We start from the raw sequence: 121,896 nt of genomic DNA on the forward strand, positions 1-121,896 counted from the left end.
GCCGTTAGAGCAACTGTTAATAATAATCCTATTTCCATTAATGTGTCCAAAATAAAAAGAAGCCTGTTGTTTTTTTGTTTTAAATAATCCAAACTACATTATCCATCGAAAATTCATTTTGACAATTTGCCAGATTTCAAACATTTGATGTATTAATACACAATATCGATCGTACGGATTCTTAGATTTTTATATTTTTAATTGTTTATTCAAATGCTGTTACATCCTGTTGTTTTTGTGGTGTCTTGCATACCAGTTTTATATTTAACTTTTATAGACTGGATTAATAAAAAGAACTTTCTTTAATGAGATTCTTGTTTAAGATTTTAAAATATTAATATTTTTATATCAGACAGTTTTGAGAACTTAGTTTTTCTGGTTTTTACGGCTACTGTCTTTGCTACTACATTTTTCGTAAATAGTTTGGTGTTGCTGGTGTTATAATGGACTATTTTCTTTTATAAAGAAATGTACAATATGGGTAGTGCCTAAACCAGTGGTCACTGACGAGGAGTCAGACTAACTCAGTCCAGGTAGCAAATTCCTACCTTCACTACGGTATTTTCCGGTTTGGTGCGTTCCCCTTTCGTATATCGAAAATTTTACCTGAGGTATTCCCATTTGAGGTGATCAGAAAATATTTTCTTTTCTTGAATACCATTTCGCACGTTATTATGTTTAATTTTTACAGTATTTATTATTTATTTTGATGGTGCTTAGGTAGGTACCGTTGTTAGTAATATTAAGGTCATAAGTTTTTAACAACCTGCGATAATCTGAATAAATTCATAATCACAAGGAAATAGAAAATTAGAAATACATTACATATATTATTTCTTCTAATGTATCATATCGAGTTTCCAGAACATTTCTTCCTCTGCTATAATGTCTTATAGCTTTTTGCTAACGTGGTATTGTCAAGCAAGCAAGCAATTTAATTAAACCCAGCTAATGAGACATGTTCCCCCCTAAGAATTACGTTCGGGTGTAACAATTCATTGGAGCGAGGTGTATTAACTCGAATAAAAACACGAGTCACTCCACCCCGCTCCAATGATCCAGTCCTTCCCTTTCCCCCCTATAGCACTCTGATGCGCGATAGGAGCACAACTATCAGCCAAATGCTCTTCATGTGGGGGTCCTGGGTAATAGAACCCCAACATGGTTTCCTAACCGAATTCAAAACTCAGGACAGCGCATTGTCGCTATATTCCTGGTATCTTAATGTGGCTTATCCGCGAACTAAAATTGCTTACTTGAGCCTCAAGTCTTCGCTCTGAGCTAGGTTCAGTTCGGAGACTTGGTGCTCAAGGGGTTGGGCCCTACGTGCCCGGGTTTTTGGGGTTTTTGCTAGTTTTTTTTGTTGGCTTGCGCCGGTTTTTGTTAATATTTTTTGATTTTTTTGGTGGTCGAGACCTTTAGGTGTGTTTTTTAATTTTTTTTTGTAGGTAGCCCTGAAGGTAGTAGAAGAATAGTACAATATCTATATTATAAAATTGAAAAATATATACAAATATGAGACAATATAACAATATAGAGTTTGTCCTCTTAAGGCAACTGGGTCCACGTTGTATTTAGCGATTGTCCACGAGTGTTATGAGCTACGAACTATCTTCATTGTGCGTTGTTGTTGTTTTTTGAAGTGTTTTCTCTCTGGTGTGATTGTTGATTTTTTTCTAGTATTATGATTTTATTCTACTATTCGTTTTTTAGCCTTTTGTGCTTCCATCTGTGGAAAGCGTCGTACCTCATTATCTCTAGCAATATGTGACTGGGATGGTTCTCTATATCAGCGAATTTTGCTCTAGCTTTTTCTTTCATTATATCAGTTACTCTGATTTGTTGTAGTTCTCTAAAGAGGAATTTTTCTGCAACCTATCTCGGTACGTTGACTGTCTTTAATTAGCTCGTTTAGCTCCTCCGGTGATGTAGGAGGGATGATTTGGGATTTCGGGTCTTTCTCTTTGTCTTTCGACTTCTTCTATGAAGTCGATGTTCTCGTCTGGGTGGTAATTTAATGTACACTCTCCCTCGAGAGTACTCCTCATTACCTCTGCTTTTTCCACTGTGGTGTAGACTATTCCGTTTTCTCCATGTAATGAAGGGATTGGCTTTTTGTCATTTCTCAGTATTCTCTGAAGCCTCCAAACATTTTGCATTTTTGGGCCTTGCTCCTCCATGTCTCTTATGTGGTTTTTCCAGCTTTCTCTACGGTGTTGTTGTAGTACTGTTTTGATCTCTCTCGTGATATTGTTTCTCGCGACAAATACCTTTATGGATTTTCTATGGATCCCTATAAGCGGGTTTGCCATATTTCGCCCATTCTGTGAATTATCATAAATAAATTCTGCTTTTGTAATCCACAGCAGTTAAGAGCGATAATCCTCTTCAAGTACCTGCCTAATACTTTCATTTCCTTCTTTTTCTTAGCAGTCATCAAACAATTAATAATTTTTTGACGTTACTGAATAATTATTTTTTCTTTCAATTCACTGGTGAACGGTCAACAAAAAAATATGTTAATAAAAAACTTTTATAATGTTAAAATTTCAGACTATTTTATGTTAGGCCATTTTGAAAACAATAATTCAAGAAGTAAAAATCTTAACTACACAAAAAAACATTTTTATTAAACCCCTTACGAGGTTGAATTGTTGTTTTGACAATTGACTAATAATAAAATAGCCCAAATCGTCAACTCTATAAATGTTTTTTATTCATAAGTAGTTAATATAAAAATTTGTATGGAAGATATTTGTTGCATTTGTTATTTATAATATAATGGGTAAGTAGGAACTGTTTTTGATACCTAATTAAAATTAAAGGGTAAATACAATATTTTTTAATTATAAATTAAACATATTACCTTACGTTACTGTAAATCAGCTTGCAGTTTTGCTGTGTGCAGCAATATATCTTTTCACTTCGCTCTATACCAACTCTATGGGGAAGCGTACAGTGATAGGGCGTAAGGCGGAGAATTTTCAAATTGTGTTGTGCAATACCGTCAATTATATATCGATTGCAATTGGCCCTATAACTGTTGACAACTTCCAACAGTTATGTTTTTAAATAATTTTCTTCAAAAATATATCTTTCAATCGAAGCCATGTTTTTATTTCTTCTTTATTAAAAGCGGTGTTGGAAGCAGGAACTTTTTCCAATTTCCTTCTATGATAAGGAGCATTATCCATCACCTCAACTGTTTTTATGGCCAATTAGGAATTAGGTTATGTTTGAACCAATTTTCAAAGAGTGGATGAATGGCTAGTAGATGAATCTTGATAGCAGAAGCTTTACCAAGTTGCTGCTGTCAGTAAATGCCAAGAAATGCTCTAGTCAAAATACGTTAACCCCAACAGAACTGTCATTGTTCCTCCAAGGTGAGCGTAGGGCTATCACTCTTACACACTCTCAGATAGAGAAAAGGGGATGGAATACCTTTTGCAAAAAATGTTTGTATTGCCATTAAAAAGACATAGAGGCTCAAGAAGTTTCCTCGAGTAGCAAAATCATACATGATATAAAAGAAAACTCACAAATCTGGTAAGAAACGATCAAGTTGGGAAAACAGCACGCCCTATTGACATTAAAAAGATCTCTAGTAAGAAATTACTTTCACACAAGCTGATTCTTCAGTAAAGGTAACTGTAGCAAGTTTTCGTTTCCCCAGAGACCAAATGAAGGCAGTGTAAGGGTCTGGAGAAACTGGCAAAAAAGACCAAGAAGGCCCACAATTGACGTGCGTCGACAGCATGAGCATACGATAACATCCCATTCTCCAGGCTAAGTTTAAGAGCGAAATTCGTATTGTCATTGAAAATGGGGCGAATTTAGAGGAGGATCAGATAGAGAGAGTTATAATATCACGTTTATTATTAGGATAATAGTGGAACTGCTCAGTGGACAAGGCTCAAAAAGCATTTGAGTCATATATGGGCTTGACTAAAGTGCTTTTGCCGGTTCTGTCCGGATGAGGCGACCGCGTAGCAAGGGCTTGCAATTTGGTGGTATTTAGACCTCGCAGAGAAAAACTAGAGGCAATCAAACTATCAGGCAATATTCAGAGACCACTTTCAAGGCTGTTAAACCTCATTAACGAGATAAGGAGCGTTAATGACAAGAAGAAGCACAAAAAATCTGAAAAGGTTGCAGTGGGTTAGATCTTATCGTCTTATTTTTCTGAATCTATCTATATATCTGGCCGTACACATAAATCAATTTGGAATCATATTATAGAAAATATTTCAAATAAATCAGTTCTTATTCCTTGAAGTATCTTGTATAGAAACTGTTTCATTTCAAACTTGAGTACAAAATATAAATAAAATTTTATTTTGTTTTCATTTAATATATTATTTCTTATAGTGCGAAAACACTATGTAATGTATAGTAATGAAACGCACAAAAAGTGTCTGTTGTTATTATCGGATAGTGTATTTTCAATGAATAACATTAGAATTTCAACTATTTACGACAGTGTTCAGAGTATTTTTTGTCTAATTTGCCTGCATTAATAATATGAATCGAAATTAGTCATTCAAAACGTTATCGACTGATTTAGTCAATGGTTTTAGCGTTAAATAACTTTCGTGTGTTTTAATGAGAAGTTAACTGGAACTTGTGGTATCTTATAGTATATTTGAAGAATAAGCTGGAGTAAATTCTCAGAAAAAAAACTAAATTGTTAAGCATATTTTAGTACGTGTGCTTTTCGTACAACGTCAATATTTTAGCTTATTTTACGTTGGGTTTGACTACTTAAATAGAAATTTTTCCATGTCACATGGACTATCGTAAAATTTAAATACCTGCTATTGTTAGAACTGTGTCGGCTAGGGATGATTCAGCTGGTCATAGACGTACTTTAAGGGTATTACATTATTCGTTTCGGTTTGTTAGATATTTAAACCATTTTCAAAGTATATTATATTTATATAAATCTGTTTATTTTAGTAACGTTATTTATGGTTATTTTTGTCGTTATGATAATGACCCATTAAATAACAAGAAAAGAAAGAAACTCTTAAAATACATAGGTATTTAGTTAATGGTGTTTTGATAGTTTAAATAGAAAAAGTCGATTAGCGAAAGATGGTTTCTGATAAATGTGAACGCTATCTTAAATAGTATAAATTTCGATTTTGTTTGGAAAACCAATGATTAATAAAATGGTTAATGGTCTTTAAATAGTCATTCATTAATATCAGAAAATTTTTGTTCAGTCGATTATAAGCGAGTGAAGAGATCTAACACAGTTGTTTTTTGCAAGAGTGAATACTGAGTTTATATACGTGTGATTATACACCAGTTAAAAAAGTTGAATTATTTATCACTTAACGAAAAGAGTGTTATCCTTAATGTCTACAATTATTTTAAGTAACACAATCCTTCCAATACTGTTGATAGTATAGTTGAAATTTCGTCTAAAGTAATAGGATAATTCAAAATCAACTGTATATAACATTTTAAAAGAGGAAAAATCAGCTCTTATACCGCCACCCAAACCGAGACCTGGAAGACCAAAATTGTCGAAAGTGAATGTGGATGAATTTTTCAAAAATGCAATTCGTAGAATGGTCCATTCTTTTTTTTTTAACAAATACCAACTTTATATAAAGTTTTACAAGCCATTAGCGACGATCCCGATTTACCCACAATAAGTAGAGACAAACTTTGGAAAGTTTTGCATTTGTAGGGAGAGTTTGGAAAGACAAAACTATAAAAAAATGTCGACAAGCATTTCTGGAAGGATATTCAATTGGTTTCAAGGAACCAACAGGTAAAGGTCGACGATTAATTGTTACCCATATAGGTAGTATGAATGGATTTCTTAAGGAGGGTTTACTTTTGTTTGAATAAAAAAAGACCTATGATTATCACAAAGAGATGAACGGAGACGTGTTTGAAGAATATTTCGAAGAGATGATTGAATTCATACCTAAAAATTCAGTTATTGTGATGGACAATGCAAGTTACCACTCTATATTAGTTGAACGTTTACCAACTACTCAATGGAGGAAAGATGAAATTGCAATGTGGTTAACTTCTAAGAATTTAATCTTTGACGATACAATGACAAAAGAAGAATTATTAGAGATTGCTAAAATTGAGGAGATAGCCAAAAAACGAGGAATTGAAATACTTCGCCTACCACCGTATCATTGCGAGCTAAATCCGATTGAATTAGTATGGGCCGAAGTTAAAGGTAATGTTGCTCGAAATAATAAAACTTTTAAATTGTCAGATGTTACTATTCTTTTTCATAAATCAATATCCGAAATAACGACTGAACATTGGCAAAAATGTATTAATCACGTTATAAATATTGAGAAAAATATGTGGGAGCTTGATCATGTAATAGATAGCAGTATAGGACCTATAATAATTCATTCCGGATCGGATAACACTTCGTCTGAAACAGAATATGAGGAAGCTTAACTTTAAACTGTAGCTCAGAAGTTTATTTTACATTTGAACTAATTACCGTCAACTTCATTGTTTATTTTTTATTTATTTTTTATCGCTAATATAATTTTCATTCTTATTTCCAATATTATTAGTACTAAGAATATTATTATTTATTAATAGGAATATAAAAAAAACTTACAGTTTTTGTGTATGTATTTTACGTTTCAGTATAATTTATTGTATTTTATTATTTTATATTAACTGTATGTTTCACAGATAATAGAATTTTTATTCTTTGTATGTGTTTTTTTTTTATTTTAAACCAGTATTGGATTGGATTAATTTCTTTGTTCTAAATATCTAAATAAATTTAACGCAAACTTTTCTTTTAAGATTACGTTTTAGTTAGAAGATGTGCACGCCTATGTATTTTGAGGTTCGAAGATGAGTATTCTGAGAATTTACTCCAGCTTATTCTTCAAATAGACTATAGTCGCTTATTTTATTATTTCTGTTTTGAAATGTTCCTAAGAAATATAATACGGGGACTGAATAAGGCGCCAGATTGGTGGTTGTTGCCGTTTCCGGAGAATTCGGTTTAAATTAAATTTCAGAATGTAATTTTCGAAGATTTCAGACCCGACGACTTGTTTTATTGACACCAGATGAACTTGTTTTATTTCTTCATGAATATTCGTCTAGTGAAAGTGCTTGGTAATTCTTAACATACACAAATTGCTGATTTTATTATTGGACGTGTATGAACTTACCACTTTACAGCCCCACATAAAATTATTAGACCCTCCGATATGTAGCAAACTGATCACCGGCATCCTTTGGACATCGGTAAACTCATCACCGCAGACAGGTAAACTCATCACCGCAGGTAGGTAAACTCATCACCCCAGATAGGTAAACTCATCACCAGCATTTTGCTCCAAGCCACTGGTTTCTAATGCGGAATATTGCCTATTACCTGTTATATTTCTTGGCTTACTTGGCAGTCTATTAAATTCAGAAATTATTTTGAGCGAATTGCTTTAAAATCTAACTGATATATTTATATCGGGTGTCTCCGGTGAGTGGCCAAATAGACTTATCTGAAAATCTGAAAATTCAGCTGCATAGGTTCTTAATAGTGAACATTCGACTTTTGTTTGCCAGTTGATCTGCTTTTGATTTCCATAGATACCTGTATGTGAAGGTAACCAAATAAAAGCCGCTACCTTTCCTAATGATCGGAATGTTTCTAGTTCGTTTTTATAGTCTGTAAAATAGGGTTGTTGGTATATATTTGTTTCAATCCCAGTAATGCATTTAATAAGTCTATTCAATTAATAGAGTACCTGCATCATTTATTTAACTTTGTATCGAGACCTGAAGATGCTTTGCATATTGTAGAAAGCGAAACCGGTCGTCTGGATAGTTAAATTAAATTGATTGTGAGTAAGTCTAATTTATTATTTCTTTTACCTTTTGAAATGGACTCACACAAGCAACACATTCATGATTTGACTAATTAATATTTTATAGTCGGCACCCCAAATTTTACTGGATAACATTTTTAATATATTTAATCTTTTGGGAGGAAAGCTGTAGTTTATTTACATGCAAATTCCAATTTAAAGTTCTCTCAAAAGTTAGACCTAGAAAGTTTATTTCTTTTGACTGCTGTAACGGTAAATTATTTAATGTTAGATTAGTTGTGAGGTGGGTTTAATTTTTATGAAAAATAATGTAGTGTTTTTTTAATAGAAAAAACAAATCCCTTTTTAACGTCCAATTTTGAAGCCGGTTTAGGAAACTTTGTATAATTTTTATTGCTGTCATTACGTTATTTGTCATTTGTCAATTAGTAAACACAACAACGTCATCTGCGTAATTACTAGCTTTAATGGGTGCTTTAATTACATCCATATTACTATTAAAAGCGATTAACAATATACTTAGACTAAGAATCAAACCTTGTGGGATTCCATTGTCTAATATCTTGGATGAGCTTGTAACACCATTTACTCTAACTTGAATTGAGCGATTTTTTAAGAAGTTTTTTTATAAATGCGAGTATGTGACTTTGAATTCTATTGTCTCTTAATGTTTGGAGAATATAGTGCTTCCATGGTCTATCGTAGGTTTGGGTTATATCGAAAATATTGCTATTAGTTTTTGGTTATTTGCAAAAGCTTCTTTAATTAAAGTCTGTAATGCAACTGTGGATCTATCTCTTCGAAAAACACTTTAAAGGGGAGTAAGGAAATGATTATTTTCTAATATACGGTGGAGGTATAAAATTTTTTCTAGGATCTTGCACATGCAACATGTAAGAGAGATAGGTCGGTAAGAGGTGAACCTTATGATATAGTCACGAACTTCTCTAGAAGTTCCTTCAATACTGGAAAGTACTTTAGCTTGTTCTTTTGTTGGATCTTTGAATGTGTTGACGACACTGGAATATGTGACGTGAGATAAAGTGTGAGTATTTTTCATAGTGTTATTTTCGAAGTCATGATTGATTGATGTCAGTGACTCTGCAAGGCTGCAAGGTTCGAAAACCGGTGTGGATCCTGGCCTAAACTAGTTTTGTTTCTATTTCCTCGGTACTTTATAGGTTATATTATTATTAAATAATTAAATACCAAAAGTATTATTCTAGAATCATCTGGAGTAGTCCATCTCTAGACTTCCCGTTGGAAGCGCCTCGAAGACAGACGCTATTGAAAATGCCATCGATTGTATATTCGAGATTCATCCTTCTAAGAATTATGACACGGCAAAATTACGGCAGAAAATAGCGACAGTAGCAAAAGGGAAAAATATTCAAATCAAAAAATGGAATGTCGAAGGATTCAAAAGCGCAATAAAGAGACAAGATTACAGAAATGTTCTCCAAATAAAACTCAACCGAACTAGAGAGGAAGATACTGCAGAGGAGGAATGGAGACAATTAAAAACAATTATAACGGAGTCAGCAGAGGAAACTGTCGGAAAAGCCAAAAGGCAAAGAAATGCGGAATGGTATGATGATGAATGCAGAACTGCAGTAGAGGAAAAAAGGCAAGCTAGGCTTAACCAACTTCAAAGAAACACAAGAAATAGCAGTGAGATTTATAACGAAAAAAGAATACAAGCGACTAGAATATGCAGAAGAAGAAAAGAGAGGCTATGAAAAAATAAGTACAAGAAATCGTAAAGCATAACAACAGACGCGAAAGCAGAAAATTCTATAAATGCATAAAAGAAAGCACACAGTCATTTAGACCAAAACTAACGATATGCGAAGACAAGGACGGAGAACTACTAACAGAGAAGCAAAAAATTATAATGAGATGAAAACAATATTTCAAAGAAAATATAAATGCAGACAACGAAAATGAGCAGAATGAGACAATATATTATACGGCGGAGCTGCACATCGAAAATCCGAGTTATGAAGAAGTAGTTCAGATAATAAATAAAGTAAAAAACAATAAAGCACCAGGAAAGGACGGAATTTCGGCAGAATTATTAAAGCATGGAGGATCCGAACTCTGGGAAAGAATCCATTACCTAATAACATTAATATGGACGAAGGAGCAAATGCCAGAGGAATGGACAGTTGGCCTCATACAGCCAATATATAAAAAAGGAGATAAGAGGGAATGCCAGAATTATAGGCCAATTACATTGCTAAATGTAATATACAAAATTCTTTCTGGTATAATCTACAATAGATTATTAGAATACTCCGAAAATATAATTGGGGATTATCAAAATGGATTCACAAATAGAGCCACTACAGATAACATATTCATACTAAGAACGATACAAGAAAAAGCTTATGAATACGACATAGACCTATATAATATGTATATAGACTTTAAACAAGCTTTTGATAGTGTTTAAAGAGACAGAATGCAGAAAGACCTTTGTAATCTAGGTATACCTAAGAAATACATTAGCCTCATAAAAATGACGTTGCAGGGTTCAAAAGCCGCAGTCAGAGTAGATGGAGAACTGACTCCCCTGTTTAACATCAACATGGGAGTAAGACAGGGAGATGCCCTATCAACCATGCTATTCCACCTAGTTCTTGAGGCAGTCATCAGAAAAACCAATATAACCGGCCATATAAACACCAAATCAGTACAAATTACTGCATATGCAGACGATGTAACCATCATTAGTAGGAATAAGCCACGACTAATGGAAGTGTTCAAACAAATTGATCCTGAAGCAAGAAAAAGAGGTCTCAAAATAAACGAAGCAAAAACGAAGTATATGACAGTCAAAAGAATAACTGACAATGAAAATAATATCACAATAGACAACTATGCTATCGAACGAGTGGATGCCTCTACATATCTCGGCACAGAAATTAATCAGAAAAACTCCGTAAGTAGCGAAATTAATGCACGTATTTCCAGCGGGAATCGTACATACTATGCTAATAAAAGATTGATGACATCGAAATTATTAGACAAAAGAACCAAAATGACTATCTACAGAACACTGATTAGACCCGTAGTAACCTATGGATGTGAAACTTGGGTAATGACGAAAAAAGATAAAGCCCAACTCAGGACATTCGAGAGAAAAATACTGAAGAAAGTATATGGCCCGGTACAAGAGGAAGATGGCACATGGAGAATCAAGAGAAACGACGAGGTTAATGAGTTAAATGAAGGTTATGACATTGTAAGATTTGTGAAAAGTCAAAGACTGTCATGGCTGGGACATGTGCAGAGACAAAACGATGCAAAAACAACAAAGAAAATGTTACAATGGAAGCCCATAGGAAGGCGAAAAAAAGGAAGGCCCAGAACGAGATGGTTGGATGACGTGGAAGACGACCTGAAAACAATGAACATAAGACAATGGAGAAGAAGGGCACAAGAGAGATCTGAATGAAAATACATAGCCAGACAGGCAAAGACCCATCCAGGGTTGTAATGCCAAAAGAAGAAGAAGAAGAAGAATTATGACACGTACCCCGCATCGGAGATGGGCTATTTCGTTATACAGCATATTTGTCATTTTGTCATTTGTCAGTGTTTGGACTGGAGTCACTTGCGTTTGATCTTTCGCTGATTCTTCTTTTTCCAGTTCCTCCCATGTTTCAGATCTTACACTGCATATTAAGTATTTGTTCTCACGCTGCATATTAAGTCTTATTCTTATGAAAAAGACAGAAAATATTTTATTTCACGTTCAAAGCGTCTATGTACCTATTGATACGTATTTCGCTTTAATAAAGCTCATCAGAATAGTTATTCATAGCCGTTCTTAACGTGAAAAATAAAATTCTCTGTCTTATTAGAAGTAACAATAACATGACTTCGTTATGGACGCAATAGCGACATCTGATAGAAAAATCGGTAAGATAGTTTCGAAACAAATTCAGATTTCTGCTTTAATCTGGAGCCTTCTAAAAATTTTTCACGTTAAGAACGGCTATGAATAACTATTCTGATGAGCTTTATTAAAGCGAAATACGTATCAATAGGTACATAGACGCTTTGAACGTGAAATAAAATATTTTCTGTCTTTTTCATTTTCTTCGGATCTACTCTGTATGAGTACGAGAAACAAATTCGTTAGGATTTCTGCTTAGATGAATAGACATGTCGTGGAATGCAAATTTTAGATTCCCCATGTCTCTATTAACATCTTTATCATCGTTTGGCCATGCCTTGCAATTTTTAGAAGGCTCCAGATTAAAGCAGAAATCTGAATTTGTTTCGAAACTATCTTACCGATTTTTCTATCAGATGTCGCTATTGCGTCCATAACGAAGTCATGTTATTGTTACTTCTAATAAGACAGAGAATTTTATTTTTCACGTTAAGAACGGCTATGAATAACTATTCTGATGAGCTTTATTAAAGCGAAATACGTATCAATAGGTACATAGACGCTTTGAACGTGAAATAAAATATTTTCTGTCTTTTTCATTTTCTTCGGATCTACTCTGTATGAGTACGAGAAACAAATTCGTTAGGATTTCTGCTTAGATGAATAGACATGTCGTGGAATGCAAATTTTAGATTCCCCATGTCTCTATTAACATCTTTATCATCGTTTGGCCATGCCTTGCAATTTTTAGAAGGCTCCAGATTAAAGCAGAAATCTGAATTTGTTTCGAAACTATCTTACCGATCTTATTCTTATATTTATAGTTTTCTTGGATTATAAAAGGTTTGTGTAATATATAACTTAGTCACAGAATAATATGTTGTCTTCTTTGGTTTATCACTAGTGAAAACAACTAAATTTTACCAGAAGTAACATTAAAGGGGAGCTGCTATTTCATCTCTTGTGAAATGATGAAAGTACTCGGTTTCTCTCGATTCATGGATTAATTAAAGGAATTATTAGAACTTATTTCAAACCTTAGAAAAGACTTCTTCTTCTTTATGTGCCGTCTTCTACCGAAGGTTGACGACCATCAAACAATAGGTTTCTCTGTTTTGTGCCGCATGTATTATGTTCGCAGCTTCTGGTATTTGAAACCATTCTCTCAAGTTTCTCAGCCAGGATTTCTTCTTTCTGCCCAAACGTCTTCTACCTTCAATCTTGCCTTCCACGATAAGCTGTAGCAGACTGTACTTATCATTACGGAACACATGGCCCAGGTATGACGCTTTCCTCCTTTTAACAGTTGTTAACAATTCCACCTCTTTACCCATTCGTCTTAATACCTCTGTGTTGGTCACTCTGTCTGTCCAAGGTATTCTCAGTATGCGTCGATACAGCCACATTTCTAGAGCCGCTAACTGCTTTACAGTTGCTGCTGTTAACGTCCACCCTTCAACTCCGTAAAATAGCGTAGAGAGTACGTAGCATTTCGTGGCGCGCCATCGGAGGTTAACGCTTAGGTGGCGGTTGCTTAAGAGCTTTCTCATTTTGATGATTTTGGATCTTGCTATTTCAATTCGGATCTTAATCTGTACGTCTGGGTCCCACTTATCATTTACTGTATATCCCAGATATTTAAATCGATGTACTCTTTCAATACGTTCGGCTTCAATATTCAGGTCGATGTGTTGAATGTTCTTTTTACTGATCACCATAAATTTAGTTTTGAAGAGTATCATGAAGAAATTATGATGTTTTCGAAGATTATTTTGGTCAAATGATATATTTATGGATCAATTATGTCGTAGCTATGGATAATGCTAGTTACCAATCAAGATTAACCTCAAGACTAATATATTCCCTTGAACTTAATTTTTTGTATAAGAAGATAATAAATTTAAATATATTCCTATAATATACATGTAGAGTAATGTTCGTGGTTTGATTCTGCTTATTATTGTATACGTTTGAGTTTTAGAGGAGTCGTCGCGATTGTATATCTATATAGAAAAGTATATTTCAGGAATTTGTGGCTATTTTTGAGTAGGGATAAAACATTTTAAACTGTCTTTAATGTTGAGCAAAAAAGGTAAAAATGCTAGCCGAACAAAACGTGCAGTGAACATGAATTATATAAAAAGGATTTACTGAAAATAACTTCTTATTAATAATGTTTAAACATATATGTTGGCCGAGAGAACGTAACGATGTTCTGAGCCCATTACAAACCAGTGTAGATTACATTGTGAACGGATATTTTGATTTTCTAAAAGTACAATTAAAATATCATGTTACATTTAGGAGTCGCTCTATCCAAATTCTTATCAGAGTCTAGTGTGTAAGAATTTCAATATGATAATGTCTCGAAATGACTATCATCCACTAAAACAAAAATAAGTAATTGACGATCATTAGAACAAGTGAGTCATCTCAGTGTATATGTGAAACAATTCACATAACGTTGAAGAACAAGATAAGGAACGAGACAATGCCAATGATAAAACTTCATGAGACGATAGAAATTTAATCTGTGATTTGAATACTTGCCTCTACATCCTTACGCCTCAGACCAAATAATTTTCCTTCATGAATTTCTACAATTTGCAATTAAATCCGTTTTTAATTAAAATATTGCAAATATTTATTTCCACAGGCCTGCATAAACATGTATGACGATTCGTTCTGTTAAAATATTCATTCGTATGAAAAGGACGACTTTATGCATTCGTTTCATAAATTATTATAAACTCATAAATATTTCAATAGGGCAAATTTTGATAGGATTTTTAATGTTAAGTTTTATTCATACTTAACTGTTTTGGGTCGAATTTTTGGCCGCCAGTGTATTTTCGAGTTAGCCTCGTATGTATTGTGTTTATCAACTGTAAATAAAATCAAATGCATTTCAAATTAGCTAATCATTCAATGTTGAAATGATTTTCGTTTTATGTTTAGGTTTTGTAAATATCCTTGTATTTGTAAATGTTTAATTCACGTTTATGTATTAATTCGCTGTATGGATTTTGCTAATTTATGTTCGAGTGTAAACGTAATAAAATATAATGTATATAGTAAACAAGTAAACAAAGAGCGAAGTTTTATACAGAAGTAAAGAGCAGGTGTTTATGCAAATGAATGCCTAAAAATGACCTTACCATTAGTTGCTTTCAGGTATTTTTGGGAAAAAAGCACGGATTTTAAAATAAAATACTGGTATTTTACAAATTTTAAATACAGGGACTCCATAACAACCTTTCATAAAACTCAATTAAACATCATTTTTCTACAATTCTACAACCGTTAATCTTTAGAGAATTTCAACCGGTCCGGTATCTCATATAATTATACATATATATTTATATAATATATATACATATATATATGTATATATATATATATATATATATATATATATACACATATCAGATTGAACGAATTTAAAACGGAACATACAATTTAATATATGTCTGTTTGAACTGCATTTGAAATAGTTGACCAATATAAAACTTGGACAAAAATAAATCCATACCCGGTGATAGACATTGTATAAAATATCGTTCAGTCTCCTTTAAAGGAAAGAGGAGCTTGCCTAATAGTCGGAGAGATAGAGCCGAAATTTTGAACTGATCAGTAATATGATATTTCTCTATTGGAATATATTCATTGTAACTGGGTTAAGACTTTGCCTTACAGGCGGACGCCCCTCGTGGTACAGGGGGTGGCTATACAGGGATGAAGTTGTAATTTTTTTCGGAAAAATTAACGATCGATAATATGGCTGAAAATTTGCCCAGAGTAAGATCTTGGTATAACTAGACGAAATCCCAAAGGGCGGACGCGAGAGTGGATACATAAGGGGTGGCGGACAGGGGTGAAGTTGCAATTTTTTGGGGAAAAATTAACGATAAGTAATATGTCCGTCATTTTAATGGCTCATTATTTAGCCCCTAAAAACTCTAAATCCAAAAGAGCGGACAGCTGGGTTGGTATAGAGAGCCATAAAACTGGGTCAAATGTACCACTTGTCAGCGCATTTTAGGTCTCGGTAACAATTTTCAAACTGATTTTATTATGATATTTTTATACCGATTGATTTGAAAATTTGTATGCTCACTTCTGTTACTATTCTGAGGAGCGTCAAGTAGAGTTTTCCTCAAAATTTTCCAAAAAAATTTCCGTAAATGAAAATTTTCGTAATTTTTGGAGGTAAAATCTAATTTGTAGAATCCTTTCGATTTTCTGTCAGTTATACCATGATTTTTTTCCAAAAATTTTCAAACGATTTTTCCGATAAGAAAAAAAAATTTAGAAAAACTTTAAAAATTTCGTCATTTTTCTCACTCTCATTGATGTCACCACATTCATCATCCTCGTCACTTTCACTTTCAATAATATCACATTCATTATCTGCTTCATTTTCAATCACTACTTCTCGAACTGATTCTGGCATCTGAGGTCCACTAAACCATTTGCATTTATATGTTTCATCTTCAAACTCCCAACCATGTTCTTCAACAATCAATTCTGTTGGTACTTTTTTCTGAGCATTTGTCCAAATATTTGAAATATAAGGAGCTCGCAGTAGATGTTGGTGTAATTCATCTTGACATGGTGGTAAGCTTGAAACATCGAAATTTTTTAGTTTTTTTTTTAAAGGCTCGTTCACATCATGCAACTTATACTGCCGGTTAAATAGTGAAAATCTGACATCGTTTACTTTTCTTTTTGGAATTTTTCTCGTCAGTCCTGTTCCATATAAGTGACATATGAAAGTTTCTAAGGTTACAAAACCTTCATTACAACCGAAGTCAGTTTCACCAAGTTGGATAAAAGCATCTTGATACTTATTACATTTAGCGCATGCGTCTAGAATTACTGATCTAAATGGAACGCGCATCATTATTATTTTAATATTTTAAAATAATAATGATGCAAAATTAATGTCCAAACAGAATTTGTAAAATTATAATTAACTAATGAAAAAAAATTCAATCAATTTGAAAGTTAAAAAAAATATTGAAAATATTTACAAAGTAAATTTCAAAACTTAAAAAATTGATAATTCCACTATTAAATTGATTTTTATTAATAATTATTTGTAAAATGTTAAATGAGTTCTACAAATTTAATTTTACCTATTGATAAATAAAAATAATATATTTTGTATTTGATTATTAATGTAATAAGAAATCAAATTTTTCTTATATCTGAACAACCATTATTTATGCAATATAAATTTAAATACCTTTTTATTGTAATAAAAAATAAGTAAAATTACTATTTGTTATACCAAAAATATTTAATAGTTAACATTATAAAATTACTTTAATTTAATAAAATATCAAATATCAAACATTTATTCAATTAAAAATTAATTCGTAAAATATTTATATTTAAGAAAAAAATGTGATTTGTAAAGTAAATATGACTTTAGTTTGAAAAAAAAAACATTATCATAATATCATTTTAAAACTACAAAATATTCTATAAAAGATTTAGACGATGACGTAGAGTTTTATCAAATGTTTTAGAAAAGTTTTTCTAAATTTTTTTTCTTATAGGAAAAATCATTTGAAAATTTTTGGAAAAAAATCATGGTATAACTTACAGAAAATCGAAAGGATTCTACAAATTAGATTTTACCTTAAAAAATTACGAAAATTTTCATTTACGGAAATTTTTTTGGAAAATTTTGAAGAAAACTCTACTTGACGCTTCTCAGAATAGTAACAGAAGTGAGCATACAAATTTTCAAATCAATCGGTATAAAAATATCATAATAAAATCAGTTTGAAAATTGTTACCGAGACCTAAAATGCGCAGGCAAGTGGTACATTTGACCCCGTTTTATGGCTCTCTGTACCAACCCAGCTGTCCGCCCTTTTGAATTTAGAGTTTTTAGGGGCTAAATAATGAGCCATGAAAATGGCGGACATATTACTTATCGTTAATTTTTCCCCAAAATATTGCCATTTCACCCCTGTACGCCACCCCTTATGTATCCACTCTCGCGTCCGCCCTTTGGGATTTCGTCTAGTTATACAAAGATCTTACTCTGGGCAAATTTTCAGCCATATTATCGATAGTTAATTTTTCCGAAAAAAAATGACAACTTCATCCCTGTATAGCCACCCCCTGTACCACGAGGGGCGTCCGCCTGTAAGGCAAAGTCTTAACCCAGTTACAATGAATATATTCCAATAGAGAAATGTCATATTACTGATCAGTTCAAAATTTCGGCTCTATCTCTTGGACTATAACTAAGCGATAGGTGGTTTGACAGCATAATAACTGCTTGTGTAGTCTAGTTTTCACAGTGATTCTAGGCAACCTATTTGGGTGAAGTTTTGACTTGTTCTTGAATGAGTTCAGAATCCAGCAGCCCGCTGAAGTATTGGATTTTTATAATATAATTATTTGACAACCTTTTGTTGGCCAACCACCTATAGCGGAGTTGAGCCGAAATACATTGATTTCGTATGTTCCGTTTTAAATTCGTTCAATCTGTGTATATATATATATATATATATATATATATATATATATATATATATATATAATATATATATATATATATATATATATATATATATATATATATGTATATATATATATATTGTTATGGTAAGGAAAATTTTATTTTAAAATACAATATCTAAATTGTCGAAGTTACCCATAACTTTGTTTATCTCAGAACTTACTTCCGTGGCTCAGTATCAATTATGTTGTACTTGCAAGTATGAGGACAAAAAGGAATAAAAATATACACAAACAATACCATATGTACCTTTTATCAAGATTATATTATGGAAATTCAAATATACCAGCTGTATAAAAAATAGATTTACAAAAAAAAAACAAGATCATATCATTTAATTATCAGTATAATAACAACAGATCATATGATCCTTATGTTCTCTATATATAAATTCGGTCCTATAAATTTGTATAAAAAAAGCGTAAAAAAGTAATAAAAAAAATTTGAAAAGCGAATTTTAGACAATCGTGGGCAGATATGAAGAATGAATATTATGTAAGGGAGGCTACACCATAATTGGTAGAATATTCTGAGAATGATGATGATATGAGCTCCATGTATGTTTTCTTGTTTTTATCTTCTTATTTCGGAAATACCTGTAACATATCCGATTCTTTTCAATTACTGCATTTTTGTCTGCTGTGTCTTTTCTGCTTGTTAATTTATTGTTCTTGCTTAGGGTATCTAATTTTCTTTTACTAAAATAAAACATTAATAAACTATTTTCATCAGTTTTAACACATTGTAAATATGATAAAATAACTGCAATCTACAATAATTTATCTTGCTATTTATTACAATTAATCAAATAAAAATTTGGTTGCAACTATTTTAAAGATATAATGATGGGTGATTTCATTTTACGCACACGAGATACTAACAACAAACACTGTACTGATTAAAGTACTTATACGTAATCAATGATTTAAAATTTATTATAGAAAATTAAAAACCACGTCCACTATAAGCGACCGATCTAGGAAATATCTCAACAATTTCAAGGCGATTGTCGCAAACGAATTCTATTTCCAATCAATGAAGTCAACTATAAATTACACTCACGGACGAAATGTTGCGTATTCAGTGTAAGGAAATACAATTACACGGTCCGAAAAGTCTTAGTGCGGATTAGTATCTCCGAAGCAAATACATTTTTAATAACTGCCATAGTATTTACGGTGTGTCTCTAACTAACGGACTAACAGTTTTATCATTTTTTGCACACGTAAATAGTTGCTTTAGATTTTAGTTCTTTATCAATAATTTCTCTTCTGAGGAAGCTATTGTAATAACATTAATGTGCAAAACATGGCATTAATGAGATTCGGTAAAAATTAAAAAACAGTTTTGTGTTTGGATTTTTGTTTTATTATTGAACATGAATGTCCATCAAGAAACGGGGTATGGCCCATCTACCTTGAAGCATGGCTGTCAATTTCCGAGGAATTACACGAATATTATGCTTCGATTATACTTATTAACAATGTGTTCTGGGAAAGGCCAGAGGGAAGAAGGTCTGTAGGGCGGCCTAGAAAAAGGTAGAAAGACGCAATTAAAGAAGATCTAGAGAAAATGGGAGTGCGACAATGGGAATTACTGGCACAGGACCGACAAACATGGAAGGCAATAGTAAACGCGGCAAAGACTCACGAAGAGTTGTACCGCCATTGATGATGATTATACTTCTGAAGCATGGTATTCCACGAGGTTCAAAATTTCTTGTGAGATTTTATTCCAAATTCTACGAACGATTACCATAAAGAAATGACTGTTGATGTTTTTGAGGAATATTTCAGTCAAATGATAGATTTATTACCGACCAATTCTGTAATAGTCATGGACAATGCCAGTTACCATTCAAGATTAAAGGAACCGTTACCTAACACTAAATGGAGAAAGCAAGAACTCTTGGATTTTCTAATAAGCAAAGAAATAGTGCCAGAAGAAGGTTTACTCAAAAAATAGTTATTACAGCTATGCAAACAATATTCACCAAAATTTAAAAAATATAGTGTAGATGAGATTGCAAAAGAACATGGAGTTATAAGTTAGATATTCTGCAATACACCATATAGTAAACCAATCAAAGATAAACAAGGGGACAAAATTAAATTAGACAAATTATTAACATCTTCTTCTTCTTCAAGTGCCATCTTCGTTCCGAAGGTTAGCGATCATCAGGGGTATACGTATTTTCGAAACTGCTGACCGAAACAATTCGTTGCTGCTACAGCTATACCATTCCCGTAGATTCTTTAGCCAGGAGTTTCGTCTTCTTCCTATGGACCTTTTTCCTGCTATTTTCCCTTGCATAATTATTCGAAGCAGTTCATATCTTTCGCCTCTTGTAATGTGTCCCAAGTATTGCAGTTTTCGTTTTTTGATCGTAAATATGACTTCCTTTTCTTTATTCATTCTTCTCAAGACCTCGACATTTGTGACTCTCTCGGTCCATGATATTCTCAGGATTCTGCGATACATCCACAGTTCAAATGCCTCTAATTTTTTGGTATCAATCTTTTTCAACGTCCATGACTCCATTCCGTAGAACAGCACAGAAAGTACGTAACATCTCATCAGGCGAAGTTTCATTTCAAGGCTCAAATCTCTTCCGCAGAACACTCTCTTCATTTTAGTGAATATGGATCTGGCTTTTTCTATTCTTATTTTGATTTCTGCTGAGCTATCGTTGTCTTCATTTATAAAAGTGCCTAAATATTTGTTTTTGCTAACTCGATCGATAATTTCATTGTGTAAATATAAATTTTGGACATTTTGTGTTGTTTACGATATTACCATAAATTTAGTTTTCTTTATGTTCAAAGTTAGTCCATATTCTTCGCTGCAGTCTGCTATCTTATTCACCAATGTCTGTAGCTCTTCAAGTGTTTCTGCGATCAGAACCGTGTCGTCGGCAAATCTCAGATTGTTTAATCTAACACCATTTATTTTAATACCCTACGGATTGCTCAGAGAGTGTTCTATTCATTACGTCTTCGGAATAGAGATTAAACAGGGTTGGTGACAGTATACACCCTTGTCTCACACCTCGCTTTATTTCAATTTCTTCAGTGGTATTATTCTCTACTCTCACTACTGCTTCCTGATTGTAGTACATATTTGCTATTAGTCGGATGTCTCGTTTATCTAAATTCTTTTCTGTCGGGAGTCTGATTAGGTGATCATGCCGCACTTTATCAAAGGCCTTGTTGTAATCTATGAAACACATGAATACATCTTGATTTATGTCAAGACATTTTTGAGACATAACATTCAGTGCAAACGTATCCAAACATAACGAATCCAAACTGGGTATTATTGATGTCCATTTCCAGTTTTCTGTGTAATCTAGAGTGTATAATTTTCAGGAACATTTTCAGTACATGGCTCATCAGACTGATTGTACGGTAATCACTACATTGTTTGGCATTTATCTTTTTTGGTATAATAACAAAGGTGGATAAAAGCCATTCTTGTGGTATTTTTCCTGATGTATAAATGCTATTGAAAAGTTCAACTAAAATGTGAATCGAGTATTTTTCTATTAGTTTAAGGATTTCAATTATTTATTATATTATTAACATCAAATGAAGACAAAGAGAATGAAATACAATAATTAAACGTAAGTAAAGATGGAATTACAAAAGCCGATATCCAACATACACTAAAACAACTAAAAATTGCAAGGTCGCTGTAAAAATACAAAAATATAAAAAAAGAGACGTTTTAAGAAAATGTTTGGGGGGCTTTGTTATTTTTTAGTTTTAAAATAACTTTTTTAATTTGTTCTTCGTTAGACAGTGGCTGCAGATCATTTTAATTGATTTGAATCATGAGAGCCTTTATCTCATCTTCATGACTGTCACTAAGCAGTTCTTCAAAATTGTATCGCATTGTTGTCACTAATTAAAGAACCATCCCTATCTTCACAGCTGTTTATCTATTAGTAGAATCTTCGTGAGTCTTTTCTGTTATACTGGTAAACAATTTTGTTCAGAACGTTTTCGTATGGCTCTTTCTTTTTCCCTATAAACGTTATTTTCTCTTCTCGTAAAATGTTTTCATAATATTCTAACGTATGGTCCTAAAGTTTTGGGAAAAATTTCAAAAGCATATAACTCTGACCACAATAATCTTATATTTTTATTAAATTATTCAACAATTTAACTAAACTATCCTTATTATAAATCAAAATTCAAATGACATACAAGGGACCATTATTTTCGATTTGCCTAATAATTCCCCTGACACGTTGCATCATCCTTTGGACGACCTCGGCGTCAATTTCTCTAATTTTTGTATATATGCGGCGTCTTAACTGTTCCTGATTTTGTGCTTCCCATCCGTTATTATAGACTTTCCGACTTAATATTGCCCAGAACTCTTCAATTGGACGAGCCTGAGGTAGGTTGGGGGGATTGTCTGCTTTCGGTACAAAGGTAATGTTGTTAGTTTCGTACCAGTCCCTTGTGATCCTCGCGTAATGACATGAAGCAAGATCTGGCCAAAAGACTATTTGATCATTTGCATGATGTGTGTTCACAAACTGAAGCAATTTAGAGAGACATCTTTGAATATAAATATTTGCGTTTAAGGCTTCGCCTCGAACAACACCAATGTAGGGCTGTGAGATAAAGCCAGCCTCAGAAATTGCACACCATACCAAAATTTTGTCCTCAAATTTTTTCTTACTTTTGAATTTTATTTTATCAGGTACATTTTTGTAATCGTTCGTGTAAAACCCATCGTTACCCTTCATCTCAGAGTTGGACAAAGTAAAATATTTTTCATCGTCCATCACGATCAACTTGTTGACGAAATGCACTCGCCTTAACGCGCGGCAACATCTCGGAATTCTCTCTAATTGATCCTCTGTGTATTTTGGAGCTTTCCTTCTTTTCGGGTAGATAATATTGTTACTCGATAGGGTACTGTATACTGTAGTATTTCCAACATGAAATCTTCTGGCCAGTTTTCGCTGTAAGACCCCAATTTTGTTCTTAGCTGCTTCAATCAGTCTTGCCTCTCTTATATGGTTCAAAATCCGCGGTCGGCCACTTTTACGCAAGTTAACACATGGTATCCCTTCTTCACATTCTCTGATTGTACGATAAATTGTCGATTTGCTTATGTTTTGATCTCGATAAATATTAACAATATCTCGATCCGACATTCGTCCAACCATATTATAAACACCTCGACGAATATCAATTTTATAAGACATTTTGCAGAGCACAACAAAAAATATTCTGCTTTTTTTATTAAATGTCAATAACTGATGATATTTCAATTCCATGGCCTTCTTTGTTAAATGCATTTTGCTTCTCAATCAGACCAGGTGAAATTTTTCTCAAAACTTTAGGACCATACGTTAGAATTGATCCCGTTATGCGCTGCTCAAGTCACTTTCATTTTTTTGTTGTTTAATAGATCTAGATTCTTCGTCGAACCAATCTTTGTTTCTTCTGGCCGTATTATATTTTAAAACGCCTTCAGCCGTTGTGTGCATAATTTCCTTACATTTAGTCCAGTGTTCTTCTATACTTTGATTTTCTTTGATTTTTAATAACGCTTCGTTTAAAATTTGCAAGGAAATATCCCTAATGGTTTCAACTCTGTAATTACAAACAGTTTTCGGTTTTCGGGAATGGGCTACCATTATAAGATCTTGTGGGACACTCTTCAATAATGTGGCCGATGATTTGGATTTCCTCAGAGTCACATTGAAGAAACGGCCGCTTTTCCGATCTATGTAACATATGACTTAACACTGAGAGCCATTGGGTGGGGGTTTATTTAATTGTCCTGGCTGTTTTATTTCTATAAAACCTATTCCCTATATAAAGCCTATAAAGTGGATTATCCAAATCATCATGTTACTTACTCAACAGAGTGTGACCAGTAGAAGGTGAATGAACGAGATAAAAGGGAGAAAATTAGAATACTTGGGACATAATAATAAGAGGTAGCAGATACTCGATGTTGCATTTAATATCCAACGGAAAGAGAAAAGAGAGAAAATTGTTAGGAAAAATGTACTCGTGGTTCCAAAACCTTCATTAATGGACTGGCCGATCATCAGATCAATATACATGCAACATATCGGAATATTGTCACAACAATAAACGCATGCTATCACGATACCAACGCCTAAATCTGCACACGGTAATGAAAGAAGATATATCAGTCTTTGTTCTCAAATAAAAGATTTAATTATTTTTAATACCTTTTAATTTCCACATGTTTTATCTCCAAACAATAAGACAAACACAAATTTCTATAAAAATGTTTGTTGTACGTTTGATGAAATATATAATGTGCTTAACTATTGTTTCAATGCGTATATGTTGCGGAAACGTGTTGAGTAAAATATATAATAAAACGAATTCCTATTTATAGAGCACACTATAATATGTTTTTAACCCATTTGTTTTAATTTGCCATGCGATGAAATACTCACTTTCGCCAAGGACAATTTCACCTTGCCTGCTAAAAAAGGAAACCTTTTTAGCGTGTTCGTGTATTTTTTGGCAATCGTAGAAATTACCTACGTTTAAAACTCTTTGTTAGAGGGAAATAAAATCGTTGAAGGACTACGGTAAATAATAGATGCTGAAAATTCCGTCAGCAATACATATGGCTTGAATATATTAAGTACAATTTAAACCACAATTATTGATTGTAATAAAAATTACACTTTACGTTTGCTTTTGACATTTCGACTTCCACTCTGGAAATCGTTTTCAAAAAAGAGTATTTTAAAAATAAGGAGTTATTTTAACTTGTGGATGTTTATTAATTAGACGTTTAGCCATTTAATCACCAGCATTTAATCCACTTAGCACTTAGTACTTGTACTCATGAGTACTGTGCTATGAAACCGAGCAACCTAGCTGTAGATGCCGTAACCAACCCAGGTGGAAAGTTGGGCCGGAACTGATGAGAGTGGGTGAAATGGTCCTTCAAACGGGGGTTTGGCGTTGGGCTAACTATTAAACAATGTACAAATTTGTTCCCATTTGTTCAAATAAAGTAGATATGATCAATGCTTTTCTTGCGGATCAAAATTTATATGACGTCATATGTTTTTCAGAGCACTGGCAAAATGAAGAAAATTTAGAATTAATTAGCATCTCGTGCTTTTCATTAGCTAATTTCTTTTGTAGGGTAAAAAAGAAACAAGGCGGAGTTGCAATTTATGTAAAAGAAAATCTTATGTATTCTTCTCTTAATCTAAATGAATATAATGTACAGAAAAGTTCAGAGTTTTGTGCAATTTATGTACCTTCAATAAAAACCAATATTTTAACTGAATACAGATCGGGTAAGGGTGACTTTGACTTGTTTTGGTGAATTTTGAGAATGTCATAACGTCCTTGCTTAGTAAAGCAGACAAACTGATCATACTTGGTGGTGATTTTAATATAAGTTTTAAAATTGAATCTGACTCTTTTGATATTCAAAATCATTAACATCTTTTGGTCTAAAAGTAAATATAAACGATTATACTAGAATCTCATCCCAGTCCAGTAGTTGCATCGACAATATTATGACAAATTCTTCTGATTATATTTACAGAGTGGGCGTATTTGAACCTTGTACAGAAGCTTAAACGTGCACTAGCTAGTACAAAGATGGACTTTTTCTATGATATTAATAATGATCCTGATTGTTTGACAGTCTTTCTTACCGAAATTCTAATTGTAAGGACGCTCACGAAATTAATAGCAAAATTTTGAAAGAAACTTACCAAATAGCTTTAACGCCTTTTACTCATCTTATTAATTTAATTCTATGAACTGGAGTATTTCCAGAAGTACTAAAATACTCAAAAGTACTACCTATCTACAAAAAAGGTGATTCGCCAAAAACTGACAATTACAGAACCATAAGCATTGTTTCTACTTTTGGGAAAGTAATTGAAAAGGTTATCAAACAACAATTTTATTCCTATTTTGAGTCAATGCCCTTTCTTATCTATGTGGCAGATACTAACTGGTAGAGTCTAAAGGTCATCTCTCCGATTTTCTATCCGTAAAACATGGAGTCCCACAAGGTTCCATCTTAGGACCTCTTTTATTTATTATTTATGTCAACGATTTGCCTAAATTCATATCTCCGTACAAATCACATATATAATCGACTAAACTGGTCGGCTCATATCTCACAACTTAAGAAAAAGCTATCAAGTTCATTATTGTTGTCAACTTTGAAACATTAAAAATGACATATTTTTCTTTATTCCACTCTTACCTAAACTATGGTGTAATCATATGGGGCAATTCAACAAATGCACTTCAAATTTTTAGAATGCAGAAGAAAGCTGTCAGGATTTTATCAGGGGTTAGTTATTTAGAACACTGCCAACCTTTCTTTATCAAATTCAAAATTATGCTACCTACTCTGTTGACATTTCAAGTTCTAACTGAAATTCGCAGAAAACGTGCCCATTTAATAAAGCAGTCTAATGTCCACGTCCACAAAACATGAAACTGTCACTACCTACGAATAAATCGCTGTAGATTAAGTCTCTCAAATAAAAATTACCTCAATTATAACTATTCAATATTATAAGGATCAAAAGATGGAGCGAAGTTGCTAGGAATCGACGGATGTGGCGACTTCTCTGCGACCATTTCAAGATGCATAAAGGTTTGTAGAACCAATTATGATGATGATGCTGACCTTTATTAATTGGCGCTTTGTTTTACTAATTTGACAGGTGACTTTCTTTGGCCTCGATCTTGTGGGCAAATAGCCATATTTTGAGTTGAACATTCCACAATTTTTCTTTTGTTATATTTGGGAAAGTTCTGTCCCTATTATTGTGTGTCTAAAGTTTTTCTATGGTTTTCTATATTTGTTTGTCTATATACGTCTTTTATAAAAGTTTCCCGTAACAACATAAATTGCAAAAGAACAAATAAAATCCACATGAAAGAAACGTTTCATTAAAAACATGAACTTTATATTTTGTGGTGAGATTGCATTAAACTCTTCTCGTATCTCTAGAACTTACAGCAGTTCTTCAAATAAACACGAATTGTATATAATCGCATGGGTTCTGTTTGTCGTAATAAAAGTTATATTTAACATAGACAAAGGATTTTCAACCTCAAGCGCTACGCATCCTTTGTCCATTCACACAAAAAGTGGGAAAGTTAAAGGACAGTGAATGCATAATATAAAACGCGGCCCGAAGGATGTATTCAAATGAAATTGATCAAACTGTGTGTAAAAAATATGGAATTTTGCGAGTAATTAGTTTTTTTTTTCTAATTAATCAAATTATTCGTACACAAGTCGTAATAAAAAGTAAAAACCATTACTTCAAAATAATCTATATTTTATAAATAGTATTTTTGCAATATTGCATCATTATTGAAGCCTTCTAATCTATGGGATTTGTGGCTACTGCCAGATCGTTTTGAAATTAAAAATCCAGTTCTGGGTGTGGTGGATTATTGCTGAAGTTGGAGTGTGTTTTGACTCTTTTCAATTTCTTCTGGTCCTTGCATTGAATTGTCCAATCTTATATCTTCTTCTAGTCACTCAGCCATCTACTTCTAGGCCTTCCTCTGCACCTGAACCATAGTATGTCTAGTTTATTATCCGTCCTAGCATATCTGGGTGTGGTCATCACAGTATGTATTCAATCCATTCTAATAGGAGAGACTTTAATGTTCCTGGCTATGTTTTTCCCTTTAATTCTTCTTTAATTTCAACATCTGTTTTCATTTTTCTTTTTGCGTACCTTGTTAAATTAGCATTCTCTTACATAGCTTTTGCTAGTCAAATAGTGAATTTGATGTATTACCGTGTTTATTTCTTTTTGTAATTGGATTCCTCCATATTTTATTAATTCCCCTAATATGTTGTCTTTTCGTTTCGGATGTTTGTATTTTTTTTTTGTACTTCTTCTATTCTTCTTTTATTGATCTTCTTCTTCACAGTGTGTTTCCTACCTGCCACAGTGTGTATAACATTTGTTCATAATATTCTTTCCCTATTCTGTTAATCTGTTTACACTCAAATTCGGTTTCTCCTTTTTGGTTATTTAGTCCACTCCTTTTGATGCTAATATTGATTTCTTCCTATAACTTTACTCATACACAAAAAATTAGATATCTTTGAATGCTCTAACCACAGAGGGATTACGTTCCTAAATGCAGCGTATAAAATATTCTTCACTATAGTATGCCACCGTATGCAGAACAAATAACAGAAAAATACCAGGCTGATTTCAGAGGTGGAAAATCGACGATTCATCAGATTGCAACCCTGAGACAAAATTTAGAAAAAACACTGGAATATGACATAGATACTCACCACATGTTTATAGACTACAAGGCAGCCTACGACTCTGTAAATAGAAATGATATGCTCAAAGCAATAAAAGAGCTAGGAGTACCAAATCAGTTGTTAAATTTAACGAAACTAACTTTTGAAAAAGTTGAATGTAGAGTACGAATCCAGAGAGAACAGTCTGAAACCCTTAAAACAAATAACGAGCCGCGTCAGGGAGCTCCTGTCTCTCGAATACTGTTTAATCTGGCTCTGTAAAAAATAATACGTATGTCACAAATCACAACCACCACCGGTTCAATAAATAACAATTCGGTGCAAATTCTTGCCTATGCTGATGATATCAATATTGTTGGTAGAACGGAAAAAAGTTTATGCCTCTAGCACTAAAAGAAACGGCTAAAACAATGAGTTTCATAATTAACACAAACAAATTGAAGTACATGAAAATAATCACACAACCACAAATCTTACGACCTCTTGTTATAGAAAACGATGTCATCGAAGCAGTTAATAAGTTTGTAAACTTGGGAGAGCTCGTCATCACTGAAAATAATATTACCGCAGAAATAACCCAGTGATGAATCAAATAATTCACGAAGTGAGAAAACGACACGGAAACCACGGGTAGCGCCCGTTTATGGGAGCGCATAAAATCACGATACTATGCTATGCCGATGATGCAGTACTAATTGCTGATAACGAAGATGGCCTACAAAGGCAGCTCCACACCTTCAATATCACAGCAAACAAACTTAATATGAGAAAATCAGTAGAAAAATCTAAATGTATAATGATCAGTAAAGAGCCGCGTAGATGCAAACTAGAAATAGACAGCAAAATTGTAGAACAAGTAATGCAATTCAATTACCTAGTAGTAGAGATCACTAGTGACAGGGATATAAGAACAGAGACCACAAGGCAAGCATCAAAAGCGGCAAGAGTAAGTGGTGGCCTCCGAGAAACCATATGGAGAAACAAATATTTGACCACGGAAAGCAAAATAAAAGTATACAAGACAGCAGTAAGACCAATCCTAACATATGCAGCGGAGACAAGGACCGATACAAGAAAGACGAAACAACAAATCAACAATATCGAAATGAAAGTATTAAGATCAATAGCGGGCATATCATTAAAAAACAGACAAACCAACAGAAGTATACGCAAACAATGCAAAATTCAAAATATTAACAGGTGGATAAAAACAAGAAACAAAAACTGGAACGAACATGTAAACCGAATGGGACCAGATAGATTAGCGAACATATGTAAAAACAACAAGCCGTATAGCAGAAGACCCGTTGGAAGGGCGCCAAAAAGGTGGAAAGATAATGTACAGTCAACAACGACTGAAACAGAATAAGAGGCAGACAAACAGGAGTAATCCTAGTGGCACGAAGAAGAAGAAATAAACTGTAGAATTTGCACGACAAACAGATGCTACTTTGGGATCAATCTCCTTCTTAAATCCTCAATTACATCGAGAAATATAAAGGTAAAACTCTACAAAACAATAATCTGCTCAGTCATAACATATGGTTCAGAGACCTGGACTCTAATAAAAAGTAATGAAAAGATGTTAGGACGTCTAAGATAGGAAGTTGGTAGAACATGTATTGCGGATGGAACAAACTAGCGCAGCTGGCAAAATGCTCCGTGATAGACCTATTGGTCAGACAAGAAGAGAAAGACCCAGAACGAGGCTCCTTGAAAATTTCGAAGACAACATGAGAAATTTGGGAATACATACGTGCTGGAGCTGGACGGAGGAAGACGATGGATAGGGAAGACTGGAGAGACGAAGATAGGACCCACACAGGGTAATAAAGCCAGAATGATGATTACAATAGATTTGTTTCTCATTCTTTCTTATTTACTCTGTTTTGTTCTGAAGGGTTGTTGACCCATGTCACCCTAGCAGAATTTTTTAAAGTTCTCTCTGCTTCCTTGTAGTATCAGCCTTTATTTCTTATTATTTTTACTTGATATCTTTTTTTATATCTGAGCTCATTCTTTTTTAGTATGACCAAGAATTCGTCTGTATCCGCGTTTGCTCCCCTGTAAATTATCGGTCTTCAGATCTTTGTTTTCTTGTTTTTTGCTTACTCCATTACGTTTATTTGTCTCTAATACGGTAGTTGCCTTTTAGCAGTATGTTAGTCACACTAGTTTCTGTTTTTCTTATTATTATTAAATTCTCAACGTATGCATTTATATGTATCGGATTTACAAATATATTCTTCTTGTTCATTTTCGTTTTTCTTAGTATTTGCGCCAGTACCAGGTTGAGTAGTTTTGGGGAGCAAGCGTCGTCCTGCTCTGGTATGTGTTAAACTTCTCTGTTATTTCTCCTTGAAATTTTCTTGACCGCATCGAAGGCGCTTTTAAAGTTAATAAATATTACATAGTTCGTGTTAAATTCCCAAGAATTGTCTAGAATTGGTTCCAAATTATTTATCTTCGACCTTCTTAAAACCATTTTGGTTATTTTGTAATATGTACAAAGAATTTTTCATGTACCACCGTTTTTTCTTATTCCCATATTTTTATATAAAGAAGCCTAAAAATTGATATCATATTGATTTATATTTGTTCAATGTCCTTAGAACCTTCTCCCAGTTATTAGTTAATCATGGCATGGTTTCAACATATCTTAACATTCAAATAAAAATTAAAAAATGAAGGTACCATTGTAGGTTAAATCGGAAAAACCGTTTGAATCGTCTCAAGGCTATGAACCTGGCATATTAAAAAATCCGTTTGATTTCTGCCCAGTTTACCTAATACTGTATTTCTAACAAAACTTCTTGATACAACGTAGAATGGTTTAGGATCGCTGTAAGACGGGCTGGTTCCAGCTTGACCAAACAATACATAGATCACACAGAAGCATGCAAGAACAAACGCTATTGAAAACTAAATAGTATTAAATATAAACATTTAAATATTTAACTAAGTGTATGAAATACCTAGATGATACTGAAAGCAATAACAGAGATGGTTAATATAATTAGTTATGTACCGGTACGAATGATAAGAATATTTGCACAAAAAAATGTAGATAAAATTTTTCTAGTTCATATTACATTGATGACATCATACTGTATGGTACGTGACCGTAAATAAATACTAGTGTAAGTAGAAAATGGGCATTCCAGTTATTAATTTGTAGAACAATACGAAAATGTTTCGTAAAACCTCGCTATGATTCGACATTTTGAAGCTCTAGAAATAACTACTTCTCGGGTACACACTGTATAACCAATAACGCACATGAGTAATTGCTAATTTCTAAGCAAAACATTTAATATTTATTACACAAATAAAGTGTTGGTTTTCATTCTAATAAATTGGCTATCACGTGCTACTGAATGCCAACTTTAGACTTATCTTTGCCATGTGACCAATAAATGATCATTGTTGATCTTAAAGATAGTTCTATTTCCTTAAATGACTTACATATTTTTTAATACTCTTTGAGTTTGTTTTTTAGGGCATTTAAATTTTTTCAGATTAATAAGTTTTTGCGTTAATATATAAAAATAATGAATAAATTCACGTAGGCCCAACCAACAAGAAATTTGAAGTCGATAATCGATTACTGATTTGCAAGGACAACTCCAATTCGACATAATGTTCGTCTATTTGTATATGCTGTTGGCGAAAACTTCCACCTTATGCATGATAATGCTCGTCCACATGTTCGTATGGCCAGCGCAATCCCCAGACCTCAATCCTATGGATTCGACCGTTACTTGATGAAAATTAATTTTATATAATAAAACACTAAAAACTTTGGTTTCAAAACTTCCACAAAATTTATTATAATATTTTATCACTACAGCTGTTTCGGCAGAGTGCGTTTCTCAAGTGCAAACTCAACTTGAGAAAGGCACTCTGTCGAAACAGCTGTAGTGATAAAATATTATAATAAATTTTGTGGAAGTTTTGAAAACAAAGTTTTCAGTGTTTTATTATATAAGAATAAGGTTTTTAAGTAAAAAAAAATTATCGTTGGCCTGTGTTATGAAAAGAACGTGAAAAGAATTGCTTTCAAAGTAATTCGGTTAGTGACTGAACACTACTTGCATTTCCGTGAAAATTTAAAAGCCCAGATTGATAACTTAATAAAAATGATATATTATCAGACATCAAACATGTCGACGTTCATGCTGGATTGTATTTATTAAATAAATAACTCCCGCTATCTGGCAATCAATATTGTTGTTTGTTTCTATAATCATATCAAGCGGATTTTCTTAAAACATTACAGTTTGTTTTGTGCTCTATAAACAAAGGCAAAAGTTCATTTAAAATTTGTTGATCTTGTTGAGAAAACTTGAAGGTAGTTTGAGCTTTTACTACAATTAAAATAAATTTTTAAAATTAAATTAAAAAGTAGGTACAATGTTATCAAATTATAAGAGCACGACAAACAAAAAGAAAGAAATTATACAAAGCCTTGGGATATTTGGGAACATGCAGAAAAATTTTTGGTTTTCGTCCAAAATCGCCCAAAAACCCAAAGATTCTGAACAAAAAAGGTCCGTAGTAACTTTTCTTACATTGATTGTTGTCGAGTTTTAATAAGCGCTTGAAATTACAAAAAAAAAACGCCAAATTGAGAAGAAAGAAGAGAAAGTTTTAATTTATGCAAAACGGTTTTGTTGATTGTTGACGGGAAAAACCAAAACATATAATTGGGATATCTCAGACAAAGGAAACAAATGGAATTTTGGGTTGTTTGAAAATGCTAGACCGTGATTGAACATACTTTTAATGTTCGAAAGTCCTTAATTTAAAAGAAAAGTGGAAGCAGTTTTGGTTCATTGTACGCTGACTGAGAAGAGGGTAGTAAGTTTGATAGCAACAGTATCTGGAAGTACAACCATTTAATACTTACGTAAAGGAGTTTTTTTCGGTACGAGAGATCTATGTTAGGTTTTGGGGGTAGATCTAAGGTTAGCGAACGAGGTCTACACGAGAATCCAGGGCGCGATTTTGAACAATCTCACACAGAGAAATTTTGAAAGGTTAATAAAAGGTTATAAAGTTTGTTTAATTGTTTATAAGCTCAAAAAGTTAGTATAGGTAATTAATTCAGGGGGATTAAATTTGGACTGCTCAGTTTATTTTTTTCAAATTTGTCGGATATCCATATGTGGTATTATTTTTTTATATGTAATGAAATTTTTGCTAGGTATTTGGTCAATATATTTGAATAATTTTTATTTAAAATTTCTTTTATTTTCCTTTTACTCCTGTTGCATATTTTAACACTATTACAAGGTAAAGGTATTTCAGAATTCAGAGAGAACCTTGAGATAACACTGAAACAAGTGAATTAAGATTTGACGTCTGTAATTAAATATATATATATATATATATATATATATATATATATATATATATATATATATATATATATATATATATATTAAATTATTTTAAATTCTAACGAACCTGAGGTTAGATAGATCTTAGTTGTAAATTTGTCATCTAAGGGACCGTTTGCGTTGTATCTTGTTTACATTATTTACTCCTATCTTATTATCTTATCTTTAATGGCTCATAAACAATGAAATTGTGCATTTTTCACGTCTAAATTTTAAGAAAAGAATTCATTCTAACCATAAAAGTAACTATAATTACTTTGTATTGCAATCATAGGTGATAATGTGTCTGAAATTGGGAAGATATAGATGTATTTGTATAATGTAATCAGTACAAACAAAATAAATTGCTGTAATGCGATTTATAGAGAGCAATGCATTACGCAGTAAAATTCTGTACTTGGTTCACACGATACCCACACGATGGGGTCTGTCAAATCCCATTGTAGCATGATTTCGTCTACTTCGTTTCTTTAGGATCTTTAGTTCGACTTCTTTTCCTTTTGTGTAGGTATATATATTTCTTATTTTTTAGGGTACTAAACTCAAATATGATTATGATACTTACTAAAGTGTATCACCTATTATTTATTTACATTTACACTTAATTTTATTAAATTTTGTATTTTTTTAAGACTATAACAGCTTTTATATGGTTCAAATAGAATTATAGAATATCTTGTACTGGATTTTGAAGAGTAGGCAACACGGCTGAAACACATTTAAACACAGACATGTCTACTATCTATTCACAGCTGATATTTTCTTTACTGTCAACCTAACCTCACTTTCTGGTTTGCAGTACAGGTGCTCAGTAAAACGTCTAATCGTGGTTGTAAGAACTCTGCTGACAGATTTTGTTATATTTTTGATGAGTTAGTTATTAAAAAACACTAAAGAAACATTACAGACTTCGTGAAAAAGATTTATTTCTGAAATTTTGGAACTAAACTTGGTGGTCGGAATAAATCTGGACCCGCATAAGGTATGTTTGTATTGAAGATCTTAGAAAATAGTCAAAAAAGAAGAAACAAGCCTTTAGGCTTCGAGACCGTGACTGGAAAAACAAGAAGAAAATAGGCTACCCTCACCTAATGCCGCCATCCGACCAGTAGGGCACGATGTAGATTTGCCGATCCCAAAATCTCAAAATGATTTGATTCTGTTCAAACTAAAGTGTTTTCTGATATACAGTCAGAGCTAGATGAACAGCTAGAACAAAAGAAAAAGCTAAATTGCTTGGTTCTAGACTAAAAGAAAAGAACTTGTTGGCAGTTGGAACCAGCATATGAGTATACGAAGAGATAGCAGCAGTTTTCAACATTTTTTGAACAAGAAGAAGAAGGTGATGTAGTGTACTGCTCAGACATTTCAGGTACGATGAACGAGTTTGGTATTAAATACAAAAAAAAGTGGAGACTGTTGATTGATTAATTCAAAGCTAGCTATATACAAAGCTAGATTACATAATGGTAACACTTATGCATCTATAACCGTTGGCCATTCTGTACATATGAAAGAGAGCTATGAAAACCTAGAAATAGTGTTGAATAAAATTGTCTATTCTGCTCATGGTTGGATGATATATGGCTATTTAAAATTAAAATGTATATTTCTTGGTCCTTAAGGTGGTTTTACCAAATTTCCATTCCTCTTGTGTGAATGGGACAGTAGAGCTAGAGATCGACATTTATGCAGAAAGAACTGGAACATTCCCCGCAAAAAATCTTTGTAGATCCTAAAAACACTCTCCTAAAACGTCTACATATAAAGTTAGGCTTTATGAAACAGTTTGTAAAGGCATTGCCTAAAGATGGACCTTATTTCAAGTATCTCTGCCAAAAGTTCCCAAACTTTTCAGAAGCTAAACTTAAAGAAGGCGTTTTTGTAGGACCCGAAATTAAAAAATGATGTTCGATGGTAACTTTGAAACCTCAATGACCATAAATGAGAAAGAAGGGATCTTTCAAGCAAGTTGTTACACAATTCTTAAAAAATACAAAAGGCCCAGAATACCTATTGTAGCTCACATATTAAAGACCGTTAGAAAATTAGGAATGATTTTTTTTTCCAGATAGACTGGTGTATACATTTATATGTTAAGGAAAGTTAAGTTAAATCGTATTATTCTTGGCTCGAGACTATAATATGTGATTTAATTTATGATCAACCTTTTTGTATACATATCCTATATTCACTAATATCATAAAGATGCTCCTAAAACAATCATCTTCCTCAAAAACTGTCGCAGCAGGTGTAGATAATTCAAAAAATATGAATGACAAAATCGTTATAACGTATTTTGATCATTCCAACGTTATACATTTATCAGTTAGTAAACAAAGATGTGTGGGACGCAAATGAGTCATGAAAATAGAAATTTTAGTAATAAGTAATAGGCCAATCCTTGATCTGACGAAACTGTCGATGTTTTATTATTGATGTGTAAACAAATATTTCCAGGTGGTTTGTACCAAATGTAACGTCGATAAAACATTATTATAGAGATAAACAATATGAAAGCGGACATAGTTTATACACTTTTGGAATTAATTTCAGACAAATTAGTTACTTTTAATGCAATTTTAATTTAATTGAATGTGATTATAACCATTTAGATAATTAATAGTGTAAATAAATAATCAACAGTGTATTTAAATACGATAATTTCAATATATATGATAACTTCAGACAGTAGAACTCATCAGTGCATCATTTCTCCAATATATATTATAATTTAATAAATACACTCCACTAAAAAAGTATCGCATCACCTATGAAACTGCAAATTTTTTATTAAAGTATTAAAAGAAAAATGCAGAATGTACGAAAAGCAAAGGTTTTATTTAATTTATTTCATAAATTAGAAGTAAGCGCACAAACAGCATTGAATAAAAAAAAAAAATAAAAATCAAAAGTAATGATAATTTAGTAAGACGTATTGCCTCCTCTAGCTCTTATAACATCTAGACAACGTTGTGGCTTACTTCCAATTAATCTTCTTAGATAATCTTGATCGATATTATCCCATTCTACGGTTAACAACCGTTGCAGGTCCTGAAGATTAGCTGGCGTCACATTACCAGATCTCACCCTTCTGTAAAGATGGTCCCAAACATGTTCTATTGGATTTAAGTCCGGGCTGTGCGCTGGCCAATTCAAAACCTGTAAATTTTCCTCTTGAAGGTACTCGGTAACGATTCTTGCGACGTGTAGGCGTGCATTGTCATGCATTAAAACAAAGTCATTATCAATAAATGGGGCGTAAGGAACAACATGCATTTCTAAAATTTCTCTAATGTACCTATCAGCAGTTAAGGATCCTCCATCTAGCTGTACCAATTCGGTTTGACCCCTAAGAGATATTCCGCTCCATAGCATAAAAGATCCTCCTCTAAAGTCGCCTGTCTTAGGTTGCATTGAAAATAACGCTCGCAATCTCGTCTATAAACTGGTATTCTTCGATCCGAAGTGTATAAACAAAATCTTGACTCATCCGTAAAGAGTATGTTACCCCAGTCGTCGATATTCCAGTTTACGTGCTCTCTTGCAAATGTTAGACGTGCTATACGGTGTTCCCTTGTAAGTCTCGGGGCAGTGGCAGCTACTCTGGCCCTAATTCCAGACTGTCTTAAGATGTGCCTAACAGTTTCTGAAGACACACGTACATTTCGAGTCTCAGCTAAGTCATGTTGAAGTTGACTTGCAGTCACATGTCTTCGACGCAAAGTCCACATGCGTAGTTGCTCTTGCGTACAGCTCGTCTTTCATAAAGACCAGTCTCTCGGTACCTTACTACCACTCGTGATACTGTCGACTGATTTACACCCACTAAATTTGCCACATATCACTGACTCCTTCCGTCTTCAATGTGGGAAATTATTCTAACCACTTGATCTCTCGTTAAATTAAAATTTATATTGTCACGACCTTCCATAGTCAATATTTAATACGAAATTTTAAATTAAACGCAAACTGTATACTTTTTACCAAAGTAAAATAAAGACTGATAATATAAAAACCAGACAAAATAGCAATTAACATTTTTTTTTCTTAAACAGTAAGCTGTATTTACAAATTTCTTTTTAATATTTATTCTAGCCTTAATATTCTTAAGGACCAGAAAGAAATAAATTAACCAAATGCTGTCAGAAATATTTGTAATGTTATAAGTGATGCGATACTTTTTTGGCGGAGTATATTTAGCAAATGTACTACGATACTGGTCTACGAAACATCTGGATTAAATTGCATATAAATCATCAGTATTTTTGTTTTAAGGAATATTTTTACTTTCCTTCAGAACCATTTTAGTTCTAATTGTATAAGCTACAGTGTAAATTATAAACTATTAAAAATACTGTTAATTAAAAGCGGCAAATTGAAATGTTTTAAGAATAATAAAGTGTTTTATTAATGGTCATTTTAGACCAATAATGGCGAAGTGTCACCTTGCTTCCTTTCTCCATTTTATCGTCGGTAGCAACAGGCCAATAGTTTCTTGCCAAGAATATTCAACATCCCGGTTATAAAAACCTACGATAATCTATACTTTGTCATCGGTTTGGAATATAAAATGTTTGTTATGTAAATTCAAATAAAAAAGATTTTGGTGAATTTCCAAATATTTTATATTCCAATGATAAGTACACCTACAAAGTTATTCATATCTATGTTTATAATCGCTGCTGGTCGTCTAACGAATTTTGTATATTCTTGGAAAATAGTGATGAGGTTTTGGTCTTTTTTACTTTTTTAATCGTACAATACTTTAGTGTGGAATGTTTTTTTCCACGGATATACAAGGTGTTTCCAGTGTAAAATATAATTTTTTCAAAAATTGCTAACAACACGTGTGACACGTTTTGTCGTTTATTATATACAGGGACTAAACTCTGCCTGTATTAGGTGTGGGTGAACTGAGTAGCTTTACACCTGATACAGCCGGTCCCAAGCCCGGATAAAAGAGGAGGGGAGAGGAGTAACACCTCTATAAAAAACCAGGGTTCAGCTGGACCGGCTGATAGCACCCTGTAAGGGCACTTTGTCTAGGGTTACAGATAAACCGAATGCTTGCCGGTATAAGCAATCTCCCACTTACTGGCCAACGGCTTCGGGCGGATGAGTTGGTGAGTGGTAGGGCACTCTGTTGTCCTGAGACCGAGAAATCGGCCTCAAAGGCGGAGAAACCAAAAAATGGTCAACGGCATCAGGATGTAGGAGGCCAGAGAAATCACTACAGTAAAGATCCTTGTGGATATCTCGAGAGAAAAGAAAGACGAGAAAATTTTACCAAAAACTGAACAAAAGCAAAAAGGAATTCAAATAGATTTAAAATTTTCATAGATTTCCAGCAAGCATATGATTCCATAAAAAGAAGCAAATTGTGGATAGCAATGTTAGAAATGGGAATACCAAGAAAATTAGTTGAATTTACGTAAATGTGCGTGACAGACTCATATGCGCAAGTAAAGATAGGAAGTAGAACATCGATGCCATTTGGTATAAATTCAGGACTTGGGCGGGACCCCTTGTCACCGTTGCCGTTCAATTTTGCTTTAGAATATGCAATAAGTAAAATATCGTCTGAGCTGACAGGAGGATTTGCTGATCAAGGATCAAAACTGTTGCTGGCCTTTGCTGATGATATAGATGGAGTCATGCATTCTACAAGAGACGTGAGAGAGGTGTTTTCACAGCTCGAGGAGGAAACAGGTAGTCTGGGTCTCCGAATAAATGAAGAAAAGACGAAATACATGGTAGTAAGCAAAAATCGAAGACCAAGATTTAGGCAGAACATCAGTATTAATGATCACAAGTAGTAAAGGAGTTTAAATACCTAGGGGCGATAATCACAGCGGACAAACACATAGAAAAATAGGTCTCAGCAAGGATAGCTGCGGGAAATAGAGCATTATACACTCTTTCAACATTATTAAGATCAAAGCTGCTAAAAAGAAAATCTAAATTAACATTGTACAAGTCGATTATTCGCCCAATTATTACATATGGCAGTGAAACATGGACTCTCAACCAGCGGGAAATCAATAAGCTTCTAGTATTTGAAAGAAAGGTTCTCCAAATAACATTTGGCCCTCAAAGAGATGAATTCATAGGGGATTGGAGAAGACGCTGCAATGCTGAATTGGTGACTCTGTATGGAACTGAAAACATAGTTAGACATATTAAGACAAACCGAATAAGATGGGCAGGTCACGTGGTACGATCAGAGGATGACAGAGTGTTAAAGACAGTGTTTTTTGAAAGACCAGATGGTAGAAGATTGGTAGGCCGACCGAGAAAAAGATGGAAGGATGATTTTGAAGCCCATTTATCTAGAATTGGGGTACAACAATGGGAATAGAAGCGCAAGATCGTAGAGGATGGAGGGCGATAGTGGATACGGTGAAGACTCATCCCGAGTTGTAAAACCAGTGAAGAATAAGAAGAAGAAGATGTTTTCTATAAAAAATATTGCTTTTAATTATGTGTTTTTAATATCATCATCATCACTAGCTCGACAACTCTTTCTGGGTCCTGGCTTGTTCTATGATTTTCCGCCATTCTGTTCTGTTCCTTGCTTTGTTTTTCCAGTTGGTAATCTTAAGTGTTTTCAGATCTTGTGCCACTTGTTCCATATATCTAATTTTCCCTTTGACCTTCTCCCTACTGGTGTTTGCCTCATTATATGTTTTGGTGTTTCAGTCTCCAACATCTGTTCAACATGGTCCATCTACCGCAGACGTCCGATCTTTATGGATGTTATGACCTCGGGTTCATTGTATGTTGTGGTAAAAGCGGTAAAACTTATGCCGTTTGCTACATTTCATGTATTTTCGACTACAACCAACACTCATTTATATTTATAAGATGTGGCATTATGAAGTTTAGCAAGAGTTCTCCATATCTTACGACTAGAAGTTTCATATTGATTTAAGTCTGTTCCGATTACTTTTCTCTTCGTTGATGTGGCTCTCATAAGTACTCTTCTATACTTTACTGGTCACATCTACTGCTTAATCTATTTATGATGACCTTGATACATGTTTTGGCCTAAAATGATTACATAACACTATAATATTCGGTGCAATAATTTATTTCATTGTCACAATTTGAAAGGTGAAAAAATTCTATATTTCCGATGTTATTTTCAGATTATCTATTAAAAAACTGGCTAGTCACAAGCCCATTATATATGAATATAAGGGAAAATAGAATGACAATGGCGTCATCCAATCGATATGTCGAGGAAAATATGTTTTAAATAACTGAAATATGCAGGAAAATGATAATTTTAAAGATAATAGCTTGTCCATTTTTAGACTGACGCTATTTGTTTTGTGCAGTATACAGTGGAAGAACGAATTGTTAGACACACATGGTAAAATTTACCTTTTTGGTTTAAAACTATGGTTACATCTATATTATTTTATTGCATTTGAAAATTATTGATAACATAGTTCTTGTGATAATTCTCAATGTATTTTGTTTTAAAAATAAAAATTATATCCTCATAAAATATAGGCCTTTAACTATTAAATGGCGTCAATTTTAATTATTAACTGTTACAAACACAGCAGCTTGTATTTTGTTTTCCAGGAGCTGGGAAGCGAATCCAAGGACTTAACTAAGAACGTGAACATATTTCTTTAAAACTTCCACCATATCATCCAGACTTAAACCGTATAGAAATAGTTTTGGCGCAAATAAAAAATGAAATTGCACAACGAAATGTTAATTTTGAGTTAGAAGCTGTAAAAGTGCTGGTGGAATAAGAATTTGCTAAATAAACCTTTAACAATGAAAACTGATGACTCTACTAGGAAAATAGCTTTCATTGCCAAAGTTTAGGATTGGTACGATCAAGGTACCAAAGAAATATTTTCGTTGTTTCTTGATAAATAGAAAACTAGTAACATTCCAACATTTCACTAACCAGAAGCAGACAATAAAGTAAACAAGGAAGACGAGCAGCAAAATCTGAGTCAAATGTAAATTATCGAACTGGTTCCGGCTACAGGTCATACTTTTGAAAATGAAAAGGAACTACTGAAAAGTGACCAAGAAAAACGCGATGAAGCTCAGTAATGACTGACAAAGGTTCAGCAAGCGAGCATAACTGGCACAACGAGAAAAATATTTGATTGCTTGTTATAACGAAACATAGACCCAAAATAGGCTCGATATCTCCCGGTAAAGCATACAAGAGAACCACAATCATAGACTTAGTATACAAAAGTTCGCTCAGGTCGCAGCGTAGAAAGTTGTACGAGACCAATCTATTTCACTGAAGACTACAATGAGTCAAAGATCACAATGAATGAACACAACTCTGTTCTTTTTCTTAAAGTTCCATCTCCTATCGGAGGTTGGATATCATAACGGCTATGGTCACTTTGTTGGCTGCTGCTCTGAAAAGTTGTAGTGAACTACAATTAAACCACTCTCTAAGGTTCTTCAGCCAGGAGATGCGTCTTCTTCCTATGCTTCTTCTTCCTTGGATCCTTCCTTGCATAATAATTCTCAGCAGCTCATATTTTTCTCCTCTGGTTATGTGACCCAAATATTCTAGTTTTCTTCTTTTTATGCTGTTCATAATTTCTAACTCCTTATTTAGACGTCGTAGTACCTCAGCATTGGTAATCCTTTGAACCCCCTGCATTTTTAATATTCTTCTGTAACACCACATTTCGAACGCTTCTATTTTTCTTATGTGTTGTTTCTTCAATGTCTAAGCTTCCATTCCGTATAGTAAGATAGAAAATATGTAACATCTTAGAGCCCTCAATCTGAGATGCAACTGAAGGTCTCTGTTGGTAAGCATTGTCTTCATTTTCACAAATGCTTGCCTTGCAGTTTCAATTCGGACTTTGATTTCTCTACTTTGGTCATTTTTGTCATCAACCCAGGTTCCCAGATATTTATATGTCTCTACTTTTTCTATTTGGGTTTGCTCTATCATTAATCTTTCATTTCCATGTTGCGTTTTTGAGACAATCATAAATTTAGTTTTTCTCTTATTTATTTTTAGTCCGTATCTAATGCAATAATCGTTAATTCTATTTACCAATTCTTGTAGCGATTCCAGGGTGTCTGTCATTATAACGGTGTCATCAGCGAATCTTATGTTATTTACTATTCTTCCGTTTACAGAGATTCCATCACCCAGATCCGCTATCGCTTCCTGGAATATGGCTTCACTGTACACGTTAAACAGTAATGGTGACAGAACACAGCCCTGTCTTACTCCTCTCTTTATATCTATATTTTCGGACTTTTGTTCTTCTATCTTTATATTGGCCTCCAATACAGATTGATAATGATTCGTAAGTCTCGTCTGTCTATATCTTTGTTTCTCAGTACTTCTATTAGTTTTTCATGTCGGACCCTGTCGAATGCCTTCTCGAAGTCGATGAAACAGGAATAAATATCTAGGTTCATATCTAAGCATCTTTGAGAGAGGACATTAAAAGCAAGCAATGCCTCTCTCGTTCCCAGTCCCTTGCGGAACCCAAACTGAGTATCATCCATATCATCTTCTAGTTTTCTATATAATCTTCCATGAATCACCTTTAGAAATATTTTGAGAGTATGGCTTATTATTGATATTGTCCTATAGTCTGAACAATCTTTGACATATACTGTTTTTGGTATTGCTACAAAGGTGGACACCAACCATTCCTGTGGGATTTTTCCAGTTTTATATACTTCATTAAATAGGTCCAGAAGTACAGGTAGAGTTTCATCGTCTAGACATTTCAGTAGTTCCGCAGGTATTTCGTCTGGACCTACAGTTTTTCCGTTTTTTGCGTTTCGTATTGCTTGTTCGATTTCCTCTATTATGATCTCTGGCCCCGTTTCGCTGTCGATTTCTTCCGGTTCTTGTCGATTATCCTCTCTTACAACTCTGTTAGTAATCCATTAATTTTTTCTCAATTTTAAATAGTAAGCATATTCTGAGTTTGATGTTCGGGCGAATCAATTGATCAGATCCTGATGAATAGAACTGAATTTCCAAAAAGGGTAAGAAAAACCGTCTTAGTTTTACAATGCGATCTTTTGCTAGTTATCAAAGAGCTGCTTTATAATTTTCGAAGGAACGATGATTATGCACACAAAAGCGCATCTTCAAGTACAGAATTTGTCCCCAAATAAGAACACACAATTATATATGTTTCTGCGCATTGTTAAACAACTACAATAAAAGTTTTCACTTTCAGTAACGTCCAAAGAAGTGAATGAAACTAACTAATCAAAAATTATTCAACATTATTATCACGATAGGGTAGATTGATAGATAATAAGCACTTAATAAAAGTTTGACGTATAAGTGAAATAATTACAGAAAACTACAGTGAAAATACGATTTGTAGTATAATTTTCCTAGTTTTCAATTAAAAACCGAATTCTCTCCTACTACTTATATTTTAATAAGAACATTTTATCACCCACCTTAGTTGAAACTAATAATTCTTTTGTTAGATAACGACTCTTGTATCGAATTGTAAAGATAACTTTAGTTTTCACTCTTATTAGTTCGAACCGAGGTACCAATTAAAAGTTTATAATTAATATCAACTAACAGAAACTATTAATGAAGTAAGAGGTTCAATATTTCTGATGATTATTCAGAAGATCGTTATCTGAAGATACAGCTAATCAAACGAGATATTTTAATTCGGAGTATCTCGTTTTAAATTGAAAGCTTGATCCCTAATTAAAGAAATTAAGTGTTGTTTGAACAATTTTCATGTTTTGTTTATATTATGACGACGTACGGTTGTCATAAATTTTATTTTATTAGGTAATATGACTCTTTATTTATATCCGGCAATATTGTAAAGTGTCGTCTGACGGAAAGATCCCTACATGAAAGTGAAAAAGTCGAAAAACTGTTTTTTCTTCTTCTACTACTTTTATCTCGGCATTTTGTCTGTCTTTCTTCAACATTGCCGCCAGTGGCGCACACAAATTTTAAGGTCTCAAAATGGAGGTAGCATCATAAAAAAAATTTTCGGTGTCCAACCAAAACCCGTCTTCCCCCAGAGGATCACTTTATAGGTGCGCTATTGATTGCCTCTAATTCTACTGCCATATTGTTATTTTATCTCTTTCTATCTATACTTTTTCCTCCTAATTTTGGCTCTATCTTATAAGAATGTTGTGATATGATTTGTAACTTAGATATCTGATAGTGTGGAAAATGCAACTGTGATAATTAGACAGTCAAAATGCATATACCGCATATTTTATGCAAATAACTGGGGAATTTATTATAAAATAAATATTTTAACTATTGCTGAAATATCAGTGACTGCCATGCAATAATCGTGCAGTTATTTGAATGGAATTTCTTCTACTGAGGCCTTTAGTTTGAGATTATAAAAAAAAAGTTTCCTTTTGTAAACTCGCTTATATCAAGCATAAAAAATATTCCTCAAATTTTAGATAAGAATTCAACTTTATAAAGAAGTACTTCCAAATATTCCACTTCCACCAGACCCGTTCCAACACGACGGGGAACATGATTGGAATCCGCGTTTTTCTATTCAGGCCATTTCGTAGATTTAAAAAATATAATCGACGCTTTAACGGATGAAACTTCCCAATCTCTGCTAGATGCTAAACAAATTTTTAAAAACAACGTTCTTCAGAAGCAACTTTCATTCATTAAATCAAATTTCCCAATTAGAATCATCAAAGTTGTCCTTGGTAGAAAGCATAGCCTTAAAAAAAAATGAGATCAGTGTGTCAAAATGTTAAAGGTGACATTGGAAAAGATATTTTTCAAAAATTTTAAACAATAATTTAATAAAACAATGGTTTTCAGAAACTTACTGAGGTAGCTAACGTTCTTGTTATTAATTTTTGTACGTACACAGATAGAAGCGATAAGTTTTTATGGGAAAATTTTGATCATCATTTAACAATCATTTCGAAGAGGAATAAGACAACGGAAAACAACAAGAAAAATATTTTCAAGTTCGTGGACACTGTCTGAAGTCTTTCTCTCTTTCAGTCAGTGTGTCTGTCTCTTTAGTTCGCTATCCTACTGAGAGCAACAACTAAGGAATAACTAAATACAATAATATCAGATCCATAAAAGCATCACTAGAAAAATAATTAAAAATTAACCTTCTTGCTTCATAAAATATTTTGCACTGGTATAAAAGGATAGGTATAATAAACATTTTGGAGAAAAAGAATAGCAATAGAAAAAAGAAATCGTTAGAAAATTGTACCAATGATGTTAGCAGTGACGTTGAATTGATAAAATATTCTATTTTATAATGGTGAAAAAATCGCATGGTGAAAAATTATCAAATCAACTATTATCTACTAACCACTAATAACCAAACGTGGTTGATGTGGTTCATGTGTTTAAATAAAGAAAACTTAAATATAAAATGTTACGTAGATATCATTCTCATCACTTGCTAGTAGAATATCAGCGACAGATTATTTAGAACGTGGTGCTGTGGATTAGAGCGCAGAACTGTGGCAGCTATTTTACAGTTTTTCTGCGTTACGCTTGATCTATACTTTGGGCCTTTATATGGAGAAAGACGGAAGGAATATTGGTGGACGGAGTTTTCGATCGGTGTGATGTGGAGGTGTACCTTCACAGCTATAATATACGGAGGGTCCCTACGGAGACGACCTCACCCCTCACTGTTGCCAGTAAATAGGGAGAAATTGGATACATGAGTATGGAGGATGGTAGAATTCATAAACACAAACACCTACCTTAAGAATATTGATGAACGAGGATTACAGCTACCAATAAATAGATATATAGGAATAAATAGGAAGTAAGGTCCACTGCCACAGTTATATACATCCTATCATAATAAAAATTTCACGCAAACCCAGAAAGAGCCCTTCCAGATCTCAATCGTTTTGATACCTTAGGTATCTGAGTAATTACCATTTTAATGGGAATAGGCCACAAAAGTTTACTGACGTTTCAATTTCCACTTCGAAAATCGTTCTCAAAATACAAACATTAAATAAATTAAACAAATTTTGTTTTTTTTTACTTGGTGAAAAGAACAGATCCCTAAATAATTGTATTAGGTACGCTACTGATAAAAATAATTTATGAACAATTGAACAATATTGATCACGTGATAAAAAACTGATTAATACAACTGTATTTCTCGTTAAAATCCATAATTAGTCATCACAAACACCAGAAAAACTGAAAAAATATAAAAAACTGAAAACATGTATGTAATCGCTCTATTCCAAATTTAATATAAGTTCATTTGTCCCTGAAATGGATAGTTAATATGAAAAACTGCCGGATAATAAATATTAATGCCGTCATTATTATACTTTTTATCTGTCAAAATTCAAACACAAATGTTAAATAACCTGTTTTATAGTCTAGAAATTCTAATTTTAAAGAGATCTTGACAAGGACGTTGTAGTCAGTGGATGTTACGATATACAAACAAAAACTTAATAGCGTTTTACGACAATAGTAAACGTTTTTCTCCACGACCGTTAGTAAATGTAATAATTCCGAAATCGTTTTTAATAATAGAAAGTAAAAAATTCTCACTCTTGTTAAATATCTCTTCTGAAACACCTGCTTTTTCGAACGCGTTTTGCATGTATTTATATCTTATAACATAATAAAAGTTCCATAAATCAACGAAATACCCATAGATTGCCATGGATTTCAAAACTGTCAGTGTCGGGAAATGCGGCGTTCTAGTTATTCTGAGACAAGTTTCAATGAACGAAAAATCTGGTGGTAATGGACCGCTGGATTTCAGTACGAAGTTCAACCAAGATTTTATCCTTATGTCTTTTTTGTATTGAAAATTTCATATGAGATAAGCAAAAAGAAGAGGAAATTTAAACTTGAACAGGGTTCGTTTTTTTGAAAATCGAATTTTCTGCAACTTTTTCAAGGTAAAATTTTTCATTTTCACAACCTGTTATCCATTTTTTGCAGGTTTATTAACATTACATGTTTAGGTCATAATTAACTCCCTTAGAGCACCAAAATTTTTAAAAACAGAATCAATACTCCTCTATCGATTCGTAAAATGGCATAAGGGAGAAAATCGTCACAAAAAACGCTTAAATACGTGTTTTCCTATTTTTTCCACTTACGGGTAGGTTTAACCCCTTAAAAACAAGCACACTTCGCCCATATATAACTTTTGCAAAGAATGGTAATACAAGCTTAAATTCAAATTTTCAGCTAAGTTAAGGTAGAGTGTCAACAACAAGAAAACTCGGAAATAGTTGATGAGTTGTTATCACTTCTGGACGAAAAAGGAAAGAAAAATGTTCGGATACAGCTGAAAACTTCTAGTAGAATGGCTTGGAGTCTGCTGAGGAAACTAGGTGGTGGTACAACAGACAAAGCAAGCTCAGTTACTCCTGATCAGACAGCTGCCAGAACAATGAACTTAATACAGGATCCGGGATAAGATGCACCTCACTCCAATTGTTTCCCGTCCTACCACGAATTAGCAAAAAGAATGCGCTATTAAGGGAGCATAAAAAGATTATTAATAAACCTGTCTGACCTATCACCCTCATCATTGACTCCACAGCCCTGATTGGGCCATGGCCTATTCAATTAATCCTCTTCATAACTTTCGTTCTCCAGTTTTTATTTTATAGTTCTCTCAAATCCTACTGTACTTGGTCCATATATTGTATTTTTGGCCGCCCCTTGGGTCGCTTTCTCACCATTTGTTGTTGAGTTATGATTCTTGCTGGTTCAGATGGTTCTATGCACTCCACATGACCTATCCATATCAGACTGCCTGACCTATACATCAAGATGTTTCTCACTTAAAAGAACTAGGCTAAAATCCAGAAACCCGCCGCTGATAGCTTCCAGGTTCCTAACATCAAATGACTTTGAGATAAACAAATGGTGGGAAATAGAAGGCAATAAAGCAGAGAACTACATATTCATATAGTGCTCCATCCTAGTCAAATGGTTCCAGAATTTGATTTGGAACCCGTACCGGATAGGGTAGATGTGCTGACATCTTAGCAAAGTGGTGTTAGATTCAGTTTCCAGATTATGACTGTGGCCATTAAGGAACCACCATAGAACACATTACTTCTGCATGATTTCTCCGAGTATATCCAGAAGTCCAGGACCATGGAATGACTTCCTTAAAGCAACAGATTGGATACGTAAGTTAAATATGAACGTTTTTGAATGCTAAGTTCACAAGATAATCTAGTGAAGATGAAGGATAAAATACATTACACGGAATCGAAAGGTTAACCGCGAAAAACATGAAGAAGTTGATTGTCAGAAGACTTGCAAAATCTGGCGTGCATCAAAACTTGAAGATGTGTAGCAATGTTGTAAGCCGAAATTACGGTAAACCAAGTCTCATAACAGGAACTGCAAATCAATTACAAAGATGACAAACATTAAATAAGGCAAACAAAACGAAAACATACTATAATTAGTTGTTAAAGTAAAGATAACCTATTCAATTCTGCAAAATGATCACATCAAACTTGATTCAGCCTTCAGACTTGAATATGGCACATAAAACCATTTGCATACCAAAAGAATTTTAATAATGCAAGGCAGGCATTGAATAAACTGTTTATTATCTATTATTATTTAGACTAAGTTGTAAATTGTGACTTTTAAATTTAGATTCAGATTTAAATTACTAATTGGTCTGATTGATCAGATCGTATTTGTATAAAAGCACCGAACAAGTGTTTTTTATAAAAAATCTTACAATAACAATAGTTTTAATAAATAGCATAGTTAAGTTATTGCATTCCATGCTCTTATCTATTCTGATAATTAATTAGTAAATATGACAACTAGATTTATAGATTGTTTTGTATTGAAAAAATAGTATGTGAGTGTTAGCTCGTATAAAAATGTCAAAAAGGAGTTTTTCACTCATAAATTTCATCTAGAGTGCATAAACTCAGAGACCATTTAAAAAATAGATAGAAAGTATAGCTTGTCTTAAAATATATCGTCTTGGCTTTCCGTCGTTAAAGGATTATTGGTTATTGCCATTATTATTAGATACACATGTTTTAAATTTCTCCCTGGCCGCTCAGGGTTGAATCAGCTACGGCTGATGTTGAGGGAATTAAAATTAATAGGTAGTATCAGTCATTAAGAATCTGACTTGCTACTGTGTGTATAGTATATTATAGTATATTTGAAAAATAAGTGGAGTAAATTCTCAGAAAAAAAACTAAATTGTTAAGCATATTGTAGTACGTATGCCTTTCGTACAACGTCAATATTTAAGCTTATTTTACGTTGGGTTTGACTATTTTGGGTTTGAAATGTTTCCACGTCACATGGACTATCGTAAAATTACTTACCTGCTATTGTTAGTAACAGTAGGCTAGGGATTATTCAGTCATACACGTACTTTAAGGGAATTACATTATTTGTATCGGTTTATTAGATATTTAAACCATTTTCAAAGCATATTACATATATCTATATAAATCTGTTTATTTTAGTAACCTTATTTATAGTTATTTTTGTCGTTATGATAATGACCCATTAAATAACAAGAAATAAAGAAACTCTTAAAATAAATAGGTATTTAGTTAATGGTCTTTTGATAGTTTAGATAGAAAAAGTCGATTAGAGAAAGATGGTTTCCGATAAATGTGAACGCTATTATAATAGTATAAATTTCGATTTTGTTTGGAAAACCAATTATTAATAAAATAGTTTATTGTCTTTAAATAGTCATTCATAAATATCAGAATATTTTTGTTCAGCCGATTATACGCGAGTGAAGAGATCTGACACAGTTGTTTTTTGCAAGAGTGAATAGTGAGATTATAGAATATGGAATTAACGTGTGAATTACCGTCAACTTCATTGTTTATTTTTTATTTATTTATTTTTTTATTGCTAATATAATTTTCATTCTTATTTCCAATATTATTAGTATTAAGAATATTATTAATTATTAATAGGAATGTATAAAAACTTAATTTTTGTGTATGTATTTGACCTTTCAGTATAATTTATTGTATTTTATTGTTTTATATTAACTGTGTGTTTCACAATTAATAGAATTTTTATTCTTTTTATGTGTATCTTTTTATTTTAAACCAGTATTGGATTGGATTCACTTCTTTGTTCTAAATATCCAAATAAATTTAACGCAAACTTTTCTTTTAACATTACATTTTAGTTAGAAGATTGCACGCCTATGTATTTCGAGGTTCAAAGATTAGTATTCTGAGAATTTACTCCAGCTTATTTTTCAAATATACTATAGTGAAGTTTGTTCGTAACAAATACGTTTCGTTTCGAAAAAACATTTGTTATTAGAAGCAAAAGACATAATTAAAATAGATAGAGGTCTAATCAAACAAGATGCTGCGAAAGATACATGTTTACTTACAAAAACGCCAATATCGTCGATAAAGGATATTGTAAACAAATAACCATTGGCAGGACGAACAATTTTCAGTCTCATCATTTGGAAAGTACTGAAAAAGATATTATAAGAAGAATAATATATTCCCTTTCAGGAAAGTCAGAAAGAAAATCAGACAGTTCCTACGTTAGATAAAGTTAAATTGAAGTTACAGGAAGAAGAGACAAATGTAAATATAAGTTGTGCCAGCCTCCATAGAGTTAGTTGTAAAATGGGTTTAAGTATCGTAAGATAGTGTTACGATAAATATCATGGCCTAAAATAACTGTAAATATATTATGACTAATTCTGTTTTTGTACAATTCTACAATAGACAAAAAAGCAGTAGTAATGGAATCACACAGGCTGCGCACACAACTTTCCTACACCTTTAGACGACATGCTGCCCCAGATCATGACAGATACACAGGAAATTTAACTTTTCTCTTCAGACAGTCGGGATGGGAAATTTTATTTTTCCTGCGAATAACGCGACTCCGGTTAACTGCAAATTCCATAGGTGGGACAACTGCAGTGGCGCACCCAAGGGGGGTTAAACCCCCCAGGACTCTATTCTGACACTGTTACTCACAAATTTTAAGGACTCAAAATGGAGGTAGCACCATAAAAAAAATTTCGGTGCCCAACCAAAACCCCCACCCCAGAGGAAAATTCTAGGTGCGCTACTGGACAACTGATATGGGAAGGGGCTCGTATAGGTCGACCACGCAAGAGATAGAGTGAAAATCTTCCATAGAGGCAACAGACCTCCAATGAATAACTCTTATATAATGAATTTAGAAGAAGACAGTATTTGCACAATTATATGTTAAAATGTACGAAAATAAAATCTACTGCACTCTATACGAAATCATGCTTATTGATTGGCGGCTGTATGTCGGGTCTTGTTTCTAATACACACGTCATCAATTGTATTACAATGGATATTTAGAAATTCTTGATTTATTTTCAATTAAGGCATCCTACCAGTCGCCTATTTGCTTTGTTTACCTACTATCTCACTTCTCTCTCCAGATCTCTCTGATCGGAATATTTTGAAGAGCCTTGGGCTTAACGAGTCCCCTTGTATTATTCCGTTGTCTATGTCTATAGATTCCATAAGTTGGCCATCTATTCTGACTTCCATCTCGTTGGATTCGTAAATGTTTTCAGTAGTTTTTATCATTTAAAAACGTCGATAACTTATAAACCAATCATAAATTAACCTGATTGAATCACCAATCCATATTAGTCAGCAAAGTATATATTATAATCATATATTATAAAAACTTTAATATTCACATTGCAAAACAAAATAGAAATACACACGTAATTTATATATTATGTTGATTTTCGTTCACAATTTTCTACAAATTCAAATCAAATCCTAGCTCATTTAGTTTTGTTATTAGTTGCTATTATTGAAGGTTTTTTTATTAAAATATTGGATTAGTTATATTTCTAACATAATAATACTACACGCCATTTGAAAATTATTTACCACAGTTTCTCCATTTTCGTCCAGAAATTTTTTTTTTCAGAGTTTTATGGATCTCGATAATCCAAACCTCCATGTTTCTTGTAATGAGTTCGGCGAACTTTTTAAATTATTATTATTTTAAATTATTCAAATCTTTAAAACGGCGATTTTTGAATGTTAATTTACTAATTTGTTGCTTAAAAAAACTGTAAAAAACCTAAGAATTCTTAATTTTCAATAAATGTTAATACCTATTGTAAAAAATGAACCTACAACCTTGATATTGAGTGGAAGTTGGGTCTTATAGTCTTCGAAACTGAGTTAAAATTTCATAGTAAATCATCAGTTGGTTTGAAAGTTGTTCAATTTGTTTATCGCAAACAAATTTTGCACAATAAACTTACAACGATTCTACGGGCAGCACAAGCAAGAAGGGAAAAAAACCATTTCCAACATTGCAAAACGTAATTGCGAAACCCAAAGAGCAATGGAAGGACAAATGTTGCACATAAGACTAATGGATAAAAAGAAAAACGAGTAGATAAGAGAGAAAACAAAAGTGAGGGATGTTAGACAAGAAGTTGCAAAATTGAAATGGAGATTTGCCGGACACAATATAAGACAAAAAGAAGACCGATGGAACAAAATTCTTATAAGTTGAAGACCGTGGGATTATAAACGAAGCAGAGGAGGGCCCCAAATGAGATGGACAGATGATATCAAGAAGCACGTGGGCTCTAGGTGGATGACTATAGCGATAGACAGAGAAGAATGGAAAAGGATTGGGGAGGCCTATGTCCAAAGATGGACCGAAGAAGGCTAATTTGATTGAAAACGTTTATCAAATGTAATAGAAATAATTATTCAATTTTGTGTAGCGTTACAGTAATAGTCAATAGAACTCCAGCGATCTATATATAGATCACTTGATGCTAATATGATTTTTCTGTAAATGTTTATCATTTGGTTCCACAAATCGCAATGAACAACAAAACGTTCAAAACAATGGAAGAAGCCTTGGAGTAGTGTTTTTCAGAGGACATCGAAGCGGATATCGCTGTGCTTCCATCAAAAGTTGATGACCAATCGGATGAGGACGCCATTATCGACGATGACATTCATCAATCAGCCAATCTCGTCCACTGCTGAACATAGGCCTCCTTCAGTTCTTTCCAGTGTTCTCTACACTGGGCCGCTTGTAGCCAGTTTCCCGCTACACGTTTTATATCATCGGCCCATCTAGTCGGTGGTCGTCCTCAACTTCTATTATAGTTTCTGGGCCTCCATTCCATAATACGTCTTGTCCACCGTCCATCTTGTGTTCTGGATAAGTGCCCTGCCCAGTTCCACTTAAACGTCGTGGTTCTTTCGATAACGTCTTGAACTCTGATCTTTGCCTGATTTGTTGGTTTGTTATGTGGTCTTGAAGGCTCACGTTCAGCATTGCACGTTCCATGGCTCGTTGTGTAACTCTGAGTTTATTCGCAGATTTTTGCGTGTGTTAAAGTCTCTGCTCCATAAGTTTGTACAGGCAAAACACATTGGTTATAAACCTTTCGCTTGAGGCACATGGGAATTGAACTTTTTAGAATATGGCTTAATTTGCCAAATGCTGCCCATGTCAGGTCTATTCGCCTCTGTATTTCATGTGTTTGATTGTCTCTGCTTATTTTGATCTTGTGTTCCAGATATGTGTAAGTGTCTGTTTGTTGTATGTTATTATTGTCTATAGTTCTATTTCCACTCATTACGAGATTTGTCATAAGTTTAGTTTTTTCAAAGTTTATCTTTAATCCTGCGCTTTCAGACAGACTTTTAAGCGAATGTATCATAGAAACTGTATCCTGTAAGTTATCTGCGATTAATACAACATCATCTGCAAACCTTAGATGATTTAATCTTTCTCCATCCATATTGATGCCCAGATCTTGCCATTGAGTGTTCTTATTATATTGACTCTAGAGCAGCTGCCGTGAACAATTTTGGTGAAATATTGTCTCCTTGTCTAACTCCTCGACCTAAGCTGAATTTTTCTGTGTCTTTGTGTAGTCGTATACTTGATGTACCATTCTCGTAGATGTTTTTGATTAGTGTCGTGTACCTGTAATCTATTCGGCTTTGATTTAGGCCTTCCTTCAAACTCTGCAGAATCAAAAACCTTCTCGTAATCGACAAATACAAGAACCAGTGGTATGTTGTGCTTGATGCACTGTTCTATTAAGATCTTTATGGTATGCAAATGGTCATGTGTGCCATATCCTGCCCTGAAGCCTGCCTGTTCCTTGGGCTGATAGAAATCAAGTTAGGTGTTAGTCTCTTTGTTAAGATTTTCATAAAGAGTTTGTACATATGTGTCAAGAGGCTGATGAGACCCATCTGGCTGACATTAGTCAGCCAGATATAACTGATATTTCTGGTACTGTGGAAGTGATGGTAAATCCTCCAGAAAACGAAGAAGAAAGCGATGAGGAGCTGAAAGGGCCATCGACAGCTTCTGTTGTTAAAAAAAGAAAGAAACCGCAGAAAGTAAGACCAATTTAAAAAAAAATCGTCCGCAATACAATTTGTCCCCAAATGGTGATGCATATATTATGGAAATTTAAGACGTGTTTTGAGTGACATAAAAGAAAAAACTCCTGTAAAACATTTTTTTGATGATAAAGTACCTATACGATCTTATCGTAATCGAAACAATTCGCTATGCTAAAAAGGTAAAGAAAAAACAGAATTTTACCGCATCAAAGGACATCACTCGCTAAAACAATTTATCCGTTCAAAACCAATTTGTTTTGGATATAAATTATGGACAATCTGTGTAGATGACGGTTATTGCTATAAATTTGCCTTATTCTGCGGAAAAGAGGCAGCAGAACAACACGTTTTTGAACCACTTGGAACACTGTCACCTATCCAAGCTCCCATCAAATATTTTTTGACAATTTCTTCACGTTCCATAAAATTATTGTCAGATTTAAGAAAAAAAAGTTATCGTGCAACAGGCACTTTACGCAATGACAAAATCTTAGGTGCGCCACTAAAATGTACCAAGAACATTGAAAAATGTGCCCGAGGTTGCCATGATTCAGTTTTAGATCTCGAAAACAAAATACTCTTGCTGAGATGGAACGATAATAAATGTGTCACAATGGCCACCAATTTTGACAAAATTGAACCACTGGCTTCAGTATCAAGGTAGAATAAAAAAAAAGTTTATGTGTGGTGTAGATCAACACGACTGGCTTCTTGAAAAGCACCATATACCCATACGAGGGAAAAAGTGGTACTGGTCTCAAAACCTTTTTAACTTTTTTTAAATTCTTTTGATAGAATAACTCTCCCTCTCTCACCTGTAGAATCATTGGAATTTAATTTTTTCTGACTTATGTTATTGCAAAAAAATTTAAGCTAATTATTTACCACATTTTTAACACCATAAGATCCAACTTTATACGCAATATCAAGGTTATAGGTTCATTTTTACAATAGTTATTGAAAATCCATTGATAACATTTGTATATAGTATAAGATTTTATAAAAAATGTTAATTTTGAGGTGATATTAAATAGGTTTTTTGTATGTACCAGACATGAAATGTATATTGTTTGGTTGTCCATTTAGTTGTTTATATTTTGTCACAAATAAAACATCATTATTAATGAACAAATATGTATTTATTGACTCTTGAAAGAAAACAGAAATAACGACAATTAAGTGTTAATATTTTGTTGAGCCACCTGTAGCCGCTATTAGAGCTTTAATTGTGCATTGTCTCCTGCATTTAAGGATGACGATTCCACACGCAAATTATTCTTTCTAAGAAATGCGTTTTGTTTGTGATCATATCTTTAGCCACTTCTCTTTTCGTCAACTCCCAAACGTTTTCTATGGGGTTCATATCGAGGCTATTACCCAGCCAATCCAACAAAGGGATTTTTGTTCTGCCAAAAAAATTTTGACAGACCGTGCTGTATGGCAGGGAGCTCCATCTTGCATAAAAATTAATGGTTTAGGTTTTTAATTTAGAAACCAGTCTTGGAGCTGAAGAATCAACCGCCTTTGTACTGGTCTTCATAATCTGAACGACATAGTCAGGATGAAACTTTTCTCCATGACGACGGCGCAAAAACTGAGCTTTGTTCTGCAAAATTTCAAATGTGCTTTCACCATTGAAGCAGACCTGTCAACAATAGAAAAAAAAATTGTGTGCTGGTCTTTCTGTTGGTTAAATGGGTAAATACATTATTTGTGAAGAAATTATGAACTTACCGATCTCCAGAAGTCCACATCTTTATTACGCCACTGTTTGGCCCAATTCAGACGCTTTGGTTTCATTGCAGATGTTAACTCTTCGGCTTCCTGGAGGGCGACAGGCCTTAAAACCCAAATCTTTTAATTTTCTTCACACATTACATTCAGAAGAAAATTTGTGGTAGCATATATTTTTTTCTGAAAAGACCTTTCTGATCTGGGAGTGAAAACAGGCTTTCTGCCGCATTTTTTCTTTCCTTTTAGGCTTAATTCTTCCCCTGATTTAATCTTCTTCTTTATGCGTCGTACCCTAGCTTCAGAAACCTTCAATCTTCGTGATATTTCGCGGTTAGAAAATATTTTAGCATTCACGAGGACCTTTACTTCAGCTTTTTTACTTAGTGAAAGATCGTGTTTTTTACCCATTATGAAAGCGTACAAAATGATTATTTAAACTCTGCGCTAAATAAATAAACATAGCACACAAAGTCACTAGAGCCTCCCTAGTGCCCATGCCGTTTCTCAAACTAGTTGGTTATCGATAATTTCACTACCTTACTTTTTATAAATATCTAAAATTCTAAATCGAGTAAAGATACACTGTTTAAATAAAAAAAGTGTGTTTTAAAAACAGCTTTCAATCTCTAAGCCAAAACGTCAAATAATTAACTAACTTATATATTTGAAAAAGTTTTTATTTTTTATTCTCTGCTCAAGGCACTGTTGTTAACCGAGTTTTCTTATAAAATCATTTTTAATATTCTGTGATTAATTTTAAGACAAAAAACTCGCAAAAGGTTAATACTTACTAACAAGATAAGGCAGTTCAAGGTTCGTGTCCTATGAAATCAAGACATGTATTATTAAAAAACCCATACATATGTTTTATTAAGGGGATGTCTACATTAAAGAGAATCAGAAATAACAAGGATAATTCAATTAAAATCAAGACAACTGATTACGAATCAGTTTATAGTTGCCTTAAAAATATGTCTGTAAAGTTAGCATATCAAAAACAATTTATTGCTGCAACCGTTTCACAGAGACAATGATTGTGCTAATTTTACGGTAAATCTAGCATAGCCATAGCTGTATTTCGGTAATTGAAAAGGTTACAGGGCCAATATTGGCGGCATATTGTATTGCTAATTAATTGCTCTTGATTGGTACATTGACCAATTCCTAAAAACTAACCCATCATCCCCCCAGGCACAAAATTCATCCCTGGAAAAATCAAGATATCAGCCAAAAACATTGAATCCAGAAAAGTGAACCGCTATGAATTACCTGTTAGTTTATTGCTAAGTTTTATGCCAAGAAACTATTCCAGTCTAAGTAAAAGAGTGACTACAAAAAAATATTCCATACATTGATGATAGGTCAAGGTAGAACTGTTAACATTGGTGAAAAATCATCCTATAAAACAAAAATATATGGTAGATGAAATGATTAAACTCACAGGCAGGTGTGTGTTAAATAATGTTAGAGCTAATAATTGGCAAAATACTGTCAATAATGTAGAACCTATTATTATTAATTCAGGTAAAGATGATTCCTCATCGGAAGACTCTGATAGTTATTAAATTACGGCACCAGTTCAAGTACGATCCGGAATGTTGTTCTCAGAACCAAAGCACTTTGTATATAAAACCACCCTGTATATAAAAATCTATAGCTTAATCTAAATCTATACTCAAAAGCCAATAAAATATTTACTTAAATTACGTTATTATTATAATGTAAATCGATAGCCTATAAAAACCGTGAGAGTGAGTACGTTTTTGTTGAGCGGTGTAAACGTAGAAAAGTGATGACTTTGGGGAGAGAAAAATGCAAAGAGATGCAAAGAGAGCGTGCCGTTCACGTGATCATTCTATCTTGTCAGCGGCTATAGTATAGTATAGAGCCTGATAGAGAAAAACTTTATAAGATCATGTGACGTCCAGTTACGTCAAAAAAATTGTGTGATATACTACAGAATACCCAGTCACGTAGGACTCAATAAGACGGAAAGTACCCCCAGTACCCTACCCTTCACGTAGGTATCTAGGATGAGTGCGTGTTCGCCCTTATGACGTACAGATATGAATCACCCTATATAAGAACAAATAATAAACTTTATATTTAATTTTTGTTGGTTGGGTAAACTGTATTTTACTCAACAAATAAAAAAATAAAGGTACTAGATTGTTTATTAACGAAAGGATAAACAATTCTAAAATTCCTTTTGTTAATAATACAGATAGCAACCATCGATAACAAAGACAACAATTCAATGATGAATACATGCATTTTTGATGACTCATTTGATAATTTAAATTTATAATTTCTTCCTATTTAACGAAAGTGTCCACAAGTAAATTCCGAAAAGAGTATATCTGTCACCAGTATAGCATTTTAGAGCTTATCTGTACAGATTTTATATGCAAACACTGTGTTACTCAACAGATACTCGGAACGATGATTATTTTTAAAAAAATTTTTGGTAATAATTATACATAATAAATATATTATATACTTACTGATATAGAGGATTATAGAAACAGTAGTCATAAAATAATATTGAGGACAGTTGATCATTGGTGTAAAACAGGAATCTTCTCTCTTGAAACCCATTTGGAGGTAATGAATGCGTAGTTATTTTTATTTTTCGTCTATAATCCGTTTCAAAATTATTGATTGGGACAGTTTTTATGACACAGCTGATAATCCCCAACGTCATCAACCAGTAACAAAGAATTTCAAAATCATTTGAAATTTTTTATCTTAAATTTTGCAAAAATTTTAATAAACCAATAATGTTGTTACCTACATAATCTGCTCAGGTATAAAATATAATCATTAAGAAGTACCTAAGCATCTGGTTTTTCTCATAATTTACACTGGAATTACTAAAAAGAGAATTTTATTGTCGTAATAGAGTGTGGTTGTTTGTTTTTAAGACAAATCACATTTTATGACTATCTTTTCCTTATGTCTCTATTGTTTTTGCTATTAAAAAAAATTCATAATTACTGAAATCTTAGAATATATGGCTCACAAATCAATGCAGAGAAACGGAAAAAGACGATAAATGCAAGTTAAGTATATATTTATACCGAAAAATCACCACTATAATCAAGCAAAACCGTCTGTAGTGTGCAGGACATTTGTATCCCGAGTACCGGAATCTAACATAATAAAAAAATACTAACAGCGCAACCGGTGGGGATAAGAAGACGGGCAAACCAAAGCTGAGGTGGATAGACGGGGTAACACAAGATGCTGAGGAGATCGGAATATCAAATAAAAACTTTGAAAATGGAAGAATTGAATAATAGATCCGAAAAGACTAACTTTGCTTGTTTTTTTCGCTTAGTTGGGGTCTCTACTTTGACCTCTATGGAACTGTGACGGAAGATGGTACAGTTTTACCTGCTGATTGCTTTTCAAGCTTTAGTCACAATACTTTTGCAATATAATAAAGAATCGTTCTGAACAAAGATCTTTGCGTAGATTTTTATATCTTCTCTCTTCTCTGTCTGTTTGATATGATCCAATGTGCCTCCAGCAAGTTGTCGTTCCATCATTTTGGTGGTTTTCCTACTGATCGTCATTTACTGATTCATTTTTTTACCGATATTTTTATTTCTCCATATTGTTGCATCTAGGCAACCTGCGGCTTTGAGCTAGACATTGTGATGCCAAGACATTCACACTTTATCACTTGTATCATCTGACCTTCCTTCTCTAATTTACATCTTAGTAAATTTGCCAGTCACGATCATTGAAAAATTATATTAGCGTCAAACAGAGGCCGTTAGTATTAATAGGAAGTTGACCTAAGAGTGCAAGTCTAAAGGGAGTCAGGCAGGGTTGTGTGCTGTCCCCACTGTTGTTTAATTTATATAAAGACAGAATCTTTAAACATGTCTTGCATAACTTGGAATATGGTGTAAAAATTAATGGAAAACTCTCGTTATATGGAGCGATGACTTAAATGGATTATAATGTCTTTTAAAGTCCATTAAAACGATGGGAATAAAAAATTAATTATTCTAAAACAAAATACTGTTCATTCGATGTTACATTTCAATGACTTCTTCGTTTTCCTTCTAGACCAGAGAAATTAAGTAGCAAATAAAGTCTTTTTCGTGACACTCTTTGATACAGGTATCTAACAACTGCTTTTGATACATAAATGTTGTGATAACAATAAACAAAATATGCAAAAGATTAAATGTCATTTTTTACTTAAAAACAATATATAAACAATGTAAGATCGCTTTTGGATTTTAAATACTAAAGGTGAAGACCGAAAAATTATATGGAAAAGTGACACATATTTACTGAAAATCCTATAAAATTAATGTTTGTAAAGTTATTTTGTTGATTTGTTGTTTAGTTATTGCTTTTAAGTAGATATAGCTTCAAAATTCGATTTTTTGAAAATTATTAATAACTTTTCTAAAAATGCACAAACAACTTTAATATCACGTGATAATAGGTACAATATCAACTGTATGTACAATGTATTCCAACTTTTTAGTGGTCTATCCATCGGTTTTCTTTAATTTTGGAAGATCTACATTGATAATCTATTTGGGAATAGCCCAAAAAAAGTAAACAAAAATAATCTATGCAAGTTAAATAACTTATATCTTTCATAGTATTTTTCTATTGTTTCCTTCTTCTTCTACTGTCGTCTTAGGTTCTATCAGTCATATGTACTTAAATTATTTTCTAATTTCTTTGTTAAATTAGATTTAAAATTAATTACAGATGTCAGGTAAGCATTTCACAAAAATTTTAGCCCAATGGCTTGTTATACAAAAACAAACATCCTTTGCTTTCACCCTTTTAGGCTCTTTTTAAATAATTCTTAACACATGAAGGTGATCACGAAGACCATATTATCAGCCTCATCAAAGACAATGTTTATATTGCAGAAAGAAATTTAACACTACCAAATCACCTTAATCTGAAGAAAATAACAATCGCCCATATGCTTATGATATCTATACTGCGTTCGAATATTATTGATAGCATAGCTTTTATGACACTTTGTCGGGGTGCGTACACAAATCTGTACGATCAAATGGATACCAGGGAAGGAGAAACAAAGATATATATACAATAGCCAAACATCGAGCAAAGAAAGCAAAAAAAAATTGAACCAGATTAGATGTATCCGGGAAAAAATAAAATACTAGTTCACGAAAAGAATGTCAAAAGGCGATGAAAAAGTAGGTACTTTTGACAGTTTATTAAATAAAGAATTTGACAGAAAATCATTTAAGATAACGGAGTGCAATGGTCATCATCACCACTGGCGCGACAACCCTTTTTGGGTCTTGGCTTGTTCCAGGATTCTTCTCCATTCTGATCTGTTTCGTGCTTTTTTTTCTCCAGTTTTTTATTTTTAAGGTTGTTATATCATTTTCTATTTGTTCTAAGTATCTCAGCTTCGGCCTTCCTCTTGTTCTTTTTCCTACTGGCATCTGTTTGAATATTTTGTTTGGTATTTCGCCTTCTTCCAATCTTTCTACATGTCCTATCCAACGCAGCCGTCCTATTTTAATGAATGTTATAATATCCGGATCCTGGTATATCTTGTATAGTTCAGAGTTGTATCTTCTTCGCCATATTCCGTTTTCTTTTGTTCCCTTATATATGTGTCGCAAGATTTTTCTTTCGAAGGTGGCTAACAACGTTTCCTCTCTTTTAGTGAGTGTCCAGGTTTCTGAGCCGTATGTGAGTATCACAGTACAATGGTCACCAGAACAAAAAACGAGGAAGTGGTTCAAGAAGTTCAAAAAATTAAGAAAGTTGGACAAGATGATATTCCCGAGGAAGTGTGGACAGCTTTACGAGAGACAAAAACAAGTTGGCTTTCAGGTTTATTTAATATAAGACGAATGGAGAAGCAGTATATTAGTATCTGTTTACAAAAACAAGGGAAATATATAACAACGCACAAACTACAGGGTTAGAAAACTACTTTAGTTAGAGTTACACCATGAAAATATGGGAAGAGTAATTTATTGAGGGATACGTGACGAAAACGAAATATCCGATAATAAATTGGGAATTGCAAATCAGATCAACAACAGAGATGTAATTTTGATTACAAAGCACCTCATGGAAAAATGCAAGAATAAAGAAACAAACGCTCATATGGTATTCATTGATCTTGAGAAAGCATATGATAGAGTACTTCGAGAGATGTGGTGCGCGCTCAATAAGAAAGATTGTGTGAGACATATATGAGACAGTCATAACTACTGCTGGAAATGTGTGGAAGAGAAGAGAATGGTAAATTTCATGTGAAAGTAGGATTGCACCAAAGCTCGGTGTAAGTAAAAGCAATCCTGGGCTTAAGTCCAAAAGTAAAGTAGAAGGTAAGAGCTAAATCCAAATTTTCAGGCAAATCCTTCGTGACGAGAAAGATTACACTCCAAAACGGTCATTTACTTTAGTAGTTACTTAAAATTAAGATTTACATTAAGGTTAAGATTTAAATTTCTTGTCTACACCTTTAAACATCATGTCCATAATCTTGGTTTTTGTGCATATGGCGAATATGACTTTATTGAACAGAAGCACGATCAAAAGTCGGAGCTTATAGAGAAAGAAGAGATAATTTGTTGGAGGAGTCGATATTTAAGAGAAATTTTAAAACTGAGAAGATTCACTAATATTTTCATCGGAATGAAACTTGGATTAATGAAGGTCGGGTTACAAATGCTCATTAGAGATTTACATTTTTTGTTGTAGTATATTCGAAGTACAATGTGCCTCAGACGGATTATGGGCCCGATAAGAATGGACAACGGAGAAATGAGAAGAAGAATGAACCATGAACTAAGAGACATAATGAAGGGAGAAGATATAGTTAGATTTATTAAAGCACAGAGGCTGAGATGGCTAGGACATATAGAGAGAAGGAAAAACGACCTACTGATTAAGAAGATCACCAGATGGAAACCACCAACTGAAAGACCAAGGGGAAGGCCCAGAGTGAGATGGGAGGATCAGGACATGAGAGATATCAAAATTCTGGAAGTGAGAAACTGGAGGGAACTATGCACATATCGAAATGAGTGGAAGAAAATTGTAAGGAAAGCCAAGTCATACAACAAACTTTGACAACATACAAGTGGAATGCGGAGAGATTCACCGCAATAAGCGAATCAGAGAGCTCTAAGTAAGAGCGGCAAACATTCCACCCAGAATGAAAAGCCCTGATGATGATGATGATATTCGAAGTTTGTCGAGGTAGACATAATATTGTGTTTATAAATTCTTGTAAAAAACAGAAAAAAAGCCAACAGAAATTTTCTGCCATAATAACTGTACTATCATGCACTTTCAAATCGAGTATAATAAAATACAGATGTCCAAAACTACAGGAAATTATGATATTACTTTGAGTTATTTATAGAAAACGTCCCTAAAAACTATATATGAATGAAAGTTTTCAGGTTTTGTATTAATTGGAAAGAGAACATAGCACAAAAAAAGTATTATATTGCGTTTCATACATGAGTTTAAATTAGAAAAATAATTCTGAAGTAGAGTGTAATAAAATGTGCTAAATTACTGTTTAGCCACGAACTATTAGCTAGAATTAAGAACAGTTAAATATATAATTTAACAAGAAAACAAGAAATTCAATCATAACAGTTAGACAATGACCTTGTGTGTTATAATTGCTTTGTGTAAATGGATGTTCAAGAAAATATATCTCCATAAAACTGATATTTGATACAAAACTATAATTGACATTGTAGAAATGAATACTTAAACTCACAGCGGATATAAATAGTTTGAAACAATGTTTACAAAGAGATGAACAAAATACACAAGATTTTTAATTATTAAACAACCACCTTCAGTGTTTTGGAACAAAAAAGTTCCTTTGTAGGACACCAAACATCGATTTTCCTGAAGTTTGTAGTAATTTAAATGAGTTTAAGAGGAAAAATTAGTCCTATTGAGCTGATGTAGTGAACATACAACATTCAATCACATTTTATATTAATATAAAAAAATATAGGGTGTTATTTAGTAATAAAAGAAAACTGGCGGGACATAACGGTATGGGTTCCCGATCACCTGGGAGTACACGGCATGAAAGAGTTGATGAATTTGCCAAAAGGATCAACTATAAAATACTTAGATACAGAGCCGGACATAGGAATGCCAAAAAGCACCCGAAAAAAAAGCGTGAATCTGAACACATAACTTTAACTGAAACAGTATAGTATACCAGTCCAAGCACTTGACAAAATAATATATTGGAAGGGCATAGATTCATAACCGGCTTCCTTACTGATGATACCTATATGCAATGAGGCTCTTTCATTGAGACTTGAAAGAACCTGAAACAGTCTTTGATATCTTGCATGAATGTGAGGCAGCAGAGAACCAGTAGATTGTAGACAGCAAACACTTTTGTAGACTACCAATAGTCTCCAAAAACATATGATACCTATACAAGATTACAGAATGCAGGAATGAGTATCATGAATCAATTGAAGATGTACAATAAGCAAATTGGTTGAAGTAAGACTAGTTTATAACTGACAGCTTAAAAAAAAAGCTTAGCTTTCCATTTGGTTTTAGCTAAGTATAGCTAAAACCAAATGGAATAGGGGCAAACCCATAGATCTTAAAAACTACCATTTGATAAGTCTTCTCCCCTGCTTTACAAATTATTCAAATATATACAAAGGGAGAAAGGTCTACATTCAGCAGAAAACACTACTGAAAACGGAGAAAATGTACCTAAACAATAAATGGGGCCTAGATGTAAGTCTAAAAAAGAGAATTAATTCCATAGGAGGATATAATTACAAAGTGGGAAACATATCACACACCTTTAACATAAATATCTAAGTTTAGACATTTTGAAGCACCTGCAATAAGAGAGAGAAGCATACAGGGTGGGACAGCAATATCAATGGTACATGGAAATCTTAACAGAATTCCCTGGGGTTAGACCTTATTGAAAACTAACAGAGGATATGTACCACAAATAGAAGTAGCATAACACATGGCAAGACGTATAGCAAATAAAAAACATAACAAAACAAACACTACAAACCATAGATTTGAAATTTTGGCGAAGATCAGCAGGAGAGCACACATAAAAACAGCTTTATCAGACCATAGCACATAATTGTAGCTGACAATGGTGCAAAAGAACTTCATGGTATCACCATGTGCAGAAAACAAAATAAAGAAATTAGGGACAGCAACATAGATGAAGATTTGTGGAAAATTTACAGTTTTATATTAAACAAAGAATTACAAAAACCCTTCATTGATGGAGCTTGACTGTCACATTTTAAATATCTAGAAGATATAATAAATGACAAGGGATAACTGATGGGTGCATAAAATGTAAAGAATATTTTATGGCAGAACCTTCACCAAAAGATATTTTATCCCCAATTTCACTTAAGAGACGGAAATGTTAATTTAAAGATCTATTATCAGAGCAGGGAACAGAGTTTAGAGAAGAAAGCATTCAATAATGAGCTGACGAGTCACCAATACGAATATCAAAAAAAAAAGTGAAAAAACATTGTAAATTCCTGAAAAATGAGAGTCCCTGGACCAAGAGATGTATAGACCTTACAACTTACAACACATATTTGGAGATGCACAGACAATAAGAAGAGATGCTTTACACAAGATACTGACAAGCAATAGATGGAGAATACCAAAAATTAGATACAAAACTAAATCGAACAGGACCTAAAGCCTCTTAAAGTAAAAACATTGGAAAAATAGAGCTAGAAGTAGAAAAATTTGTATGGAAAATATGAGTGGATAGATAGAAAACTAACATAGAGCTGAAAAAGAAAAATGAAATGGGAGTAAACTAAAAACTTCTTGTCAAAATAGTACTGCAAGACATAGAATTACAAAAAAAAGCTACTATTTTAATATATCTATTAAAATGTGAGATGAAACAAAAGAGAAAATTATTTGGAGATCCATAGATAATAAGAAGACATACTTTACACAAGATAGTCCTAATTAATAGAGGAATAATACTAAAAATTGTAGGTAAGACTAAGTCGAACAGGACCTAAAACAGCTTAAAGTAAAAAATTGCAACAATAGTGCAAGGTAGCAAAATTTGTATAAACAATAGAACCAATGGATGTAAAATTAACAAAAAACACAAAAAAAGAGAAAGCAAATGAGATTAAACCATTAAAAAAAATAGTACTGGAACAGATATACATAATTACAAAAAGATTATTTTAATATACAAAACAAAGATAACATATTATGATAAAAAGTTGTTTTTATTACAAGTTCATGAATATACAAGGGTGAAAGCAAAGTAACTTACACATTTAATGATTTAAATCAAGCTCAATGTTTATAAACAATTAAGTGAAATGACATACCTTCCTTCGACATGCTGTTTGGCTGAAGAATGATTAGGGTTGTGAAATCACTGGTAACACAAATGAAAGAAACGCAAACTTTTTCACTTAAACTTTATTATAATACGTATATATCACAAATCCTTTTTGGCTCTCAAAACACACAATCTATCAGCAACATTTCAATATTTTCTTACAAAAACATTTATTTGTTAAACATGCAGACATCTCCAAGCACTCATCACCTTTTTGATTGAAAAAGTTCCTATGTTACAAACACAGATCTTTGATAAAATTATTATAATATATACAGTATGAGCTTATAGTTACATATACATATACATGTATATATATATATATATATATATATATATATATATATATATATATATATATATATATATATATATATATATATATATATATGTATATAGAGGATGATATTCTCATTTCGAATACACTGGGAGGCCCATTGTCTTGTTAGTTGACTTGGAAAAAGTACTTTTAGGCCGAAAGAAGTACCACCATAATCTGTTCTTTTCAGGCACTATCAATAGATCTTATATAGTAGATATGGTTCATTTTAAAAAACTAGTAAATAAAATACATTCTTATGCATTATTTACGAAGATTTTGTTCAATGTATAAAAATATAGAATATTGTGCACTTTCAATGTATAAACCATTTCTCATGTAGTATACTAATAGATTAATGAGTATTTATAACAAAAATTTCTGAATTGCAGGGCTAAACTGAGTGAATAAGTGTAATAATTGCAGTAAAGTACTGTCTAGATCCATAGTAGCAGGAGCCAGTAGTATAATAGACAAAAATGAACAGAACAAGGTGTTGATTAAAATAGGTATCTTAATCAGATCAGTTCAGCATTCACAGTTAACACAAAGCTACTGTCATTGTTCCCAACAAGTAGTAACATTAATAATATTAAAAATGATAGAAAAACAAAAGTATACAGGAGGAATAAAGAAGAGGCATGGGTTGATATTAGAGCATGGTACACCAGCAATAACTTGGTTTTTCTTTTTCAGGGCTAAAGTTCATCTCACGAACTATCTCTGCAAACACCTCGTTGACGTTGGTTCTGTTTTTAGCACTTGCCTCGATGAAAGGACATCCCCATTGCTGAGAAAGGACGTTACCTTCCGCATAATCTACTTCTCTCTGGTGATCCAGATCCACCTTGTTAGCGACTAGGAGAATAGGGACTCGTTCGGTTCCTTTGACTCTGGTAATGAGTTCTTTCATGGGGCGGATGTCTTGGAAGGTTTGATGGTTTGTTAAACTATACACTACGACAAAACCCTGTCCATTCTTTATGTAGAGGTCGCGCATGCTAGCGAATTGTTCAGTACCTGCTGTGTCTAAGATTTCCAACACACAGGGCGAATTGTCCACTTCAATTTCTTTTCGATAAAAGTCCTCTATTGTTGGATCGTATTTTTCCATAAAACAACCAGAAACAAACTGAACAGTTAATGCACTTTTTCCAACCCCACCCGAGCCGAGAACTACTACTTTGAATTCACGCATTTTTATTTGGTTTTTACACTAAGCGTACTTTGTATTCACTATTATTTTATACACTACTGGACTGAATTTACTGATAGCGGTTACAGTCAACACAATTTTCCACTCCATTTCAATATTTACAACTTAACGTTTCGCCATCTTATTGAACACTCTCATAATGTTTTCATAAACGCAACGGAGGAACAGACAGCCACGAGGTGAGGGGCCACTCCAAACAGGATGGGGATAGGAGACTACTAACTTCACCAGTTTTCAGACCTGCGCGTTAAATTCATAATGGCCACTACTGTTTGGTTTCTCCTGCCATCTACTCATTTTGATTTTCATTCATAAAACTTTACTTACTTGTCTCATTCTTAAAATACATTTGTTTGCCGATACTTCGCATAGATGGCGGTACATAATAACAAATAAAAATTAGAAATTAAAAAATATGTAATTTTTATACAATATTTTTGGATCGATGTTCTTGTATGCGTGATCGAAACCATAATAACGATGGATTAATGGAAGCTTTGTGATCTTAATTTATGTACAAGAGGTGTCTCATGTTTACAGGGATTGATTAACATCGTTTAATGACATGCACATAAAAGTTCCATATTACTTATAATCAAATGAATGCAGCTCAAAAATTATTAATAATAATTTATAAAAAATTCAAATGTGTATTTAGTAAAAGGGAAATTAAATTTTCGGGTAATATAAAGAATACTAATTGGCGGATTAACATCTCTATGGAAAATTGCCACTCCATATCTTTGCGGGATCAGCCAATACTTCTTCTACTACTTGGTGCTTTACCTCTTGTTATTTTGACTATTCTTAGCTCACCCATTCTGCTTATACGATTATTCAAAATCTTTATTTCTGTCGAGTACATAATGATTCATTGCAGCCCAAACAGAATCAATAGAGTTCAAATCCGGTCTGTTATAGAAGGACAGCGTCGCTTATGCAGGATTTCACTTAAGAGTATGACGATCGCAAGGGTTGTTCAGACCCAATCGCCTCCAGTGCCAAAGACTTACCTTCTAAAAAAACACCCTCTTCAACTATAACCACCTAGTGAGGGCTCAAGGATGGTACAATATTCATCAGCCTTGTTATCCAGCTTCTTCTCCGAAAAAATAATTTCTTTTCTTGGATTTATTTTGTTTTCCACTTTTTCTTTTGTTACCAACGTCTCTCATCCATACTCTGAGCAGCTTTCCACATGCTCATATGTGCGTGTTTCATGTATTATATAAAGTTTAAATAAGGTTCGAATACTACGTCTATTTATACTCCCAAGACAGCTTCATGAATGCACGATCTTTCAATATTCAATAGTGATTTATGCATATTCAATAAAACAGAAACCACAAACTCAATCCACAGAAAATCCTTTCAAAACATCTTCAACTCAACACAATTTGATGAAATTTTGTACACCGATGAGTCCAAGAATGAATACTGTTGTGGCTGCGCTGTATAGACAATGACCATGACAATAAGCTTTGAGTGATTACCTAGAAGTTGTAGTATGTACATCACAGAATTATATGGAATACTTAAGTCATTAAAGAATTCAATCCACCCAACTTCAAAAGAAAGCAAAACAATGGCCATTTGTAGTGATTATCTTTCCTCGATTCATTCCATAAGAAATCCACTAATCCAGTAAATACATAACATGTAACCAACTATATTCTGCTAACAACAGTCATAATGATCTGGACTCCATCTCGTGTTGGTATATTGGGCAACGAAAAAGCAGACCACGCTTGGTATCAGGCAGCATCCTTGTCGAATTCCTGTATCGACTTTAAAAGGTTCTGAGTAGTTTTGTCCTTCTTTTATTCTATATTCATTGTCTTTGTACAGTGATTTTACGGCATTATGTAGGTGTTATCTACTCCGTGATTTTCCATTGCTTTCCACAGGGAGACTAATATGAGTTCTGCCTTTAATGCATAATTCATATAAGGTCTTTCGGCCCTACAAGAATTATGTTTATTAAGAACTCTATTTTCTATAAATATGGCAATATCGAACATCTTTAATGAGCATATAACAAAACTGTCATCGTCAACATCACCGGAAAAAAATAGAAAAAAATATTCGTCCTTTAGAGCATGATATATTTACAGGATGCTAAATGTACAGTAAGTAAATTATCTTTAACACACACACATACATGTTATCAACGCTGCCCCTAAGGAACATGTGTATACCATTGTAAAGTGGGACCCACATGTCCGAAGATCAACCCGGTCACACTTCGTTATTGAAGTGGTACTCATCTGACCCCCAGGCTTTTCCTCCACCCCTCCTCAGCGTGTGACTTACGTGAAGATATGATGTTGATATGGCTTATGATCTGAAAGTTACTTTGGATGTCCTGGGTAATGGAACATCCCCTGTTTTTATTGACTGTGGTTAAGCCACCTAACTGTAGGGATAGCACACATATCGGCTTTTCTCCCTATTTACTTTACTGACTCTATTGAAGTTACTCTAACTTGACATCGGGACTGGTGTCCCTGAGCTGATGACTCTCTGTCCGAAAAAAGTGTGTGCTCGTACACTCAGCCACCGATTTGGCAAAATAACGGGTCTTTTATACATTTAGAGTTGGGTTTTTATATTTGTGACGAAACAGCATATGACATTCGATGTTCGGTTGAAGAAGTGGTTTGGTTTAGACAGTGAGCGATTTTTTTTTGTGTTTTCCTTAGATACTATTACTATGCTATCTTAAATATGGAGTGTGCATTCTCAAGTGTAGGTATACTGCTCTCACACACCCCGTGTATATGTTTTTTGGGTTTTTTATTTTTTACTATATCTAAACTACTACTATGTGTGCGTGTGTTGGGGTGTGCATTTCCAGGTGTCTATTGCCCTCACACACCCCGGTGTATAAATAAATTATCTTTAAATAAAACTTTGTACTTGGGGAAATACTACATATTTTGTGTATAGCTTCAACTTCTATGAGGTGGCGCCATCTATATTTAAATAGAAGATTCTATACATTGGATAGGTGTCTATAATTATAGGTATTCAAGAGAATAGAATATGTGATCTTATATTATCTATCCTTTTTTGTTAATATGGTGACTTTAAGTGCAAGAGAGAAGCCTGATGAAATCTGGGTGTTAGTTTATAGTAGAGAAAGCGGAATGATTGAAATTGCTCAACTCAATTCGTTTCTCGGGTCGGTTTTTTTTTCTGAATGACAGGGATTGCTACTACCGAAATTAACCTAGTCGTACTAAAAATAGCTGATTGTTCATACTTATGTTAATTCTGCGGTATTTGATTTCCTTAGAACAGTTTTTAAGGTTATTATTTGTTATTATCTAATAAATGAAACAGTGACACAAAGTGGGTTTATACATTTAAGTTCAAAATAAATCCTGTAGTGAATTTGACGTGAGGATAAAATTACGGAAAACGGTAGCTCCAGAAATATATATTTGAAAGTATTTGGTGTAATTTACGATACAAACAATGTCGTATCCTCCTCCAAACCAACAGCAAGGTGCTTACCCAACACCTTATAATAGTAAGAGCTTATTTTAAATAAATACCTATCTAAGTTTTTTTAGTTTGTAAATAAAAAACAATAACTGCTGTAGTCAACTCTTATTAACAATCGTTCAGCTTATTTTTATTTTTGTTTGTATCGTGACACACTTTTTGTTTCTTTTTTAGGCAATTATCCTCCCGCACCTGCTCCAGGTTATCAAACGCCTAATGCTCCAGGCTATGCACCAGTTCCACAAGGTTACGGCCCACCCCCTCCTCAAGGCTATCAACCACCCCCAGGTCAATACCCTCCAGGACCTGGATATGGCGCCCCGATCACGAATCAGCCGATGGGGCCAGCTGGTAAGCCGCTTTTATTTTAATAAAAGGATTTGATTGCGGTGCATATTTTGAATATGTTCGGGATTTTACTCCTCATGGTTTTAAAGTCACTTATATCGCCCGTTATGGGTTCCCGATTAGTTGAAATTGTGTTGTTACGTTCCAATGATAATCATTATCTACTTTCACGATATTTTAAGTCTTTTTTTGTTAGACATATTTTTTTACAATGAGTTTTATGATAACCTTGTGTAGAATTGTGTAATTATATACATGGTAAAACCTATTGTGAATTTTATCATTAAGCCGATCACTAAACATTACTTACTCTTTTTATAGCAGGCGCAACGAGAATTATGATAAAATTATAAATGTTTTTAACGAATTTGTCGATCATGTAGATGTGTTCATTATGAAAATAATAAGAAATGAAGAAAATATGGGACTTTATCAAATGAAGATAAATGTAAAGATGTTAGCTTAGGTCATCTATACCGTCGACCTCGCGGAATATTCTGTCTAGAATAAGCATGATGTAAATACTTCTCGTAAATACAAGGACATCTGTAAATTTTTCTAAACAGGAAATCACCGCAAAATTTAATTACGTACCTCAAATATTTCGAGGGAAGTTTGTAAACTGAAAACATTAAGTTTTTTTACTTCTACAACTAAAAGTAGTAGGATCCAGTGTTTTCTCGGTCTTCTCAGATCATTTGTCCAGCGTTTAGATGGTGTTCTTCTGCCTCTTTTCTAAGTTCCGGATCGCCATTCCAATATCTTGTTCCTCTATCTACCACATTCGACGATGGGTTGTTCAATATTGTTTAGCATTCAAATTCGACCCAAAGTGCCTTACTCCGCCTTCCAAATACCAGTTACATTACCGAGATGTATAGTAATAATTAGTATTTTGCTAGAAAAAGTTGGTCCAATAAATTTAAAACTCTTTATATTTTGATGTTGATTTTTGATGATTTTTTGAATGTTGGTTAATTTACGATTTCGATTATAGTTTGGTTGCTTCAGAGTTGTTAAAGTCTATTCAGTGATATATAGGTTTCAGATTAAGAAACAATTCAACTGGCCATCTGTAGACATTATTGTATATAGGTTGATATCTTTCAGTGGATAGCAATCCTAGAAGGGTAGCCGTTAATCTAAAATTAATTCTTCTTCGTAAAGTGCCTATCCGTTCCGGATGTTGGCGATCATCACGGCTATCTTTACTTTGTTTATTGTAGCGCGGAACAGTTCAGTAGTAGTCGTGTTATACCACTTTCGTAAATTTTGAAGCCAGGAAATGCGTCTTCTTCCCGGTCCTCTCTTACCATTTACCTTCCCTTGGAGAATCAGCTGGAGAAGGCCGTAACGTTCTTGATTTCTCATTACATGTCCTAGATATTCCAACTTTTTAGTTTTGACGGTCATGAGAATTTCACATTCTTTCCCCATTCTACGCAGGACCTCCACATTAGTAACTCTGTCAACCCAGGATATACGTAAGATACGCCTATAACACCACATTTCGAAAGCTTCGAGCCGATTCATAAATCATTCGATAAAATTAATTAAAAAAAAAATAATACTTTAATTTAATATCTTGCTGGAAATCCCACTAAATAACTATAGAGAGAACAATGTTTTGTTTCTGCCAGCCTTCTCAAATATTACAAAGATTATTATCACCATCGCTGTCATTATCAATTCATTTCTTGCTCTTGGATATACAGTTCCGCCATACTTCTCGAATGGAAATTGAAAGTGCTTTTCGTCAAGTTTTCCAAACCGTTTCGTAAGTATATTCATTAAGCCTTACGTATATATACAGGGTGAGTTTTTAGTGCGAAATTGCTCGATAATTCCATTATGGTACACTTGTCCAAAAAATTATTTAAAAAAAATGTAGGCAATGATATTCTACAGGCTTGGAAAATATGCCGAATTCTACAGGGTTATTAATAAGTACGTGGTAAAGCAAACATACCATTTTTTAAATAGGACACCCTGTATATTTTCTCACAATTCTCCCATAATCTATGTTCGTACAATATGAAGTTTCATACCACTGTATAGGATATTAATCGATTTGTGACCATTTTGATTTCCATATCGCTATGAAATAAACGCCCTGCGTAGAAGAAATACATAAATAATCTTAACCATCTGTTCTAGTTTTCAAATCAAACAGAAATCATTGACGGATATTCGTATACAGGGTGAACTACAAAAGAAAATTACAATTTCTCATATTTTTTTAAATTTCACAACCCTATATTTTTTTTTTTAAATATTTCATTTATGATACTCTTAAATTTTCATGAAACATTCCCTATACCTAAACTCATTATTAAAATTTCGGGAATATCTTAATTTTTGTATATGTTATGTGTGCTTCACGGATAATTCTCGGTTTTAAGAAGCGGATAGGAGCGATTGTTTTTGATTTGGTTTGATGACACTAAAAGACTACCGGCAACATGGCGACCGCTGCTTCAGTGGTCCCCGCGCCAACCGATCATGCTCAGACCGTTTCCGCGCATACCGCATACCGCTCCCGCGCATAGTGAGGGTATAAAAGCAGCTACACATGGTATAATAAGACATAAGACCGTTCACGATCAATTTCCCCTGGAATTGATAGGAGAAAGGCTCAATATCAACCCGATAGCTTCCTATTTGGGGGTCCTTTTCACAACGACACTCAACTGGGAACCTGATCAAAAGGCAACTTTAGATAGAGTTGCAATTAGAGGACTCAAACTCAAAGACTCTCATAAATAAATATAAAACCTTCATTTGACCCGTTATAGAGTATAAAGGAAACTTATACTGTCTCCTGAAAGTCCCTGCAAACACAAACTTTTAATAGCTGAACGTAGAATCTTGCGTAGTGTAAACAACAAACCCTGGAGATTTCCATCACGTGAAATCCATAACATATCCAACGTTGCAACAATTATCCAGAGAATAAACTCTCTCAACAGGAACTTTACACTCAAAGTCATAGACAGCCTCACTCGAACCACAAGTTCCTGTTCTTCATACGGTCACGTACGATCTTAAAAACGAAAAAACTTCATTTACCTTTTTTATGTTATGTAGAAATTGTCGTCAAATTACCTTTATTTTAATTTAATCAAAATTGCATCTCTCCTATGACGGTGCAGCCAAAGTCGGACCCTACAAGCATCCCTTTCATTGATGGCTTTCCTCCAGTTATCCACTCTCAATATATCTTTAGCATCGGTTCTAACTTCCTTGATCTTCGTACTGGCCGACATCCCACCATAGTTCCTATAAGCATTCTACTAGGTGTTCTGTTATTATCTATTCTTACAAGGTGACCTGCCCAGCTCAATCTTTGTATTTTTGCAAAATTTGCTATAGACAACAAAACAAAATTGCATCTTAAAGTCAAACGTTCCTTATTTGCACGCATTTGATAGCACGAACAGATTTTCACAAAATTTGGATGAGTGAAAGTCCACTTGACTAAAAAGAGACTGTGTTTCAAACCATTAATGGAAAGGATTTACCAAAAGCGCAACAAATGTTCATCAAAGACAAATGAATCTCCAAAAACCATCAATCTGTATTCTATGTTGCTACAAAACAGAGTTAATCTTCTTCTTCTTCACTGGCTTTACAACTCGGGGTGAGTCTTCGCCGCATTCACTATCGCCCTCCATCCTTTACGATCTTGCGCTTCTATTTCCCATTGTTGTACCCCAATTCTAGATAAATCGGCTTCAACATCATCCTTTCATCTTTTTCTCGGTCGGCCTACTGATATTCTACCATCTGGTCTTTCAAAAACACTGTCTTTAACACTCTGTCATCCTTCGATCGTACCACGTGACCTGCCCATCTTATTCGGTTTGCCTTGATATGTCTAACTATGTTTTTAGTTCCATACAGAGTCACCAATTCAGCATTGCAGCGTCTTCTCCAATCCCCTATGAATTCATCTCTTTGAGGGCCAAATATTATTCTGAGAACCTTTCTTTCAAATACTAGAAGCTTATTGATTTCCCGCTGGTTGAGAGTCCATGTTTCACTGCCATATGTAATAATTGGACGAATAATCGACTTGTACAGTGTTAATTTAGATTTTCTTTTTAGTAGCTTCGATCTTATAATTTTGAAAGGGAGTATAATGCTCTATTTTGCGCAGCTATCCTTGCTGAGACCTCTTTTTCTATGTAGTTGTCCGCTGTGATTATCGCCTCCAGGTATTTAAACTCCTTTACTACTTGTGATCATTAATACTGATGTTCTGCCTAACTCTTGGTCTTCGATTTTTGGCTACTACCATGTATTTCGTCTTTTCTTCATTTATTCGGAGACCTAGACTACCTGTTTCCTCCTCAAGCTGTGAAAACACCTCTCTCATGTCTCTTGTAGAATGCGTGACTGCATCTATATTATCAGCAAAGGCCAGCAACAGTTTTGATCCTTGATCAGCAAATCCTCCTGTCAGCTCAGACGATATTTTACTTATTGCATATTCTAAAGCAAAATTGAACAGCAACGGTGAAAAGGGGTCCCCCCTGCCCAAGTCCTGAATTTATACCAAATGGCATTGGATGTTCTGCTTCCTATCTTTACTTGCGCATATGAGTCTGTCACGCACATTTGCATTAATTCAACTAATTTTCTTGGTATTCCCATTTTTAACATTGCTATCCACAATTTGCTTTTTTTTATGGAATCATAATTATGCTTGCTGGAAATCTATGAAAATTTGGTGCACATCGCGGTTGAATTCCCAGTTTTTTCTTATATTTGTCGGATGGTAAATATCTGATCTATAGTTGACCTTCCAGCACGAAAGCCGCATTGGTAGTCGCCTAGAATATCTTCCGAATATGGTGTGTCTCTTTAGCGAGATAATTGATAGCACTTTATATGATGTGCTAATAAGCGATATGCCTCTAGAGTTTCGGAATTGTTCTTTGTTTCCTTTCTTATATATGGGAATTATAACGCTTCCATTCCATTCTTTAGGCATTTTCTATTGTTGCCATACTCTCAGAATGATGTCATACAATTTTTGGTGTAAAAGGTTTCCTCCTTTTTTTAACAACTCTCCATTTATGCCATCATTTCCTGGTGCTTTATGGCCTTTGATGTTTTTACCCATTTGATTCAGCGACTTACTAAATGAGAATTAAAGCGAGTTGATTACTCTTTCTTTTTCTTCAAACGTTTGTAGAGTATTTCTAGGTCACTGTGTAGATCAGAGAAACTCTGATAATTTTTTATAAGATCTATTCTATTTCAAGACTTTTATCCAGAAATATCGCCAAGAAAGGTCACTTAGCAGTGATTTACTCATTTCAATACTAAACAAAGTTCAGATCTTAGTTTTTACGATAGCTCTGTGTACTAAGGGCTACGTGTAGCGTACGAGATAACAAGTCAATAGAGTTAAAATACGGTAACCCTGTAGGCGAAAATTGGGGTCCAACTCGAGCCATTGAGTTTTCTCTAATATTTATATTATAAAAAATCTCTAGCCCCTGCAGCAAAACAAACAGATGCCTTATCAGGATTAAACCATAAAGCTTATACATAACTATATAACCATAAGTGTTGTCTAACATTTAATGTGACAATATCCGGCAATTTATTTCAGTTAAATAATCTTCAACCATACCACCCACAAATTCACTGAAAATGTTATCATCTCCTTTCATGAACAGAGTAAGGATTTCCTTCTTGGGAATCAAAACATTGTCTAGTTATTTTTATTGCATATTCACTTAATATTGCTTTTTGTGGCTATTAATACAAAACTAAAAATTCTGCATTTTATGTTAAAGGTCTAAACAGACAAAAATTTAAATCTAACGAAAATAATTGACAATGAGACATTTTATTTCCACTGGAAATTTTATTCGTTTCGAAGAAACACCACCTTAAATGTACCATAAGTTTGAAGCTATTTTTCTTCTAAATCGTTGATTAAATTTCGATGATTTCTTTTTAGATTATAGGTCTATTTTGAAGGAATTAGGGTATCAATGTTTTCTGTGAAATGTCAACGTTTCACGCATATACGGGGTGTAAAATTCAAATTGTGATTTTTGAAACAAACGCTACACCTTATTAATATTTGGAGATAGCTTCATATTTTCGTAACACTTTCGTAAGAAGATCGTCTCGATATCTCTATTATCAAAAAAGAAAAGTACGTTCAAAGCATAATGTGATTTTATTGAATTGTAATACTCATTAATGGAATACAAGCAGGTAGTTGGCTATGAAAAATCAAAAAATTGACAGGACAGTTTTAGACAATATTGTCTACAATTTAATCGGTTTTGTTGCTTTGCGTGTGTTAGTTAGTTGACATGGACAGTATTACAAGAAGTCTGAGCCGCGATGAATGTGTGCAGGAAATTCTTCTAGCTGATGTAGGAGAGAAGAAATTAATAAGAATATCTCATACTACTAGTAGTTCAACGTTTTCGAGAATCAGACTACGATACGAAATGGTCTGGACAAGGAAAAGGAAGAGGCACAACATAACGCCAAGATCAGTGTATCAGCTTAAGAGATCGTTTTGTCACAATGAGACATTTACAAATACAAGTGGCAGATGTTCATAATATTAAATTAGTATAAATACTATACAAAGACGTCTCGTTGAACAAGATTTGCATGTAGGGATACCAGCCAGAGCACGTTGACTGGAATGTTAATGACTGAGAACACGTATTATTCACAGATGAATCGAGGTATTGCTATATAGCTCAGATAGACGTGTGAGAGTTATTTGACGTGGAGAATCTATAATTGTGAGGGGAGCAATATCTCTTACAGCGCAAACGGATCTTGTTGCTTTACGAAGACGTTCCTTAACAAGGGAAAGGTATATTACAGACATTTTATGTAACCATGTAGTTCCCTTTGCTTCTTACATAGTAAATAATTTTTTTAAGACATGATAATGCACGTCCACATCTTGCACCGTGATTATCTGAACAAGATTGACATACAAAACCATGAGCCGGCCACCCTGCAGCCCTGATTTAAATCCCATAGAGAATTTGTGGGATATTATTGATTGTCAACTCAGGAGCTGAAAACCATCAGCTGTCACTTTTTACGACATAATTGTAATAGTGAGAGAAGTTTGAGATGCAATTGATCAAGATCAAATATGACTCTTTATTTTAAGTATGCCTAGTCACCGTAAAGAGGGAACTTGTTAAAGGTTATTTAAGTTATGTTTTCTTAGATTTTAGTTGTTTTAAATGCCAATAAGTAGTTTTTTCTTTGCTTCCATTTGCTTTAAATGTCCATAAAAACTTGTTACATTCAAAGTTGTATAATCATTGATAATAGAGATATCGAGATGATTATTTTACGAAAATAAAATCTTTTTTGAAAAAAGATGAAGTTATGTTGTTTTCTAATAAATTCCACAGGGTATTGCAAAATAAGATAAAAAAGCACAACTTTGTATTAAGGTATATGGGTAAAACCTTGAAAATTCGAAGAAAACATTAGTACAGTAACTCCTTAGAAATAGGCCTATAATGTGAAAAAAGAAATCATCGAAATTCAATCACCGAAAACGGTTCAGAAAAAAAAATAGCTTCAAATTTATATTTAAGGTGGAGCGTTAATTTTGGAGAGTAGTGTATTTAAAAACAGTGATACATGATATATTCAAATACGATAAACTGGAAGAGAAATACCACTAAATTCGAAATGATGCTCACTAAGTATCAAATTAAATGATTAAAAAAAATAAATACTAAATTTAGTTAATCAGTTACGCCTATAACAGTTATAGACAAAAATTAATGGTATTACATTTGAATACATCTTTTATATGAAACCAAGTCTGAATGTTTAAAAATTTATTTTAAGTGTGATGTAAATTTGAAAAACAATCGCCCGGACTAATACTGAGAGCGGAGCGGGAGCGACTTTAAACATAACGACCCGCTTTAAGTGTGTTGTGGTCATTATACAGGACCAGAAATGCAATAAAAAGCTCCAAGTGCTGTGTAAATGTTTATAGAAAACATATTAAAATTGTATACTTTTTGCATACAGAATTTGAGATTATAATTTTCCTGATAATAAATAATAAAGTGTAGAATAGCTATAATACTAATTTAATGATAAAATATATGCCTTAACCTTAAGATAAGTAATTTTTATCTTTAAAAATTATTTTCGAATGAAATATTGATCTGTTTATTTATTTTGTTGTTAATTTCCGCACAGTTCTTAGTACTTTATCATTAATTATTATTAATTTGTACTAACATATTATTACAAATAAAAGGATGAACAGATAGTTCATTTTAATAAATATTATTATTATTCTGCTTAATATTTACATACAATTAAGTTATTTGATTCGATAATATGGTGGAAATTACTTTAAACTGATTTACCCAAATAAACGTGTTGTTGTGATTACTAAATTATTCTTGTATTCAATAATCTATAGTAATTCCCACTGGACAAATATTGATATTGCTACTGTTTTGTTTTTCAGAAGTTAGCAAAAACAGCTGAAATCTAAAGTTGCTGTTTTTTAAATCTTTTTTAAATAGACCTTCGGATTATTGCCCAGACTATCTGTGAAAAAATCGTCGATTTCATATAAAAATCTTATACAGGTTTAAGTCTTATTTAAAAATCTTATTTAAAAAAAAAGCTCAAAGAACCGGTGACGAGCCTCGGACTAGGATAGAAAATATGGTAACGACAAAGGCGAGAAAAAGGACGACGAACTGGAAAACGAAAAATATAATGAGAGTGGCGACGTGGAACATAAAAAGCCTAAATAACCGAGATCAGGAAATAGAAAGAGAGTTGAAAGAATATCAAATAGATATCTGCGCCCTACAGGAAACAAAGAGGAAAGGTAAAGGACAGACGCGGCTTGGAGAATATTTACTAATATATAGTGGTGTTCCGAAACAAGAAAGAGCAAAGGAAGGTGTAGCAATAATGATCAAAACAAAATATAAAGATCAAATTAAAGAGTGCCAGTACATATCTCACAGAATACTTTTAGTAAAAATTAGGGCGAACAGCAAAATTATTAACATAATAGGGATATATGCACCAGAAGACTGCAAACCTGACAGCGATAAAGAAGAATTCTATGATGAGCTACAAACAGTAGTGGAAAGAAAAGTGAAGCAAAATGAATTACTTATATTATTGGGAGATTTCAATGCCAGAATAGGAGACGAAGTAATACCAGGAATAAAACAAAGGTTTAATGAAAGAGTTATCAATGAAAACGGAAAGAGAATGGAGGAATTCTGCACATCAAACGAACTAAGGATAACCAACACATTTTTTGATCATAAAATTCAACACAAATACACGTTTGAAAATACAAGAGGACATAGATTATGTGGTCACAAACAGAAATATTCACCATAAACAGATAGTGGATGTGAGAAGTTTGACGTCACCCAATGTGGAAAGCGATCACTATTTGGTACTTGGTAAAATTAGATTCAATGAAAGATGGAAAGAGAAGCTTAAACAAACCAATTCAGAGGAAATAATAAAAATAGAAACTTTAAGAGATGACTCCATAAAATCATTAAGTATATCAAAAAAGGCTAGAACAGAAATTACAAATGGAGAATATCGAAAATGAAAGCAATGTAGAGACTAGCTGGAGAAAACTTAAGAAAAATATTCTGTATGCTGCCCGAGAAGCACTTGGAACGAAAATAATAAACAAAAAGTGGTCAACGAAAACACCATGGTTTACACTAGAGGTTAAACAAAAATGTCACCAAAAAAAGAAAGCTTTCTTAAAATATAAGTCAGAAAAAACGAATGAATCATATGAAGAATATAAAAGAATAAGAACTGAAACTCATCAAATGGCAAGAAAAACAAAAACAGACTACTGGGAAAGATTCACAAAAGGACTAGAGATGGATTTCTATGGACAACAGAAACAAGTATGGCGCTTCATAAGACAACAAAGAAGCGAAATGAAAGAACTAGTTGAAATAGAACACATACAAGAGGATACATGGGTGACCTTCCTGACAGAAATGTTTAAAAAACAAAACGAAGAACCTTTACCAGAAACGCCAAATATAATAACTGAGGAAAAGACCGAAATCTCCCAAAACGACGTGAAAGAAGGAATAAACAAATTAGAAAACAGAAAGTCACCAGGAGAAGATCAAATACCAAATGAACTCTTAAAATATGGAGGTGATCATCTTGTACAACAACTGCAACTTCTTATTAATAAAATAATCACCACGAACAGAATACCAGATGAATGGAGGAGAGCGATCATGGTGATGTTCTTCAAAAAAGGAGATAAGAAAGACCCAAATAATTATCGAGCAATAAATCTATTAAATACAACACTCAAATTGACAACAAGAATAATAGCGACAAAACTAAACGAACGAATATCTCTGCAAGAGGAACAGCAAGGATTTCGGACAGGAAGATCATGCACGGATGCAGTTTTTGTAATAAGACAAATAAAAGAAAAGTCGCTGGAATACAACAAACCAGCATATATGTGTCTGATAGATTTGAAGAAAGCGTTTGATAGAGTGAGAATTCGGGACGCGATACATTTATTATATGAAAAGGGAATATCACTGGATTTAGTATAAACCATTGAGAATATATATAAAGATAACATAGCTATGGTAAGATGTAAAGGAAAACTATCGCAACCTATCAAATATGAAACTGGCATTAGACAAGGAGATTCGCTGAGCCCATTAATATTTAATCTTATAATGGATGAAATCATAAAGAAAGTTAAAAAAAGAAGAGGATATAGAATGGGAGAAAAGGAAATAAGGATAAAATGCTACGCCGACGACGCCATAATAACAGCCGAAAATGAAGATGACCTACAAAGATTAATTAAAGAATTCGAAGATACGGCGCTCATATACAACATGGAGATCTCAACAGAGAAAACTAAAGCGATAGTGATATCAGCGGAACCGAGAAGATGTAAACTAGTCGTAAAACGCGAATTTTAAAGAAGCTGAAATGCGAAATTTAATTACAGCAGCTTACCAGGTCATTACGCCTGAAAAATGTAAAAACTACGTAAACCACGTAATAGCAACAGAAAAAAAAAATGTGGGAAATTGACAATTTGTTGGATGATATCGAACCAATTATTATAAATATAAATAACGGAGATAGTGATGTCAGTGACGATAATAATGATGATGATGATAGTGAAGCAGAAACTAAATGTGACAGCGATTGACAGAAAAAGGAACTAAATATAATGGTGTATAATTACGATTACTTACACAAGAAATTAAATACAATGACTTCTTTTATTTTCAACTTATTTATTAGTTTTTTTTTCGGATATTTCTACGTTTTGTTACTGCTAACATATACAATGCGGTTTTTAAAAGTCCTTCCCCCCTTAACTTTTGAACGGAACAATACATAAACACAATGTTTCTTTATATTTTAGATTTATTTTATTCGATTTTATTTAAATCTATAAACAAATGGTTTGTATCGCTAGCACATACTGTAGAATTAAAAACAAAGTGCTTGTGTGACATAAATAAAAGACATTTCTTAATTTCTATTTTATTTTAATTTAAACCAAGTATGTTGTAGCAATAAACATGTTACCTTCCTTGTATACTGTAGGCCCTAGATATAGCAGACTACCCTGCTATACTCCCAAAGCCGCGAAGCGGTATAAAACGGGAGACTATTATTATTATTATGTTGTAGCAAATATTATTTATGTTTGAGAACCACTGACAGAAGGAAGCCAGGCAGGGTCATTAGTACTTAAGCTACCTTCAACACAAAAGATGGATGACGTTTATTTCAATACAAATTTGCAAAGAAGTATGGCATCGATGTTGTGCATTTACCCTGTACAGACTAGTCACTTTGAGACAATCTATAGATGAAAGTCTTTTTGTAATATTCAATACTACACATTTCAACTGTCAAACACGTCTAATTGGCCTAACAATTGATATCAAGAATATTTCTTTATATAAGCATGGTAAATAAGTATTTTTTCTCTTACCTTCTGCGCTCTGTTGGCTGTTGTTTATGTCGGTAGAACATATATATTGCTGTGTATAATTGACATATTTACATTTTATCCTTATTTGACCCATTTTTTTTTTCACCAAAATGTAGCCTTCAAATCCCGATGCTTAATAGCCATGAAGTGACAATCAAGACAACATAAATTAATTGAGTTCTACCTACATCTAATATCTTAGTCGTTTCAAAGCGAGTCTATGGGTTCTGACCTGCATATTAATTACTGTTCCCGACATTGTTAAATAAACTGTCCCAGTAGAATATGAAGGTATTTGTCGAAAGATCACTGATTGATAACAAGTAACTTAAGTAAAGTTTTCGCTGAGTTTTCTAATAAGCTCTTTTTCATAATATTGACAAAATATGTCTTGCGGCTATTCTCAACTCAGCTTAAATCCAGTTGATGCCATTACTACCAGTAAGTACATATTTCTTTATAAATTAATCATTTTCAACATATTAGTGCATTATCTTCTCAGTTTTCGAATTTCTCTTAAATATCTTCTTTCTATTTTTAATTCGTGAAAAATGTTCCATAATTCATGTCTCTTTGGTTTATTCATTAATCCACATTTTATAATTATTGTTATTTGGCATTTCGATTCCCACTCCAGAAATCGTTTTAAAGAAATATTGTCATGTTTTACAACCAAGTTGCTTGGCGGCTTTTTGTTTTCAAAAAAATTGACGGTTAACAAAATTTCGGGCCAATGTTTTTAAAATGCATTCATTTTTTTCGAATCCTGAGAAAACTAATAAGTATATTTGAAAAATTTAAACGCAGAATGAAAGAATACATTATTACTGATGGCTGAAAGTCCCTGAAAACTTCTATAAAGTTTATTTTAATAAGTTACAGGGGTGAAAAAGAAGAGAAAATTTAGTGTGATTTTTAATTCCAAATATCTTATTTAAAATAACTTTTTGTTAATTATAAGTTACTTTCGGCCCTCGGTAATAATATAATCTTTCATTCTGCGTTTAAATTTTTCAAAAATATTTGTTAGTTTTCTCAGGATTCGAAAAAAATGAATGCATTTAAAAAGCATTGGCCCGAAATTTTGCGCCTATGCTCTTACCTTGACCCCGATCTTGGAGGCATATAACCATGCTTTTAAATGACAATTCTAAGGGTGATGTTCTTACTGATTGTTTTGTGTATTTATGTATTATGTATTATATGTTTATGTAATGTGTGTTGTGTACGTATTATGTATAATTGTAGGTGATGTATGGATTTCTATTAATCTGCTAATATTGGTATGTTCTTGTTGCTGAGTTCTTCTCTTAGTATTGGCAGCCAGAGCTTGAGATGAGATGATAATTCTTTGATTTTTCTCTACGATACGGCTAGTTAAAAATGTTTTAATTTGTTACCCCTGCTGCAAAATAGCTATAAATACAAAAAGAGGGAAACAAGTCTTTTCTTATTGAATGTTTTTCAACCACTTAGATTGAACTTAGGACCTTCATAATTCGTCTTGAAAATATTTATAATATAATAAAACAGTCCACCAAATTTTATTTAAATCACCAAAAATTATTTAAAATAAATTAAAAAAAAAAAAAATGAATTTTTTAAAAATTTTGCACCACAAAAACTAGACCATATAGAAGTTTGCCAATTTTTTACTTATAAAAACTTACTTAACCTATCTAAAGTACTTTATAGAATTGAAATCGGATTATTTGGATGGTCTCAGAAATGTTTTAAAATTATAAACAATTTTTGGCTTGTAAACAAATAAAACATATCGGTAACTATTAGTAGCTTAAATTAAATTCAGTAAACTGTGTTGGAGAAGAATCGGCAAGGCGTTTCTTATAAAAGAAAAAAACTAGAATTACGAGCAATAGTTCCCGAGATATAACCGGTCAAATTTGACCTGCATTTGCGACGAAATTATAAACAATAGGATGATAATCTTTAACACTTTCCCTGCCAGGTGTATCTCTATCGATACACTGGGTGTGATCAACTCAGGCCCGGTGTATCTTTAGCGATACACTGACAACAGCATTGTTATTAGGGTGGTGTGTCGCTGTGTCGCTAGAGAGCACCATGTCATTATTTTATATTGGGATTTTATAGGTTTGGTCTGTACAAATTCATCGGTATACACAGTTTTGGCCTGAGTCTTACGTGAAAGATATATGAGTAGATGAAATGTGACATGTTGCAAATGGGTTAAAAAACGCAGAATAAATATGTTGGTTAAATTCTGTTTATTATAAAACGTCTTATAAAGGTATTAAAAGGATTTTACAAGAAAAAAAATAAACATCAAGTAAATATCAAACGCAATTCATTTTTCTTGATACAAAACTAATATTGAAAAAATTAACGTCTCAACTCTAACGATATTTTTGTGATAAATAAAATAACTCAAACAATGATTTGAAACACAATTAATGTTTGGCATTAAAACAATTCCGGCAGAAGTGGAGATTTCCTTCACAAGTGTCACAAATAGTAATAACTTGCGATGCCATTGTTTTCTTTCCATCTACGATTTTGCCTTTCTTCCCATACATTTCATAGCATTTTACACACCTGGCCCTCTTTTTTTCTGCGTGGGTAACTAAGTGGTGGGTTACATGTTTTCTTTTATTACCAGTAGTATTTTTGTTACCTTTCAACAAGGAAAGAATTACTTTTTGTCGAAATTGCGTGATGTTCAAATCTCTGCCATTGACATTATTTTTTGCATACAAAAAATATGCATTCACAAGAGAAGTACCCCACAAAATCTCAAGAATGTGTTTTCTATACCACTTGTTACAGCGTCTTAGAGCTGTATTATAGGACGCTAGTTGGTCGCTTACGTCAACAGGAGCCTTTCCTTTGTCATAATCTACAATGCATTTAGGTGTTACTGTTTCTGTTTGACGTCTAGACGTAGTAACAATGGTCTCGGTACCCAAATGGCAAGTAGACAACATTCGTACATCTCTTTGGTCCCGCCATTTTATAATTGTCACACCTTCCGGTGACTCTTTCGCTATTATTTCACCTTTGCGTAGTTTGGCATCTTGAATGGCTTTCGGAATATATTTCCGGTTGGCACGCATTGTGCCTACTAAGTGTGTTTATAACTGAAGTAATTTATTGTCGTCGTAGCTAGAGTGGACCTATGAACTTATCCACTCTGCTATACGCTCTCCTCTAGGATATTTCGTGAAGTCGGTGTGTAAAACACCCTAGGCACTTATCCCTTATTCAAGTTGGGACGTTGAATTGTTCTTTTCGAAGGATAAAATAAAACTAATTCGTAGAAAGCGAAGACAAAGCATCAGAGTCTAAGGTAGGTGGAGCAGAGCCCCGCTAGTCGGCTCCCTAGAGTTTAGGGCTCTAGGAGAGACCGAAGTAGACTGTCCTTTGGTTTGATTCATTGTAGCGTTGGTTTTTGTGAGTGTGTGTTTATCTTCTGTATTGGATGTGTCTGATGTCCTGCTTTAGGCTTGTGCCTCTTCAGGACGTGTTTTCTTTTTTGGTGGGTGTGGCACTGGGATTTTGGAAGTGTCCACTAGTGTTGCGGTGTTGTTGGTGGTTGTGCTGCTTTGCTAGTCCTGGACAATCGGGGGCGATCCTTTGGTTTGGAAATCAATTAATATTTATACATAATATTTTACAAGATTCCAAACCAAAAGACTAATGAAAAAATTGGAAAAGGAAGGAAGGCGGGGCGATGCGCGCCAAGAGTGCTCATTGGTCACTCTTGACCGAACACTTGGCGACATTATAAGCTAAAGGTGCACTGGTATAAAAATTATCCACATACAATGTTCTTCCCTCATTGAGAAAATCCTCAATAAGATTTATAACAACATTGTATGAAGCTAACCTCGTCTTATCAGTCGTTTGATCTTTTCCCACGTAAATGCTGGCGTTCCAAGTGTAGCCATTTTCAGTGTATAATTTGTACAATTTTATTCCATAACGGTGTCTTTTCGACGGAAAATATTGACGGAAGCTTAGCCGTCTTCTAAAGGATATCATCGTCTCATCTATGCATGTGGGTTCACCTGACATGTAAGCATTTTTGAAATTTTGTATAAACTCATTAAAAATGTCATTTATTTTGTGCGTACGATCTCCTGGTGTTGATTTCTCGTTATTATCAAAATGCCAAAATCTCAGTAAAATCTCAAAACGATTGCGTGGCATAGTGTTTTTTGGTAATGCAAACCCACAAACTGTTTCATTTCGTTTGCATCAGTTGGCGTCCAGTCATGCATACGTGAAGAACTTGGGACATCATTAGCACGTTCAAGATACTGTGTGGCAAACAAGTTAGTTTAACTTACCATGATATTTATTATTTCGTGGTTAAAAAATAACGAAAAATAATCGATTGGTTCACGTAATGCCAATATTCCTGAGATTGTTGGATCCATACCAGATTGAGCACTAAAAGTGAAGTGCTGCTGTTTTCCGACCGAGTCACTCCAAATAATATTTTCAAAACTATCTACTGCAGTTGCAGTTCCAGCTGACACAGGGGATACGTTTTGGGGGATCCAGAAATTCTTTGAGTTGGTGGTCTGTTTGGTGAAGTTCCAGATGTTCCTGGCTTTGGGCAATTATTCGGAGTTCGGAGGGCTTGCAGAAACTCCTGGAGCAGTGAGGTTATCATTGTCGCTGGTATCCGTTGCCGAGGCGTTATAATCAGGGTCATCCTTTGAATCCAAAGACTCTTCGTCACTCGTGCTCACTGTCTCCCAATATCGTTCCAATTCTGCTTGTGTGAGATATTTTCTAGCCATTGTCTTTACAGTCACTCACAGTTAACACTATTACTAAGTAATAAAGACCATTTTAATTAGTCTTTTTCCACTTTCTGTCGCAAAACGTCTACCTAAATAAAAATGTATACATTATTTCGGTGTATCACTAGGGATACACCCAGCCTGTGGTAAAAAGAATTTGCACAGGCCACGTGTATCGTTAGAGATCTTCTTCTTCTCCTTATGCCGTCCCCATTAACGGAGGTTGTCGACCACATTTTTAAAGGCTTCTCTGTCTTTTGCAACGTGGAATAATTCGTCTACAGTCATGTTTGTCCAGTTTCGAATATTTCGCAGCCATGACTTCCTCTTTCTACCTATTCCCTTTTTGCCATCGACTCTACCCTGCATGATGACCTTCAGAAGACTATATTTACCATTTCTCAGTATGTGTCCTAGGTATGCAGTCTTGCGTACTTTTATTGTTCTCAACAATTTTTTGTCTCGACCCATTCTTCTCAGCACTTCCTCATTGGTGACCCTGGCAGTCCAAGGAATTCCATCGTTAGAGATACACTCCTGAAATTGCTGAAAAAAAAAAACCCAATGTCATATTGAAAATACATAGAGTTAAATTCTAGCTGTGTATCATGCCGAAAATTAAGAAATAACACCATGGCCTGGGTGGAAAAATTGCTTCAACCTGCTCGGCAGTCAAAGTGTTAAACAATTATCTTTTTCTTTCGGATCTCTTTCTGAATAAAAGTTTTTATATCTTTATTTTTATTAACGTTATTTTAACATCTTTATCATCGTCTGGTCATGTCTTGCAATTTTTAGAAGGCTCCAGATTAAAGCAGAAATCTGAATTTGTTTCGAAACTATCTTACCGATTTTTCTATCAGATGTCGCTATTGCGTCCATAACGAAGCCATGTTATTGTTGCTTCTAATAAGACAGAGAAGATTGTTTTTCACGTTAAGAACGGCTATGAATAACTATTCTGATGAGACTTTTTAAGTCGAAATACGTATCAATAGATACATAGACGCTTTGAACGTGAAATCAAATCTTTTCTGTCTTTTTCATTTTATTCGGATCTACTCTGTATGAGTACGAGAAACAAATTCGTTAGGATTTCTGCCTAGATGAATAGACATGTCGTGGAATGCAAATTTTAGATTCCCCATGTCTCTTTTAACATCTTTATCATCGTCTGGTCATGTCTTGCAATTTTTAGAAGGCTCCAGATTAGAGCAGAAATCTGAATTTGTTTCGAAACTATCTTACCGATTAAATTTTCAATTTCTAGCTAACGAAATATTGTGTAAAATTGAATAAGGAAACTTTTAACTTTCTATAATTTTTTCCCTAGGATCAATATTTTCCGAATTATAAACGAAAATAGGAGCAAAAAAATGAGAAATTTTCAATTGTTTTCAGATTTTGTTAAATAAAAAATTTAGCACAGGGTTTGTGATTGGCGCATATCGTGATTATCGATATCGGGCACATCCTGAAGAGATTTCAGCAAAAAAATAGCTTCCTATGGAAAATGTCCATTATGGTCTGAATTTCTACAGATCCCGCCTAGTCTATACATACTCTTTATGTTCAGAATAAAACTAAATTTATACAAATGCTTACAATATAAAACGCCACTGGCGGTATTAAACAAACACCACATAATAACAGCTTATTCCCTGAGAAGATAAAGAATGTGTTTGTTCGAGATATAATAGAAAATATGTTTTATTCCTAATAGAGATACCAAAAAGTTATTAAAACTCTTAATTATAGTTTAGATTTAACATCTAAGTGTCAATGATACATTCTCATAAATATTGGGACATTACTGATAACCGGTGTTTGTTTCTTATAAATATTGATAAAAGCCGTTCCACGTTTGGACTGTATCGTTCAGTGTGAGTGACAATGCCCGAGCTTAAGACAGTGTTTAAATTCAAACCCCTAACAGTGTTCAAGCGATTCAAAAAACTTTTCAAGAGGAAATCTCCGAAGTCCAAGGGATATTTTAAGTTTTACACCGAAGAAGAACAAAGGTAAACACGTGTTATATATTTTTATAACTTCTTTCTTTGTTACATAGTGCTCTTAAGAATGCCTAAAAAAGCTTCAGTTTGTCCTAAATATTTATTAGCTTGGCGGAAGTCTAAAACTTAAGCTTGTAACAGCTTGGAACTGAAAATAGTCCCTTAACAACTAGCCAAACACGCAAAACTCTTACAATATGGTTCTTAAGTTATTTTCTTGTAGGTTTTATATTATTTGCCATCACAATTGCAGTTGAAAGTACATTTATTTTGACCTTTCAATTCCACTTTGGAAAATACGTCAGAATACACAGATTTTCAACTGAGATTGTGGTTTATTTCCGTTAAAGATAGTAAATAACACTTAAAATATTTACATTTAATTATAATTTACTGGATATGTAGTGATTGTTTATTATTGTTGCGTTGTTTCTTTGATTTTTTTAAGGCTGTCCTATTTTGTGCTAAATGTCTGATATTTTTCTATTATATTCCTTGTTTTTCTGCCTCTTGTCTAACTTCATCCCATCTTAATCACGGTCGGTCAACATTGTTTGTTTCCTGAGCCATGGATTCGTATACTTTCTTTTGCTAGTCTTTCGTTATTATCTGTTATTACCATGTTATTTCGTATTTTATCTCTTCAGTCTTTCGTAAAAACTAGCGGACCAACTCGACATCGAGTTTTGATGTAAGTTTTGCTGATATTTAAGAGGGGCGGAGTCTAACGATCCATCGTTTCCGTCGCCTGGTGTAAATGTTCCAAAAATCCTAAAAATAAACTGTATCGACGCCAATTTTTTTAAATTGAAAATCGATACAGTAGTTTTTTAGGATTTTCAGGAAGATTTACATTAGGAAACGGAAACAATATGATTGTTAGACTCCGCCTCTCTTAAATAAAAAACGGAAGTAAAACCGGAAGCAACTTTTTTTTTGCATATTTTAGATTGTAAAATGCCACGTTCAATTATTTAAATTTAAAAAATACAGAAAACAGTATGATGCTCCGCGCTAGTCTACACTACCGCCTACTGTTCCACTTTTTTGAGAATACGCCACAATTTTACTTTATAATAAGGTTATTTTTTATTTATTTATTTAAAATAAACCTAATTTAAAGTAAAATTAAATTTTGAAGAATGAAACCTGTAAAATTCCTATACTTTACTATAGGAAAAATTCATTTTATGGCCGCCATTTTTAAACCGGTTCGAATTTTTTAAATTTTAAACCTTAGGGGGAATCTACTCAACAATCTGTTTAATTATTCGAAAAAATTATTCTCCTATCTATCACCGTTTAGGAGGACTATTGCGCACAAGAAAAGGGCTTAGCCTTTTAGTATATAAGATCTCATTTTGGTAGCTATAATGTTTCTTTTGTTGTTGTATCTTAGTACAGCAGCAACGTAGCCAGCAACACTTCACACTGTAGTATGTATTGCTTGTTTTTCTTCGACAACGACGTCTTAAGTCCTGCTAATTATTTCCTTCTCAGTGAGTTATTAGTAAAAAACAATTTATTGTCTATAACTATTGCTGTAATTATCGGAATACGTGAAACATGCTTGATGAAGCGACTAAAGAATATTAACAGTCTATGCGCAATAATTGTTTCTTCTTTCTTCGTCTTCGTATTCACATCAATTAATGTTAGGATCAAATCACAAAAATTTCGACACCATTATAAATTTCACTTGTTCAATGCCAGTAGCGTACTTTGTTAAATTATTTATAATAAAATATCAAACACAAATAAATAATAAATGTTGGGTAGGTACTTACCGTTGTGCTACAAATTCTTTCTCCATATTATATTACTATTATATATAAAGGCAAAAAATCAACTGCGAATCATAATTAACTGTGCAGAATATAAATGTAATCGTTTACTGTCGGACCTTTACACCTGTTTCTGTAATAATAACCTGTTATTATTGACTACCCAAAAACTCCAAAAAGGATTTCATATAGATGAATGTCTTAATTGGAGAAAACGTTGTTATGCACTTGCCGCAAAATTAAACTTAGTAACTTTTTTGTTTCGAAATGTAAAACAAGTTTTAACGGAGAAACAGTTAATAGTGCTTTATTATGCCCAGGCCGAATCCCGTCTAAGATTCGGGATTGGTTTTTGGGGAACAAGTAGCCTTATTAATGAAGTCGTTATTGCACAAAAAAGAATAATAAGGTCTATTGCTGGTATCCCTCATAATATTAGTTGCAGACAATATTTTTAAACATTCAAAATACTGCCTTTGGCCTGTCTTTATATTGGTACTTAATCTTCTTTATGTGCCGTCTTCTACCGAAGGTTGGCGACCATCAAACGATAGGTTTCTCTGTTTTGTGCCGCATGTATTATGTTCGCGGCTTCTGGTATTTGAAACCATTCTCTCAAATTTCTCAGCCAGGATTTCTTCTTTCTACCCAAACCTCTTCTACCTTCAATCTTGCCTTCCACGATAAGCTGTAGCAGACTGTACTTATCATTACGGAACACATGGCCCAGGTATGACGCTTTCCTTCTTTTAACAGTTGTTAACAATTCCATCTCTTTACCCATTCGTCTTAATACCTCTGTGTTGGTCACTCTGTCTGTCCAAGGTATTCTCAGTATGCGTCGATACAGCTACATTTCTAGAGCCGCTAACTTCTTTATAGTTGCTGCTGTTAACGTCCACCCTTCAACTCCGTAAAGTAGCGTAGAGAGTACGTAGCATTTCGTGGCGCGCCATCGGAGGTTAACGCTTAGGTGGCGGTTGCTTAAGAGCTTTCTCATTTTGATGAATTTGGATCTTGCTATTTCAATTCGGATCTTAATCTCTACATCTGGGTCCCACTTATCATTTACTGTATATCCCAGATATTTAAATCGGTGTACTCTTTCAATACGTTCGGCTTCAATATTCAGGTCGATATGTTGAATGTTCTTTTTACTGATCACCATAAATTTAGTTTTCTTTCTATTGATCTTCAGTCCAAATTGGTTGCCAATTGTATTTACTCTATTTAGCATCATCTGTAAATCTTCGATATTATCGGCCAGTATAACAGTACCATCTGCATATCGAAAATTACTTATTGGTACGCCATTAATCTTGATGCCCTCGTTGTACTCTTCCAGTGCCTCTAGAAATATTTGTTCCGTGTACAGGTTGAAAAGCAGTGGCGAAATAATACAGCCCTGTCTAACCCCTCTAGAAATGGTTACGTTTTCACTCACCATATGTCCATTCTTCATGTGGGCTGTTTGATTCCAATATAGATTTTTTATAATCTGGATGTCTTTAGTGTCAAGTCCTGTAAGATGTAATAGTTCTATGAGTTTGTCATGTTTGATAGTATCGAATGCTTTCTCATAGTCGATAAAACAGGCGTAAACATCTTTCTGTTGATCCAGACATTTTTGAATCAAGACTTGTATTGCAAAGAGCGGCTCTCGAGTTCCAAAACCGCATCTAAAACCGAACTGTGTTTTACTTATGCTGTGTTCTAATTTTGCTCGTATTCTGGAATGGATAATACGCAAGAATACTTTAAGGGTGTGACTCATTAAACTTATAAGGCGATATTCACTACACGTCTTAGAATTCGATTTCTTGGGAAGGGGCACAAATGTAGATTTCAACCAGTCCGATGGAATTTGACCAGTATCGTATATCTTATTAAACAGTTCTAATACTACATTCAGGTTGTTCTCTTTAAAAACTTTTAAAAATTCGACTGGTATTTCATCGCATCCAGTTACTTTCCCATCTTTTGTTTGATCTATAGCTTTTATCACCTCATTTTTCAATATTTTTGGTCCATTCAGATCAAGAGTGTTCATAGGAATATGACGATAATCCGTAAACAAATCTTTTATGTAATTTGCCCAAGTCTGTAACTGTTCTTCTTTATCTACAATAAGTTTGTTGTTCTCGTCTATTAACCTACCAAACTGTTTTTTCTTGTAAGTATAAGTAAACTCCTTGATTTTTTTATGCATATTAAAACTATCATGTCTTCGTTCTAGCTCTTCTATCTCTTGACATTTTTCTTGTAACCATTTCTCTTTGGATTCTTTTATCTTTCTGCTGACAGTTCTATCCAGTTCTTTATATTGTTCGGGATTATTCTTTATATAGGGGTATTTAATAACCTCGAAAATTTTAAAACCAATGAGCATAACCAGTTCATAACTTAAATTTAGACATAAAGATACCGTACGTGCCCCAATATGTAAGGAAAATATATATTTCAGGTCTCTCAATTTTCGTTTTACAGAAAAACAAAAAAAACCAAAATGTTGAGAAAGGTAAAACCTAATTTTTTACTGTTCGAGATTTTTTGTATCACTAATACTTTTTAAGTTATTTTGAAAAAAAGGCATTTTTAATTTAAGGCTGGTTAATGCCAACATCAAAAAAACAGTATCTGGTCTCTCACACAGTGACGCCACTACCCAAAGGTTAACATTGGTCCCACTGTAATGTAAACAAAGCAAGGAAATAAAAAAGAAAAAAATAAGGGGTAGTTAGCCTAGAAAAGAGTAATAATTCTTTAAATAATTATTATATATTCCAAATTGAATAAAGAACAAATAATTCATAGTTAGTTAGTAACATAGTTAATGTATACATTTCACATTAAACAAAGATTGAAAACTCGACCTAGTTTAAGTGTATTACACGAGTCTCAAATATCAGGTCGCCACGGTTGTTTAAAAGAAAAAAATCACGTTTAAAAACATAGACATTCGCTGGAAAATAACACGGGGACTCAGTCAGCAAAAAAAAATAAAAAAAACTCGACCTTGGTACTACGATCGGAAATTGAGAATACGGGCTCATAAAAAACGAACGAAGCGCACCAGACGGGCAGTAAGAAGGAGGTACCTGGGAGTGCTCCACGCAAGAAGCACGGGCGATCGAGACAATACGCAGCCAGTGAGCGCGCTATTGTAACTCGACGGGGTAGTGTGCCGTATAAGTGCCGGTATCTGGAGTTTCGAAAGTTCGTGATAGCGCGCGGTACTTCAACAGACTGATCTCGAATTCCTGTAGGACTGGAGGCGTATTCATTAGCTAGAGCCTAAATACGCGAAGGTAACTAAGATCTATATACTAACCCAAGGAATATATAATAATACGGATTGTCCACCCTTTAATTCCTTGCTTTGTCTCTTCTCGTCTCCCTTCGCGCCTGATCGAATCATTATTGGTCATAACTGATATCTTGTTATCTTAGTTGTAGTATACAGTCTATTTAATACAGTGTCTTTTTTTTTACAGTGTAAACTCGTAAAGCAAGCCCATAGACTCACTCTTTACAGGACTTGAGACCTAGAAGTCCTTAATCCCCTTTCTCCCAAATCTCCCTACCCTCTTGTAAATCCGCGAAGGCGAAACCAGTCAGTCCAGACTAGTGGGACCAGTAAGCCTTGCCCCGCTCGCAGGGATAAGTATCCCCTAAGAATTGTAGATGCATCCAAGGATATTGAGACAGGCGTCTTCTACAATTATAACAGCAGCATTCATTAGAATGGTGACAGTAGGGTTTCCGCGAATATTATAATCGGTTTTCCAATTATTTACAGCGGTGACCCCAATTGTAACAGTGGTGACAGCGATTTATTAGACCACACTTATTGTCAATGTTAATTATTGCTGTTAATTTATGGTAATTTTTTTCTCTCTCCAGACCCTTTGCAAGAGTAGTTAGCTCTATTATGGAACAAATACAGTAACGCATATTTTTTTGTAACGTTCTATTTACGTAGAAGCATCACATACTTTCTGTAATTGAAAATTACAGTCATAAACGTGCGAATCTGAGCATTGAAATAAAATTATTCAGCCGGGTATTTATGTACTACTCAGAATAACTTTCAAATTTGATTAAAAATAGAAATACTCCCAAGTTACATTCCTTATATTACTCACTGTAGTATGTTTTATTGTAAATCTAGCATTATTTGATTGGGTTTTTTTATTGTCTTCAGGTGGCTGGATGAATATGCCGCAAGGCATTCCCAATTGTCCGCCAGGCTTGGAATATCTTACTATGATTGACCAACTTTTAGTACAACAAAAGGTTGAAATTCTTGAAGGTAAGCACAATATTCATCAAGAATAAGAAAAATACACCACAGCATGTAAACACGTCTTTATTTTAGCTTTGACTGGCTTTGAGACCCAAAATAAGTATACAGTAAAAAATAGTTTAGGTCAAAAAGTTTACTATGCAGCAGAAGACTCAGATTGCTTAACAAGAAATTGTTGTGGTCCCATCAGACCCTTCGATATGAAAATTCTGGATAATTACAGGAACGAAGTTATACATCTCCATAGACCATTGGCCTGCGATTCCTGCTGCTTTCCATGTTGCTTACAAGTAAGTACCCAAACCATTTTTCCTCTCTACTTTCAATTGCTATGAATAAAGAAATAAAAAAGGAGGTATAATAATTTCCAAAAATATCCAAAAAGATTAGTTAAATCAAAACTTTTTCGGCCCTAATCCTTAAATTAAATTAAAACATAATGAGGTATTGTCGATGATTAAATTCTTAACTAAAAGATCGATCTATTACAGATCGAAAAAGAAACTATTAAAAATTAACGGATAATAAAATATTATAAAAATAAATAAGTAGTGATAGATGAAGCAATATGTGTGATGTCTATAAAGTTATCGAATCTTTTTATAGTTATAGTGTTTATTTTTAGAGCATAGAAGTATCTTCACCGCCTGGCACAATTGTCGGTACCGTTGAACAAGAATGGAGCATTTTCTGTCCCACTTTCGCAATAAAGAACGCTAGTGGAGACACCGTTTTAAGAATCGAAGGACCATGTTGCACCTGGAGCATTTGTGGAGACGTGGAGTTCAAGATAATGTCGGGAGACGGTGCTGTGCAAGTTGGTAAAATTTCCAAGCAGTGGTCTGGATTGATGAGGGAGATGTTCACGGATAGTGACTATTTTGGTATAACTTTCCCCATGGATTTGGATGTCCGTATGAAAGCTGTCATGTTGGGCGCATGTTTCTTAATTGTGAGTATTTTTAAACTATTATAATTATTGTAATGGTAAGTTGTTTTCTGGACTTATAGGCTGTGATCAGCAATTATTTTTCTCTGGCAAATTGATCATTAATTGATAGGTTCATCATTTGGGTTTTTTGAGTGTTATAGACCTCAATAACTACAACCTTTATATTTACAATTTGAAGCCAAAAAGCCGTTTTAAGTACCGGGTTTCTCATTATATTTTGACCCCCACTTATTTTCCTTAATTTCGGGAATACAAAAAAAAAGTTTCAAATAAAAGTTGTATTATTTTATCTGTACTGACCAACAATGTAGCAACAGACCAAATTTTGTATACAGGGAGTGCCCTATAAAATGCATCTTCAGTATTTCAAATGGGACACCCTGTATTTTTTATAGTTTTGAGCAGCCCTGCATTTCCTGACTATCAATATATAACATTGTGTAGCATTAGTTTTGTTCTATAATGGTATATGGTAGTACAAAAGGGTAACCATAGGTGGCTATGCACTGACATTTCAAAATAAAAAAATTATTAATTTATTATAAACTGTCAGTCCTTATACCGAAATGGGTTATACTGCAGATGAAAAAGTAGATATATTCTCAATTTATGTAAAAAATAATGAAATCAAGCAAGCGACAAGAAGAGAATATAAGCTGATTTATCCAGATCGACAGAATCCTACTGCAAACACATTTTTATATAATTATCGTCATGTCATAAATGAAAAAATGTTTGATCGGAAGAAACTTACTATCGTAGGTAATGATGAAGATCTTAATACTTTACTTTACTTTGAAGGTAAAAATTAAATACTTAAATAATAGATTAAATCCATAATAACATTTTTATTTTAGAAAATTCCGAAACTAGTCTAAAACTAATGCATTAGAGAAAAGCCGTGCGACGATACATAGAGTTTTAAAAGAGCACAACTATAAGCTGTACAAAATATTACCGGTACAAGAACTTACCGATGTTCATAAGAGAAAGCGTTTACAGTTCTGTCAAGACATGCTTACAAATTTGAACAATGATCCTAATTATTTTAACATTTTATGGACAGATGAATAAAATTTTTCAACTTCAGGCATTTTTAATAGAAGAAATAGGTATTCGTGGGAACAGAAAAATAATAGAAAAAGAAAAATTAAGCAAATAAAAAAGTCAGGAAGAAAATCAATAAATGTGTGGTGCGGAATATTTCAAAACAAAATAGTTGGACCATTGTTTTATGATTATATATTAACTGGGGATATATTTGGACACAGTCATTACACAAGTGGATAAGTTATTAAATCAAAATTATACACAAAATCAATTAAATAGTATGAAATGGCAACAAGATGGAGCACCGCCACATAATGTCGTAGCCGTTCAAGAACATTTAAATAATCAATTTAATGTGTGGATCGGCAATAAGGGTACCATTACATGGCCACCAAATAGTCCCGACTTAACACCATGTGATAGCTTTTTATGGGGGTTTTTAAAAGAAAAAGTGTATTTTGATTCAAATACAAATATTAACACTATCACGGCAAAAGTTCGCGCGGAAATTGAAAACGGTCATAATTACACAATATCTGACGCATTAGAAAATTTGAGACGAAGATATTACTTGTGCATTGATAACAATGGAGGGCACTTTGAGCATCTATTGTAATCTTAAATGTAGTATTGTATCTTAAATGTAGTATTGTAAGTCATTAATTTTGTTGACTTTCTAAATATATTCTGCATTCACTGTTCTGCTCATTATGTTTATATAATCTGCGTATGCTGCTAATTGGGTAGATTTGTTTGTAAGTATGTTATTTCCGCTCGCCGTCAACCGACATATTCAAGAACAAGATTAAAGAGCGTTGGGGCCAGTCCGTCGCCTTGTTTCAGTCCTTGCGTTATCGTAAACGCATCAGTGATCTGTCCCTGAATACATACCTGTGCTTCTGTTTCTGTCATTTGCACTAGTCGTATTAATTTTGATGGTATGCCAAATTCTTCCAATATATTAGGTAGAATTGTTCTATCTATTGAATCATAGGCTTGTTTAAAATCTACAAAGAGATTGTAAACGTCCAAGTTATATTCCCATGCTTTGGCTAGTATTTGTTTAACTGTAAATAGTTGGTCAATGGTAGATCTATTTTGCCTAAATCCTGCTTGATATTCCCCGATGATTTTTTCCATGAGAGGTTGGAGTCTTCGATTAATGATGTTTGAGAGTATTTGGTATCCCGAACAAAGTAAAGAGATGCCTCTATAATTCTTACAAAACAGTTTGTCTCATTTTTTATGAATAGGGTAGATTATACTTTTTTTCCATTGTTGGGGGATTTCTTCTTCTATCCATATTTCTCGTATTAGCTGGTACATCTGTTGTGTCAAATTCCTTCCTCCTTGCTTGAGTAGTTCTGCCGGTATTTTATCTATTCCCGGTGCTTTATGGCTTTTTTGTATGTGGATTGCCGTTTGGACCTCCTCTAGCGTTGGGAGTCTAGTTAATTCATTTTCTTCTCCATCATCCCCCAGTTCTTGTTGTTGTACCTCCTGCCGTGCCTGCTGCCTCTGTTGTTGTAATGGTGGTTGTGTCCCTTTGTTTAGTAATTCCTTAAAATATGTCATCCAGGTTCTCTTAATTTCGTCCATATCGCTAATGATTTCACCCTTCTTATTTTTGCAGAGGCTAGTCTTAGGTTTGTATCCCTGTCTTAGATGTTTGATAAATTGGTATGCACTACGTGTTTCGTTTTCCTTAAACTCCCTCTCTATGTTTAGTATCCGTTGGTTTTCGTACTTCCTCTTTTTTGTTCTTAAGTTCTGTTTTTCTCTCTAGTATGTCTGAGTATGTAATTCTTATGTGCTTCATTTCTTTCCTGTATAGCTTGTTTACATTCTTCATCGAACCATTTTTCTTCTCTCCGTTGTGTCTTTGTTCCTAGGACTTCTTTCGCTGTATTAAGTATGATACTGCTTATGGTGTTCCATTGGTTTTTTATTGTGGAGTCTGCTCTGTTTTCTTCTAGTAATTTTTCATCCACTGTTCTCTCAAATCTTTCTTGTACCTCAGAGACTTTTAGGTTATCTAAGTTTAGTTTTTCTTGTTTTGGATATTTTTCCTTTACCTGTCGACTGATTTTGCATCTAAACCGTGTCTGTACTAGCAGATGGTCTGAGTCGCAGCTTGCGCCACGTCTGCTTCTTACATCTTCAGAATCTAGAAGCCAGAAACCTTCTTTAAGTCAATAAATCATAATTTGTCTTATAGTAAATTTATTTTCATCTATAGTGCCCTATATCTCACTATACGTTCATTAATAACGAAGATTCTGTGTAGTACCCTTTTGGAAGTGGCTTTGTTTGTTTTTTATATCTTAATATATGCTTTATATCCTTCTCTTTTATTTGCTATATCGCATGTTAGGATTTGATCAGTTGTTTTATTTGTACTTATCCAGATTCCTTCTTCAAGTCAATATATCAAAATTCTTTCGGTGGTCGCCTTGTTTGTTTTTGTATATTAATATATTCGTTATATCCTCCCCTTTCATTTGCTATGTCACATGTTAGGATTCGATGAATTGTTAATTTTGTACTCATTCAGAGGCCTTCTTCATGTCAATAAATCAAAATTTATCTTATAGTAAATCTATTTTCATCCATAGTGAAATCTGATATCTCGTATGTAACTATACGTTCATTAATAACGAATATACTGTGTAGTGCCCTTTTGGTAGTCGCCTTATTTGTTTTTGCTATGTTAATTTATTCGTTCTTTCCTCCCCTTTCATTTAACGTATCACACGCTCCAATCACACCAATAACAACGAAGATATTATTTAGCCCTTTTGCCAATGCCGCCATGTTTGTATATTTGCCGTCATTGTACTAGTTAACCTCTCTCCTTTCCAACAAGACCTCATACGTCACGATCCGTCGAGCTGTGCGACCAAATTGCTCAGAGGTGACAACGCACACAATCCCAAAGTGCCACACCAAAGAGCGCACAACATCGCTAAAGAAGTTTTCACTTCAAAAATAATTTCATTACTTTTAAATATTCTTTTTAACAAATTTTAATCTTTTTCAGGATGCCATGTTCTTCGAAAGTACTCAAAAGGACAACTCAACAAACATATAAGCCTAAGAAGTACCTCCTTATAAATGAATATGCTTATTACAGTGTCTTATACATTTTTTACGATATTATTGCTTTTTAAACTAAAACTTTTACCCGAGAAGTACTCGGATATTATATTATAACTTATGTAGTATTTATTCAATATTGTGGTTAATTTTTAACAGAAATGATGTAAAATAAAAAATGTGAACTTTTACTTAAAATTGTCAGTTTTTACTCAAGTGTTTGTATTCACAATGTTTTTCGCGTGAGTTTTGAATAATTCCTCACTTTATTACACGGTTTACCTGTAAATTATTTATTATTATATTTTATACACGTTATGTCTAGATAAGAATTTAATATGCTGTATACACTTTTTTTATAATTCTACTATTCTTTATTTTTAATTTATTGTTTCAAGGCTGCTCGCTTTTTGCGGCTTACTGTATTTTTTAGTTTTTAGGGATGTACTCGATTTTTTTTATGTATTGAAAACTATAGCACAAATGAACAATAGACAAATACAAACCAGCTAAAACACGATTTTTCTGCAATTTTCTATCGATAATTTTGCATTTTGCTATTATTCAAATCAAAATAAGAATTTAGTGAGCAGTCATTTTAAGGGAATCCCCGCACAAAAAGTATTATTAAGTGAAAATAGCTTGCATAATAAAGATTTTCTTTTCTAACCAATAAAAATAATTATAAATTGTTTTCCAGACTTCTAGGCTATTGTGGACAACGTTCAGACTTGTCTTTCACTAACTTAAGCTTGGCTTCAGTAGGCGAAAGACAGCCAGAACCGTTGTCGTATCGAGTTTGATAACCTTGCTGCATTATTAGATGAAGCTATCCGTTCTACGGTCTAGAAGTTCGGAAAACAATGTATTGCTACAAAACACCGGCCGTAAAAACCTCTACAATAAAAATAAATTTAATTTGTCTTCCAGCAACCAGTAGTCAGCCGTTTTATCTCTTGTTGAGGTAATTTTCTCATAAAAAGACTCAAACAATTCCATTTACCAGTATATCTGAAATACTTTTGTGAATTCTTTCACTGTCCACGTTTTGTAGATCTGATCTTTTAAAATAATCCCTCCGCTCTGACGTTACAAGCCACGTTCACAAAGATGGCGGCGACATCTGTCAATTGCACTTTCAATTTTTTATGTTTAATTTTGTTTCATGGCATTCCCTGTGATGTTTCTGACAAAATTCCCGGAATGTGCCCTACACCAAAGATAATTAGGTGCAAAAAAGTTGTCTTGAACGATGATGTGTATATAAGACATCTTTAATATTTTTAATTTAAAAATTGAGCTGTTCTATTTCTATTTTCTCTACTATAGTACTTTTTCTGACACTATGGGCCATGTATGATATATAACTCATTCATGGTTTAATTAAACTTTCCTGCCCAGTACCAGTCAATTATACAAGTGCTCCCACAGAGACCATCGAGGCCTGTTCATGATCCGCACTATTAATAGTGTTCAAAGAAATCTTTAACTGTGTTATTTGTTCGAATTTCGAATACACAAAACTTCGTTTACAGCTTTCTTTGCGTTGTCAATGCTTCTCCTCCATACATTATAATGAGTATAACAAGATTGGTAAACCATTAAAGCTTTAATCAATGATAACAGCATAAAAAAGGCAACAGTGCTACACTTCAAGCTATATTATTACCTCTGGATTTGACCGAAAGTGCTTATTTTAACCAGGCTGTGCAGACTTGAGACCTATACATTTTTTTACAAACATCTGATTGATTGCTTGGTCGGGGATAAAATCCGGGAATCGTAAGTGATCTTAAATCACCTACCAGGTCCTCAATAGTTAATAGCATAGTATTTTTATTTCACTTTATTTTATCACGCATATTATATGTCCTGCAAGTGCTATAAGAGTTGTTAAATGTATGACTTGAAGTACTTATTATTTCTTAGTTATATTATAAAGTCAAGAAGATAAATCCTGTAAATAAGATGTCTTGCAGCTATTTTTATTCTATTTGGTTTGTATTTATTGAATATAAAATATTTCCATCTACCTGATCGGTCCAAAGTATATACAGGGCGTGCCATCTTGAAGGTATGCCATTCAGATGCATGGTACACCCTGTAGACATTTACAGTTTCCTAATAAAAGTTGTGCCTGTATTCATGTGTGCTAAAAAGGTCTAATGTGCTTAAATCGAACTGAAATATAGAGCTTTTGTATTACTTATAAAAATGTTTTTGGTCTTAAATAATGTTGAATGAAATATATGGAGATATCTATTGTACTTCATAGAATATATTTATATTACAATAAATATAAAGTTTCGTGAGTGGTTTGTTTTTATTTCGAATTTACTTATAGTAAAGATACTTAGTTTTCAGGGTTTATAGGTCATGGATTGGAATTAGTTCGTCCAGACGTTTGAGATGGGGCTATTACAGGTCCCTCATCTAAAAACTCCTAATTACGAGATTTTTACTTTTTCAAAGTTAATATAATTTTTTGTTTAGTTTATTTATTTATTTATTTATTAACGGGATACCACCCAATTTAATATATACACAAAGTATTACAAGTATTATCTAGTGATACAATAATTATAAAGATATAGTAAATATGTATGAAAAGAATTGGCGATGCAGCTATATAGAAAAAAAAAACAAATATTAAAATTATATAAAGCACATAGCAAATATAAATCACATAAAATTACAAAAATTTTTTTAAACACATTCTACAGACATTTTCCGAAGCGCACAGCAACAAATCAAAGTCTATTCTATTTCCATTTAGAATGATTCTACTCAGTGGAGAATGCCTACCAAAGTTAGAGCGATGAAATTTAATTGCAAAATTATGAGATGTTCTAGTAACTCTAGAGGGAACATTAAAGTCAATTAGAGACAGTAGATCATTGCAATTAATTTTTGAATTCAGTAGTTTATGAAGAAACAAAACATCAGCATACATCCGTCTGGAAGGTAGCCTGGAAGGTTTAATGTATTTCTAATTTCTGAGTAGGAATGGTCGCTTAAAGGTTTGTGTAATTTAAAACTTAAGTACCTAATGAATTTATTTTGGACTTTTTCAAGCTTGGCTATATGGACTTCATAAGTGGGTGACCAAACGACTGAGCAATACTCAAGAACAGATCTAACTAGGGAAATGTAAATCAGTCTGATGGAATTAATGTTATGCAAACATCTAGAGCTTCTAATAATGAAGCCTAACATTTTAAATGCCTGGTTATTCACATAATCAAAATGAGCGCAAAAATTTAGTTTGGAATCTAATTGAACACCTAGATCTCTTACAGTTGAGACAGCCTTCAGTGGTTCTTCAGCTAATTTGTAATTATAAGAGAGGTTGTTAATTCTTCTACAGAAACTAATAAAGTGACATTTTCCAACATTAATGCTCATTTGGTTCCAATTGCACCATGCCATAATTTTGTTAATATCAATTTGGAGTTTTTCACAATCTGAGACGTCTTCGATAATTCTATAGATTTTTAAATCATCAGCAAATAGCAAAAATTTAGAGTTAATTTGAGATTTAATGTCATTAACAAATATATTAAAAAGGAAAGGCCCTAAGTGGCTTCCTTGTGGAACACCAGATGTTACGGAGATCTCACTAGATTGAAAGTGTTTAATTTTAAAAAGTTGTATTTTGCTAGTTAGGTAACTACATAACCAGTTATACAGATTGCCTGTAAATCCAATAGTTTTAAGCTTGTTACACAACAATTTATGATTCACAGTGTCAAATGCTTTGGAGAAATCTGTATAAATAGCATCCACCTGTAGTCTCCTTTCCAAAGCATCAGATATGTATTGCGTGAAAAGTAAAAGATTTGTCGAAGTTGATCTACCTGAAAGAAAACCATGTTGCTCTTCAATTAGTACATTGCATAAAGGTGTTTTAATAGAGTCACATATTATACTCTCTAGTATTTTAGGAATAGAAGAAAGAATGCTTATTGGTCTGTAGTTAGCTATGTTACTCCTGTCACCTGATTTATGAATAGGAACAATAAAACTAGATTTCCACAAACTTGGACAAATACCTGAATCAAGTGAATGAGAAAACAGAAAATATAAGGGATGGGTTAAAGTACATCTACATTTTTTTAATAGTATGGGTGGAATTCCATCTGGCCCAGAGCCCTTATAAATGTCTAAATTGGCTAATTTTTCAAATATGATTTCAATAGATACATTACAAGAATTTAGACTCACTGTTTTCTCATACTCTAAGATGGGCTGTATTAAATCATCATCATTTGCTCTGTAAATATTTTGAAAGCATTGCGCAAAGCTATTAACGATATCCGCACCATTATTAAGCATTGTGTTTCCAAAAAAACATTGTGTTTGGTAGACCATTATTTTTGCGTTTGCTGTTAACAAAATTCCAAAAGTGCTTTACTTTTGAACTAATTCTAGATTCAGTTTGACTTATATAAATTTCATGACATGACCTGCTTAGTTCTTTGCATTTGGTTCTCAAGGAAGAGAAAAGTAGATAATCGTCCCAAGAATTTATTTGTTTATATATCTTGTGAGCAATTTTTTTCCTAAATATTAATGATTTTAGGTCATTAGTCATCCAACGAGGAAATTTGGGATTTTTTAATCTTGTACGTGGTATTGAACAATTGACACCAAACTGCAATATGGAGTAGAACAGTTCCGTGGCTTCGTTAATATCTCTGCAAATACCTAAAACGTTCTCCCAGGCGATACTAGCAAGATACATATTAAGAGCAACATAGTCTCCTCTCCTAAAATTGAAGGCAAAACTATTATATTGAAGCTCGGGCATATTATCTTTTATAGCTAAAGAAATTGATAACGCAGGATGATAACGATCACAAGGCAATAAGTAATCGTTAGCAATTTCAACTGTTACATTTTCATTATCATTTGCAAAAACTAGGTCAAGTAAAACTCCGTTGCAATTTGTGATTTGTGCAAAGTATCAGTAGCAGTGTTACTATTATTACTAAAGACACCTCTTTCATCATGGTGCCATTCGCTGTTTGGCAGATTGTAGTCTCCTGTTAGAATGAACTTGTGTTCAGGAAAATTGTTACAGACAGATTCTATACTAATACAATGATTCCATAGCATATTAAGGCTGAATTAGGCGGAAGATAAACTGTACCAAGTATATAGTATTGATTCAGAGTGCAAACTTCGACAAACAGTTCTTCCAAGTGAACATGTGGTAATAGAATAGACCTCGATGAGTAACATTTTTTAACTGCAATAAGGACACCCCCTCCAATTTCTTTAACACTAGTTAATGGAGAGCGGTCCTTTCGATATATATTAAAATCTAAAAGTCCCAATTCGTCACTACTGATACCATCACACAACCACGACTCAGTAAATATAAGCACATCATAGTCAGTTGTAGCAGCACTTTCTTCAAGAGCACCAAGCTTAGTTCTAATTCCTCTAACATTCTGATTTAGTTAGTTAGTTTAGTTCTGATTAGTTACATAGTTTATTTTTTAATGCCAAAAAGTTATGTTTGTCCAGTAAAAGATATTTCCCAAATTGTCCAATTCAATAAAAAAAAAACACAAAAGTCATGCGTCAGAAACATTGAAATTTCTGTTATATTTTAATATTATGAATTCAAGAAGAGGAGTATCAGAACGTGAACTCGTGGCTGCCTTGGAAGAAGATTGGTCTGATGTTGATCTCGACTCTAATGATGATGACATTTTTATACCATCCCGATATACTTCTGTTTGCGTTAAGTTCGATGGAGATGTTATTGATAGCAGAATTGGGCAATTGCTTGGTGAAGCTGATCTTTTTACATCCGTTGATGTAAATTCTACAACTGAGAATGACCCACAAGAAAATCAAAGTGTCTTGGTAGAACAGAGTTCAGCGGTTGCGCTAACTAAGTTTACTGGACAATGGACCTCTGAAACAGATCTTCTAAAAATACCAAAATGTACATCTGTTTTACAGTCAAATGTTCAATTCACCCTAAAAGCCAACCAATATTTTATTTTGAGAATTTCGTCCCTTGTGATTCTAATACGACAAATTTTTGCTCAAACGAATTTATATGCTGTACAAAAAGACAGCAAAAATTACAAAAACACTAGCCAAGAAGAAATAATTGCATTGCTAGGTGTTTTTATTTTAATAGGACAGCACCCTTTACCAGACAAAAATTTATATTGGTCAAGTGATCCTTTTTATAATAATCCTGTTATCTCCAAAGCTTTTACATTAACCAGGTTAAAAAAATTAATAGACAATATTCATCTAAATGACAATTCAGCAGCTGCAGAGAGAGGTTCACCTAATTTTGACATACTGTATAAGAAGACCATTTATAGATAGACTAAATGAAATTTTCAAAGAATAAGTCAATCGTGGAAGTTGATTTTCTATTGATGATTGTATGGTGAAATTTAAAAGACGTAGTTCTATCAAACAGTATATGCACAAGAAGCCAATTCAGCGTGGTTATAAAATTTGGGCAAAGTGTGATGCTATTATTGGGTATCTGTACCAGTTTATCATCTACACTAGAAAAACTGAAGGCATTGAAAATGATGGCTTGGGATACAAGGTTCTAACTGAATTATGCTAAGATATACCACACAAATCTTTAGTTGTTTTTGATAACTTTCTTACAAGTTGCAAACTGTTGGAAGAACTATTTGCTGTTACTATAGTCAGACCTAATCGCAAAGCTTTACCCGATTTCATGAGGAAAAAGCAAACCAAAAATGAAAAACTTGAATGAATGAACTCTATTGTTTAAGCAGTGGCTCTATAACAGCAATAAAGTGGTTGTATACCAAAGAAGTCACGGATATTACAACTGCCAATCAACCACATTGAGTAACCATGATAAAACATACACAAAGAGATGGCACAAAGAAAGATATAATGTGCCCAAAGGTTATTGCAGATTATACACTAAACATGGGAGGTGTTGATCACTTTAGAGCATCATATCCCATAAGTAGGAAGTCAATCGTGGATGAGATTGTTCTTTTAGATGCAAGTGTGATTAATGCATATATATTATGTACAGAAGAATTCATGATCAAAAAAATACTTCCCACAAGGATTTTAGGCTTCGCCTTCTAGCATGCAAAAAATTCTTTACAGTATCTTTATTCAAATAAAAAAAATATCGATATTTAAGTATAAAAATTTAGATGTCTAGTGCACTCCTGGGCTATATATTAATTTTGGTGTCTTTGTTTACATTCAAACTCCCCAAGAAATAATTCCACCACGAAGTTAAATAATTCATATATTACAATTTAGTTCTACGATTTTAAAAAGTTATTTGATTCAAGGTCGTTTTGCGATATGTTTAACAAGGAGTTTGGGTTGTTTGATGGCAAGAAACGGTGGAGATATGAGACGCAAAACTGGCAGCCCCGGCCGATATCGAGGGTAGAGAGAATTCAAGTTTTTAGGTTTGAAAAGATGGGCGATTGAGGCGGACGTATTTGGGAGTCGGAAAGAAACCGGCGAATTTATGGAAGATAGTGAATTGTACTCTATGTAATATGTCAGTTTAGAAAGAGTGATCACTATTTCTATTTTTTCTAAGTATCTAAGAGATTTGTGTCGTCTGCAGCAATTTTGAAAGATATCTACATGTTCCATTTTCCAGTTTTGTAAGAAGCAGAGACGAGGTCTGTGTCTGGTGCCGCTAATTTCAACTTCAAATTATTGTCCTAGTAAGAAGCCGTTTCAAAATACCTTTCGTAGTATAGAGATGAATTTTTTTCGAGTGGCAGACAATGTAAGTTCAGTTCCCAACACCAGAAATTTAAAGTTAAAGTGCAGTATAGTGAAATCCAGGTAACTTTTTTTGTATGAACTCTTAAAGTAAAAATAAATAGTTAAAATAATAATTGCTTTCATAACAATTTAAATTTTAATAATTAAAATTGTAAATCTTAGGGCGTGGTCTTAGCTGTCATTTTATTTGTTCAGTTTTAAAATTTAATGTTGACATATGACAGCTCGTTTTATTTTTTTACACTACTTTGTTTTTTTTTTTTTTTTTTAAAGGTTAACCTCTATACATAGCTTATTTAAAACGATAATTTTTATTTGTAATGACAATTTTTTGTAAATTTTGTAGCATCTCCCACTTGTAAACAGAGTTTGTAAACGGATATGACATGTAAGTTTTCATTTGTTATTTTGGTATAAATTTTTGTAACTATTAATATACTATTTTTGTGTCATTTATATTTTGTAACTGTTTGTGTTGTGTTTTTTAGGAAAGAAGAGCCCTTTACTTTCATCCAGCAGGTATCCTCGAAGCGGCGTCCATTTTAAATAGCTAGAGGCCCTTCTTGTTTGTTTTGTGTTACCCATTTGTCTAGGAGATTCATGTACCCCTTTTGCCAATTTCTTTAGCAAGCAACTGGATTATCAACTGTACTATAAACATATTTAACTTAATTATTATTGATTTATTTGACAAAAAAAAACTATAATTTATGGGGTATGATTTATTGGCGTATGGTTTGATAATATAAATATGTCTTCAGTAAATTAAAGTAAGTTACATATTAGATTATTAGAATGTAAGAATACGCTCTACGAAAATATATCATAGTTCTCTTTAAAAATGATGCGAGATAAAATTCGAGTAATGATATGCACTATATGCCAAAACAAACAACAACGAAAACCATTTAGTAATTTTTTTCTCACACCCTTAGATCTTTTGGTGGCACGTGTGTAGGTGAGTTGTAAACCACGCCAGTTCCAAGATAGCCGGCGCTTTCCTATTGGTTCATTGTCTCATGTGGTCAATCCAACATAGCGGCTATCAATGGAATAGGGCACTTAGCTGGGCTTAGTCACCAAACTTATTTTATGCTCGGTTCGCATTATTTCAGCAACTGAACAACTGGAATAATGTAAACAGGTACTGGATCCGGTTCTACTGTTCAATTCGACACAATTGGAATCGTGTAGACAGTCTATCCAGTACTGGTAGAAACTTTATACAGTCAACACATGTTATTATTTCATGTTGACAAGTTTTTGGTCGCATTCATGGCGAACAAGTTAAACAAAGATCAGAATCTACAGTTCGTCACTTAAAACAGAGAACTGCTTTCTTGAAATGATTTTCACTTTAGTGTTACAAGAGCTTTTTAGATCGCTGGACTGGACTGGTACTGGAATAATGTGAATGGGGTTTTAAGTTTGAATGATTGGCAAGTAATTACTATAATTTTTAGGTTCGGTTTTATTTATTTTGGCAAATACGCAATATTGGTAAATAAAAATTGATATCACTACAGTTAAATACTGTTCAAACAATACTTAAAACGTTGAAAACTAGAAATCATTCGAGATAATTATGTTTTTAAGCGTTTGTTAAATGTTATATTGCTTATAGCACTTGTAATAAGATCTAAAAAAGTCTAACATTATTTTAAGTTTAAGAAGTGCCTATTCCTATGGCTACACCTGCTACAAATGATATCATAAATATATGCACTTCCTTCAGCTGGCAATTGTCACCAGAGTACCATCGCTTTGCTTTCTTCTGTCCCTTTTTAACAACGTCCTTTGCTTGGTCTAACTTTCTATCAACAAATCGTTCACCCTATAAAAAGGCCTCATTATATTTTTTGCTGTTCTATTAAGAAATTAAAAATAATTACAAAGTGTTATTGCTATCTCGTATTTATTTATTACTCAAAACAATAATAATATAGCATGAAAAGAAAATAGGAACATTAAAAATATAATTAACCAAAATGTTAGAATACATTTTATCACGATTATTCCTTCTGGTTTAAATTCTAATTTAAACGTATTTTGTTAACTAATTAATGTCATTCCTCCTATATCAACTGTTTAAGCATTTTACAGTCTTTCTCAGGTGATATGTACAGATGGTGATCAAATTATTAAAGCAAATTGGTAAAATCAAAGTTATTGCTTCAAAATGGGTTTATAACTAATACAAAATATGTATATATAAATGTAGACTGACGATACTGTTGGTACAGCATAATTCAGAGTCAGTGTTGAGATATTTATGAAGATAAAATACATTTACTCTATACATGAGGCGTATAAGCTAGTATGCCTCCTTGTGGTGCATCCTGGGTAATGCAAAATGGACTAGAACCTATTGGACCACTATACACTAAATGTTTCTACACATGAAAAACTTCAGGAGTTGATAAAAATAAAAATATTGAATAAATTTCTGACAACTAAAAGTTGGTTGATTCAAATCTTAATAGAGTTTTGATATATGAATGAAACAATTACAGAAAATGTATAGAAAGCTTGCCAATAAATTAATAGACAATCATGTGTGTATAAATAAATTACTAGACATATTTTTTAGTAGTTAAAAAATCTTTTTTAAACAAGAACTTCCATTTTACCCCCCACATCTCTAATCATTTGATCACCCTCTGAAGATAAGACTTGCACAGTATATAAGCAACTTTGTAACAACATAAACTATTAGTAGAATAAAACTAAATAAAAATAGGAAAATAAAATAACTGTTCCTCTTGGAATTAACTATTTGAGCTTCTTCAATTTGAGGCTAAACCAATTAGAAAACCACCAACAAATCCAGAAGAAAAAGGAGTGTTATTTCTAGCAAAATTCTTTACCTAAAATAACACATGAAATACATAAGTAAAATCATGAAAAATTAACCAACAGTATACACAGTAACTTATTAAACTGTTTATTCGGGCTGTTGGGCCGTTGTCTTCTGTTGAGATTTGTTCTCGACGTTTCGCCAACACTAGGGGTTGGCATCTTCTGGAGATGTTGATGCTTCGCTTGTAAGCAGAAACTGACGACGCGTTGTACTACGGAGGCAATATTTATAATTCCCACTCGCCTCCCCTCCACTGGTTTCGGCTTGAGGGGGCGTGTCGTTGTTTATAGTAGCTTTTCTATCTCCGTGTTTGGCGGGAAGGGCGTTTGTGGATTTTAATACTGGTATCCATGTTTTGTTGATTTTTAGTCCTTCTTCTATCCTATTGAAATTGTTTGGGTGCTTGTATATTTCCACCGCTTCCCGATATAACCGTGGGTAGTACTGTGAAGTTTTGTCCAGCATCTGTGTTTCTTCAAATAGTATTCGATGTTCTCCGCTTCCCAAAGCGTGTTCGGCAACGGCAGATTTGTCGATATGTCCTAAACGACAATGGCTTTTATGTTCATTTATCCTGGTGTTGGTGTGTCTTTTTGTGGTTCCCACATATACCATTCCACATGTGCATGGTATTCGGTATACTCCGGCCGTTGCTAATGGGTCGCGTTTGTCTTTTACCGATCTTAAACAATCCTTGATCTTCTTTGTAGGTCTGAAGATGAAACCTACACACACAGACAGATACCTAAACAGAAACTCAAATCATCATCCTAGCCAAAAACAAGGTATCATCAAAACTTTGGCAGAGAGGGCGAAGAGAATTTGTGAACCACAACATCTCCAAAGTGAACTTCTTTATATTGAAAAAGCGCTCACCTCTAATGGGTACACCAGAAGAGAAATACACAAGGCGATGAACAACGTATCTAGAAGAAGGGACGAAGAAACAGAATGTAAAGGGAAAGCGTTCTTGCCCTATATATCGGGGGTAACGGACAGAATTGGGCGAATACTCAAGAAAGCCAACATAAAGACCATCTTCAGACCTACAAAGAAGATCAAGGATTGTTTAAGATCGGTAAAAGACAAACGCGACCCATTAGCAACGGCCGGAGTATACCGAATACCATGCACATGTGGAATGGTATATGTGGGAACCACAAAAAGACACACCAACACCAGGATAAATGAACATAAAAGCCATTGTCGTTCAGGACATATCGACAAATCTGCCGTTGCCGAACACGCTTTGGGAAGCGGAGAACATCGAATACTATTTGAAGAAACACAGATGCTGGACAAAACTTCACAGTACTACCCACGGTTATATCGGGAAGCGGTGGAAATATACAAGCACCCAAACAATTTCAATAGGATAGAAGAAGGACTAAAAATCAACAAAACATGGATACCAGTATTAAAATCCACAAACGCCCTTCCCGCCAAACACGGAGATAGAAAAGCTACTATAAACAACGACACGCCCCCTCAAGCCGAAACCAGTGGAGGGGAGGCGAGTGGGAATTATAAATATTGCCTCCGTAGTACAACGCGTCGTCAGTTTCTGCTTACAAGCGAAGCATCAACATCTCCAGAAGATGCCAACCCCTAGTGTTGGCGAAACGTCGAGAACAAATCTCAACAGAAGACAACGGCCCAACAGCCCGAATAAACAGTTTAATAAGTTAGACGATGGCCGTGAAAGCCTAACGCAATTTATCAGTATACACAGTGTTTTATGATTAATATTTTACCTACGGATTCTACAGATGAAATATTTAAATTTTTCCTTAATAACTGGTGATCAAAAATTAATCTGTATATAGTTCATATATCTCAATAAATATATGGAAAATGTAAATAAATATGTCAATACGTTTTAACTTATTATAGTCTGACAAATAATAAGTGAATTAACTCATGAGCGTGATCAGTTGGGTCTTTCGTATCGTTTAGCTATCGCAATGAATGTTACCGGGATAGTGGCGGAGAAAGGGTGGGTATAAAGTCAGTATATATGAGGAGGTAACATGCAAACAGCCTCAAGTCACACAAAAATCAAAGTTAAGTTAGATGTGCCAATGCATTGTTCTGTTGTAGCCAAAGTGGTTTATTCTATCTGATTGATACAAAAAATGATTTCCAATGGTAACAGCATGTTAAAAAACACCTTTACATGCAAAACAACTTATTTCCAATGTACTGGTACATGCAAACCAGCTAATTTCCAACCAACCAATAGAAACGTTACAACTGACCCAGTGAGTCTTGCAAATTTGAGGTTATGTAAGGGTTTTGCATTAAAAGTTTTTGTGACTACTATTTAGATTGTCAACGTATTTTGGAAAAAATAGTAATTACATCATTATTTAAAAGAGAATGGATGGTGCACATGGAAGAGTAAGTGATGGTGAAGGAAATAAAGGGACTAGAAAGAGAAGAGTTACAGCAGGAAAAGCAAAAAGTGAACAAATTACCAAGTAAGCAGCTCCTCTTTATAGAGAGGGGGTCTGGAATCTTCAAAAGACATCTCAGTCCAGGACGCCGCCTGACTAACTTTAGTGCAGGATTCGTTCTTCGTACTCCCGGCGATAGTTCCCGAGGTACTTTAAAATGCCCTCTCGTTGCCGAGTCTACGTCGAACGCCTACCTAAGCGGAATGGCCGCTGTAAGGCCGGCATCACTTCCGAAGCACTACCTTTATTCATTCATTCTCCATTCATACACATCCACACTCTATTCATCAGCAAAGAGGCTCCCTGTCTCGTTCCAGGTAGCGCGTAGAAGACACTCATCGCTCCTAGTACGGCATTATTTCCAGATGGGCATTTCCTCCTTCCCCACAGTCTGACTCACGCATTCTAACTCATACAGTGTGACCCACTTTTCTAGCTTCACCTTTCAGCATCATTCACTCTTACCTTTAGCGTTGGTCCAGCTGTCTTTCTTCCTCTTCCTTTTTCTTGATCACTGCACGGATATAGCTGTGTATGTTAGTCCAACCTAATTTATTTTCAATCATTCTCTCAATCATTTCTCTCACTGTAACAAAATTGTAAACCGACATGTAAAGGACAGTGACTCATAGTGACCCATATTGGAAGTGACAGCAGCTTTCTAAAAGACAGTGGTTTAATTTTTTTATCAAAACAACCGGTGATTACCATGAGGATATGAATGCAGTTCGTTTCAAACAGTGGTTTCAATATGTTCTGCAACATGTTGAAGACAACTGCGTCATCGTTACTTACAGCGTGTGATTTTTGATTTATAGTTTCATTTCATATTTGCCACACTTTAGTAATGATTGAGTTATGTCAACTGATTCATTTGGAATGAAATATTGTACAGGTGGCTACATCACGGGACGGAAGATTACAGTGAAAGGGTAAACAATTTTAAGAAAAAATTACATTAATAATTTGTAAGTAGAAAAAAATTCCATTTTAAAAGTATTTTGAAATATACAGGGTGTCCCGATCGATTAATATACCTGGTGTTTCATTTAAAATAAGCCACATCACATATTGAATAATCCAATATTGAATCTGTAAATTTTTAACACCCTGTAAAGGGATGTTTAATACTCAATTATGGAATATATTTAACAAATGTCCAACTATTTAGACATAAGATAAATTTTGGCATAATTACTTAAAAAGTTGAGAATGACTCTTCTTTTAAAACTTTACATTTTAAGAAAAGCCAACATAATCCAGAACATTATGTACTTTGGTGTAGGAAATTCATATGAAACTATACCTAATTTTTTGCGGACAATTAGAAAATGTAATAAAATACAGGGTGTCCCATAAGAAAAATATATAACTTTCATGTGCCGTAATTTATTGGGACACCCTGTATACTTTATAATAATTTTAAAATGTAGCTTACAAACCATTTATGTAATTTTTTTAAATCTTTTAAACTTTCACTAGAATCTTCCGTCCTGTTAGTGGTGACTCACCCTATATAACATATCAAAGACCCTCAGGTCCAAAACGACAAATGCCGATATGGATGTCAAGCCCTAGAAACTATCCAACATCTTATCGGGAGCTGCCAGGCATTTGCTGCAACTGAATATAAGGAACAGCATGACTCCGTAGGGAAGATCCTCCATCAAGAGATAGCTTTTAAACTGGGACTGTTACAAACAAACCATCTCCCATATTATCAATACGTTCCTGAGAGTATGCTTGAGAATGACAACTACAAGCTATATTGGGATCGCACTGTGCTCACAGACGAAACTGTAGCACATAATAGACCAGATCTCGTGTTAGTTAACCCATTTACGACCAAAGGTGCGTAAACGCAACCTTTATTGTTAATTTTTTTTTTGGCCCGAAAATAATTTTTTTAATGTTTTCTTTTTATTGAAGTAACATCTCAATAGATTGAGGTATATAGTATCATTTTTCTTTTGACAAAAATATTACTTTTTAAATATTTTAAGATTATTATAACTTTGCATAATTTAATGATTTATGCATATCTTCATACAAAAAATTTTTCCGATACTAATTATAAACTTAATTCATATTTTGTATTCTATAATTATAAAAATATGTTGAAATTTTTATTATTCTAAAAACTTATTCATTCATACTTTAAAAATAAGGTCTATAATTGCATGTTTATACGATGGATTCGTATACGCACCTTTGGCCGAAACCATATTATATTTTTTTTGTAGACTAAACAATTTAAAATTACGATCTCGTCAATAGTCAATACACTTCATTGCGTTAGATTTGGTTTTAAACTATGGTGTTTATGTTCTGATACTGGTTATTTGTTCAAATTTATTCCATATGCCGGAAAAACTGAGAAAACATAATAGTTTTAGCTTAGGAACGGCAGTTGTTTTGAATTTACTTTCGATAGTTAAAAACCCACAGCAATATAAGGTTTTTTTCGACAACTTCTTTACGTCATATGCTCTTTTTGAACTATTGAAAGAAAAAGGATTCTTTGCAACAGGAAGAGTAAGGGAAAATTGCACTGCTAAGTGTCCTCTAGAAGAAAACAAAATTATGAAAAAAAAAGGAAAGAGGTTCATATACATGCATTCGATTCCAATTTAGAAGTATTGATGACAAGATGGAACGATAATTCAGTAGTGACTGTAATGACAAATACATGTGACGTTTTACCCCTTATGCAAACTAAACGTTATAACCGTAAAGAACTCAAAGAAATTCTTATCCCTCAGCCTAATGTAATTTACCAATATAACCAATACATGGGTGGAGTGGATCTGCATGATAATGGCATTGCGAATTACCTTATTAAAATAAGAGGAAAAAAGTGGTGGTGCCGTTGTTTACTAACATGATTGACAGTATGGTGGTCAATAGTTGGAAAATTTTTAAAATTGCGAATGATTCTAAAATTTCCCAACTGGAGTTTCGTTCGAGATTGGTTCTTAACTTACTAAAATATAGTGGACATGCAGAGAATAGTGAAGAATCCGCTACATCATTGTCAAACTCAGTATATGGACGTCCATCTAAATTTGCTTTACCAGATGAAACTAGATTCGACAATATTGGCCAGATTATAAAAAGAGACGATAATAGTGCAAGAAGAAAATGTCGGATGTGCAAAAGTAATACTATTTATTTATGTAAAAAGTGTACAGTGCATCTACACCCCGAATGTTTCGAAAATGTTCATCTTAAAATTTAATTTACAGTTAAGATACAATATGTTCCTTTTTTAAAAATTGTATGCGTATTCGGCCAAAGGTGCGTATACGCACCCACCTGTTTTTCCTTTCATGAGAAAAAAAAATTCTTTTTGGTTGTAAATTAGTCTTAATTTATGTGTTTTTAATCCAATCTAATAAATCAATTGTCAAATTTCTCTTTGTTTATTGTCTCGGCCCTTAATGGGTTAATAAACTAACAAGACAAACAATGCTAATCGATGTGGCGATACCTAACAACAATAATCTACATATTAAGTATAATGAAAAGATTGCAAAGTACAGAGATCTGGGAATACAAATAAGGAGACAATGGAGAATGGAAAGTACCCAGACGATACCTATTATTCTTTCTACCACTGGAGTCATTCCGAAGGACCTCCTAGAAAACATAAAAAAGCTGGGTCTAAATGAACATCTATATAAGATCATGCAGAAAACTGTGCTACTTTCGACGTCCAGATATGTACGAAAATTTTTGGGAGATACACCGACGTACCAAGTCACCTAGGACTCTCGATTAAGAGAGTCCCACCAGAGCTCAATCCTTTTAATACTGTAGGTATCAGGGACGAGCGAATTTTTCCTTATAGGGAGTGTGAGCCGTATGGCTAAATCTGGATAATAATAATGTTAAATCTTCCTCTAATTTATTTGGTATAAATTTGAATGACAGATTAATTAAAATTGGAAGTCTACATAAGAAGGCAATAAGATGGTTGATTTGTCTTATAAATTCAATATCTTAATGATAAAAATGAAATTTTGGTAGCTGCAAAATATACAACTCATATAAATTTGTATCAGTAAAAGATTTTGTAAGAAGAAAGTGTTTTATCGTTACAGATAGAACTACAGATTTATTAGATTCTCAAAAGTAAAACAGTTAAAAAGGTTAAATGGGGTGATCTTACAATTTAAAGCTTAATTGAGAAAAAAAAGGAATACTGCCTAACTGCCAGTGCAGTCTGAAAATGTTAAAACTTCTTTTTCTACCAAAAAAAATTATCGCATGACTAATTACATGTTAAAATGTACTATATTCAAGTAGAACATACTGTCTGAGAAGACACATTTTGTTTTCTATGAAGTTTTGTTCATTTAAGAAGAAACAGTTGAAAAGAACAACAATACTAACATATTTTTATAACTTACAGTACAAAGCATCTCAATAAAGATATATTAACTATATCACCAGTTTTTCAGAACAATATTAACACATTTTATTGCATTCCACACTTATGGTCAAATCCTCAATAAACAACAGTTAGAATATATGTTAAATATAATTCTTTTTTGGTAAACATTGAAAGGTTCTATCTTTTTTTGTAAATTTAACCCATTATCCCTGTATATGTTAAAAATTTACCTTATCCATCCAGGTTACTGCTTCTCCAGTAAGTTGTCCTTCTACTTTATCTGCAACTTGATCTAGGTTTCTATTAACTTTGTCCCAATTGACTTTAATGTAACCCTTTTCATTAGCTATTTGAAGAAGAATGATTCCTCCACCTAATGCCATTGCAGCAGTTTTTCCTACTCTCATAGATAAGAACCCTGTAACCCTATGAAAAAATACTGTCAAATACAGATTTAAGTCATTATGCAGTAGACATATAGATAGAAAATAACTAAATCTATATCTACTTTAAAGTGTTAATTTAAATTATATGCAGTAGATTCCCAAAAAAACTAAAGCATGTTCAATCATGAACAAAATTAAGTCTAGTCTCACGTCATTTAGTCCCAAGTTTTCATTCTGTTGAAAGAAAAGCAAAATGTTCAAATATAATGGGATATATAATTACATCCTATTGATTATAAAAATTTAAACAGCAGATTAATAACCTGCCATAATTATATCAAGGAAATCTACTGCCATAATAAAATGTGTAAGTCAATAAGAATTTACACAAAGTTATCAATCATGTGATGCAAAGTAATATAAATAGAACATTAGTAATAAATTTTTTATGTTTAGACTTAATTATAAACTGCAATAGAGACATTTCTAAATTATATTCTGATACATATAATAAAAAATAGCTACTGTATGATAGTTCTTACCATCCAGAGGAGGCCCCCAGGATTATTTGCTTACTAGCAGAGCCCTTACTAACATCTCCTATAAATCTTTTTATAGCAGATTTGGCTCCTTCTACATCGCCCATGGCTTTCTTGCTGCTCGTGCTGGAAGGGTTATCTTTTTTTATTATAACTGGCATAATATCTTATAAAAGATTATTTCTAGTTTGACATACTCATTTCAGGCGTCAGGCACTGTTTACAAGTCGTAAAACTGACAGTGCGGTGTTGCCGATTTCATTTCCGTAGAAATCATTAAAAAGTATTTTTTCGTTAAAATATAAAAATAAGTAGTTTACATAATACAATTTGTTAATAAACTACTTTTACGTAGAAATGAATTCCAAATTAGGGAAAAGACAATCATGAAAATGACAATCCAATGCTGCCAGTCTAGCTAATGGACCGTGGAAGTGATGACGTAGATTTTATTGACATCTGTCAGTTTCACTTTCCAAACAAACCTTGTTTAGTG

The 121,896-nt window shown here is 33.5% G+C and overlaps 3 protein-coding genes across 6 annotated transcripts; 1 reads left to right on the forward strand and 2 right to left on the reverse strand.

The window, feature by feature from the left end:
• Nucleotides 1–67,611: 67,611 nt before the first annotated feature.
• Rap2l (Ras-associated protein 2-like) lies at nucleotides 67,612–69,305 on the reverse strand. The gene has a single exon (XM_072546152.1). The coding sequence runs from the start codon at nucleotides 69,064–69,066 to the stop codon at nucleotides 68,521–68,523; it is 546 nt and encodes a 181-aa protein (XP_072402253.1). The 5' UTR covers nucleotides 69,067–69,305; the 3' UTR covers nucleotides 67,612–68,520.
• A 2,916-nt stretch (nucleotides 69,306–72,221) lies between these two features.
• scramb1 (phospholipid scramblase 1) lies at nucleotides 72,222–105,291 on the forward strand. 3 transcript variants are annotated; one of them, XM_072545864.1, is made up of 6 exons: nucleotides 72,222–72,619; nucleotides 72,769–72,945; nucleotides 97,779–97,886; nucleotides 97,953–98,170; nucleotides 98,506–98,832; nucleotides 102,923–105,291. In XM_072545864.1, exons 1-6 carry the CDS (start codon nucleotides 72,565–72,567, stop codon nucleotides 102,971–102,973), a joined length of 936 nt encoding a protein of 311 aa, XP_072401965.1. In that variant the 5' UTR covers nucleotides 72,222–72,564; the 3' UTR covers nucleotides 102,974–105,291. The 3 variants fall into 3 exon arrangements, with proteins under 3 accessions (XP_072401965.1, XP_072401966.1, XP_072401967.1); XM_072545865.1 differs by lacking the exons at nucleotides 72,222–72,619; nucleotides 72,769–72,945 and adding an exon at nucleotides 85,299–85,426; XM_072545866.1 differs by lacking the exons at nucleotides 72,222–72,619; nucleotides 72,769–72,945 and adding an exon at nucleotides 91,498–91,799.
• Nucleotides 105,292–111,470: 6,179 nt separating this feature from the next.
• On the reverse strand, nucleotides 111,471–121,654 carry LOC140451929 (FUN14 domain-containing protein 1B). Of its 2 annotated transcripts, none has more exons than XM_072545902.1 (3): nucleotides 121,404–121,645; nucleotides 120,706–120,901; nucleotides 111,471–112,597 (listed from the first exon to the last, which is right to left on the reverse strand). In XM_072545902.1, exons 1-3 carry the CDS (start codon nucleotides 121,559–121,561, stop codon nucleotides 112,430–112,432), a joined length of 522 nt encoding a protein of 173 aa, XP_072402003.1. In that variant the 5' UTR covers nucleotides 121,562–121,645; the 3' UTR covers nucleotides 111,471–112,429. The 2 variants fall into 2 exon arrangements, with proteins under 2 accessions (XP_072402003.1, XP_072402004.1); XM_072545903.1 differs by lacking the exon at nucleotides 111,471–112,597 and adding an exon at nucleotides 112,662–113,630 and having other exon boundaries at nucleotides 121,404–121,654.
• Nucleotides 121,655–121,896: the final 242 nt, after the last annotated feature.

Source organism: Diabrotica undecimpunctata, chromosome 10 (genome assembly GCF_040954645.1).
Source record: "Diabrotica undecimpunctata isolate CICGRU chromosome 10, icDiaUnde3, whole genome shotgun sequence".
Lineage (NCBI taxonomy): Eukaryota > Metazoa > Arthropoda > Insecta > Coleoptera > Chrysomelidae > Diabrotica > Diabrotica undecimpunctata.

Bases quoted from the DNA above. Each gene is read 5' to 3' on its own strand.
- Rap2l (XM_072546152.1), bottom strand. From the start codon at position 69,066: ATGCGTGAATTCAAAGTAGTAGTTCTCGGCTCGGGTGGGGTTGGAAAA.
- scramb1 (XM_072545864.1), top strand. From the start codon at position 72,565: ATGTCGTATCCTCCTCCAAACCAACAGCAAGGTGCTTACCCAACACCT. The intron at 97,887-97,952 runs GTAAGCACAATA...TCTTTATTTTAG, and splicing joins AAAGGTTGAAATTCTTGAAG to CTTTGACTGGCTTTGAGACC. The intron at 98,171-98,505 runs GTAAGTACCCAA...GTTTATTTTTAG, and splicing joins GCTTTCCATGTTGCTTACAA to AGCATAGAAGTATCTTCACC.
- LOC140451929 (XM_072545902.1), bottom strand. From the start codon at position 121,561: ATGCCAGTTATAATAAAAAAAGATAACCCTTCCAGCACGAGCAGCAAG. The intron at 120,902-121,403 runs GTAAGAACTATC...ATTTTTTCATAG, and splicing joins CTGGGGGCCTCCTCTGGATG to GGTTACAGGGTTCTTATCTA. The intron at 112,598-120,705 runs GTAAATTTTTAA...GCCTTTTTATAG, and splicing joins CAGTAACCTGGATGGATAAG to GGTGAACGATTTGTTGATAG.